The 112,500-nt window shown below is 43.0% G+C and overlaps 11 protein-coding genes across 14 annotated transcripts in view; 8 read left to right on the top strand and 3 right to left on the bottom strand.

Annotated features, from left to right (window-relative positions):
- asic1b (acid-sensing (proton-gated) ion channel 1b) overlaps window positions 1–11,850 on the top strand; it is a gene marked incomplete at both ends in the record, with an annotated part of 183,728 nt that extends 171,878 nt beyond the window's left edge. For both annotated transcript variants that reach the window (XM_080846479.1, XM_080846478.1), the window contains 4 exons: window positions 3,210–3,301; window positions 3,817–3,896; window positions 9,953–10,054; window positions 11,755–11,850. In XM_080846479.1, coding sequence (XP_080702605.1) covers window positions 3,210–3,301; window positions 3,817–3,896; window positions 9,953–10,054; window positions 11,755–11,850 — 370 coding nt within the window. The remainder of the gene's footprint in view (window positions 1–3,209; window positions 3,302–3,816; window positions 3,897–9,952; window positions 10,055–11,754) is intronic.
- Window positions 11,851–20,678: 8,828 nt separating this feature from the next.
- On the top strand, window positions 20,679–30,770 carry smarcd1 (SWI/SNF related BAF chromatin remodeling complex subunit D1; the record flags this gene model as incomplete). The annotated part of the gene is made up of 13 exons (XM_080846363.1): window positions 20,679–20,864; window positions 21,963–22,135; window positions 22,463–22,505; window positions 22,751–22,873; window positions 23,203–23,325; window positions 23,598–23,714; window positions 24,124–24,225; window positions 24,570–24,731; window positions 25,233–25,330; window positions 25,441–25,576; window positions 27,943–28,065; window positions 28,685–28,786; window positions 29,203–30,770. 13 exons carry the CDS (start codon window positions 20,679–20,681, stop codon window positions 29,254–29,256), a joined length of 1,542 nt encoding a protein of 513 aa, XP_080702489.1. The 3' UTR covers window positions 29,257–30,770.
- Window positions 30,771–31,090: 320 nt separating this feature from the next.
- Window positions 31,091–37,487, top strand: gpd1b (glycerol-3-phosphate dehydrogenase 1b). Its single transcript, XM_080846364.1, has 8 exons — window positions 31,091–31,216; window positions 34,000–34,177; window positions 34,430–34,570; window positions 35,005–35,143; window positions 35,321–35,433; window positions 35,596–35,832; window positions 36,339–36,445; window positions 36,717–37,487. Exons 1-8 carry the CDS (start codon window positions 31,176–31,178, stop codon window positions 36,811–36,813), a joined length of 1,053 nt encoding a protein of 350 aa, XP_080702490.1. The 5' UTR covers window positions 31,091–31,175; the 3' UTR covers window positions 36,814–37,487.
- Window positions 37,488–41,395: 3,908 nt separating this feature from the next.
- Window positions 41,396–58,732, top strand: cers5 (ceramide synthase 5). 3 transcript variants are annotated; one of them, XM_080845592.1, is made up of 10 exons: window positions 41,396–41,612; window positions 48,582–48,687; window positions 50,286–50,416; window positions 50,706–50,763; window positions 50,867–50,917; window positions 52,626–52,718; window positions 54,037–54,165; window positions 54,898–55,004; window positions 56,312–56,468; window positions 57,725–58,732. In XM_080845592.1, exons 1-10 carry the CDS (start codon window positions 41,440–41,442, stop codon window positions 57,908–57,910), a joined length of 1,191 nt encoding a protein of 396 aa, XP_080701718.1. In that variant the 5' UTR covers window positions 41,396–41,439; the 3' UTR covers window positions 57,911–58,732. The 3 variants fall into 3 exon arrangements, with proteins under 3 accessions (XP_080701718.1, XP_080701717.1, XP_080701716.1); XM_080845591.1 differs by having other exon boundaries at window positions 56,944–57,860; XM_080845590.1 differs by having other exon boundaries at window positions 56,941–57,860.
- A 2,458-nt stretch (window positions 58,733–61,190) lies between these two features.
- On the top strand, window positions 61,191–63,043 carry bcdin3d (BCDIN3 domain containing). The gene is made up of 2 exons (XM_080845867.1): window positions 61,191–61,507; window positions 62,376–63,043. The coding sequence occupies exons 1-2, from the start codon at window positions 61,301–61,303 to the stop codon at window positions 62,952–62,954; spliced, it is 786 nt and encodes a 261-aa protein (XP_080701993.1). The 5' UTR covers window positions 61,191–61,300; the 3' UTR covers window positions 62,955–63,043.
- A 1,833-nt stretch (window positions 63,044–64,876) lies between these two features.
- Window positions 64,877–69,702, bottom strand: LOC308371092 (keratin, type II cytoskeletal 8; the record flags this gene model as incomplete). The annotated part of the gene is made up of 7 exons (XM_080845880.1): window positions 64,877–65,101; window positions 65,432–65,557; window positions 65,734–65,898; window positions 66,260–66,355; window positions 67,043–67,103; window positions 67,709–67,917; window positions 69,433–69,702. The coding sequence occupies 7 exons, from the start codon at window positions 69,700–69,702 to the stop codon at window positions 64,877–64,879; spliced, it is 1,152 nt and encodes a 383-aa protein (XP_080702006.1).
- A 3,560-nt stretch (window positions 69,703–73,262) lies between these two features.
- Window positions 73,263–79,951, bottom strand: dnase1l4.2 (deoxyribonuclease 1 like 4, tandem duplicate 2; the record flags this gene model as incomplete). The annotated part of the gene is made up of 8 exons (XM_080846377.1): window positions 73,263–73,343; window positions 74,244–74,340; window positions 74,794–74,951; window positions 75,576–75,688; window positions 76,442–76,554; window positions 77,878–77,964; window positions 78,517–78,611; window positions 79,871–79,951. The coding sequence occupies 8 exons, from the start codon at window positions 79,949–79,951 to the stop codon at window positions 73,263–73,265; spliced, it is 825 nt and encodes a 274-aa protein (XP_080702503.1).
- A 3,207-nt stretch (window positions 79,952–83,158) lies between these two features.
- LOC308371204 (deoxyribonuclease-1-like) lies at window positions 83,159–86,720 on the top strand (the record flags this gene model as incomplete). Its single annotated transcript, XM_080846050.1, has 9 exons — window positions 83,159–83,239; window positions 83,344–83,432; window positions 83,974–84,060; window positions 84,217–84,329; window positions 84,579–84,691; window positions 84,916–85,073; window positions 85,431–85,527; window positions 86,257–86,323; window positions 86,536–86,720. 9 exons carry the CDS (start codon window positions 83,159–83,161, stop codon window positions 86,718–86,720), a joined length of 990 nt encoding a protein of 329 aa, XP_080702176.1.
- A 106-nt stretch (window positions 86,721–86,826) lies between these two features.
- On the bottom strand, window positions 86,827–88,768 carry tma7 (translation machinery associated 7 homolog). Its single transcript, XM_080846495.1, has 4 exons — window positions 88,673–88,768; window positions 87,903–87,958; window positions 87,398–87,485; window positions 86,827–87,031 (listed from the first exon to the last, which is right to left on the bottom strand). The coding sequence occupies exons 1-4, from the start codon at window positions 88,686–88,688 to the stop codon at window positions 86,994–86,996; spliced, it is 198 nt and encodes a 65-aa protein (XP_080702621.1). The 5' UTR covers window positions 88,689–88,768; the 3' UTR covers window positions 86,827–86,993.
- A 44-nt stretch (window positions 88,769–88,812) lies between these two features.
- Window positions 88,813–91,507, top strand: ccdc51 (coiled-coil domain containing 51). The gene is made up of 4 exons (XM_080846640.1): window positions 88,813–88,927; window positions 89,534–89,896; window positions 90,074–90,238; window positions 90,581–91,507. The coding sequence occupies exons 2-4, from the start codon at window positions 89,579–89,581 to the stop codon at window positions 91,412–91,414; spliced, it is 1,317 nt and encodes a 438-aa protein (XP_080702766.1). The 5' UTR covers window positions 88,813–88,927; window positions 89,534–89,578; the 3' UTR covers window positions 91,415–91,507.
- A 1,289-nt stretch (window positions 91,508–92,796) lies between these two features.
- Window positions 92,797–101,276, top strand: mcm2 (minichromosome maintenance complex component 2; the record flags this gene model as incomplete). Its single annotated transcript, XM_080846049.1, has 16 exons — window positions 92,797–92,802; window positions 93,540–93,709; window positions 93,991–94,160; window positions 94,558–94,824; window positions 95,088–95,307; window positions 95,825–96,032; window positions 96,274–96,408; window positions 96,736–96,927; window positions 97,399–97,492; window positions 97,946–98,196; window positions 98,519–98,645; window positions 98,912–99,024; window positions 99,500–99,742; window positions 100,000–100,182; window positions 100,559–100,714; window positions 101,166–101,276. The coding sequence occupies 16 exons, from the start codon at window positions 92,797–92,799 to the stop codon at window positions 101,274–101,276; spliced, it is 2,646 nt and encodes an 881-aa protein (XP_080702175.1).
- Window positions 101,277–112,500: the final 11,224 nt, after the last annotated feature.

Below are 112,500 nucleotides of genomic sequence, written 5' to 3'. Positions count from 1 at the left end.
ACCAGCCAGTGTCAGGTTTTACAAACAAAGTGTCTGCTTTCGAAGATAGGGCTGCTTTTGTGTTCTCATGACAAGTGATAAAGTACTGAAGCCATCAGGATCATGTTTACTCTCTGACAGCAAAGGATTTTAACAAGATTTTGAAAACCTGAGTTTGCCTGTCAGTTGAAAGCTTCATTTTTGTTCATGTTACCTACCTTAGGTCCAAGTGCCTTGGGTTGCATGAGAGCTGCCTGATTTGGCCCTTGTGTTGGCAGTATTGTTGGGCACCTTCACTAGACATCCTTCTCTCCCTTTCTCCCTGCAAGATGATTTGGAAAATAAATCCCTTTCATTCTTGCCTAATAACCTCACTGATGCACCACCATTAGTTCAGTCATCTTACACCTAACATGTCAATGTGTGTGTGTGTGTGTGTGTGTGTGTGTATGCATAGTTTTGTCACTGAAGCCACACCACCATTTGGTATCAATTCAAAGCCTCTAGAACTAGCCTTGAAGCACATGTTGCTCTTTGAACATGGCTAAGGTGAAGAAGGAGCTAACGAGTGAGCAACGGGTTGTAATAAAGGCCCTTTTTGATGTTGGCTGGAGTAACCACCGCATAGCCAAGGACTTGAGATGAAGTCCAAGCACTGTATAGTACACTTAAGACCGCCATGACACCACCAATTCACACCAGAACCGAAAGGGGAAAGGTAGAAAAAAAAGTGTGAAGCATCTCAAAATTCTCAGTTTTAAGGGCCGAAGGAAAACCTCACAAGAACTGCGTGACGCAATCAACACAACAATGACTAATGGTGCAACAGTGTCTTCAAGAACTGTGCGTCGGAAACTGGGAGAAGAAGGACTTGTTGGCAGAAATGCAGCAAAGAAACCATTACTGAAAGAGAAAAATAGCTTGAATCGCCTGAAATTGGCAAAAGAACACTCGAAATGGACAAAGGAAGATTGGTATTGTGGATTGGTATTGGTATAAAGTGTTGTGGACTGATGAGTCCAAGTTTGAACAGTTTGGCAACAAGCAAAGAGTTTATAGGGGGAGAGATATTAAAATGTTGCAGCAATTACAGCAGTACATCTCTCTGGCATAATGACATTTCAGAGAGATGTACTCCTGTCATTTCTGCAAAAGGTGGACATACCAAATATTAAAGTTAAAAATGGATAAAAACTGTAGGATGTCACTCCATGTGATATTTGTTGTGCTCAAAACAACCATCTGCATGTTTCATGAGCATTATGAAATGAAATCATGTTTTGGAGTCACAAAAAAGGTAAATATTTTCAGATCTGTCAGGTGTTCTAATAATTTTGGCCACCACCGTATGTGTGTAAGTGCTGATATTGATTCTTCTAGTGCCTTTGCACCAACATTATCTCATCTTTAGACCTCAGAGATTGGCTGACAGCCTCTCAACATAAATATGCCACACTTGTGCTCTGTTTTTGTGTGTGTGTGTGTGTGTGTGTGTGTGTGTGTGTGTGTGTGTGTGTGTGTGTGTGCGTGTGCGTGTGCGTGTGCGTGTGCGTGTGTGTGTGCGTGTGAGTGTGCACGTGTGTGTGTGTGTGTGTATGTGTCCGGTGTGTGTGCTTCAGAAGCATTTCAGAAGGGTTTTATGTTGAGTACACACATCGGGTATGTGTGCACTGCATTTTTATGACTTCAAAAAGAAAACTCATCAATCTCTCTCTCTCTCACTCCCTCCTTTGCTGTCTCTGTCTCTCTCTCTCTCCTATGACTAACCACTTTCTCCTGGTTTGATTTCCCTCCACAAATATTTCAGCTTCGCCTCTTAAATCTGCAGCTTGTTGAACCAATTACTTAAAGCAGTAAGCTGTAAATTCCTCTGTAAAATCCTCTGATGGAAACAGCCTGTGTGCACCAAGGTATTTTTAATTTTTTATTACGTTCACAGCTTATGAAGCAGATGAAGTTGCCTTTTAACTATTGGCAAGAGTTTGTGAAATATTATTTCACAGTGTGACCTGAATTTGGCAAAGCGAAACAGAGTCATTAGGAAATCTTTTAAAAACTATGATTAGTTTTGTCCTCCGTCAGAAGTGATTTATTTGTGATGGAGGGCTGAGAGGAGGTTTCATTTCACTTCATGTTGAAGATGCACCACCCTTGTGTAATTATCTACCGGATCTGCAACAGGCTACCGCACTGACCTGAGCTACCCTGTGCTTGGACTGAACAGAGGAAGAGGCAGCCAGACACATTATAGATTATTATAACATTTACAATTAAAATTACATTTTAACACAATTTCCATTACAATTATTACATTACACATTATATTATTCTAAACAGAAGAGGAGAGTAATGAGTTTAGCCCTCTTCACCCGGCTTACCCTGTGTAATTTTATTCTTCCACTTTGGCATTCATCTCAATGCACGGGTAATTATCCCACCGCACTGCCTGTCTTCCCTCTAAGATGGGAAGGGTTGCACAAATGGATCCTGATTGCTGATCAAATTTTAAACTCCTCTTAAACTTTTCTACCAGTTGTAATGGTCTCACTGTTCAGAAAGTTTTAGATGGGTTATTTAAATCCGTTTCTGCTATTTCATTGCATCGTATGTTCTTTCATTCCACTGCCCTGCAGAGGTTTAATTGATCGCTATTAAAAATGGATAAAGGAAGAAAGTAAGTGAAAAACAACTCTTAAATGTTCAGTTGAAAACCAGAAGGTCGTTATTGATGTCTATTCATGTGAGTATTGAACCCATCCATCATGCTTTACCATGTAAGCCTCTGTGAGCTCCGTGGAGCGCAGTTTAGATTTTCAATAGAGAATAATGAATTCAGCCGCAGGCGGTTTCCCCGCCTCCATTAGCTTCAGTGCACCACTGAAAAGAATGACCCGCGAAAAATAAACACAAAAAACAACACACACAAAACATCAACGCAACCCTCTTGCTCTATGTTCGCTGATGATTTTGACACAGTGAAAATCATGCGGACGTGGGGGGTATGGGGGGGGGGGGTCGAGAGGAGGAGGGGATGGGTTGAGGAAGAGGCGAAAGCTTCTTTCTCAACATCTGCTGTCTGTCTGAAGATGAAACGCTACAGGGGGTAAGGGGCGATGGAGAATCCGAGCAGATCAATGTCTGAAGGAACAGAGAACACAGCAATGTGATTGGATTTCACATGTTTCTGAGAAAAAAAATCAAGGGGAAATTTGTCTTCCGTTTCTCGACAGGGATAACATCCTGGTGCTGGATATCTTCTTCGAAGCACTGAATTATGAAACAATCGAGCAGAAGAAGGCCTATGAGATAGCCGGGCTCCTTGGTATGCTCCTTCACAATGTCTGTGATCATTACTTGAATATTAACAAAACCTGTCAATAACTCGCCCATGCTTATTTTGATTGGACCGTAAACTCTAATGTAAGGACTGAATTCCGGTGATGGAATTATCATATGGAACTATTTAAACTCTTCTTATGTATTAACATACCTAAACTGCCTTAAACTGTTCCACAACAGAAAAGGTGATCCCTGTCTTCTTATACAGCATATTAAAAGTATGCGTCCCCAAAGGTATACACAGTATAGTGTGCACAGAGCATACTGCAGCAGTGTCCACAGTCTGTATATTCCCACTGCATCTGTTTAAATCAAGGTGTGTTGAGAGCACATACAGTATGATAAGTGCAGCAACAGAGCAGTCGCACCCTGACTAGTTTTTATAAAATGTTATTGCATATTAGTAGTAAGCACCCCATACACTGCCTGTATGTCTTTACCTAGTTCTGTTTAAATGAAGGTGTGAAGAGAGCGCTGCCTGTTATCTTTCCGGTACAGGTGACATTGGAGGGCAGATGGGTCTCTTCATTGGCGCCAGCCTCCTGACCATCCTGGAGCTGTTTGACTATCTCTACGAGGTAAGACCTACCGCCGTGGCCAGCCCACGAGTTAGGATGTGGACTTGGAGATGGTGGTGGAAAATAATTTAAATGCAACAATATTTATTTGCTTTCCAGGTTAAATAAACTAGCTATTGCAATAATAATGACCAAACTAAATACTTTAAACAAAAACAAGTTTCAATATCAAAATGTAGCGTAACACTATTTACTTAAAGCAACAACTTTACCTTGCAGCAGGAAAGCTGTCCTTCTCCCTCAACCACCAAAAGGAACTGAGCTAGCCTGTTAAAAAGGCCTAGCTATTACCATTAATTGGCCTAATAGGGCTGACCCATAAATAAGGGAAGGCTAGGAAAATTGTGCATATACTATTAACAAAAACAATTAATTCATGAAGTATACATTCAAAAACATGTGTGCATATAGTCAAACGAACACCCATTTAACCTAACAGCAACTAACCCCACAGTAGGCCTACATAGTTATTACATAAGTGAAATGTGAACAAAACAAACACCCCTCTGACAAATAGCCCTGCTCCCTCCACAAGTGGCACGATGTAAAAGTGCTATCACAAAGCGAGCGCGCTTTTGCGTTGGGACCACTATGTTGAAGCGTGAGAACCAGGAATTGTAAGTACATGAATGTTAACCAGTTTATGGATGTTATCGAAATGCAAATGGCTAATGGATGACAAATTGGGTACCTAGTATAAAGCAGTATAATTTAGCAACAGCAGAGGTGTATGAAAATATTATGTATGAATGATGTATATCGCGGCAGACCAAACAATACACCAAACTCACAGTAAACGTAAGGGAGATACCCCTTCTAAAACTTGTAAGGGCGTAAACGGTAATTTGTGAAAGACCCATGGAAACACAAATATCTCACAAGGCGAAATCCCGGATAATTTTGGAATCCCTGCCAGACACATTTTATGTCTCGAAAAAGAGGACATGTCCGGGTAAAAGAGGACGTCTGGTCACCCTAATTGATCACATATAATGCAATCACCGGGAAGACGCTGTGTTTGTGTGGCTGCGTGCGTGTGTGTGTGAGAATGAATGCAGACTCTTACTCCCACATTCGCGGTAAAGCAAGCAAACAGTCAGGAATGTTCGTAACAGTGAGAAGGGAAATGTTCAGCTTCTCACACACACTAACACACACAAACACACACACACTCTTCTTCTTCTTCGGCGGTCACTCGAGACGAGTATGACTGTCCTCTCTATAGGGTTGTCTTTTTTCTTATTTGTGGGTCCTCAGGTGGCTGTAAAGGCCGATCCGTGACCCACAGATTCTGCTGCAGTGTGGGCATTGGAATGTTGAGGTGGTGTGTGGTGGTGGAGCCTTCCTCTGTTTGTCCTTGCGGAGTTGCCGCTTTGCCTCTGCGGCACGGCGGAGTTCAATTTCGTGGTGTGCTGCACCTTCTTTCACTGCTTTCCTCCAGTAGTCCCTGTTCAACGTAAGATCCTCCCAGTTGCTAGATGTGATGTTGAACTTTTTCAGGCTGGTCTTGATATTGTCCTTGAAACGTTTCTTTGGCCCACCAGGGGCTCGCTGTCCTTCTATTAACTGGGAGTACAGGATCTGCTTAGGGAGACGGTTGTTGGGCATGCGGATGACATGGCCTGTCCATCGGAGTTGGTGTTGCATAATGATGGTAGTTATGCTGGGCATATTTGTTTCCTCCAGAATGCTGGAGTTTGTACGCCTGTCTTCCCAGTTGATCCTCAAGACTTTTCTCAAGGCTCTTATGTGGAATAGCTCCAGGGCTCTAAGGTGTCTACTGTAGGTGGTCCATGACTCCGCTCCATACAGCAGGGTTGGGAGAATCACAGCTCTGTAGACTTGGAGCTTAGTTTCAGCCCTCAGGTCTCGGTCATCAAAGACTCTTGCCCTGAGTTTGGCATAGGCTCTGCTGGCGCAGCTCAGGCGATGGTTAACCTCAGAGTCTATATCGGCTTTGGAAGAGAGGAGGCTGCCAAGGTAGGGGAAGTGGTCGACGCTTTCCAGGGTGGTGTTATCCACTTTGATGATGGGCTGGAGTGATGGCTGGTTGGATGGTGGTTGGTACAGGACCTGAGTTTTATTGATGTTCAAGGCCAAGCCCAGGGCTCTGTATGCCTTGGCAAAGGCATTTAGGATGCCCTGGAGGTCTTCAGGGGAGTGTGCTGCAATGGCGTTATCATCAGCATATTGCAGCTCCATGATGGTGGTATTCCTGACCTTGCTCTTGGCTTTGAGCCTGTTAAGGTTGAAGAGCCTGCCATCAGTCCTGTAGAGGATTGGAATCCCCTGTGGCAGCTCCTGGCCAGTGAGGTGGAGTATTGTTGAAATGAAGATTGCAAATAGGGTGGGGGCAATGATACATCCCTGTTTTACTCCAGTTTCAACGGTAAATGGCTCAGATACAGAGCCACCGCTGCTGAGCACTGTGGCTAACATGCCGTCATGCAGTAGCCTCAGTACACGGATGTACTTGTCATGACATCCATACCTTGATAGTATACTCCACAGTGCCTGACGATCTACGGAATCAAAAGCCTTTGTCAAGTCTATGAAGGCCATGTAGAGAGGCAGTCCTTGTTCCCGACACTTTTCCTGAAGTTGGCGAGCAGAAAAGATCATATCAGCTGTTCCCCTGGATGGGCGGAAGCCGCACTGTGATTCAGGGAGTACCTCCTCAGATAGTGGTAGCAGGCGGTTGGCGAGGACACGAGCAAGCACTTTGCCCGTTGTTGATAAGAGCGAGATGCCCCTGTAGTTTCCACATTCAGCCTTGTCCCCTTTCTTGAATATGGTGACAATTTGGGCGTCCCGGAGCTCTGAGGGGAGCTCTTCCTTTTCCCAGATCTTGAGGAGTAGATTATGGATCTGGTGCCAGAGACTTGGTCCTCCTTCCTTTAGGATCTCTGCAGGGATCCCATCAGGACCAGCGGCCTTGTTGTTCCTGAGATTCCTGATGGCATTGTGAACCTCAGTTAGGGTAGGTGGTTCCCCCATGTGTTCTCTGATGGGACTCTGCGGGATATGGCTGGCGATGTCTGGTTCGGCTGAGCTGTCACGGTTCAGAAGTTCCTGGAAATGCTCCTTCCAACGTGCGTTGATGGAGTCATTGTCTTTCAGAAGTGTCTGTCCTTCATTTGAGCGCAGGGGATTTAAGCCGCGGTGGCTAGGGCCATAGACAGCCTTAGTGGCACTGAAAAAGCTTCTGGTGTCACCCGAGTCTGCCAGTCTCTGGAGTTCTAAAGCCTTTTCTTCCTTTACACACACACACAACCACACACACACACACACAAACTCTCTCTCACACACACACACACCCCTGCACCAGCTCAATCATCTCATGTTCGCTCTGAGCTCTTCAGACGTAATTACCTCCAATCCCATGTGCTTCACTGTTTTCGGCTCTCGGTTCTCAAGCTCTCAGACAATGGCGTTTATATTTCTCTCCGTCCTCTCTGCTGTACTTATCCCTCCAGAGGTGTAACGTAGTTACGACGGGCCCAGGTGCAGGGTATTATTACGGGCCCAAGGCAGTGGTTCCCAAAAATGTTACAGTCCCATACCCGTTCAGACATTCAATCTCCAGCTACGTACTCACCGATTTTTTTCATGTTTGTAACCGCCGCCGCCACGCCCCCTCCCCCGCGCACATATTCAGCCTAAGACACTTGAAACTGTCATGCTTGGTCACTAACCTACCTTCAGCTATTTTTGGCAGTGTAATTATTTCGCTGAATATGGGTTTACATCACTATTTTTCGCAATGTGACTACGGCTACGGGCACCAAGTCCGGACCTGCTGCACCCACGGTAGTTACGCCCCTTTATCCCGCATCTCTTCCAATTACTGAGATTCTTCCTGTCAGGAAAAGACAAGAAACTCAGTTGACAAGGGTGTCCAAAATGCTTATGACTAAAAAAAACCTCAAGCTTAAGTTTAATCATAGGACTTATCATAGTTACAGGGTCTCACATTTGACAGCTTACTGATTATGTCCCCGCTGTGATTAGACTTAATCATTCAATTCATCTGACAATCTAGATTAGGTTAGCCACATAGTATAGCAGCCTTATACAGAACTTTTGTGTAAGCCTTTGGTTTTCGGACATGTCCTGGTTTCCTAATGCTTTAACTCTGTAACACGTTCAGATGGCTATTTACATCTTAATTATCACAGTGCCTTCCCCGGGCCTGGTGTGCTATTGTCCCTGAGACGCAGTTTAAAATGATTGATGGCTTCTCATTTTCCGTCACACTCCCAGTGCCAGTCCATCAGGCTCGGCGGCTGGAGTCCTTTCGTGTCCCAGAGGCATAGTAAGGAGCTTATGAGCTCAAAGTGAAAACATATATTTACCGTCAGCAGGAACACGTTCCAAAGCACATAAATGCAGATATGGAAGGCCGGAAGGGGTTTACGACGCAGAGGGAACAGCCAGACGTTGATGAATAGCGTGGCGTGACATCCCTCGATACCCTCTAACACAACCATAAACTCCCACTGCCAAACAATATCTTAAATTCAGGAGTATACACACTGTCTTGTGAGCCAAACAGACAACTACGGCCTCAGATGGCCTCGCCCACTCAGAGCGACAATCTACAGAACTGCGCCTGATCTAAGACATCGCTGTCTGAGACTCTGCTCTTATCAGGGAGATATGCGGATAAAAGAGCTGAAGAGCTCCCTCAGTCCTGGCTTTCACAGGGTCATTAAGACGGGAAACATCGCAAGACATGAATGAGGCACGCCAACACCAGCAGACGTCCATTCTGCAGATCCATTCTACAGTTGGTCCCTGTCAGGGAGACATGTAGATAGAGGAACTGAAGAGCTCATTCACTCATTCACTCACAGCTCTCATTGAATCATATGGGCAGAAGGGAACGAGGATGAAAAGGCACCCCAGTAGCAGGTGGTATCTGACAGATCAGTGCTTGTATCCAGACCAGGGCCATATTGTAGACAGAAGAATGGAGGAGCTCACTCAGAGTCATAGCTCCTCCTGAATCACTGAGGCAGACTGTGTGTGTGGCAGAGAGTGAGGCGCGATGAGGTGAGTAATCTGGTGATTGATTGGTTTGGTCTGAGCAGTCAGACTGTCAGTCTGTCTGCCGGCTCTTTAGTCTACACGTGATGCCTGGAGAGAAACAACACGCATGGCTGTCTCTGTGCTCACAGCTGGCTACCACTCCGTGAGGAAATGGAGTGCGTTTAGAGAAAGCGTTTCTTTTTTTTTCTGCTCGCCGGGCCTCTCAGAGCCCTTCACACTTCATGAGTCACGTCACCTCCAACAGTTACAGGATGAGGCTGCTGGGAGGAGAGGTGTTACTGCAGGCTGTTAGAGAGAAGCAGCGCGTGCAGCGTTTCAGATGTTGGTCCATTCACATCTAACACCTCTCAGCATCACAGACAGCCTCTTATATCACAGATGAAATAAGGCAGTGGAGAGGTTCTCAGCCCCCTTACTAGGGCCCCTCTAGCCCTATCTATATATCTATTCCTACTCCAAGCACACCTGTGTTTATTTCAAACAGACAATTAGTCTAGGAACAAGTTGTTGATATTTTAACTCAACTGCCAGCCACATTACATCCCTCCCTTTCATGCACCTGAAGCAACATGGGGGCCGTGAGAAAACAATTCACTGAATTTGACAAAAAGTGTACTGGATTAGAAAGGCAGACTACACCTTTAATGTAAGTACAATTATAATGCTCTGGATTAGCTAAAGAGGGTTTGTCCAGCTAAGAGTGCCACAGACATTCAGTCAGCTATAGAGAGCAGGGAGAGAACACAAGGAATATGGGCAGGGGCAGGGCAGGGTGGGGCAGGAGTGATCATCATTGAGACTGTGGTTAATCACTACATAAAGCACCTGCACAGGTGCAGTGTCACTTTCTGCTGCAGAGAGATAGGACTAATACATCTCCTTGTCTGATGTTGGTCCATTCACCTGCTGTGTGGTCAGGAAGTAGAGAAAAGTATTTTTCAACCATGAGCGCACAGTTAGCTATGACAACATCCAGCGGCATACGTCTTGTGTCTGTTTTGCAGGTGATCAAGTTCAAGGTGTGTCGCTGCACCAAAGACAAACACAAGCGCAGCAACAACAACGACCGCGGAGCCGTGCTGAGCCTGGATGATGTGAAGCGTCACGTCAGTAACTATCACTGTCACTGAGTATATGTGCTGGGGCAGAGAGTAATGTGTCTCATCAATAACTATCACTATTACTGAGTAGGTGGGCTTTGACAGAAAGAGAAAGAATTGAAGTAATGTGTTTCATCAATAACTTATCACTAGCACTGATAGCTTTGACAGAAAGAGATTTTTCATGATGTGAACTATTTCATATGAAATGAAGATTAAGAGTCACAGAATATGTGCCTGAACAGAAAGAGAGATTTTGATATGATGGAAAGTAGATGTGTATGCTTAGAGACTGAAAGAAAGACAATTTGAGTGATGCAAAGTGTGTCATCATTCACTGATCAATGCATTATCAATCCCTCCAGGATCTTGCGAGGGTTTGTTGTGATTGTTGCGGCCAAAAGAGACTGAATTTGCCGCGGAAATTATCAAAAATTGCAGCTAAAATTGTGATTTTGAGTTCAATAAAATCAATCACAAATAATGCAATCTTTCTGTCGCAGAAAGAGAGATTTAAAGTCATACGAAGTGCCATATCAGTAATTGTTTGTAATCACAGAAGTAGAGAGGTTATACTTTACAGATAGACAGCAGTGAGAAAAGTAGTTCAGGTGTTCTTGGCCAGATGTAATGCAGTTAGGGTCTTAAAGTTGATTTAAATGCAAAACTATATTTCAGTCCTGCAGCTCATTGAAAAGGCCAGAAGAGAGGCAGAGAGTGGAGAAAGGGCCATGCAGACAGCTTAAGGAGAGGAGAGGAGAGGAGATGGGGACATGAAAAGCTCAAGAGAGAGCAATCACAGATGGTGGAAAGGACTGGTGTTCCAATCAGAGCCTGTGGGGGTGGGAGGCTGACAGCTCCCTTATTTAAAGTGTAAATGGGAGAAGCAGGGGCTAATTGGAAGGCAGGGGGAGACCAGAGGCAGATGGGCTGCTGTTAGACGGACGTGTCGATCTCACTCTCTCACACTTGTTCTTTTTCTGTTTCTGTTCCTCTCTTTTCCTTCAGCCCTTTTCCTACATTTAATCCTTACATAATGTATTCTTCTTGTCACCTCCACCACCCTTGTTCCAGCCGCTCTGTGACACCCTTCTCTCGCCCTCATGTCTCCCCCCCAAAATATCTTCCTTATTTATATTCGTTCCTCATTTTTCATCGATCCATCTCTCTTTGAAATTTACTCCTGTCTTCTACTTTTATTTCTTTCTGAATTCCCTCATTTCAATTTATTAAATCCTTTCTTCTCTTATTCATGTTACCTTTCCTCTGCTTTCCACACCTTACTTGATATTCTGCTGATAATACAGATGGGCATAGATGTGATTAAGGTCAGGGTTTAGGGCAGGGGTGAAGAGGTCAACTTAGTTGGCAATTATAGGAAATGTTGGTTAGACACTTGTTGCTTGTATCCAATAATAGACTATTAAAATAAACTCTTTCCCTCACTTTGCCTCCTTCTCTTTCTCTCCTCCTTTCTCTTCTTCTTATGTCCTCCATTTCCCTTCCCCCTTTCCTTCCTTTTCCTCCCCTTCCCTCTTCTCCTCTTCTCTCCTCTCTTCTCCTCTTCTCTCCTCTCCCCTCCTCTCTTCTCCTCTTTCTCTCCTCTCCCCTCCTATCCTCTCCTCTCCTCTCCTCTCCTCTCCTCCCCTCTCCTCTCCTCTCTCTCTTCTCCTCTCCTCTCCTCTCCTCTCCTCTCCTTACCTCAGGCACCCTGTGAGAACATGCGCACACCTTCCACCTATCCTGCCAATATGCTACCTCACCACCCTGCACAGGGCAACTTTGAGGACTTCACCTGCTGAGCCAATCACAGTGGAGTGGGAGATGCGAGGGGAGGGGAGGGGAGGGGGGACTTGCTCAGTGGCACTCAAACAGGTCATCCCACATGTCCAACAAACCACACTGACATTTCAACCGGTCAGATTCTGAAAGGAGAAACCACCTTGAGGAACAACAACCATCATCTCATCTCACCGTCTTAAAAAGTGTTATGATGTATGTAACAAATGGAACTTTTTTGATGTTTTTGGACATTCGGACTTTGGACCACTGCCTCAAAGAGGGTGTGATTTTGATTTCATGTCAATTGTTTTTACCACTCTCACCATCACAGACCTCCCTCAACCAGAGGCTGTCAAAGGAAACGAACCGCAGCTGTAGACTACTGTCCCATCAGCTGGCTCTCAACCTATACTATCTATTCCATTGCCTTCAGTGTAAATAGCAGACACACTAAACTCCCTTGGAGATAAGTGGCTTGTAGGTCCGGTAGAGTAATGTAGTGCTTCGCCAGACTGCTGATGATTCTAGAACCGGTCCAAACAGGCGGATCGGTACAAGAACCAGCTGCCCTCTGGGTCCCACCTCTGTAAATGTAGCAACTGTTTCTCATTTCTGCCGCGGGGCTGGAAATCTGATAGCTCTGTGGCGGTGATCTTCTTCTTTTCTCTCTTCTCTTCTTGTGACTCATATCAGAATGTATCCTCAGTGAGGTGAGGTGAGATGTGTGTGAATGGTGTGTGAATGGTGTGTGTGTGTGTGTGTGTGTGTGTGTGTCTGTGTGTCGGTGCGTTTAGCAGCTGGAGGGTGGCAGAGGTCCTCTCGCACACTCGCTCGCTCGCTCACTCTGTGCCGTGCCGTACTCTTCGGGGTTCATCTCGTGAATGCATGCTCGTACTTGTCCTCCTCTGCATGAGCTCATCAGTATTTTTTTGACATTTAAGGTTATTATTATTATTATTGTTATTATTAATACTATTATCATTATCATTGCCAAGTATGCCTCAATTATATACAGGTATTCAAGGAGGATTTTCGCCTATCGTTAACTCAGCTGTATTTTGTGTATGTATTCATGTGTATGCGTGTGTGGGTGTGTGCACCTGTTTTGGGAGGGAGGGTTGCTTTCATGATTGTGTGTGTGTGTTGCTTGTACAAGACTGTTTGCGTGTACTTTTATTTAGGCCACCTGAGTGCCTGTGTGTGTATATATACTGTAGCTGCCAGCAGCACTGCAGTATAGCTGTCAGCAGTGGGTTGGATATGTGTATGTGTGTGTGTGTTGGGGGGGGGGGGGGGGGGGGTGTCAGAGGAGAGAGAGAGAGAAAGAGCACATGTAATTTTCTTCTGCCGATTCCTTTGGTCTCTTAAGGATTACAGGGGCGAGTCTTTTTGCTTTGGATTGTCTGTTGGTTGTTTGTTTTGTTTGTTGTCCGTCTGTTTGTTTGTTTCACCAGTTTTCATGGAACTCTGTGATATACGGGAAAATATTTCTGTGTCTGGTCAAGTTAATATCAGTCATATCAAAGCACAAGAGTCCCACACACATGCAGAGGTGATGTAAGAGAAAGATGAGATATTCTTAGTGATATAAAGATCATGACATAACCATTGCATTGTTACTATACTAATCTGATATTTGATTTTCTTTTTCTACTACAAAGCATACAGTACATATTGCTGATAGTCCAGTCTCCATCTTAACGGGTTCTAGACTGTTCTATTTATCTTTGAAAGGTACAATAAAATATAAATAATCGTTTTAAAAGAAAACCATCCTCTTTTTTCTCCTTGGTCTCAGTGTGTGCAGCTGAGGCTGTTGCTGTGTTCAGCCATGTTTGACTGAATAAAGACATTTATAAGAGGCTCTTTTGTCTGCTGGAGCCTTCGTCAATACATCTTTGTTTGTTGAAGGCCAGGCAGCTCTGATGCACTCTGGGTTTTTTATGGGGGAAAAAACACTGTCGTCCATTTTTATGATTCAGTTATGACCTCGTCAGCAGGCCGCCCTGTGCTCTTTCGCCATCCACAGTATTTTTAGCAGCACAATGCAATCTTAAATTAAAAGCTTTAGAGAGGGAGAGAGAGCGGGAAGAAGAGAGAGAGGGAGAATGAAGGATGGTTAGGGACGAGGGAGAAAGAATGAAAAAAGCTTTTTCTAATAAAACGGATAAGGTGGAGACGTGGTGTGTGTGTGTGAGAGAGAGAGAGAGTGTTTGGGGAGGAATCTGTGGATGGTCTTGCATTGTAAGATGGCCTTGGGACCCAGTCTAAACAAATGAAATTACTCTAAGCCCATTTAATTAGTCAGATTAATTGTTTTTCCACAATACTTACCACGATAAACATGTAAACCCTCCAGTCTGGTGTTTTCCATAATTGGTACATTTTCGCTCTCTTTCCCCTGAGTCTGAAGAAATGCAGTTACAGTAAGACCATCTGCATTATGGCGACACTGATTGGAAAATATCATTCCAAGCCCTGAATGATCACCACCGAACACTGACACACCAACCATGACCAGCCTGCGAAGAGAGGCATTTGGATCACCACACCCAGACATTCCGACCTCTGATCAGCCATCTTTAGGGAGCGGATGTTGGGACGTTTTTACTGTGATGTCCTCTGTGTGAGTCTTGTCCCCTTGGGTGCTCTGGGAGTCTGACAGGTGACATATGTAGAACTGGAGAACAAGTCACAGTGTAGAGGAACGGCTGAGCTGTAAAATGTCAGTCACAGGACACAATCCAGACTCTCTCTGAATTACAATGAGGCTAGACACACACACACACAAGCACCAGTGCACACATACACAGATTCAGACACACACATAATACACACAACAGTTTTTTTGCAGCCCCTTGATTGTGAAATATTTGTAATTAGATTTGGACGCATATCAGTTTTGTGTTTCAAAGGAACTAAGGAGTATTTGGATTGAGCACGAAGAAGTTAACATCTTACCTAAAGGTAGGGCCCTGAGTCCTCCACACAAGCATGTGTTTCATAAAATCCCTAGATCAAGCTATATTCTTGAGGTGGAACAATTATCATATAAGCATAATTGATTGTTAATTGACCTAAAATCATATCTACAAATATGTATTATTCAGAAGGCTAGGACAACACCATTCATCCATGTCATCGTGTAGGAATTAGGATTACTTAATTTAAATGGTTAAACTTCAGCAAAGATGTGCGTATGTGTGCCGCTTCATGTTTGTGCAGGATTTAGCTGCAGGAGACTTATCTGTGGCAGTGGGAGACTGCCGAGATTCTGTGGCCCATTCAGAGCCCGTCGCCTGAGTGATATTTATTGGCCTGCTGTAGAAAATTATCCTGCCACATCTTCCCTGTGTAATTACCAGACGCAGGCGTTCATGACAGATAACACTGCAGTGGCACAGCTTAGAGCACACAAAAGCATCCCACTCACTAAGCTGATTAACAGGCATGTTGAAGATGTACTTTTTTTTTTACCAAATGAGTGACGGATGAAAAGAGAGAAAAGGAGAGAGAAAGAGAGAGAGCGACACACACACAAGGACAGAGTGAGAGAGAGAGTAAGCGAAAGAGACACATACACACATACATGGAGAGAAAGAGAGAGAGAGAAAACCAGAGAGACATTTTCAATATATTATTAGGATACTATGTTATACATTCTCCAAGTCTTTAGCTCTTATTCATTCTTTTGGTTTAAGTTGGCACGGCAACCTCTGTCTATGACGTTCGCAACACAGCACAGGGGTCATCAATAATGATTTTGCGCCGCCGCCATCCTCGCAGCCGCCACTGGGCATCTGCCCTGCATATTGACACAGTGCTCCTCAGCCATCAGGCAGCCAATGAGCCCTAAGAAGCACTCGAAGGAGTATCACTCTCCATCGCGCTCTCCGCCGCATCCTTTTGTCCTTCAGACCGCTCACGTGCAGCTCTCTGGAGACTCAGGCCTCCGCTTTTCCTTAAACTGCTGCATTTCGCATGGTTGCCCTTTCGTCTCTGGTTGCATCCTGAACGCTCCTTTATTCAGAGCCTGGGCCGATCGCTGTGAGGGAGACTCGCTGCTCCCGGGCTGTGCCTGCTCGTCCAGCCGTCATAATGGAGGTTACACCGTGAAGCAGAACAGCCACTTGAATCCATCACGGGGGCACTTTAACAACTCGGGCACTGTAAAAATATCAAGGCTCTGGGCTGTCTGCTCTCAGCTCTCCCTGAAAGTTATATGCTACCATGTAGGTCATGTAGGTCTGACATCCAGAAGTCCACTGGAATCATTATACAGTTGTCAGGAATGTTTTTCAAGGACAAATGAAGGACATTTATTTCAAGACTAAGTAGAAGAAAAAAAAATCAAAAGAGAAAAGTTAGAATGTCAATATACACAGGCGATGATTGTGATAATGATGTCAACAGATTCAAATGAAGAGTAACTATTGGTCTTTATGTGTGCACTCCGAACCCTGTCTTTCAGTGCTTAGGGCGTTCACACCTCGCAAATAACTTCAACTTTATGACTGGTTACAATAGCAGTGTTATCTAATAGTACAATGGCTATTTCTCGGAAACTTCTAAGCGAGAATACGCCAAAATATGTACATTGATTTACATACAAAACACGGCCTTCAGCGGAGTTTCGTTAGCCATCTTTGTTTAAAATGTCCAGTTGGCCGGAGGAAGCTGGCGCACAGATTTATGGGTAAAAGGCTTGCACATTTGCGTCCCTCAGTGTTCCATTTGAGACAACTCTAATCAGCATCAGAACGCACTTTAGATGTAATTGCAGTGCACTGTATTGCAGTGTACTTTGTAAAATGCGCGGCTTTAGACAGAGCTAGTGCAAGCGGTAATTTCACTAAGCTTAGCATCGACCTTTAAACTACATAAATACATTAAAAAAAAAAAAAACATCTGCCGTTTTAACCGGTGTTTGATACACTAGAGGGTTTGAAAAGACTTAAAATCTTCAGCCTTATCTCCTAAACAAAATCATTAAATTACCTTCCATCAGTAATGACAGCTTCAGAACCTGTATGTCATTGATGTGTGGTGTCAGAAATATGGTCAGCATTTCCTTAGGCACTGCATCTATAATGAAAAGGAGTAAAAAGTAACGCCCGTGATGATGAAGGGATGGGTTTAGGAATTAATGAGGCTGGTCAGGGCTATCACCAGCAGTGCCCATTAACGGCAGCACACCCCCAGAGAAACACTGTGTCAGTGAGTCCACTACGGCTTATTGTGAAGGTTTCAATTTCAGAGGATTTTCAGATTTCTGCTTTTTTTTTTTCTATGGTATAAGCTATACCAAACTTGAGAAATACCAGATAGAGAGAGATCCATTAAAAGAGAGACAGATAGGGAAAAAGTCAGAGAGAGAGAGAAGAAATTAGGGCAGCAAGAGATAGAAGAGAAGAGAAAGTGCAGCAAAGGACATCTTTCCAAACACAACTACAGCTAGCCAACAGCAGCTGGCTGAAGAGAAAAGTCTGCCAAGTAGAAGTACAAATCCATTTGAGAACCTGGCTGTTTCCCACGTCCAACCACACTACAAATTACCACTTGCATAGACATGGCTATTACCAGTGGATCTTTCCTCTCACCGGGGCGACAGACTTGCTTGAATTGATTTTTGAATCGCCAGCGAGCTAATGGGTAAAGAGCTTAATGATATCATGGCGGTGCTGAGAAGCGCAAGTGCGGCCTGATGAATGACCTGCCATTACGCCAGCCTGAGTTATGGCCCTTGGCTTTGGTGCTTTGGCGGCAGGAAGTGGCTCCGTCTGCTCTTAATCAGACGCGTGGGCAATCAGAGGGCCGCCTTCACCAGGAGGACAGGCATGAGGACACATTCACAATCACTCAGACACACACACACATGTACTTACACACAGCCACACACACACACACTCATACATACACACATGTACTTACACACAGCCATACACACACACTCACACACACGTACTCACACACATACACACACACACACATGTACTCACACACAGCCACACACACACACACACACACACACTCATACACACACACACACACACACACACACACATACAAGTACAAACACACACACACACACACACACACTAACACACATGTACTCACACACAGCCACCCACACACACACGCATACACACTTAATTCCACACACACACACACACATATACACACTCATGACCCCATGTGACAACCAAGCCAGACTGATCATTATGGGTGCGACTCACACAGTTATTAAAAGATAATGTCACTAAAATGGCTGTAATCTTCTTTCTCTCTTTTGCACAGAAAATATATGTTAGCAGGTTGGTTAAGAGTCAATAGGTCAGGACTGAAGAAGCACTGTTTGGGAAGTCAAAAAGCTGTGAAAGTTTTGCGTCGCCCGGGAAAAGCCATCCTCTTCAGTTTTGTGTTTGATTTTTTTTCCAGCCGGTCAGACTCATTCAATCACGGCAGCAGAGAGAGACAGAGAGAGAGCTGACCGAGACATTTATCAACAAACAGTCACCCCCACCCCCCCACCCCGCCTCCCCAATGCTCCACTCTGACTTCATCACTGTTAATTAAAGTGAAAACAACATGGCTGGCTCCACATCTGAACTAGATCAGGGCCAGATCGGTCTGATGGTCTGCCGCTGTGTGTGTCTCTACACGTTCCTTCAAAGGACTAAAGAATGCAAGGTGTCTGCTGGATTAGACTGTAAAGGTCACCTTGTGATTTTAACAGTCCTAATAAACAAGTAAGGACAGGTCACTGTTATTGCAGGATATTTGTGAGTGAAAGTGTTCATGAATGTGTGGCATTCTTTGACTGTTAAGACGACTGTGAATTACACTAACATGATTACAAGAGAGTGTAAAACGGCATCCATATTTCTACTGAGGTACCAGGTTCAAACTGTCTAAAGCAGATCATTAATCATCTTTTATCTTTTGCTGCAAATCACTCTAGCCTTTTGGGAAAGAGGAATACATGGACTAATGACCAGTCACTGCACTGAATAGACCCACTAAAAAGAAAGAAAACACCCACAACAACAAAATTCGAATTTTCCTAACATTGGTTAAATCACGATTAAAGACACATTGTGTCCTTTTGCCAACATTTAGATTGTTTCCAAGGTTATCTAAATAGTTGACAGAACCACTACTGGCACGGAACTGGACTGCCTAACAACAGTGGCGGAGAGAAGGACCCTGAGTAGGCTGCTGACCATCTTGGACAATGACCACCACCCACTGTACAGTACTTTCAACGGACAGAGGAGCATTTTCAGTGGCAGACTCCTGTCACTGTCATGCTCATCGGACAGGCTGAGGAAGTCCTTTGTCCCCAGGGCCATACAGCTTTATAACGCCAAGCAGAAGGGGAGGGGGAGGGAGATGGACTTGCATGAGTCTACCTCAGTCTGCCCTCCTTTTCTCATCTCACTATATTCAGCTAGCAAAAGTAAAATCTGGATTCAGCTAGTATAATCACTTTGAAGAATGTGTTCAACAAATGTGTTAACCAGTTACTGGAATATTACAGTTTATACACCTGTTCTAAGAAGGGTTAGAAATACTGCACGACATGGACGTTTTATGAAGGAGTCAAAGTGTTTAGTAGCGTGTGCAGGAATACACTACCCACAACCTCCAGTGACAACAGCCATGTACTGGAAAACATGGTAGACATGTAGTCTAATGCAGTTAGAGGTACAATTATAAACAAGGCGGCAAAAGGAGATGGTTTTACACCCAAATCAATTTAAAATGGCCATGCATAAAGTAGTGTTAGTCTGCTCACATGTCAACATCTTTTCAAGTGGCACATTGTTACCCTGTAATACTGCTGTCATTTTCATCTACAGATAGCCCTCAAGCCTTCATAAAATGCATGTATTATTAAACCAATATCTGCTGTGCTGTTGAGACACATAGAATGAAAATGGTTCTAGTAACGAATAGCGAAAGCATTTGTACAAAGTGACAAACAAAACAAAGTATTATGCACAATACAACATAATGCTTATAACAGCATTGTATCAGATCATAGTAAAAATGTACAATAATAATAACATCATACTGATAATAACATATAAATTGTAGGGCTTGTAACAAACATATTATAATGACCAATGAGTTCCAAAGAGGGGACTCTTTAAATGCTTCATGATACTCTTTGTAGTCTTTACCTGAGAACTGTGCTATGAAATAGGCCGTAATATATACATATCTGAATTGTTTTCTTTAGCTAGACACACACATACACAGAGAAACTCACATGTGTTCGCACACTCACATACAAGTACAACCATCCACCAGTTATCTCCCAAAACTGAGTGAACGTATCTGTGAGGTGTCCAGGTAGTATGCAGTAGGCCTAACATGTGTGATCTCTCAAAACGACTCAAACGTAAATTAATACAGCGGCATCTGCTGACATCTGGTGGATACACAACGTCATCAGATCAACATCGCTGACATGCAACGTTTTTGTCGATTTTTAAATCGAACACTGATCAGTGTAGCCTACCAAAAAAAAATCTTCGTGAGGCAGATGGGCCAATAGTCTAAATGAAATCCTAATCATTTCTGATCAGATAGCAGAGCCAACAGTGCACACAACCCCTTAAACGCACAAAACGCAGCGAATAAAAACAATTTGAATTGTTGTTTATGTAGGCCTACTGTATATAAATGTATCAACATCAAAAACATTATTAAAGACTGACCATAATTTACCTTACTGATCCACCTAGGGGGCAGCAGACTATTATAGCGAGGTTGTGATGTCACTTGCTTTCTGCACTTTAATTCTCGCGATAGTTGCCCTTATCCTCTTCTAGCGGAGAAGATGGCGAACCGTGGTGGTTTTCAGACAGCCGTAGCTGGAGGTGGTAGCGGCGGAATGGGGCCTGGTCCTCCTGTAGGCGGTGGAGGTCCAGGTATGGGGCCAGGAACACCTTCGGGTAGGATGGGACCTTCACCAGGTGCCCAAAATCATCTTTATCGTTCCCCGATGCCTGGACCTGGATACCCGGTAAGATACAGCTTGGCTAGCTGGCTAATGTAAGCTAGCTACCGAACGTTAGCTGAGAACAAAGAAGAATGAAAGGGAGGCGGTCTTGGAAAAACAGGTTAACTTAACGTTGGTTAGCTATAGATAGCTAACTTTAATTAGCAAACATATTTTCTATGGTGTTGGATCTTCTATGCCCATCTATTGCTTAATGGGTTCAGTGTGTTCAGTGTGAGTGTTGAGGCCCTGCAACCTTAATAACGTTATCAAGTTAGGTAGGTAGCATAGCTAGCTATATTATATAAGGTTAGCAGAGAAAACCATTTACATTGGCCAATGAATCTAACATAAGCTCTCCATTATGTCTGTTTGGTCAACGTTACAAGCAACTACTAACCAGGTGCTACCGTTGTTATGTAAACGTCGCCTTAACGGTTCTGCACTAGAGGTTGCAAGACTGCGATGTGCAACGTAACACCGGTTAACCAATCTGATGTGAAGAATCATAGACCTGTCTCCCGCCTTCCTTTTTTTGCCAAAGATTCTTGAAAAGCTGGTTTCAACCAAGTTTCTGAATTTCTGTCTCAGAATACTGACCTAGACCCTAAGCTTCGTGGCTTTAAGAATGGTCATTCTACAGAAACTGCTCCTTTATCTGTGACTGTGAACTGAGAATTTCGGAGACTGGACGTTCATTCAGTGTGTCTTGGCAGGGACACATGTCAAAATCTCGTCACTATTGTACCTCAGGAATCTGTACTTGGCGTGCTCATATTTTCTACTTAGTCCTCATCCTTAGGTGAGATCAGCCGTTCTTCTGTCACTGTTATGCTTACTTTTCCTTCACCCCAGATGACTCCACAATATCAGCATGAATTTCTGCATGCCTCAGTGATATTCTAGTTTGAATGAGGGATCTTCAGCTCAATCTCTCGAAAAGACTCAGTGAGCAGTGTTAAACCTTACCTTTCACCTTGGTACCAGGGAGGCCGTATGCAGCATCCTCTCTGTGTTTCTAAAGTAATGTGTTGATTGACAAGAGCAGTGTATGGCTCGGTCTGACTGCACTTGGAAGCACAGAGCATCAGTTTTGAATTTCCTTCTGCTTTTACCCCACAGAGACCTGGTATGCCTCCCTCTAATCGGATGACCCCCCAGGGCCCCTCAATGGGCCCTCCAGGGTACGGCAACAGCCCCCAGTCACGCCCTGGCATGCCCATCATGGACCCGTCCCGGAAGAGGCCTGCTCCACAGCAGATCCAACAGGTCCAGCAGCAGAACCGCAACCAGCAGTAAGCCATACTCTTGCACAAGCTCCCTCTGCTTTAGGGGGTTAAACTGCAGACATTTAAGACGTTGCCTAAAAAGAGCTGGAAAAAAATAAGAAACAGTTAGTGTGTGTCTTGACCTCCATTGTAGTGAAAGAAATGACGCACTTCTAAAGCTGGATATAATAATACATCACATTTATAGCGGTTTTCAATGTTCTCAAAGACGCTTTAAAATATTCTATGTATGTTATATTCTAAATATATACATATTTAGATATGCTTTGCCGTTCACAGTAACTTTGATGTGCGTTTCTAATACAATACAAATATTTTTGCTTGTGTCCTCAGTGCAAAAAAGAAGAAAATGGCTGACAAGATTCTACCTCAGAGGGTAAGTTATATGATGTGTTTCCCCATACTAAACATTTACCAGAACAAAGCGTATTGTCTCAACCGACTTACTTTGCTGAGTTAAATTGTGTTTCCTTGTTAGTTTCAGGAGGAACAGCTATTTTAAAGTGTTTACACATATCTAGAAGAGTCTCATCTGTTGGCGTTCTCTATCTGGGGGAATGGTTTGCAGTTGGTTCGCTCCTTACCTGACCAGTGTCCTCTTTCCTCCCTCTCTGTCTGTAGATTAGAGAACTAGTGCCCGAGTCCCAAGCCTACATGGACCTGCTGGCCTTTGAGAGGAAGCTCGATCAGACCATCATGCGCAAGCGACTGGACATCCAGGAGGCTCTGAAACGACCCATCAAGGTAGGCTTCAAGGCCAAAACTCAGTGCCTGATCATACTGACCTGCCTATTAGTAAGGACAGTAACTTACTGACCAAATGATAGAAATGAAAGAGAAATTTGTGAATTCATCATCACTGAGGTGATTTACAGGTTACATCCCCCAACCTTACCTGTTAAAAGATTAATTTCATGAAGGGTTTTTTTATGCATGTAACAGGACTAAAGAGTTTTTAAAGAGCTTGAGATTGACCTAGGTAGGTTTAGGTATATAATCTGTGTCCATGTTTTCTCCTCAACATGGAGAAAACAGATTAATTGATTGCATATGGGATTGTGATGGTTCAACAGCAAAAGAGGAAGCTGCGCATCTTTATCTCAAACACCTTCAACCCTGCCAAACCTGACGCAGAGGATGGGGAGGGCACAGTTGCATCATGGGAGCTCCGTGTTGAGGGTCGCTTGCTAGAGGATGTAAGTGGAGATCATGCCCTTTGAGGTCAAAGATGGAGAATGTGTATTTGAATTACTGATTGTTACAGAGCCAGTCATCTTATTTCATTTGTACAATTAGTTGCAGTGATTTGTTACTTTGCTGTGTGAGATTGTAAACTTTATTTCTCAAGTTTAACTCGTGTAGTTATAGTCTAGTTTCACCTGACTAGATTGAAAGGTTGATATGTGCTGTAGTGTTTGATGATGTGCCCGTGCTGTTCTCACATGGGGTGAAATCCTCTGTCCTACAGCAGGCCGTGTCTAAGTATGAGGCCACCAAGCAGAAGAGAAAGTTTTCCTCCTTCTTCAAGTCCCTGGTGATCGAGTTGGACAAGGACCTCTATGGGCCGGATAATCATTTGGTCGAGGTGCAGTACTTAAAAGAATCTATTTGTAAAAGAATAAATGTTCAAAGACATTGTACATTTTATGCAAGATTTGGTATTGTTTCACCGTTTATAGTACTCTTTGCTTATTGGGTAAGGCTTTAGTTAAACCAGCACCGTTCTTGTAGGTGTTCAATGTACCCCATGAACATGGGCCCCTAGTTGTCATCAGAGGTCACTTTTTAAATCTTCCTAGTTCATATCTTGGTGAAATGAAGATGTGCTGTTTAAACAGAAATGATAACAGAGAGTATTAGAGCCTGAACCCCCTAAAATGCAGGTTTTGGGTGACTTGCCGTGTGTGTGTGTGTGTGTGTGTGTGTGTGTGTGTGTGTGTGCAAACACCCTCCCACACGTAATGAGTTATCATCTCTGTTGTGTGTCCCTGCAGTGGCACAGGACCCCCACCACTCAGGAGACTGATGGGTTCCAGGTGAAGAGGCCTGGTGATGTGGGGGTACGCTGTACCGTCCTGCTCATGCTCGACTACCAGGTGAGCCAGCCTTCACGGTCATCATGCCCTTTTGCACCACTGGTGGTGGAGAGCTTCCAGATGACATCCAACCACTAGGTGTCACCGTAGGGTTGTATAACCCAGAGGGAGGCTTTGCATTACACAAAACGTATTTTCTTTCAATTTATTTTAATATGTCAAGTGGACTCATGAGAAGGCATGTGATATGTTTATATTGCCTAATCCTCCTGTAACTGTTAATCTGCCAGCATATTCCACTTAGTTTGCAGTATTGTATGTGTTAGATTGCATTGTTGAGATTACCTCCACTGTGGGGGCCCATTTCTGAGTAGTATATAATGAGGACTACCCCTCCTGTGTAGCCCCCCCAGTTTAAGCTGGACCCGCGGCTGGCCAGGCTGCTGGGCATCCACACCCAGACCCGTCCAGTCATCATCCAGGCCCTCTGGCAGTATGTCAAGACCCACAAGCTCCAGGACCCGCACGAGCGCGAGTTCATCAACTGTGACAAATACCTCCAGCAGGTACACATACACACACAAAAGGTTTCCTTGAAGATGCAGGCCACGATTCTAATCCCATACATTTTTTGTAGAATTGTTCCTCACAGTCCTCTAGCTGTCTGTTCAGTGTTTGCTCTTTAAACAAACTCTGGTGTTTGTACACAGTCCTGGACCTGTAAATAGAAAACAAACAAAGTGGTCAGACTGTGCTATAAACAATCCCAGCCAATCAATATGGTGCTGCATGAGCACGGAAAGGAGGGGTGTAATTTGAATGGCTGTTGAGCACAAATATCAACTTTTTTGCGCACAGTTTTGTGGACTGCACCTTGAAGAGATCACAAGATATATGTTTTAAAATATAAAAAAAAAAAAATATCTTATTAAATTGCAGAACATTTGGAATTAGATCATTGATTAGCTACAGTGTGATGGACTCTACTTTTATTTAAAACAGCATAGGAACAAAGCCATGCTTTACCCCATTTTAAACTATTTATGTGTGCCTGTGTTTGTTCTTAGATCTTTGAGACTGCGAGGATGAAGTTCTCTGAGATTCCTCAGCGTCTGCATGCTCTGCTGATGCCTCCAGAGCCCATCATCATCAACCATGTCATAAGGTAACCATTGGCAACACCCAATATCCTGTCTTTGGCGCCTACCCTCAAAGGCCAAGAATCAGTGCATCAGACACTGTCAATCCTAATTGTGTGTGTGTTTGTGTGTGTAGTGTGGACCCTAATGATCAGAAGAAGACTGCCTGCTACGACATTGACGTAGAGGTGGACGACACCCTGAAGACCCAGATGAACTCTTTCCTGCTGTCCACTGCGAGCCAGCAGGAGATTGCAGGCCTTGACAACAAGGTGAGGACCACAGAAATGGGGAAACGGTAGAAGAAGCAACACAAACTCCCATTGTGCCTCGTTCTGAGTAAAATAATTCAGAAATCCAGGGCAGTCAAACCTTGGGCGCCTGGATTACTGGTTTTGTCATTGGGTACTTGACAAAGTAGGAAGGTTTGAAAGTGGTGTTGCAATGCTCGTTTGTTGTGCCTACAAAGAGGTTCACCTGCATCTGTGCGTGTGTGTGTGCATACATGGTGAGTCATTGTGCCTGTAAAAAGGTACCCAGAGAGTACACAGCCGTGGTGTAAATTGCAGGCGCTAACATAATACTTTGGTCTGATACTACATCGACTCTCGGGAAAGAAACACATATTTTAGCAGTATTATGAAAACCTACTACAATATGATTGAATGCAGTGGATATGTGATGTATCTATGTATAACACTTCATGGTAGTTTTTTCCTAAACTGAACAAAGACACACTATTGATTTGACACCTCATTCAGGTGGGTAAAGATGACATTTTAATCTCAGCTTTGGCATAACAAACAACCCCTAAACACCTCTATAGTTACCAACAATATAATTACTTAAATCACACCTTGGTTGTTGCTTACCATCCAGATCGATAGCATAGATCAGTGTGTCTTGCTGCCCTTTGAATTGCGGTATTGACCCAAATAGACGCATCATTACACCCCTAGTGAGCGGTGAACACCACATTGATTGCAGACTCCTGTGTGGGTTCCTATCTATCTATAAGCGTGTGGCCTAATGTGTGAGTTCCTGTGCTAACAATGCCATGGTCCTTGGTTTTATTGAATGTCTGGTGTTAAGGAGTTTGGGTGGCATTTGAGTTGATTGGGCCTCTGTTAAATCAAGAAGTTCTCAGAGTATTCTCATGATACGCTCGATCAGACCATCGCAAGGGGGTGTGGGAATCTGATTTAGTGAGTGCTAAGATTAGCAGTGGTTTAAGTGCTTATGGACCTAATGGTGAAAAAGGCTAAAGAACCAACCTTGAGTCCCAGTTTTATATTATTATCTCAGTGAGGGCACAGACTGTGTGTGTGTGTGTGTGTGTGTGTGTGTGTGTGTATGTGTATACACACCGCTGTGTAAACATTAGCAGTTGGTGAACCTAGTTTAAAGCCTATGATTAAATGGGGTGCATGTGAGTGGAGCGTGTAAGGGTCACTGGCGTGTGTGTGTGTGTGTTTGTGAGGACTTGAGTCTGGCCGTGTGAAATTGCTGTGCACAAAGAGAGTGTGCGATATCATCAGGATGACTCAGCATTTTCTCATATATAACAGTCTTGTCCATGAAGGAAATGTTAAACATTCACATGAACCTACCATCTAACCTGAGCTGCAGCAAAAAGAAAAACGGGGTGAAAAACAGACTTGAATCAGGCCATGAGGAAGACGGCATTTCGTTTCCAGAATGCACGTCATGTTTTGCTGTATATTAGTTGGCAGGGCCTTTATAAGGCACTCGTAGAGATGTAGAGATTCTGTCTTCTCCTACATGTAGCTGTTTGTCAGAATTGTAGGTGTGTGTAAGAACACACTCCATTGCTGGGCTCTAGTCTTATCATCGTGACTGAAGCTCGGGGCCACTGACCTAGAGTTCAGCTCGTCAAATCTGTCCTTTTTGGCTTGGTCAACATGCGCACACACAGAGCAAGAGACACTCTCTCACACACAAAGAAATATACTTCATCTCACATTCACACATGCCGTTTCTCACACACAGACACCCTCACACACATTCACTCACATTCTCTTTGTCTACTCTGTTTGTGTGGGTGTGTGCGCGTGCTTCCCCACCCAGCTCCACATAGTCTGTGCCGGAGCCTATGCTCTTTTGTGTTTTGTAGGTTTGTACGTCTCTGGCCCTTAGATGTTGAGTGGGACATCCTGTTCCTGTTTATGTAGCCTTGTTGTTCAAAGCCTCGTTGGGGTCGTGCCTCATGCTGTGTCTCGTCTGGGCTGGGCTGCTCCTGAGTGCACAAAGTGGTCACTGCTACGAGAGGAGAGGAGCAGCAGCGCCGCCGTCATGGAAAAAGCCCCTCCTGCCACTGCCAGCTCTGTTTCTCTCTCCTCTCTCTCTCCCTCCATTTTTTGATACGCCTCAGTGTCCATCACCACGCTGCAGCATTGGTGGTGTAGTAACCATGACAACAACTGTATCATGAAGACAGTGTGTCTTTGTTCAGCACTGTTTTTTGTAACTTGTGTGTGTGTGTGTATCTGTTTGTGTGCGCACACACAGGTTATTTTTAAATACATTTCCATCCCGTGTGTGTGTGTGTGTGTGTGTGTGTGTGTGTGTGTGTGTGTGTCTGCGAGTTCTGACTGTTTTAAGTTGCTTTCTCTTAAAGATCCATGAGACCATTGAGACCATCAATCAGCTGAAGACCCAGAGAGAGTTCATGCTGAGCTTTGCCAGAGACCCACAGGGCTTCATCAACGACTGGCTGCAGTCTCAGTGCAGAGACCTCAAGGTATCCTCATTCCTTCCTTCCACACTCTCTCTGTCTCACATGTAAATATTTGTGTTGTCTTTAAAGTGATTGCCAACTTGAAAGACCTAAATGTATTATAAATCACATTGTTTTTTTATGTGCCATGCCATTGTTGTGTGATCTTGTCCTATAGTTTGCTGTCCATGCATTTCTCTCTGTGATTTAGGATTCTGCCTATTGGCAGGGAGCAACTCTTACACTGTCTAGACTTCCAATGAGACAGAAAGAGACTCCTCAGCTTGATTCACAGAACTGGCCCTTCCTAAAGCTTCTTTAAGGGCCATCGTTTTAGGTTGAAAGGATAGGGCTACTCCTTTGCCTCTATGACTGTTAGAGTCTTTCTGTAAGCTCCCAGCTGGATCAGGCCAACAAGCCAATAACCGTGTCGGTGTGTGGCTGTCTGACAATCGATAACTGATGTGGCCAATAAAAATTACCGGCACATAAAAGTGTGTTGCCTTGAGCAGAAGCCTGTGTGAAAAATATATAAAGTATAAAAGTGATGTTGGATGTAGTCAAATGAAAGTGTATATAATTGATGGAGTTGTGATACCTGTGCGAACTGTTGGACCTAACCTGTGCTGTGTGTGTCTAACAGACGATGACTGACGTGGTGGGAAACCCAGAAGAGGAGCGTCGTGCCGATTTCTACTTCCAGCCCTGGGCTCAGGAGGCTGTGTGCCGGTACTTCTATTCTAAGGTACAGAAATCACTCTCCCTCTCTCACACACACACACACACTCGCACTCGGTGCACAGTGTGCCTGTAATTATTCCATACGGTACAGAACGCACACACTCCCGAGGCTGTGTGCCAGTATTTCTATTGTAAGGCACAGAACTTGATACACTCACACAGTCAGGAGCCTCTGTGCCGGTACGTCAAAGAGAAAGCGACGCCAAGAACTTTCCCCATCACCCCCCTGAAAATGGGGGTAATTTCATTAAACATGGTAAAATAGAAATGAAGCTCCTTTTGGCTTTACATTAAAGAGTCTGCCCCTTGTGTTCACACCCTTTACCCCAGTCATGCTTATGCTGCTCTTGCGGTCCCTTCTAAAGGGGCCTCCTGCTCACCCATCTCATGAACTCATGTCTTCTGTCTACCTCCCATCAGGTCCAGCAGAGGAGACAGGAGCTGGAACAGGCTCTGGGCATCAGGAACACATAAACAGCCTCCCGACCCGCTCACCTGCTTGCGCCTCTGGCAGACATGTTTGATGCAGGGCAGTGATGTCTGGGGTTTCAGGCGCTTGCCCATAATCCACCCTGGGCTCCTCCTTCTCTGAAGCGTGCGGGGTGGATATCACGGTTCCTCAGACTGTCCCCATGATTTGCTCATTTGTGTGGATGTGTGTTCAGTGCTGTAAAGGCTTTTTCCCCTCCCGTGCTGAGACTTAGCCTTTGGGGGTGGGAGGGCGGTTATGAAGTCAGTCTGTTTTTAATCACAGTCGTGCGTGCGTGTGTTGTGAGTGTGTTGAAGTAGCTCTAAAGAGGCTCATGAGATGGACATTCTTTACATTTTATAGTGGAAAAAATGTACGTCACATACACACTAATTCCACAGTACTATGAAAAAAGCTTTCCGTTTGATATCCCTGACATATGAGTTCACTCATATCTAAACACTATGAATTGTATTCCTAAAGGTGTTTGCCTTATCCCAGCTTTCTGCTAACCAGATCTAAAAACCTTTACTTTTTTTTAAACCCCCCCATCCTTAAAACAAGATTGTTAGAATATGTTAATGGGCCTTTTTATAATATTTTTTTTGTGAAGAGGTTAGCTTTTCATGTAGGTCTTGTGTTCTCATTAAATGAACTATATAAAAGTACAGTAGTCTTGTACATTAGGCATAGAGAATTTTAGAGGAAGTAGCTATGGTTGTAAATATGAATAGAAGCAGACTATAGGAGGAGCTAGCAACGCAGAAAAGAAAGTGCATTGATCAACACAGCAGCCAGTGGCACAGCTAGATTATCAGTCAACACTCAGATGGTCTATTTACAGGCGGTCTGTCTTTTTTTTATTTCCCAATTAGAATATACAACTAATACAGTTCAGCAGTCATGGTCTCTGGTGCATACTACAGCCAGTGTACTTGCTCTAGTATCAGTCAGATGCATATATCAGCGCCTCTACCTGCTGTAGGCTACTCTCGGATGCATACAGGTAACCTCTCTATCGGAAGTAGTGTGCTCTGAGATACATATTTCAGATGCTGTAGCATTCCTACCCAGATGGCTGAGTTTAGGACAGATGCGTTCCTTATCTGGCACTGATCCATGTCAGGTCTGTTCTACACTGGGCTGCATCCAGGCTAGTTTCTGTAGTATACTTGGCGTGGGCTCCTGCTCTCTTTGATGTACCGCAGTAGCCACGCATTGGCAACGTGTGAAGGATGAAACGGGTTTGGTTGCTACTGACTGAGTGGGTCATGCAATGCTCTAGTGATGTAGAACCATAGCGTCTACGTTACTTAAAATATGTATAGCAGTGGCAAATTCCTTTTCTATTTTTGATTCTTTTTGTTGTTAAATATATAAACATTTGTAATGATTATTTGTTGTCTTTGTTACATTGCTTTGACATGGCATTGTTATGACACTTTTTTTGCCCTTTTTGGCTAATACGAGATTGCATGTCTTGGAAATCCAGGTTTGAGATCTCTGTTAACCTTTTTCTTTCATGGACCAAACACGTCATTATTTCTGTATCCCTTTGTCTAAATAAAGATGAACTTGTATTGATGCCAAACGCTCTTGTTTATACCATTGCAGTGATTTTGTGGTGTTATTCTTCATGCAATTTCAATACTTTGAAATCAGGTTAAGACACAGGAATCGAAGGACCATCACTAATGTATTGATTTAAGCCATCGTTACAGGCATCTGTTGTGTTGTGAGCGTATTAATGTCCAGCATGTAAGATTTTCGCCGATATGGTCCAATAGAGTTGAGGAGGCGTGCTTGGCTCCTGGGGGTATCATGCTACTCGGGTATAAAGGCGCGCCGACTCAGCTGCAGCTGGTCCGTGCAAGCGCTCCGACAGAAACAGGTTACTTTAGCTTAGCCTGGTAGGTTCTTGACTATGGCAGCCAAAAAAGTCTGCATTATTGGCTCTGGCAACTGGTAAGTAACATTTCACGCAGTGTAGTTTGCTTGTTAGCCTTTGATGTTGGAATGTCGTGTTTGCAGCTAAATCAAATTCCCTTTCGCCAAATATTGTATGCTGGAGGATGACTTGGCCTGTGTGCTGTCCCCGGTCGTGTAGTTGTGCCCGAAGTCCTTTGAGAGATGGGTGTTTTAAAGGGACGTCGCCTTTTTCTGAAAAACGCCGAGTGTGTCTGAGTTTGAACATGATTTCATGACTGGATTTTTATCGGTCGATCTGAATTCGCGCAACCCACACCATAGTCATGGCTACAAATCCACGGACCTGTCCGAAAGCTCAACTCGTCCCGTAGATGAACAGCTGAGAGGGGGGGGGGGGGGGGGGGGATATACGACTTCTATATTCACTTCTATAACATTCATGACTGTCCCCAGTGAATATCCAAAACTGTATTTTCTATTGACACTTTGAAATATTTAAAGATTTAATACCTCAAGCGCTTTATTTCATTGTGCGCAGTTGAGTTTGTTTCTATGGCTACCAGCAGAGGGGGTGGCATTTAGTCATTCTCTTTGCCGCATTTTTATACCTCTGGGCTACAGTTTGGCTTTAATCTAACCTGAAATGTGATTTGAAGTTTCTTATCTTGGTTCTTGAAAAAAGGGGCCTCCACAAGAAATATAGCAGTGGAAATGACAATACAATTGCGACCGATCCAACGTGCACTTCAGAATGTGTTTGCAATTCTGCATCCCTTTAGAATAGGTCCTGTGAAGTACAGTTTAGGGGAACTAGTGGATCACAGATTGTAAACTCATCACCCATTCCTGGGCAGGCTGGTCCTTGTATACTGCATACGCTTTTTACTAATGGAATCTGTCCAGTTGTTTTGTAGGCCTCTATCTCAAATCCTGCTTTAGTCAGCTAATATATTGGCCTCATTTATAAAATCCGCAGATGGAAGCACGGTTGTCTAGTTCTCAAGAGTATTTAAACTATGTTTATTGACACTTGAAATGGTGTTAGTTCTACTACTAGCAAGACTTGTTTTATGCTACTGTTGTATTCGTATACCAATGTATTGAGAAAATGTGTTATGCGTTGGTTTTGCAACTTTTGACGTGCTCCTTGCTGTGTTCTCTTTATGTAATTTGTGGAATAGATTTGTGAAGTCAGTTTGATCTAGCTAGCATAAGATTATGCAGATCCATCCAAGCCATGCTGTGGCCCTGGTAGGCTACTGGCCATGCAAAGAAACTTTAGAGTAAAAAAAAAAAATATATGGAATGTGATTGTGTCTGTGGTGATACTCACTCAGTCTGCTGTGTAAGAGTATTCTCTGCTGTCATTTTATGGAAACGTTCTCCACCATAATTCATCCTGAGTGTGTTGTCCACTGTGATGGACAGATCTCACCAGCCCCTTGATTACTGTGCAGGAGGTGTGAGTGACTGAGCGATGTCCTTTCTACATCCAGTGGTGGGGCGACTCCTTTGTCTTATTGCTGTCAAGGAGCGTCTTAAAAGAGGCTGACTGCATTTGAGATTGTCACATTAGTACACTTGATGAAACGGCTGTCAGGATGTGAACTGGTAGAGTAAAGGTAATGGTTAGGTATTATCCAAAGCGACTGACAGACAACCCGCAGCAGTATTTTGTGAAATTAACATAAGCAACAATATGAGCTTCATTGTATTACTGAACTTGACATTTATTGACAAAGTGTTGCAAAAAATATGCATGTATGAAATGTATATTAATTATTTGTTGAAGGCAAGAATATGTTTCAATACGATACTAGCTGTAGACTTAATGCTGCAAATAGGTTTATCTAACTATCATACTATCATAATAATACGTTTATATAGACAAAAGCAGTGATCATCAAGCACACTGTGCAGACTGCCCCAAGTAACAAAAGGTTGAATGATTTGACCGGTTCAGCAGGTGAAAGGAAAACTGAAATTGGGTCAAAAAGTTCTATATGCCATTATGAATGACCATACAATTTCACTAAGATTACCCAATCACACAAGCATGTATTGACTGCTGAAATTTGATTAGCCATTGGTGGCCATTTTGTAGAGCGAGCCAAATGGAACTGTGAGCAAATGTAGCCAAGTATAATTTTATCAAATTTCAAATGTGTCAGTTGCAGTGCCACCTATGGGCAATATTTTACAGAGTTGGTGCGCATCAAATAATTTGGTAGTGATGTAGGGGTGTTAAATTTCATGAAGTTTGAACCTTTACATCACAAGATATTGCCAACTGAAGTGCTAGATTTTTCCTTTGAACATTATTCACCAGGTGGCATGCCTCCACAAATGAATGGTAATGAGCTAGGGTTATGCACCTAGAGGCTAACTTGCAAACAAAATGTCAGAATTTTTGGCAAAACAGTTTTTGAGCTACTGCTCAAAAAGTGCTTTGAGCCTATAACACGAAGGGAAACACACCTAGGGACACAAACCTTATACTCCGTATCAGCCATGTGAGGCTACACACATACAAAGTTTCATGTGTATTGGTGAAGAGTACATATATGATATTGTCAACCAACAATTGGTGAAATTGGTGAAGTATGATAGCCCTGCTTGATGCAACAATGGTCATAATAAGATGAAATGTAATAGTGACACAGCATGTCTTGGTCCTTTCCAGTCAGCTGTGGTCAAGGGGAAAACTTAGTATGTGCTCTGAGTTGTTGCTTCAATGTGTTTGAAGTGATAACCATGGGCAAAGCAACAAGGGAAAAGCAAGTCTCCTCCTCTAAACTGAGGTGTGTTTGTCCCCATAGGGGCTCTGCCATTGCCAAGATCGTGGGTGCCAACGCGGAGAAGCTCTCCAAGTTTGACACCACCGTGAACATGTGGGTGTTTGAGGAGATGGTGAACGGACGCAAGCTCACAGAGATCATTAACAACGACCACGAGAACGTCAAGTACCTCCCCGGACACAAGCTGCCCCCCAATGTGGTACGCTGGGACGTAGTAACGGGCATATAGAGACTTGGGAAGACAGGGGTCCTGTAAGAATCCAGACAGTATAGAGTTCCCAGAGATAGATATACAGCTTGTTATGTGTTATTGGGGAATACAATGTTGAGAATATTCTGTACACTGGTAGTCATCAAATGCTATTTTAATGTTTTGTAGAGAGAAGGGGAAGGTTTAGAGGCAGGATGGAGAACTCTTGGTCTAATGGTAACCCTCACCCCACCCCCACAGGTAGCTGTCCCTGACCTTGTGCAGTCTGTGACCGGAGCTGACATCCTCATCTTCGTCATCCCTCACCAGTTTGTCAAAAGATTGTGTGACACCATCAAAGGCCACATCAAGCCAGATGCCGTGGGGATGTCCCTCATCAAGGTGTGTGTCCTTGTCTGCTCCCTGATGGATACAGCCCTTGTTTATTCCTCTTCTTTAAATGTGCTCTAGTTAATCAGGTTCGTCATGGAAAACTACATGGGCCTTTGGTGTTTTTTAGAGACTTTGACCCTTTGACCCTCCTGTAGTAGAAACTTTGAAGATGTGTGTCCTCTGGGGCATATTAAAGCTTTATCATCTGTGGTCTGTTTGATGGACATATGATTGGTACCATTGTTTTATATAGGTGTAAGGAGAATAGTAGTGTAGCACCTCTAATGCAGTGAGTGCTGCACAAGGTGCTGCGTGGTAGTAAATAAGAAATGTTTTTGCATTTGTACAATGGGAGGGTGCGAATATACTGTTAGTTTGAACATAACATAAACATATACAGTACGTACATGTGTGTGTGTGTGTGTGTGTGTGTGTGTGTGTAGGGTGTCGATGAGGGTCCAGAGGGCCTGAAGCTGATCTCTGAAGTGATTCGAGAGAAGTTGGGCATCACCATGACGGTGCTAATGGGAGCCAATCTGGCCAATGAGGTTGCAGAAGGGAAGTTTTGTGAGACAACAATCGGTGAGAAATCATCAAGGGCTATGGCTTATCCATGTTATTACCTTTAAGTGGAATTCAATATCTAAGGGAAACAATCATTAAAAAAAAATAAAATGAAGACGATGTTTTTATGTCACTGAAATATTATTGCATCAGTGAAATCTCAGCTATGAAATATTTCTTTAAACATCTTTGTAGGCAGTAAATCTAAAGAGATTGGAGCCACACTGAAAGACCTGATGCAGACCACAAACTTCCGGGTGACTGTGGTGGAAGAAGCTGATGTTGTAGAGATTTGTGGAGCCCTGAAGGTATATAACTACCAAAGTATGTTGATTATGACACATTGCTTAACTTTAAATGTATTTGTTTTCTTCTCATATCAGTAAACAAGATTACGTTGTCATCAAAGTTGCCGAACATTTATGAACACAAGACGCATTTTGAGCTTGTCTCACCTTGATGGCTTCTAGAACATTGTTGCCGTGGGAGCCGGCTTCTGTGATGGTCTGGGCTACGGTGACAACACCAAGGCCGCAGTGATCCGGCTTGGTCTGATGGAGATGATCGCGTTCGCCCGGGTCTTCTGCACCTCAGGTACCGTGTCCCCCACAACATTCCTGGAGAGCTGTGGTGTGGCCGATCTCATCACTACATGCTACGGCGGCCGCAACCGCAAGATCGGCGAAGCCTTCGCCAAAACAGGGAAGGTGAGTCAGCCTCTGCACTGGGCCATAGAATAGCCTACCACTGGTGTGAGCCACATTTGTTTGCACTGTGTCTCAATGGACAGTCCTGCAAACTCAGGTATAACAGAGGGCATGCTAACCAAGTATGTCTAAAAGCCATAGCTGCTCCATAGCTGCTATCTCCATGGCTGATAGCCTCTAAGATGATGCTTTTGTCAGAGATGCTTTCCACAATTCTAATAGTACACTTCTTTTCAAATTCAGCAAATTGCTCCTCACAGTTCATTACCTTGTGATGTGAGTGTGCTCAAAACAAGCTCTGTAAATGGGAAACAAACAAAGTGGTTTGGACCAAGTCATAGGCTATAGTAATCCTACTCATACAGCAGCCAAGCATCATGCTGCTTCAGGGGCATGGAAGGGAGGGGTGTAATATGATTGTCCGTTGAGCTCAAATATCAACAACTTTACGCCAGAATCAAGGACTATACTTTTAATGCGAGCTGTTCTCTTGTCTCTCCCCCCAGACGATTGAGGAGCTGGAGAAGGAGATGCTGAATGGTCAAAAGCTGCAAGGTCCACCCACTGCTTCAGAGGTCCACAACATCCTCAAGGTCAAAAACATGGTGGATAAGTAAGTGAGCGCATTCTCCCTGTGATGGGGTACCCCAAACAAGCCAAAAGACACTTATGCTGGTAAATGGTTGGTAAATATGAATATGGATATATTCACCTGGATATGGCAAGAGTTTTTCAGTGTATTTATTAGTTTAAACTGGTGAGATGAGTTTGTATTTATTATTGTATTTATATTATATTTATTAGACTTATATGAATGGCACACCTATGCTATGCTTCCTGTCATCCCAGCATCTAACTAGTATTTCACCCATTCCATCCCTCAGGTTCCCACTCTTCAATGCTGTCCATCAGATCTGCTTTGAGGGACACCCCGTTAAGGAGTTCGTTAGCTGCCTGCAGAACCACCCTGAGCACATGTAACTACTAGACTAACTCAAACAATTGGGAACATGTTCAACAGGTGTTTGGAACATGTTCAGATGTTAAGAGGAAAGGGGTTGGGATTCAGATCACCGTGCCTGTGTTTTTGTACTATATGCATCCCAAAAAAAGAGGGGGAAGAAGAGTTACTCTCCTCAGCACACAAAGTGCTTATGTCCATTCAGTTCCATCAAGTTCTCAACAGTCCGTCCCTAGCATAATGCTGCTTACATTGAATGGTGAGGTTTATTATTTTTGGATACCTTGGCGATGGGTTTGAATTACAGTTGTATAGTGATCTATATTTTCTTAAGAAAAAATAAACAGATATATCGAAATGTAAATCATTGTCTTAAGTAACCCTTTACTTGAAGGAGAGGATCATTGGTTCACCTCTATAACTGTTGCATAATCGTTACTGAAGTCTAACCATCTGCCATCATTGCCGTGAAAAGAAAAAAAGTGCCTTACGACTCTAAAGCATCTACCATTGTGTGCACAGGACTTTGTCCTCTGTGAAACTTCAACAGGACTCATAACCACCTTTATGACCTTCTCCGCACGTCAGGTCATCTGAGAGCTGTGCCTGGATTTGTTTTATATATGTATGAGTATCACACATGTTAAAGGGAGAAACTGCCCTGAAATTAAATTAAAATGGCAATTGAATGCTCGTATTTTGGTAAGAGTGTGTCTGTAACAGTGTGGTGTTTCTATCAATGGTTCAATTTGTTTTGCTTTTATGCATTTGGTTTTCTGTAAAATTACTTTAAAAATCACCAGGACATAGAAGGCATTCTCCAGGTCTGTTAGCTGAAGTACACGAGAGAGGCACCTCCTCATTAATTTATCCAGTGGGGTTTTTCAGGCTCTCACAGGCAGCGATGTGACCTTTATTACAACCTCGTCTCTTCTGCCACCCAAAACCTCTCACCTTTACCACGTCCTCGGATGATGACCTTTAACCTTCACATGAGGTACACTGCATCAAATCCTGCTCCTTCTCTGCAGAGCAATATGACAACAGTAGAGCTGCTGATAAATCTTTGCTGTTCCAGTGATCACTGATATTTAGTTAGAGCGCTACTTTATTTAGTCATGTTTAAACACGATGATGATCTGTTAATTTCATCATGTTCTTGCTTAAAGAAATGATTTAACTTCTCTTGAAAGAAAAAATCGAAATGCTTTTTGGTCTAGTTGTTGGGTAGAGAATTGCAGACATTATAATGCAGTCATTTCACGTTTAACAACTGAGCTATCATGTAATTTAGAAACAGCTGGACGCATTCTTCTTGACATTGCCTCTCTGTATAAAATCCTCTGGATAGTTTTTAAGCTAGTCACCCTTTGCGTATTCTAATAATACCACAACTCATAGGCCAAAGGTGGAGATAAATTTAGAAGAGTGCCCCATCAGAGGTAGATGGCGCCGTCGGACACAAATTCAAGGCAAGGTAGTTTGTTAGTTTACAGGCTTTAGTTAATATGTTGTTTTATTGTAAAATGTATACTTTTTTGATATCCTTTTTTCTTTATTGCAAGGGTACAATTTCGTGAGATGTATTTTCACTGGTATACGAGATTTGTGTGGATAAATATCTACAAAGCACGTTTCTCATGCAATAAACTTTCTTACGCATAAACACTGCCAGGGTACTTTTATAGGGTGGCGACTGCAAATACTTATTCTTATTACACTTGTTCATGACGATGCCCCCCGTGAACACGCTCACTAGCAGTGCCACTAAAAGTAGCACACAGTTGGGCAAGCACCCCTTCCCCAGGTAACAGATGACTTCAATGGCCCTGGCCCTCATCCGCAGAGTTATTTGCTATCTTGCAATAAATTAAATGAGGTTACCTGAAGGAAAAGGCAGTCTTAAGATATGTGTAGATATGTGGTTCATGGTGGGTGATTATTCAAAGCATGGACATCTAAACACCCCTATCAATAAAAGCCCTCTCTGACTGACAGTTCACCCTCCCCAAATATTTTCGGATATTTGGCAAGGGGGTATTCCAGCATTCCAAATGTATACCAGTCCCAGAGATGGGAAGTAAAAAACCCACATCCCTAGTGGTTGCATTCCTATTGGAGAGCAGTTCACAAGTAAAATCTAGTGCTGTGAATTTTTGTATTGGTTTTGTATTAACAAATGAAAAGCAAAACGTGTTGTGAGTAATCAGAGAATCAGAAGCATGGATGGAAAAGATGGAAACGGGAAAAGCATGCTTGCATTCATGTGGCAAATTAACACCATACAAACATAAAGATGTATAGACCTATTGAATCCTGGAGAGACTGTATAGGGGGTCGTCACCACGTGTGTAACCACCAGGGGGGACTCGATTACTTTCCAGCCCCAATACCATAGCTTTCCATTGACTCCCATTAATTTTGGCTTCAAAATAACTTTACACCTGAAGCGTTCTGTCCCTTGTTATTTTCTGGAAGAACACAACACTGTGTAACCGGGTCCATTACCTCGTTCTTCACGTGCGTAATACACGTTTTTTCCGACTTCGGTCGCAAACTCGCGACAGACGGGAGAGAAGTAACAGTAATGTTTGGCTAAGAAGCTTTCAGAAAATCACCGGGGGAAAACAACTGTACAAAGAGTGGTGCCCCTTCAAGAGCTAGTGAATCATAACACCAATATCGGATGCACTAAAAACACTAGATGTCAAAGTGACATTTAAAGTCAGACGAAATGAGCCAAAATGATTTATGTTGCGCAGCTACCAGAAGAGTACCGTGTTTCTTCCTTTGCTTTGCGTCACCAACCAGAGCCCAGTCGACCCCAAGCCCAACGTGAAATACATTTCCGTAGATTATTGGGTGTATGCTACAAAAACGATCCGTTTACAGACGTAGAATTAATTAATGATGGCTATTGTGTCAACTGTTAGGCTACATCAGTCACCGAGCAATTGTATTATGCAATTCTATATCCAATCCGTCTTCACTGCTCTTTTTTCAAGCCAAATATTTGAATAGCCTATGTCAAATCTTTGTTCAAGCCCCCTAGTCTAGAGCCTCTCATTTCACTCTTTTTACTGTCGATGGTATTTGGCGGGAGGTGGGGCTGTCCACTTCCTCATCCCTGCTCCATCCCGGGTGTGTAAACTGTGGTTGCCAGGTTTGTGCTATTCCCAATTTATCAAATCTGTCTTTGGGTAGCAATTCATAATTTGCCCCTCTTTTTTTGTGTTGGGCTGGCCTGGATCATGAAAATACTGGTAGTGATTTATTTATTTGCAGTTACTGGAGCAGTAACTATTTTACTGGTAATTTAGGCTCCAGTGGCTTTCAAGTGATAGCTTTCATTTTATGGATATACTATGTCTGTGCCTTCCAATATCTGAATATGCAGACAATGGAAAGCAGTGTTGTAATCTATCTTCAGCCATTTGACTCCAATGTAACAGTGTAAACTGAGACAGTAAGTAGTTTAAGGGTGAACCGCTAACATTAGCTTATAGTGTCACAAGACATTGCAATATATTGAAATGTAATCCCTGTATCATGATATGTTTTGTATCGCTATTCTTGCCAATACTGCAGCCTTACCTCTTATACTACAGTGCACTGGCAAGATGATTTTGTTCATCTCTGTTGTGACTTAAGTGACATATAGAAAATGGCCATCATTAAAGGCACCCAGTGCAACTTTATGTAAACATTCAATGAAAAATAAACATTCAATTTCTAGTCTTTTTTACACGTAGTAAGTTTCAATAACTCCATACCATTACATATCGACATTCAAGGAGCAAAGATGAGACGTCGTTGTGTGGTGAGAACTGATAGAAAATCGTAAACAACAACAATCGCCGGTGGGGAGAAGCCATTTTTCCATTGACTGGAAGCCTGCTTTATTTATTGTAGGTTACAAAAAATAAAGAAAATGGCTGCGATTCTTGTTGTTATCGATTTTCTATCAGTTCTCACCACACAACGACGTCTCATCTTTGCTGCTTGAATGTCGGTATGTAGCCTAATGGTATGGAGTTATTGAAACTTACTACGTGTAAAAAAGACTAGAAATTGAATGTTTATTTTTAAGCCTCGAAAGTTGCACTGGGTGCCTTTAAGACCAAACAGCACATCCCTTCATTAGGAAGTCTCCAGTATACATATTTAGGCCTCACTAAATGTTTATCCTACAGCTTCTTTAGGCTACTGGTGTAGATTTGTCAGTTATTCCCTGCATTTTAATCCAATTCTAGTTTATGATCAACAAGAAGGCTAAATTGATACACTGGAGGTAACACTGCTGTATTATAACAGTGAAATGTCTTGTAATAATTCTGTGTGTAATCCAAATCAAATGGGTGATTGTGGAGCGCCAAGACTCTGGAATGTCTTTTGATAACAATAATAATTTTGTGAGAGGGAGACATTAGAAATAGTTTTGCTTCAGTTTCGAATGTCTTTATAACCGTATATGATCTCTGTAAATGGGTGTTTAAAGTTGTTGTTGACTCCTCTGATCTGGCAACCTTGATGGAAACACCTCTACTCATCCCATCACTTTGCGACCAAGAAAAGGGGCGGTGATTCCTTTTTCCCCTCGTTTTTCTTTAACTCCCCTGGCTTCTCAGCGTTCAGTTTTTCTTAACATGGCTGCTATTTACGCCTGGTTTTGGAATGAAAGGTTTTGGCTTCCGAATAATGTGACTTGGGCGGATATGGCGGACCCAGCGCCAGGAGTGGAGTATCCCAAAGCCCGACATTTACTCTCTGCTTTGCCTGTGGCCTTGGGAATCTTCGCTGTCAGAATACTTTTCGAGAGGTAACTTTATCTATATAGTGGCTGTGAGTGTCATCCCAGGCTTGGTTAGCTAACGTTAGCTAGTTGAGGAACGTTTGCCATCATCACCAGGAAATAGGTTTCACTACACATGGGCATGCTACAGAGGATATCATATCAATTGCTAGCAATTTAAATACTGTCTAAGTAAGGCTGAACTCTGAATGAGTTTAAAAGTCACATCAGTTTGTATTTTCTATTATAACATTAGTTAAAGTTAGTGATGCTAGTTTGTACTATAGCATTTGAGAACGCCTAACTAACTGTGAATGTTCCAGCATCACAGAAGAGTTGTCAAGAAAGTTAACGTTAGCTAGGTGTCAAACAGTTTATGAAAAGTTTTTATGTCCAGTAAAGAGCATCTTTGTTTGGCCGAAGCCCAGGGATCCTCCCTATTCCCTCATTGTTGGAAACTGTCTTGGGAAAGTGGTAACGTTAGTCTAATTGCATGTTATGCAGTCATTCCTAGAACGTCTCCTTGGCTGTGTCACCTGACTGTCACTGACAACTAAGTTAAACTTGTAGCTAGTGAACTATTCAGTAATTCTCAACCAGTACAGTGTTTCTCCGTATTTCAAGCCTGCTACTGCTAAAGAAGTGCCTGTTCACGCTGATGCAGTCTCCAAATCGTTTGAATGAAAGACTCTTACACCAATGTGTGGGGGGAAAGACCTCTGGTGTCTTGTGATCTAGCACTCCACCGTTGTGAATTATGTGCTAGGTGTCTCTCTTGGTCGATATACCTTCTTACTAATTCTTACTTCTTAGGTGTCTATCCAAACTCCGAGCCTTCTATGTATTGGGCTCTACGTGGATGTAGTTCACTCAGACGTACTGATGAAGGGACATGTAAAGAAGGCACAAACTTCGTCCTGAAAGCTGTCTCCGTTATTTGATTAAAGACGTGTGTTAGCGTTGCTATCAAGATCGTATCTACCAAGCCACAGTTATGCAAAAGGGTATAGTCAGTTAAGATCAACTTTTTGTTTTGGTTTAGGGGTACGAATGATATTTACAGTAATCCAGTCAAAGATAGCACGGTTTCACTCCCACATAGCTCCCACAACATTTCACCTTATGCCCAAATAAACGCAGTGTAAGAGGTCACGTTGGGCATTGTAATGTGAATGTAATGCATCTTTTTACAGGGTACAATGGTTCATTTCTCCTGTGCATAGTTGCACAGTGTTGTCACTCTAGATAGGTTATTTATTCTTCCAAGGCTGGTGAAGGTTCCTCGACTGACTTGAGAAACCTGTTGATCAGATCAGGCGTCATCTTGACTTTAAAATGTGCCATGTTTGGGTGCGGAGTGCATGCAGTCTCACCTGTTCCTGTGAAGAAAAACGCCTGTCAGTGTGTGGTTTATTTGCATTCAGATTGGCCAAATTTGTAACTGGTGCAACCGGTCCTTGCCCCAGTTGTTTAATGAGCTTTTTTGTGTCACATGTAGAGCTGTAGGGGATGGGAGGGGGGGAGAAAGACCGGCTTCTCCACCTCACGTACAAACGAACACACATGCTCACAAATAGAGTATCTGCTGTGCCCTAGTGAAACTAGCAGACAGCAGGACAGGTATGGTGAGGAATGATGTAATTGAACCCATCCCAGATGGCCCTCTGTTCCAGCATCATGAACCCAAACAACATAGCAGCTGCATATGGACACCTGTGGTGATTGGGTTTGTTCATAGCATCACCATAAAGACACAAAATGAGATGGAAGAATCTGATGATAAAAGCCCGGTTTATGGTCTCAGTATTGACCACTGCAGAGCCAAGTTTGCCATCTCTCAGGCTTTCACTGGCTGTGTGAACGATGGATATTCTTGTGTGTTTAGAAGCCCCATAATGCCACAGGGATTAGGCCCCCTCTGGAGTTCAGCCTGGTTTCAGATGGAGACGATTTAATCAGGAGAGGTTCAGGCATGTTCGTTTCTGTCGTTGTTAGTCTATACAGTGTGTCTGTGTGTGTCTGTGTGTGTCTGTGTCTGTGTGTGTGTCTCTGTGTCTGTGTGTCTGTGTGTCTGTTGTCTGTGTGTGTCTGCTGATGGTGTACTGTTTTGTGTGCACAACTGTTATAGAGCCCTGTCACCTCTTTAGGCCCTGGGTCAGGGTGAAGCCAGGTCCATAGACATGAGCACACGCAGACACACAACACCAACATACAACACCAACACACACACACACACACACACACACACACACACACACACACACACACACACACACACACACACACACACACACACACACACACACACACACACACACACACACACACACACACACACACACACACACACAGTCTTGCTGTCAGTCTCATTCATATATTCATCAGCCCCAACCACCTGCTAATGTTGCCATCTCACACCATGTCTCAGGAGTGTACACACGCAAAGACACACACACTCTTATCGTCACCCATTCAGAGAACACATTTGATAGGGCCCATTCATTTTTTAGAAAGGACACCTGGCTCTCTGTGACTAAATGCGTGTGTGTGTCTGTGTCTGTGTCTGTGTGTGTGTGTGTGTGTGTGTGTGTGTGTGTGTGCGTGTACGTGTACGTGTACGCATGTACTACTGTCTAGAAACGATCCAGGGCTGGCAGCTACAACAATGTGAGGGTAGCGAGTGGGGGACAACATGCCTCCACCTGCAGAAACCGAAAAGCAGTACTTAGCACGCATTACCGTGTCATCATTGGCATCATCATCAGGAGAGCAGGGCCACGCCCACCGGGCCGTGTGTCAACAGGGCCCCGGGATCTGAATAGTTAATAATTCAGAACGCGCCTCACAGCAGTGGTTACCTTGGTTGGGGGGCCTGTTCGCCTGGCTGTCAATATGCCTATGACTCAAACACTGCTAAGTGGACACTTATCTGCAGGGAGAAGTTTTGGAGGGGGGAGTCAGGGGCTCTGTAAAGTGCTTTGAGACAATGGCGTTATATAAATGAAAAATTGAAGAAGAAAAAATGGAAGTCTGTAAGAATAGTGTTACACTGGTGTTGTATGGCTGTTATTTAGGCATGGCTACTCTGAGACAAGAATCTGCAGGGATACATTATTGGATGTGGAGAGAATCTGGTGGAAAGAAGTGCTGGTTGGCTTAATTTTTGCAGAAAAAACCCATACCAGCTGTTGTTTTCCAGCTTAATAATGTATCTATGTCTGTGTGAAGCAAAACATCTTGACACTTTTCATGGAAGAGATTGTTTGTGGGTGTGCAGATGTGGGTACGTGTGTGTACAGTATGTTCATACCACTCAGCCCAGTCAACCATCCAGTCTGACTGGCCTTAATTAAGCCAGTATCTACACACACACACACACACACACACACATCCTCCCCACCTTTGCAGTTCAGGCCTTTGACTTGTGTGTGTGTTGATCAGTTGGCTGACATGATGAAATCACTGAAACGAATAGGAGAAGTCACCTATTAGTCATGGCTGTCTGTCTCTCTGGGTCCCAGGCGGACTCTCTGGATCTCTGTGCACAGCTCCAGCTCCGAGGATGAAGCAGAGGTCAGACATGCCCTTTAATCACTGAATGCAACAATTTGCCACTTTTGGTATCGTCTTCAAATTCATTTCGATGGTAAATGGTCATGCAAAAAAACAGACAGGCTAAACACACTGTTCCCATTAGTCTCCCAGGCAACTATACCCTGTAGGTCTGTGGTCCAGGACGGTGTAAGAGAAGCCTTCACAGCAAGGTGCTTTACAGACCACAGGGGTTCAGGCCCTGGGGGGCCTTGAGACAGTTGTATTGTTTTGGCGCTATATAAATAAAATTGAATTGCCATTGCTAACAATATCAGGTTAAGATGCCAGTTAGCATGTTAGTAACCTTTTATTAGTGCTCACTGGGCTTTTGTTAAGGTTGACAAGATGTTTGCATGATGTCCAGGAAGTTAGCTTAGGAAGTGGCTTTAGACCAAAACGCCACAATGTGGCTTTAAAACAGGCACCCATGGACACACATAATTGGCTGTACCTGTTTTTTGTGATTGATAAAAGACCGGCTAACAGCTAGAAGCTATCAGGTTCTCAGCTGTGTGGCATTAGGCTTCAGAACTTCTAACCAATATCTCCACCCTTGCACATGGAGGTGATGTTTTGATGTTCTGCATGTTCTAGTGAGAGGGAGGACCAGCTAGAAATGGACACCTTTGGTGGTGAAAGTTGCAACAATTTCCTGTTTTACGGCATTACTCATATGCTATAAAAAAGTGCCCCATCCTCTCCATGTTTCCCTCTGACAGGCAGTCATGTGTGAGTCTTCTTGACCTCACAGATCTGCTCATTGTGCAGGCATACGTGCGTGCATGCTCGCTCAATCTCCTAGTGATGGTCATGGATCCCAGGAAAGGGCCCTGCAGTGTGTGCAGTCCAGGTGTTTTCGTGTCCTGTGGGCTGATTGTTGCCCCGCTTTAAGCAGGAAGACTGAAGTAGGGCCTGAAGAAGAAGGGAAGGGTAAAGCTGTAAAGTTGAACTCTCCAGTCAGTACACGACTTGCATCACTTAGTGCAGCCTTTCTGAGTGAGAAGGATTGAGTGTGGGCTGGGGTTCAGCAGGTGAGCATTAGGTATTAGAGGAAGGGCCCAGCTGTTCCAGATTCACTGAAAATGTAAAGGTAGTCTCCTCGCTGTCCAACACAAACATACATACACGCACGCACGCACGCACGCACGCACGCACGCACGCACGCACGCACGCACGCACGCACAGACACATACAGTCTTTGTGGTCCATTGTCTAGCTGTTGAGCTTCTCTTCCACTATTTGCACGTTAGCTCACAGTTAATTATCACACACACATGGGCAGCAGCCCTGCCTCGTCTCCTGTTGCCCTCCGCTTTGCCCGCGACAGTTCCAGGTGAAACACAAGCGCACCTGTGGGGTAAACACGCATTCGCTCAACACACCTGCAGGAGTAACACACACTCCCCTGGCAGACCTCATTAACCTGGATTGCTTCGAAACGTTCCATAGATAATTTCCTCAGCCCTCCGGCTGTACATAGACACACATATACACGTCATGCAGCAGGTAGACACAGCCTTTCCATAGCCAGAAGGTTGAATGAATCCCTAACCAATAGAGCTAGCTTAAGCAGCCCCTGTAGGTAATCGCATCAGCTGTGAGCAGTGATCTACCATCATCTACAAGTTCAGGACATGCAGGCCGGTTAGCTGTCGAGCCAGAGCTAGCTGTTTGAGTTAGCTTGCTTCCGTACACATAGTGGAAAGTGGACCCAAAGCTGTTTACTCACATTTGAAAGACTAGGACAGTGTTTAAAAAACGGGCCATGCCAGTCTCAAAGGACTCCAAAAAGATTAGGCTACAGACATAAAAGGGGAACATTTGGCTCATGTTAACATAAAGATTAGGACCAGAAATGTTGTTGTCGCTTTGGTTTCTGTCTGAAAGCGTAATTCCCCGCCATATCAATGCGTTATGAGTGAAATGCATTGGACAGACGGCCATCTCACTTGCTTATTGTGCTCCCTGCCAGGCACCCTGGTGTTTTCAACCAATTGACTCTAATGAGAGAGATACTGGGCTCCCTGATTGTTTATTCAGTGATTACATCATTAGACTATTGTTGTTATTCTTGTTTATGTTGGCATCATTGTGAGTGAAACATTGGTCAGAGGCTCAGTAGGCATACATGGCTCATTAGGCAGACGGCCAGTGCACTGGTGTTTTGAATTCCCTGGCTCTCCTGGCCGAGAGAGAGACTGGCCCCTCTGCCTTAATAGTCATCCAGTACAATCATCCAATAGATTGTTATGCTTATGTTTTAGGTTTGTAGGTGTCATTGTGGGTGAAACTTGTAGAGACAGCGGGCTTGTCCAGTGGCTGAGTAGACATGTGGTCAGGCACGTTGGCGTTTTTTAACCTCCTGTCTCTAATGAGGGAGACTGGGCCCTGTGATTGTTTAACACTACTTCCAGCTTGTGCCAAATTCCACAGCTCTCTACCCCCTGCCTCACGTGCCCAGGGCTGGGTGACTGTTTAACTTTGGCAAGTTCCAGGGTTACACACACACACACACACACACACACACACACACACACACACACACACACACACACACACACACACACACACACACACACACACACACACACACACACACACAGTCCCATGCACAAACATTTGTTTGTTATCATGAATAGTGAGGAACACATTTGTGAATTGTTTTTATTCTTCCAATCTGTCCGGCGGAAGATTGTGTGTCAAGTGAGGAGAATTTCTTTGTGTGTGTGTGAGAGTGAGAGCAAGAGAGTCAGAGACAGAGCTTGCTGCAGTGATAATACACATACACATTCACACACACAGACTGGGGACACCCGGACCGCTTTAAGTCCCTGAATTAGCAAAATTCACGACTGCATTGTGAACAGCAGTCTTACTGCACTTTAACTTCTCACTTATTGCTTGCTCAGAATATCAAAGAAATTTGCCCTATGGGCTTCCATGAGTTGACTTTTGTAAAACCCATGAAAATCACAGCGATATGCAGCCTAATGATGCATGATGGCCAATTGAAAAGTGACTACAACCGGACACCGCAAATTTATGCAATGAGTTTCATTTCTGTTGCAATCACTGCATTCAGAAGAAAAAAGTACATTGTGTCTTTGTCCATGACTTTACTGGCATGATTGATGTCAAAGAGTTTGGGTGAAGGAGGGGTTTAGTAGTTGACTTTACACCCAGCCCTAACTGCTAAAGAGCTGTAACTAAGCCAGAACTAAAGAAATGTGCCGAAACAGTAATTGAAGAAGTGTTTGCTTACTTTATTCCTAGCTTAGCTTATCTTAGTAAGGTGTGTGCATATGTGTCCGGTTAAACCCAATTCGTCTCTTGTTCACCCGCACCTTGTGTGTCTGTGTCTATGTGTTAATGTGCATGTGTGTTTCTTTGTGTGTACGTCAGGTTCATAGCAGGACCGTGTGCGGCCTTAGTACATATCCAGGCAGAGACGGTTCGGAGAGCCCAGCCCAATGCAGTCCTTGAGAAGGTGTTTACATCCATTACAAAGGTAAACCACCCTTGCCCTTGCCCTGCCATTCTCCTCTTTGCACTAGTTACCCTTTTCTCATGATTATCTTCTTGGGCTAACTCGTCTATACTACTAGCCGACCCGCTTCTATCCACAGTGTTTTAATTAGGGCTGCCAAGCGATTACAATTTGTTTTATCTAACTAAATACACGCTTTGAAATTAGTTAATCTAAATTAATCTCATATATCAATACTAAGTAAACAAGCCTTGGAAGTGTGATGTTCACCACACATTAATGGGAAACGATAACCTATACTAACCTAATCAGACAACACCAACAACTAAAGCAGCTAAAGCTAAATCAAATCTTGCTGGCTTGTGAACTTATTTCACCAAAAACCCACTGTTTATAATTTTGCTTCACCTAAGTGAAATGCAATGTATTTTTAGTAAAGTATAGTTGACCAATAGTATTCTTACGGTTATGGTAAGAAATATTTTACAAATTACCTTTGGAGATTTGTTGAAGTGAAGTTTTTGTGCAAGTGTTTCTGAAGTTCTGGAATTCTCCATCTTAAACTTGAAAACAAGGTGATTTCATACAAATAATACCAAGATGAGGACGTAAACCTAACATCAAACTACTAGACAGCCAATGACACTAGTTCCACATCAAAAGCATGCATAGGGAGATATACAACTTATTACTGCAACGCAGACTGGCTACTATATCCATCCAATATGGCCGCCGCTGAAAGATGCACATATGGGCTCAAGGGGCATAGAGTGATTAATCTGTGTTCATATTTTTTTTTTTCGTTATTTTGCTACAATTAGTTAATGAAAATGAACACATTATTTTGACAACCCTAGTTTTAAGTAATGTATGATTCAGTGCAAGATCTGTGAATGTCACATTGTGGGTACACCACCCTTGTTCTGCTTTTTGTTCTCATTTTGTTCCTCTTGGGCCACCATCTATTGTGCAGCCAATATGCAATATGCGACAGTGTTTTAAGGAATGGATCGATCATTTCTGGCAAGATCTATGAATGTCCCACACGATATGGATACAGCAGTCTCTCTCTCGCTCTCTGCCTGCCTTCTCTTGGCCTTTCTTCCTCTTTTTGGACAGAGTTCCGCTTGTAGCATGGCTGTCCAACCTGTTTGTGTCCCTCACAGTGTTTTAAGGAAATATTTACACCGAGATCTGCATTAAGCAAATGTCACACACAAACGTGGAAGGTTGTTAAGTAAAACCCTTGGGCTTGTTTCCAGAATGTGACAATAAGTGAATTCCTCTGTAATTTGAATGTATGCAACTGGAGGTGTGTGTAGTAAAGTATTCCTGTTCCCATGACGATACCTTCAGGCAAAACGTTTCAAGCATAGTTTGTAACTGGTTATAGGCTGGGCATGCTATGCCTCTCCTTTGACCATTCTGCTGTTGTTTCATACATTTACTTGCTTCTTTATGGAGGTAGATTAGATTAAAATCTGAATGAAGAGACTTGTACCTTAAACACACCCTTACAGTCTGTCAAAACTGAGTATTTGCTTATTTGTGCAGTGACACAAAATAGGTTGACAGTGCCATCCTTCAACAGTATTGTTCTGTCCTGTCTCCACCTGTAGAGTCCAGACTCACGACACCTAGATGGACTGTCGAAGCAGCTGGACTGGGAAGTCCGGAAGATCCAGCGCTGGTTCCGGCAGCGCAGGAACCAGGACAAGCCCAGCATACACACCAAGTTCTGTGAGAGCATGTAAGTGACACACACACACACACACGGTAGGACTCGTTCATTGTGCACATATGACCTTCTCGGACCGTTGCGAAAGGAGATCTGTGTGTTTACATCTGTGTATTTGCATGGATGGATGTGTTTGTGTTTGTGTGTGTGTGTGTGTGTGTGTGTGTGTGTGTGTGTGTGTGTGTGTGTGTGTGTCTGTGTGTCTCTCAGAATTGATCATGAAATGATTGTGAAGTCTTGTCACAGCAGTGTGATTAGTGTGGCCTTTAACCTCTCCTCTTGTTTTTGATTTGGTTTGTAGGTGGAGGTTCATCTTCTATCTGTTCATATTTTCTTGGGGGATTCAGTATCTATGGCAGGTGAGCTGATGTCTTCCTGGTTAAAGGGGAGGGTGTGAAGCCAGGTGGAGATAACATTTTACCTTGTTTAATGTATATGTGTGTGTGTGTGTGTTTATTATAGACTCCTTGGATGTGGGACACTCGGATATGCTGGTACAACTACCCTTTTACGGTGAGCTGGATTAAAGATGCCCGACAGTGTTACAATTTTTTTTCGGGAAGAGATTACTTAGTGTTGCCATGCAACAAGATTCATTGTACTGATTATGGTCTGGAAACCCTGCCCTGGCACTGGTGTTAGGGGCTGAGGGCATTGACACGGACCAAAGTCAAATTACGTGACAAACTATTGGATCAGGTGATAGTGTAATGTGTCATAGCAAGGGGCTGAGCTTGCCTGATGTAACCCTGCAGCAGCAGGCTAAGCTCTGCTGGTAAATTAACCATCAGGGAGAAGAAGCGCAGAGTCTCCTCCCCTGGAGAAAAGCCTTTAGTGCCACTTCATGCTCAGGTTTCAGTGGGGTTACTCTCGATGCAAATTCTGGCAAAATGGATCCCATCGTGACAATGGATGGTGCAAATTCTGCACGAGCATCCAGTGTTGATGCAGTGCTGATCCAGTGTTGAAACCCCATAATGTCAGATCATAGCTTCCCATGGCTTGCTGGTTGGTCCAGTCCAAAAAGCAGCAGGCATAGTTGATTCTCAGTGAAGCGTCTGTGTGCTTATGTCGCATGGTGAAATCTGAGCTGGCATGACTCACACTGGCAATGCCAGCCTCCCAGGTGCCATCCCAGACAGGAAGTAGACGTAACCTACAGTTTAACACTTCTGGGCTTGTTTAGTGTCAGTGCGGTTTAGAGGTGCAATGTAGTCATGATGCTCCGTAAATAAAAAAAAATCTTTTGAAGAAGAGAATTTGCCATATCAAGAAAGTAATTCTTTTAAAATAGCACTGTTTAATTACCCAGAGTAACATATGCATTCACGTTAAGTCTGCTTCGACTAAATTAACGGCTGACGTGTTGACAGTCTATCAAAAATATTGTTATATCTTTTAGGCAAAACTCTCAAAGTGCAACATAGTTGAAGTTAAGCATCAGTGTTCAACACACACACATACATTTTGTATACATTTTATTCTGACTAATGGTGATAGACTGTAGCCTCTGTGGCCCCAGAACAAGCCTAATACCTGCAGTGTATATATTTGTGTGGTGTATAAAGTTGATCCCTGCATTATCCATGCTTCACCTTGTTAAACTTGTTAGTCAGAAACTGTGGATTTAAATAGGACACTGCACTACAGTGAGTGACTGAGTTTCCCTGCTGAGCTTGCTGGCTAAATATGTTAAGAATGGAGCTCTAGCAGGTCTAGAAGTAATCCTGCTTAAAGCGACTCCAGAGTGGTTTGTATGGAAGAATATGGTAGCACTGAGACACTAGCTGTTCAGACCTGACAGTTAATAAGTAGTTACACAGCCAGCAGTGACACTGAATGATGCACTGATTATGTCTATATGTACCTATTTCTAAATATAATAAACAAGGTTCTTCTGTCAGTATAGAGTATAAATTAATTTTAAATGGTTTCATTTTGGGTATAACATGCATTCATAAGTAGCATGTTTAAAAAGGTATAAAATGTTGGTAGACATTTACTGGAGAGGATGGATTCAGGAAAGCTAAAGCAAGGAGCATAGTTTAACTCCAGAGGCAGTAACAAATAAACAAATAATCCAATGGAAGTGAAAGGATATGGATTTAGAATAATTTGGTTGGAAAATGTACAGCCTCATAACTGTGTGTATGTGTGTAGATGTTTGACTTATTTATCATTATTAGTGTTGACTTATTTATCATTATTTGCTTTGCTGCAGATCCTCACTCCTTGGATGTTTCAGTACTACACGATAGAGCTGGCTTTCTACTGGTCCCTAATGTTTTCCCAGTTCATTGACATCAAGAGGAAGGTAAGTGTGAGACTGTGTGTGTGGGGGGGGGGGGCTTGAGTAGTATTTTACATGCTTCTGTGAACGGCTCAGACCCCTGAATTAACAGGAGCTCATTTGACAGCAGCCACAAGCCGTGTGTGTGTGTGTGTGTGTGTGTGTGTGTGTGTGTGTGTGTGTGTGTGTGCATTGATTGTCATGTGATGCAGGGGCATTTGCACTAATAGAATAATTGAAATTCTTTGGGAGGGAAAGGGGAGGGTGCTGTTCACTGTAATGGTGTGTGCGTGTCTGTGTGTTGGAGAGCGAGAGGAAGCGGATTGAAAGGCTTATATGAAAAAAAGATAGATTTTTCAGATAGATTTTTATTTCTATCTTGGTGTAGAGGTTTCTTCAGAGGTCTCCCCCCTCTGGTCCAAAGGCAGGCACTCTAACTCTATTTCTCCCCTAAAATAAATACTCCTGACCAGGATTGGCATTTGTATAGAGTTGGGATTAACGCTGCCCAAAATGTTTGACTCCTTCTTCTACTGATATCATGGTTAAGGTCTGTTCCATCTGAAATGTCTGTGTGTTTGTGTGTGTGTTTGTGTGTTTGTGTGTGTGTGTTTGTGTGTCTGTCTGTGTTTGTGTGAGCGAGAGAGAGATTTCTTCTGAGAGTGTGTACAGTGTGCGTGTGCCTGTTTTTTGTGTAAGAGATGGTGGTGGGGGGATGAGTCTGTGTTTTGTGAGAGAAAGGGAGATGGGGAGAAGCAGGGCAGGACAGGAGAGAAAGAGAAGAGGAAAAGAGTAAGAGTAAGGGCAGCAGCTGCTTTTGGCATGTGCCTGTTTTCCCTCAGTCGTGGAGATTAGAAGACACTCCAGACTGGTGTTTCTACATGGTTCTCCTGAGTCATCGCCAGTCATGGGGTCAGGCTTTAGTGGGTTACCTTTAGCTAGGTGGCAGTAGCTAATTAGAATCACCTAATTTAATTTGAAAGTCATGCTTTACGTCGGTAAGCGTTAGCCAGTTAGCACAAGCTAATTTAATCTGAAAGTCATGCTTTAGGAGAAGGTGCTTAGGTGGGTTAGCTTTAGCCAGTTAGTATCTGGTGCCAAGAAGTTTGTGTCTGTCATGCACAAATGTGTGTTTGCAGCTCTGCCGACTCACTTTTGGTGTTTTTTGGTGCTAGAGCTGATTATCTCAAATGAGTTGGTACTGGAAGGTAAGCAGCCGTGCAGGCCTTCTTGCCAGTCGTGCTTTGGCAGTGAGTTTTCTTAAAATGGATGCGCATCAGAGACTAGTCTAAGGTCTAAGTGAATTTACCTGAGCCTGTGTCTGTGTTTGGCTCATCTGCAGGACTTCCTCATTATGTTTGTCCACCACCTGGCCACCATCATCCTCATCAGCTTCTCCTACATCACCAACATGGTGAATGCGGGGAGCCTGATCATGCTTGCACACGACTCCTCAGACTTCCTGCTGGAGGTGAGAACACACATACACACATACACACATACACACATACACACATACACACATACACACACACACACACACACTCACAACACACCAATATACGTTTCAGATATACTACACTACACTACATAATCACAAAATTATATATTGTGGGGCTTACTCAAAATAGCAACTACTCATGTTTGGCCGTAAATAGGCATACAATAGACATAGTTAAGTACTTTCGTCCAATTGGTTATATCTTAAACAGACATGCTCAGCAAGTGTGAGTTTCATCGTATTTGTATTCTATGGACAAAAGTGTGTAGTTGGGAAAGTTGGTGAAATGGTTACGACCTTTTTTTAATTTGGATTGCCAAACCTGCAGCTGAAAGGTATTGTGGATTAGCTGGTGGAAAATGGAGAAATATATAACAGAGTTAATTAAGTCATATATTGATATTAGGCCTGTAGTTTTTCAAAAGAGTACAGTAAGCAGCACCTTTCTTTGTTGCTCTCATTATGAATCTGCATTTTAACAGCTACACCTTTTTGAATGTTTAGTATTTTTGAGGAAAGATGGGTGTGAACCACACATGACTAGCTGTATTTTTTTTACAGAGTAGTAAGGATGGTCATATTTTCCACGTTCAGGCCCTGGGCTCTGTAAAGCGCTTTAAGATAATTTTATTGTTTTAGCACTATATAAATAAAACTGATTTCAATTGTGTGTGTGTGTGTGTGTGTGTCTCTTTCTGTCAGCTTGCCAAACTGGCCAACTATGCCAAATATCAGCGGGTCTGCGACTTCCTGTTTGTGGTGTTTGGGATGTGCTTCTTTGTCACGCGACTCATCATCTTCCCATTCTGGTTAGTATCTCTGCTGGTGATGTGTGTATGTTTCTGTATTTGTCCGTGTGTCTTTCTGTGTGTTTTTGTGTGTGTGTGTGTGTGTGTGTGTGTGTGTGTGTGTGTGTGTGTGTGGTGTGTTTTCAGAGGCCTGGTGATGAATGAGTGAGTCAGATGGACTGTCAGCTAATGCTGTAACCTGAGTGCCTATATTCAATGTCGGGGAACTGCTGAAGAGATGATTCTGTTACTGGCACCTGAAATCCATACCGTGTGTGTGTTAGTGTGTGTGTGTGTGCGTGCGCGTGTATGTCTTTGTGTGTGTGTGTGTGTGTGTGTGTGTGTGTGTGTGTGTGTGTGCGCGCGCGTGTATGTCTTTGTGTGTGGGTGTATTCAGACTCATTGGCTCTTTGGAAAGGTCATTTTCAAAGGGTAATCTATACTTGATTGAAGTATGACATGAATGCATGTCACTTTCATAGTTTATCTATTTCCTAGAGATCAACTGAACCTGTTTTGTCCCTGATCAGGCACAGTTCTGTGCCGAATCCCTGCCAGACTGGTGCTATCTAGGTTGAACCAGAGAGACTACAGTGATCTCATAGGTTCACCACCACATGTGCACCACCACACATAGAAAAGATGCATGGCTTGTCTAGTTGGTTTTACCAAACAAAGGATCATCTAAACAGCCTGAGCAGTGTGGACCAGATGCCCATAATGTCCTCATTGTATTGTGCAGAATCATCAGAGACACTCTCATGGACCACTTTCATTTAGGGTCATTATAGTTCATGTTTCATTGTCATGTGACTGAGATGTTGTATGTCTGAGGCTAGCCTGGGAGAATGAAGGCAAGTTTATGTATGTAGCACTAATCATACACATTGGTAGTGCTTTACAAAGGAGCAGATCAAATTACAAAAATGAAATAAAAGATGTTGGAGTGCAAAGATGTTAGATGTAAAGTGCATTAGATCAGTTTTAGCACAAGACAACATGAAAGATAAAAAGGTACATAAAGTCAGTAAAAAAATGTAATGTATTAGAGAATCTATTTATAATACATACGTATGTGCATCACAGGGTTGGGAAGGTTACTCGTGGAACATGATCATGTGATTGAGATATTGTGACACTTGAGTTGAGTTAAATTGTGTGTGTGTGTGTGTGTGTGTGTGTGTGTGTGTGTGTGTGTGTGTGTGTGTGTGTGTGTGTGTGTGTGTGTGTGTGTGTGTGTGTGTGTGTGTGTGTGTGTGTGTGTGTGTGTGTGTGTGTGTGTGTGTGTGTGTGTGTGTGTGTGTGTGTGTGTGTGTGTTCCTCTCTAGGCTCATATACACGGTCATGTTTGAGAGCGTGGAGATCGTTGGGCCATACCCAACCTGGTGGGCCTTTATTGGGCTGCTGCTGGTCCTGCAGGTCCTGCACATCTTCTGGTCGTACCTCATCGCCCGCATTGCCATCAAAGCCCTCACGCGCGGGAAGGTGGGTGTGTCTGTCTGTCCGCTCGCCAGAGTACACCACTAGGCGCCAGTTGTTTTGTGGAGAAGGGTGAATTTGGTTTTGAAGATGCCACCAGTTTCAATTCCTGTGTGCTGCCTTCAGGAATTGGGGATTTGGCCAAGAGTCTTTGGTTCCTGTAAAATGGGCTAAATTAATTTCATTGAATAACTTAACAGGTTCTCGAAATGGGAAACTAAAAGTGTGTTCAGTCCATGTTCAATAGCATGAAAGCATGAATTTGTACAAACCTGGTTACAGCTATCAATATATGAACTGTCTCTAGGCTGTGCCCACTTGAATCCTACCTGTCCTACTGTTCTCTACCTTAATTTCTCCTCTTTTCTGTGTGTGTGTGTGTGTTTCTCTCTCTCTCTCTCTCTCTCTCTCTCTCACTCTCACTCTCACACTCTCTCTCTCTCTCTCTCTCTCTCTCTCTCTCTCTTTCTTATTTCAGCAGAGTGGCCTAATGCCAGCCCTTTCCTACTTGGTGGACAGAAGATCCTGTCTCTGTCTGTCCCCCTCTCTCTCATCAGAGTCCTCTGCTCCTGTCTGTTCTCAGCCTGCTTGCTGGACCTGTGCAACTGTCTCTCTTCCTTCCTCGCTCTCCCTTTTCTCTGCAAACCTCTTGCTCATCTCAACCGCAAGCAGTTGAATTCTGACAGCACTTTGGATAAGAAAAAGAGGCCTGTTGGTCTAAAATACAAAGACACAGGATTGGGCCGTTTAAACTATTTCAAAACCAGTTATGTATCATAAATGAATCTTAAAATGAATCTCTCCTCTGTAAACTAAGACTTGTGTAGGCCATTTTAGAAGTTTGCTTCCATTTCATAGATAATAATAATGCATATTTATAATCGCTAAAGCCAATCTCTAGTTAAGTCATGGGACCCACTGACCATTGTTACATAATTGAATGAAAGATTGGACTAACTCTTACTCCCCCTTGTGGCAATTTGGGTGTGGTGTGGTTTGTTATTCAGCCCTTTCTGCCAGGAAGTGTGATTAACAGCGTTACTCAGTTATTACGTTCCCTCTTGGAATTCTGGTTGCTATGCATGTTTATTAAGCGAGAGTGTGAAATTGTCCTGGAAGAATGGTCAAATAGGTCATTTTAAATGACATGTCAATAGGGCTTAAACAACAAACATCCCTCAGGTTCTTAACTCATTTTAAAAGGGCAATGGCTCGCAGGTGTTTTCCTTCAATGTATTAACTTGGCAAATTTCTCGCATCAGGTTGCGAAGGATGTGCGCAGCGACATCGAGAGCAGCTCTGATGAGGAGACGGATGCGAGCAAAGAACGCAACCGGGAGCGGGAACGGACAAGCTCCCTCAAGAACACAAACTTGCATAAGGGCGAGAACGGCACCAATGGCCACTTCACTGCGACCAAAGCCTTGGGCCAGAACCACAACAGCTGATGACTACGATGACGACAACCACAGGCGGCTGGGGCCTCTCCTCTCCTCATGACTTCAGCCTGCTCAATGGCTTCTCCTCCTTGACTCCCTTGCTTCCTTGCTGCCTGACTAAATGTCCTGCTGTGGCCTCCCACACCTGTGCCTGACAACTCTCCTCTCCTCTTCCTCAGAGACTGGTGCTGAAGGACAGCAGGCATGGATATATGGACACTTAAGTGATGTTTGTGTGCATACATTGTGAATACCAAAACATAAGGAGGGATGAAGGTCTGAATGAAAGGAGATGGAAAAGAGATTAAACCAGAGATTTTGCATACTGATTTATCGGGTGTAAACTGTGTACTGTTCCGGTGTCTTCACGTTTTACTGAAGGCCAGGAGAAATAAGATGTCTACTTCCAGTTTTACTGTTTGGCTGTACTTGACTTATTTACTTTTTGTTTGTTTTTTAATATGAATATTACATGGTTCCGTTTCTGTTTGAGTGGTTTTTGGTCTATTCTGCTTTTGAATTTTTATGTAGAGATAAAATACGTTTATTAAAGTGTCCTTGATCACTTGCATGTTGTGAAACAAAAGTATTCATGTTTGACAGTTAGTACACTTGATGTCATCCTTTCTGCTTGTGGAGAACCACACCCTAAATATACAGTGGCGATGCAAAGTTTGTGAACCCCTGCATTATGACCAACTGCATGGATATGACCAAACTTGTGATCAGCTTGTCATCAGTCATCAACTTGGATCAAGAGAAGCCAATTGAATATTTACCCACAAATAAATGTGTACTTATGTATTCCTTTATTTATGAAGTGATTCAACATTAAATGACCAAAGTGTGAATAAGTATGTGAGCCATCTCTCCAATAACTGGTGTGAACCCCTTTAACAGCAGTGATTACAGTAAGACATTTTTCACAAGTTGTTGATCAGTCCCACAGTGGGGAAGAGTTTTGCATTTCTTTTTTCACAAAAATAAACACTTAAACTCCATGACATTAGTGGGGTGTTAGAGGACTCTCTCCTTCATGTTCATGCATCTATATTGAATTTTAGTCCATTTGACTCTTCTGACGTAACCATTCATTGGTAGACTGATTTTTATGGTTAGAATCATATTTCAGAAAGATCCGACTTTTCTTTGCTGTTGCTTTCCCTGACATTCTTCCTCCGAATTTCGTGGCACAATGCAGAATTCATATTTCTGTCCATAACGGCATATCTTCATCCCGTAGCAAAACAGTTCCAAGTTCCACTTTTGTTGGAAGGTAGCTTGTGGTTTCAACGCACAATACTTCTCATTTAAACTAAATGGTTCTGTTTTTGACCCATCCAGCCCTAAACTAGTGGCTCTCTGGCTTATCTAGTTGGTCTAAAACGTTGAAGACAAAGCGAAGAGAAGTGACTGTCTTGATATCCTCCCATACATAAAATTCTATGTCCAGGTTTTCCTTGATACTGATTGATGGACTGATGAATTGATATAGAATCAGTTTTGCTGCCTCAGGATGGCATACCATCATTAATAGACTATACATTTAGCATTGTGCCAGGTAATTTTGCTGCATAATGTCATGGTATTCATCTGTGAAGTGCAGATCAACAGAGGGACGGTCTGTCAGAAAACCAACACTAAACACAACGTGCAAAATTCCAAAATTCCTCACAATTAACAAATCATGGAACCGTTTTATTTGATTTGTTCACACCAGTTATTGGATTGTAGGAGTCATATACTTTTTCGCACTATGGTAATTTCATGTTGGGTTATTTGGTCAATAAAGTAAATAATAATGACACCTACAGATAAGTATCATTACTTATCAACCTCTATAACTTGTGACCACTTTTGATCTGATCACATTTTACATCATATTTTTGCAGATTTTCAGGAATCTCCACAGGGTTCACAATATTTATAGCTAGTACCACTGAAAGTATGTTATGAGCAGATCATATACACTGGAAGCCGTCTGGCCCAAGAGATCTGTACTGTTGTCCCTATCCCCTTTTTCTTGTACGTTAGTTTTGTGACTTGGATTTAGACAAAGGCCATGAGTAACCAACCACTTACAGGTGAAATGGAACATGTTTAATATGATCAACTCTTCCACTCAAAATCATGAATATCATCTCCGCATTAGTACCCCATTTAGCCTGAAACAAGATCGATTCTTGGAGTGCAATCAAGCAGGGTGAGTCCTGGGGTAAGTTATATCATTCCTTGGCCACATATTATCTATTCTAAACCATAGCAACATAATACAGGCGCAAACACACATATTAAGAGGTCATTCCTCTGGAATGATGTCCATTTCTTTAAGACGGGCAAGGAATGTCCGTCAGTCTTTTATCATTTCCGGTTCTCTCTGCTCCTGTGCTTCAACTTCCAATACTTTCTCTTTCGTCCAGAAGCGGTATGCTCGCGCTGTGCACATGTAGCCTCCGTATAATGTCAACACCATCATGGACCCGGAGAACATTCTGTATCCCATATCTGCTATGCGTTTTGCAGACATCATGATGAATAACTGAGGAGATGAAAAAAAAAATGATGCAGTCAAGTTCATTATCAGCTCCACGGTCAAGTTCAGTTTGTCAGAACATTAATGTGCATATCCTACTAAATTTCCAAATTCCTGATTACTTACTCACTAGATGGTTGAATAGATCTCGTAAATCTTTTATACTTGAAATTAGTTTGAGGTGGCCAGGTAGCCTTCTTAGCGTGTTACTACTATCAATGACCAGGCGACAGTACTGCGAGTCTTCGAGATGTGTATAGTTTGCCTAGCGATTAAATCCGATGATAACATCTTAATCTTATGACGAGGATGAATCATTCACATCAAACAGTAAACTTAATGGTTTACATCAACATTTGCTGTCACATCAAGCATGCTAGCCGAATATTACTTGCTAAGGATATCATGTTAGCAAAACACAAGAGTATTTTCCGCAGATTGGCTGTCTTCGGGTAGTACTATAACCTCAGTAATCGTTGAGCTATGAAATGTTAATATACACGTTTTACCTTTAACAAGGCAGAGTAGATGTTAACGTGTGCAACCCTCTCAATGTCAGCGTTTGTGATGTTTTGTAAAGGCCGACTGCCGCGTCTGCGCACTAGAATATATTCTACGTGTACCGCGAAGGGACAAAAATAAACAATCTGAAACCAGAGTGTACTCTGTGGTGTGCAAATGCCCATAGATAATGACATCTATATTAACGGTATATATAATGCTACATGACTCAAATGTTTACCAGACCGTTAGAGATATGACCAGAGACGCTATCAGGACGTTGGTATTAATTATTCGAACCAGAACCGATGCTTGTTGAAACCCTGCACGCATACGGACATATTTGAGGACAGGACAGGACTGGAATGGAGTCCCATGTATCTTGTCAAGCGAAATATGTCTCGTCTGAAAATGAAGATCCTGGAGCTGCACCTTACGGAAACTTTATAAACTATTACACGTTCAACCCACCAGAGAACCGTTTAAGCCTTATACCCCCTAGCCTACTCCAGGATCTCGGATACGATGCCAATGACACAGTTGCGATACTGGACGTCGGATGCAACTCAGGGGTGAGTCCCTTAAGATTCTCTCTAAAGATTTGAACGTGGAGAGGAGAAGACACAAAAGGAACAGGACTCGAAGTAGATATTTGTGAAAGCTGTGTAACAAACCCAGCGTGTAGTGTGAAGAAAGTTGGCGAGATGTATACTTAAACTTATACATGGTGTCGTGTATAATGGAGATGCTATAATGAATACTATATTGACAAGTGCTCTAACGTGTTTGAGTGGGTAAGGTAAGGGAGTGGGATTTGTGGTGAAAGATAGAAACCTACAATAACTTGTATGAGTAGAATATTGAATATATGACTATACACAGGCTGTTTTGGTTGTATATGGTATTGTAAAGTCGGGGAACTCTTTTTAGGGGGCAGTGGTGAGCATACAATTGTTTGACAGTAAATATTAGCCTATAGAACATTTTGATAGGTAGGTTGAAAAACAAGAGATAGATCTATATTTAATTATTAGGCGACCTATCCTTTCTAACATATACGCGATAGGCCTTACAGTAGACCAAAAACTCATCATCAAATAGGTTAGCTACAGGCTGCATTTCTGCAAGAGCACAACCATACTTAATTTGACTAGAAATTGGTTGGTCAGCACTTCATTCTGTTTTTTTCAAGCCACGCACCCCTTGCTGTAACTCTGCGCCCCCGTGGTTGCCCGCCCCTCGCTTTGGGTCAACTGCTCTGGAGTAATGAAACCAGGCCAGGGAGGTGAAAAAAGGGGTCAAAGTGGATGAGTCACTTTGTGTAAAACAGAAAAATGCTTTGGTAAACAACATAAAAGTGAATCTTATCTCCAACTCATTTTTGTCTGTGCATCTGTTCTCCAACGTAGCTTATTTTTGTCTGTGTCTGTATGTCGGCAGGAGTTAAGTGTGGCGTTATACAAGCATCTTCAGCAGGAGAGCACACCTGCAGGGCCTGGAGCTGAAGGAAGGCTTCACCTGCTGGGCTTTGACATCGATGAGACGCTGATACAGCGGGCTCAGAGCTCCAACCCTTTCCCCGGAAACGTCTCCTTCATTCCCCTGGACATCACTCAGGATGAGGCTAGTCACGCTCAGCTGGACGCCTACCTGCGGACATTTGGCCGCTGCATGTTCCACCTGAGCGTGTGCCTGGCTGTCACCATGTGGGTGCACCTGAACCACGGGGACGCAGGCCTGCTTGGGTTTCTCTCGCGTCTGGCCGCGGTCAGCGAACACCTGCTGCTGGAGGCGCAGCCGTGGAAGTGCTACCGCTCTGCTGCTCGGAGACTGCGCAAGCTGGGCCGCACCGACTTTGATCACTTCAAGACGCTGGAGATCTGCGGGGACATGGCAACGAACGTACGGGAACATCTGGAGAGAAATTGTGGCATGGAGCTGATGCAGAGCTTTGGAAGCACTAGCTGGGATCGGAAGCTGCTTCTCTTCAGAAAACGCACAGAGATAAACAAGAGCTGATGAAGGGACCATAACTGATATGAACTTAGCCAGTAGTCTTTGTTTTTTTACTCTGTTTCTGCTTTAAGGAAATCTGAATAAATGAATACATCAAAGTGAAATATGCAGCAGTCAATCAACATGTTTTCTTTGCTGTTTTTTGTGCATTCTGTATTCATCTGATGTTTTATCAGTATTTTTTTCTATGTAGCAAACACTTCTCTGTTACACCTTCATTTTCTTTCCCTCACACACACACACACACACACACACACACACACAGGAGAGTGATCTGGGGCAAGGGAAATTAGATTCTGTCTCGTTCCCACCACACCCTGCACGGCTACACACCACTACCCTCTCTCTGATCCCTTATATTACTCCCAGAGGATATGGGATATCACAGACAAAAGCCACCACAGCGGTGACACAGCCATGCATGTCTCGGGTTTCTTCAACTATAGGGTTGCAAAACAGGATGTGATAATGCCAAGTCCCTCAAGGAGATTGGTAAAGCAGTAACCCATGTCTGGGTAAAGATGAAGCCAAGCTACAAGAGGACATGGAGAGCAATTATGGGGTCTGAGGTACTGGACCTTAAAGAGGACATTTTGAAACAATTGGATTAATGATTTAAAAGATGTTGGTATATGACTAGCTATTCAAGTGTCTGAGAAAAAGTGTGAGTGGTAAAGACCTCAGTGGCTGAATGAAATAACTGAATTTTATTTACAACTGGATCTAAACTTGCACTCATATTTTGGTAATTTTCAGTAGTATCAACAGAGTAAGACAATTATTTTCAAATATACTCACATATCCAATAAGTCATATATATATATGTTCATCCTTTTGTCATAAAGTAATGGTAAGATGGGATCCAGTTGTACTATTACAGGCTATTCTGTTAGTCAGGTTACAGGACACAAATAGTTATCAATAGTACAAGCAGTAATACAAGCATTTGAAACAAGTTAAAGGCCCCTCCCATATAATATAATGATCCCTATACCATTGGTCAGTATGGTGTCATCTACATCTATTTTGCCATGCAATATGCCATCTCTGATCAATACGATTAAATAAAGGTATCTATGGCACTGTATATATGTATTTTTTTTCTACTCCAAACCATAGCAACAGATTTTCAGATCTGCAATAGAAAGTATCTGATGTGAATGAGCAGTCTAGCACATGTGGTATGCAGAGCATAGGGGATTGAGGAGGCCCAGTGGAGGGGTTTCCAAAGACGGACTGCAGGGGTAGGACCACGTTGGGTGTCTGAGCAGTGTTTCAGTAGGAGCTGTATCTGATGCTGTCGCGGAGCTCTGTGGTCTTAATGAGGAGCTTTGGGCTGGGAGAGCTGCTTCCATTCACAGATTTGGTGTCTGAGGGAAACGGGACAATATCACTGCCTGTAACAGCAATCATATACTGTATTTCGAAATATTTGACTCTTGATAGAATTACTTTAGTTTGCATATGTCCCTTACACCACCATGAACACAGACAGACATACTCACTGTAATGTGTGTTGGGGACACGCAGACAGACATACTCACTGTAATGTGTGTTAGGGACAGAGTGGATGCTCAGGGTGGTATTCTGGCCGATTCTGAGAATAACGAGAGGCAGAATTTTAATTATGTCTGTAAGTGTTAGTGACAAAACATGTTCTCCCTTCATTATTTTACCACCAGAGGGAAATCTGGAAGTCTTTCTCAACTGCTGATAAAGATGCTGGTACAAAACTAATAGTATAACACCAAATCATTTCAAGACATTTTAACTGGGTATAATGAAGATTGTGCATATCAGATGAGTCCCTCAGTAATTCTATACCTCTTGCTTCCTAACTGTTTGCGTATACTCTTATGCATCACACAAATCCTAATATTGGTATAGATTTACAGTTGCAGTTTTTGGCATGGTAAAAAAACTCCTCACCTGTTCTCCTCTCCTTCCAGCAGCTTCCTGTAGGTGGCGATCTCGATGTCTAGCGCCAGCTTGACGTTCATGAGGTCCTGGTACTCGCACACCTGCCGTGCCATATCCTGCTTGGCACGCTGGAGGGCATCCTCCAGGTCTCTGATGCGAGCCTTGGCATCCTTCACCGCCATCTCGCCACGTTCCTCTGCCTCTGCGATCTGGTTTTCCAGGTTGGCACGCTGATAGAGAGGACAGGGTCAGGGTTATCACCAGGATATCGTAATGAGTGGTATTTGTTGACCCAGTCCCCTCCATAATATACTGCATTGTTGTGTTTGTTGTTATCATGTGTTGCATGACTGTTAGAGGTGTTCTGTCTTTCTAGCTCAGATCCCCATATTCTTATTTGTCTGATAACTTTGGTATCATCAATTTGCTATCCTCACTAATCATTTTGGTGCATTGACTTCTCATAGTCAAAAATGCAAAATACCTAAAAATGATTAAATTGGTTTAATGAATTAAGAATTAATTACTTTTAAGTTTGTATTTAAATGCTCAGGCCTTACCTGTCCCTTGATAGACTCGATCTCATTCTGTATCCGGCTGATCACACGGTTCAGCTCAGCAATCTCTCCTTTAGTGTTACGCAGATTGTCTCCATACTGGTTGGCTTGTTTGGCCATCAGGTCAAACTACAAACAGGTATCAACAATGGCAATTCTTCACAGAAGGATCAAAATACATTTGCAGTACTGTACATTTACATGTTGTAACATACAATACCAACACATTTAAGTCAGGTTAACATGGTTTAATGGAAAGCTAAGACATAAACCACCTTTTGATATAGACATAAAAAGCCTCTTACCTTACTCTTGTACCAGGACTCAGCCTCGTCTCTGCTCCTGGATGCAATATCCTCATATTGGGCCTTGACTTCAGCCACTATCTGGTCCATGTCGAGGTGGCGTGAGTTGTCCATCTGCACGATGACTGAGGTGTCCCTGATGCTACTCTGGACCTCACGCAGCTCCTGAGGCATGGGCAACAACAGTGGGTTCAGTTGATTTTAGTTAACTATGTGTGTGTGTGTGAGTGTGAGTGTATGTGCGTGCTCACGAGTGTCTGCATGCACGTCTATAAGTATGGATCTATGTTTGTATGTACAATGTGTGTGTATGCATGTATGTATGCATGTATGTATGTAGGAAGGTACAATTTTTTGAATGAATATGTGCATGTGTGTGTGTCTGCGTCTGTGTTTTGTGTGTGCCCATGCGTCTGTGTCAACGTGTGTTTGTTATGTATGTGAGTGGTTCTAATTCCTGCACTCTCATGTAACTGATATACAGTATGTGTTTGATATCTGGTATTTCTCTTCATGGCTGATTCACCTCCTCATAAATGCTGCGTAGAAAGTTGATCTCATCTGTGAGAGCTCCGACTTTATCCTCCAGGTCTGCCTTCACCAGGTAGGCAGAGTCCACGTCCTGACGAAAGACACAAAGTAGCAAAACTTTTTAAACTAGAGCGGATTCATTACAAAATTATCTAGTGGACATGTCTTCTCATAACGATAAAAGTGTTGGTATTACATTCTATTACAAAAAGGGCTCCTGTGTTCAAGAAAGTAACGAAGAAAATTAGTAAATATGACCCCTCTTATTGAGGGAATAACTAAATAACTAAATGTCTGCCCAGCCAGGGCTTGTGCCCTTTGATTGGCTGCTGAGTAAGGCTTTTACGGTTTTTATTGGATATTAAGATAGACACATTAAAGGCATACAGAGGGCTCTTCTGAAAAGGTCTTATATTCCCAGTTGGTTGGCTTACCAGGGAACCCAGTGACCTATTCCACAGAGGTCTATGAGATAAGGTGACAGTCTCAAGGTGGATATAATGTATCGTGTTTTTATCCTGTAGGGTCCCCACCCATCTTTTTGAGAAGAAATATGATGCCTGCAGACACATCTATTGCTAGTGAACTTGGAGAGGTGTGGCCCTCTCTCACTCTGTAGGCCTAAGTTTTCATCCAGGGTGGGTCCTGTTTTTTCTCTCTCTCTCTCTCTCTCTCTCTCTCTCTCTCTCTTTCTTTTGCTTTCTATAAATGCCCGTCCGTGTGAGGTAATGCTGTTATTGTCTCCTAGGCTCACATGGGATACTGCTCTGACTCTCACCTTTTTCAGGATTACAAATTCATTCTCAAGGTTGTTCCTCTTGTTGATCTCATCCTCGTACCTGGGTGAAAGGGAACAAAAGAAGCCATTGATTGAAGCTTGCATGACCACACAGTTCCCTCATGACCTTTTGCATTCAGTAAAATAGCTCTCTTCTCCCCAGGCTTGTGTAGGGGTTGATCGAAGGTTGTGTGGCCACACAGTTCCCTCGTGACCTTTTACATTCAGTAAAACATATTCTATTCTCCTCAGGTTATGGATCTTTGAGCAATGCACAGGGTACCTCCACTGAGTTTCATGACCTGGAGCTCTAGTCTACAAAAGGAGGGTGTGACCTCAGAACTGTATTTTGACAGCTTCCTGAGATGTATCTTTGTAGCGTCAGTGTCAATGGGAAAGTCTAGGCAAAAAGTCCAGAGGGGATTTCACATAATTCAGGTACATTCATGGATAGTTCACTAAAAAGGAAAAAAAATCCTAGTCAAAAGGAAGTTAAGCTGGCTGGTACTTAATGCCAATGTAACTAGGGGGGGGGGACCCCATTCTAATGTAAATCATTTAATTCCTGTCCTGCTAACTGTTTTAATGCTAATTGGGTAGATAAGTCTATGAGCTAAGTGAATGGCTGCAGTGATACGGTGTCAGGTTGTCTGATTGGCCTCCTACTTGTGTTTGAAGTCCTCCACCAGACTCTGCATGTTCCTCAACTCCCCGTCCAGCTTGTACTTATCGTTGTTGATCACGTCAAGCTGCCTCCGCAGGTTGGCCATGTAGGCCTCGAACATGGGCTCAATGTTGGAGCGCTCCGGCCTCTGGTCCTGCAGCAGCTCCCACTTGGTGTCCAGCATCTTGTTCTGCTGTTCCAGGTAACGCACCTGAGGGTCGGGCAGGTGGAGGTGAGGTGAAACAGGTGGAACACGTGACACAGATGGACATAAGAGGGATGACTCCGATCACAAAAGAATGTATTACAGACGGACTCACTTTCAAACCAGTTTAATAGCTACACTGCTTGGTTCAACTTGATGTAAAATTGCATTGAGCAGAGGTGATTATGAGGCACAGACAATACCAACTAATGACACATCCAATTTACACAGTATTTCTCTTAAGAATAGTTAGGAGTGTTGCGTGATGTCTGATGCCTATGGAGCCCTTTAACAAGTAGTTTTACCTCATGTGTCTGAATTCCATTTCATGTGATGATGAGTGTTATCTGCACTTGTAATTGCCCCAGGCAAAGACCCTGAATAACTCCACGCCCAGCATTCCATTCAAACCTTTGTCAGATTAATTGGAATTTTTACACAACTTCAAATAGAAGCGCAACAACAACAGCCAGAGGGCATTACTCAGTATCAGCTGCATTCTGCAATGTTGAATGTGAATGAGAGAGATTGAGGGATATAGGGAGAGAGAGAGAATTAAAGAGGGAAAGAGATAGAGAGAGAAGGAAAGAAGGTAGAGGGAGAGAAAGAGAACGAGGGGAAAAGATAAAGAGAGCAAAAGAGAGAGAGAAGGAGTGGGGGAAGTGAGGGCATCAACAGGAGCCTGGTTGTGATGAGAGCTCCTGAGACTGTGACTGCGTTTGGGGCTGGAGGCCAGCGGATTGGGTTGCCATTGTCCCAGGCCTACCCCGACACAAAAGCCCCGTTCAGGGCGCTCTGGGACCGACCTGGCCCTCTCATCAGGTTACAGTGCAAGGGGCCGAGAACTGGGGCACGGGCTGATAACTGATCCCCCTCTCACAACAGCCTCTCCCTGGGCCTGCGCCGTACCACCGCCCGTACCTGCACTCTTTGTAGGCTGGGTAAGTCACCCACTTTCACAAACACTTTACCTTTGTGAAAAGCTTGAAGTTTTCACACTATCATACAACAAAATATCCTTACTTCGAAAGACAGTTGATTATGAACTTTTTGTTTTGTTCATGAATATCCTGCAATTATTATTCCAACATCCTAAATGCCTGCGCACCTGCTGAGGAAACTGGCTCAGTGTACGTGCAGAGAGTGCTGCACAATACTGCCTTTGTGAGCCCTGAGCTTACAGGCTCAGCTTGTTTACAAGATGTGTAGTGGTATGCAGCATCAGTGGCAGCCATCTTTAAATAGACACTGATACCCTTCAATTTAGGACATTTAAATAATGATTTCAGGATGTCAATAAAATTACTAAAATTACAACCTGACTTGTACAGTCAGTTTGAAAAGCTTTTTCTCTCAGTCAGGTTGACTGACATCTTTAAACTGACAATAATACATTTTATTTAGTGATATTTTTATGACAATTATTCTCACTGTAATATCTTTCCCATGTAGACAAGGTGTTTTAATACTTTAGGTTTGGTACAGTGTCTGCGAGTGTTAAGATGTGTTTTTCAGCTTTACCTTGTCGATGAAGGAGGCAAAACGATTGTTGAGGGACTTGATCTGGTCCTTCTCCAGATTGCGCACAGCTTGGATGTTGGGGTCAATCATCAGGTTGAGGGGGGCCAGCAGGCTCTTGTTGACGGACACGGAGGTGACCGGGGAGGCCAGGTAGGCAGACGGTGTGGCACCCAGAGACGCCCCACTGAAGCCGGTGCCCGCGTAGCCTCCCAGCCTCCCACTGCTGCTCCGCACAGAGCTGGTGCTGAAGCGCTTCTTCTGCAGACTCATGGCTCTGTGGACGAACGACACTGGGATAAAAGAGAGATAGAAAGAGAGATGGATTGGGAGAGGGTGAACAGCACAGAGCTCTCAGAGAGGAAGAGACGGACGAGGAGAAGCTGACGGCCAGATGACAGGAGCTGAAGGAGGAGTGGAAGGTTCTGGAGCAAGTGTGTGTGTGTGTGTGTGTGTGAGAGAGAGAGAGAGAGAGAGTGGGAGATAGAGAGCGAGAGAGGGAGGACCTTGGCTGATAGGCCAATGTTATTAACACCAGGGGAGGTGGGTAAACAGGTTGGACATACTCACAGTTTAACACAATCACACACGCACTCACTAATTCACTTTATCATTCACACAAACGGAAACACACTAAAACGTATTTTATTTTGGTACTTAACTAAGTGCAAGGTCCCACATTTTTATGTAATGGTTACTTTCACTCTTCAGTTTGGCTCTGGCAGGAGGCACTAACAATAACTGAGCAACCATCCAATAAATGCAAAAGCATCATACATGCGCGCACACACACACACACACACACACACACACACACACACACACACACACACACACACACACACACACACACACACACACACACACACACACATACACACACACATACACACGCACACATTCTTCAGAGCCCTTTTTTCTCTTTGAATCATCTCTTTGTCTCTGCATGACATATTTCTGTCACTAACTTCCTCCTTCTGAAGAATTATAGTCTTTCCAATGTGCGTGGAATGTAATACACAGACAGCCATCACAGTATCACCTCATCTTTTACTCTCATCTCTCATAGTTTCCAACACACTTTTTTTTTTGCTATATTGTTAATATATGTCCTATAAGTTTCATGTCCTATGCACCAACCACACCAAGTTAATTTAATTTATTTAATTAAATAAATAATTCTGATTAAGATACAGGACATGACAAGATGGATATTTTATCAGACAGGTTATTATGCGTAAGCACAATGTGTTTTCAGAAACATGTATCTATGAAAATCAATGGAAAACACACAGGAGGGCCATACTATGTACAACGCAAGAATGTTAGAAATGTCTGGTATGTTTTCAAAGGTGTAGTAGTGATATGGTAACTCTTCGAGAATTGTGAGGAGTGGTTGATTCAATGTGTGATCAGCAGATGAAAGAGATTTGGCAAGCAATAGTAGCTATGCAGGTGACTCTGGTTACATTATTTTAATGTGAAAGAGGGGGATTGTGACAGAGCCTTCTAAACTACAAACAGGTTGATCCACCAGGTTGTCATCACTGAAGTTGAGAGAGACATCATATCCCTGGTTAACCCTCAGGGTTCTCTAAGAGTATGGAACATTCAATGATGCTATGGCAACAGAATTATTGGTGTTCAGATGCAGGCTACTGTGCATTGAGATTACTAGGCTAAAGAAGGTCTGGTTCTATGGGCAATGCTTTGTCTTCTTAGTCTAAGATATTACCACAGAAAATGAATTGATTTATAGTCGCAGAATATCAAACTGTCATGCCATGCATACATCTCCAGTACTTGGCAGCAAGCTAACTCCTCAGTGGCTTTTCCTGTTTTGTCATGGAAACAGAACCCATAAGCAGTTTTAGTGAAGTCAGTACCACAGTCATAAAAACAAAGTTATATAATGTCGTTTCCATAAAGATGATCAGATAACAGTTCACTCTACCAGGTGGATTTACAGTTTACTCTACCTCTGAGTGTATACTCATGTTCTATGGAAATCAATTTTTATATTGTGAAGTAAGTAAGGCTGTCTCACAAGGGAAAAAGTCTGCCATTGGCCCACAACCTGATTTTATTTTTTTTTGTTAGATAGTCTTGAGCAAACAGGCTTGGCCCATTGCAGCCCTCAAACGCATAGTAGTAGTTTTTAATATTTTGAATTATTATTAATGTTGCTATTATTATTAATGGATTGTTTTCATTTTTTTATTTAAATGGATACTTTTATTGTGTGTAATGTTTTCTACTGTAAGTCTACTTGGACAAAAGTGTCTACTAAATACCTTAACCATAACCATAGTAGCGTGCTGTGGAATTCTATGCATTCTGCTATAATGTGTAACCACTTCCCTAGGTAAATTCTAGAATGCACACAACCTTGATCTAGAATGGATGTGGTCCATGACAAGGACCAAATGCATTTAATTCTTTTGTCTGGGCAAGGGACTTCTGATGTAAGGGAATCAGGAGCTATATAGGAACTGTTCAACCACTTGTGTTCATCTAGCATATCACATTGTTTTGATATGGACACATGTCTTACACAGTATGAGTACATAGCAAGGGAAAGACTGCCCCTTGCTGGGTAAAGCAGGGATTGTAAGACTGTGGAGACAGACTTCACAAGGACTTGAAAAAAAGGAATTAAGTTAAACTGCTTTGGACCAAAAGACCTACCACTTAGACACAGAAAAGAAATGTAGAAACGTTTCAGCCATCAGCAATATTCATATGCAGCTTCCTTTCTGAAGTGTAGGTTTTGGATCTCTTTAACATATTTCCTTAAAAATATTTCCATATAACGGTTATTTTGTGTGTGTGTGTGTGTGTGTGTGTGTGTGTGTGTGTGTGTGTGTGTCTGTCTGTCTGTCTGTCTGTCTGTCTGTCTGTGTCTGTGTGTGTGTGTGTGTGTGTGTGTGTGTCTGTGTGTGTGGTGCATGGTGCATGTGTATAAGTTGCTTTGAAATAAAAGATGTAATGGATCTTAGCGTCTTCACATACTTGCTTAATTTTGTTTGAAGATCGAATATAGGGTAACACAGAGGTTTTTGTAGCAAGTTGTAAGCAAGTCATTGTTTGAATTCAATGGTTGAATTCTGACAGCCTTAATGGGGTCAAAAAATATATTTTGAAGACTTTCCCTTCTCCAGCCTCTGAATGAAGTCTCTGTTAGTGAAGGTGAAATGGTGAAACTATAGACTTCCAAAGCATCGGACATGTAAATGTTTTTCAACCTGAGGATGTCAAAAAGCCTGAGAATTTTTTTTTGGAGAGGTTCCCCAATATTTATTTATTTATTTAATATCAATATATATACATACACACACACACAACGCACTTATTTATGTGTGTGCCAAGAAATTAGACAAAATAGAGCCAGATTTAAATGCTGGTGCTTTCTTTTTATGAAGTTCTTTGACATTCTTAAAACTTGTTGCATGCTTTGGATGTGTGAGGTTAATGACATCGTAAAGTATCCCTCTAACTGCACAAATTAAATACATAAGCAAGGATAACAGGGAAGCATGAAATTATCCCATCTTTAGTATTCATCCATAGACTTAGCTTTATTGCCTTAGCATTTATTCAACTCTCTTTCAGAATGCAAATCAATTCATAAAATAAAATTAAACTATATATTTCATTCCTAATGATCATCCACTTTTAGTGGTTGTCTAAACACTATTCATCAAGACAAGTATAAATGAAATTTGTACTGCAATTGTGACATGACATTTTAATTATGTGCTCATGGTATACATTGTAATTGTTGTTTGTTGTATATCTTTTCAGTGTTGATGACTTATACATTTCATATGTAACTATTGTCTTCTCCTCTTCTGGGCCCTCTTAGCAGGACGTAGAGTCACCTCCACAGGATAGTGATCACTAATGGATAGAGCCTGTGAACACAGAGAGAGCCACAACATGAAGCTGGTCACAGATACACAGAAACACAGGGTACACACACATTACACACAGGGTATCAAGGGGCACTTTAGAAAGGAGCATCAAAACAATGATGGATATGGCTCTCTTATGCAGAACAATATCCATCAAATTCAGCTCAACCAATGTCATGTCAAAATATCATCATTAATTAAAATGAGGTAAGAGCTTGGCTAATTGAGCCACTGCATATATATTTAATAACAAAAGTAGTTAACTTTCACAGCTCTCCCATTGTAAAGTTTTTGGGTAATCAGTCAAGACTCATTTCTGGTGATAATATCTGGAATAAGGAGTTTATTCAATGTAGGCCTATTCCACAGTCAATAGTTATAAAATGTTAATTATAAAGCTTTCATGTGTATTCTGTAAGTGCCCAGATGGTCACACTTCCTGTATGACTTGATCACTGTGGGAATGATGACACCCTTGTCAGGGTCCCCCCATGAATATATATATTATCCTAGACATGCTGTCTCCTAGATAAGAATCAGCATTCAGGTAACCACCCCCCCTTACTCTCCTAGGTTTGAATACAGATGATACCTATGCAGACAGTTAGTGAAATCAGCCTAGTTGGAACTTTAGTGGTGAAACCAAGTCCTGTTCTCTCTCCTCTGATGCGCATCACCGTAAAGATTAAAGCCTGAATTTTGGTACTCCATCACTTGACTGAATCTCTGGTTATTAGGATCAATTAGTATCCTTTAACTGGAGGATGCAGCTTGCAATACATTATTTTGCAACACATCACAAACATTTGATTCAAGCCAAGTTTTTCCAGTTAGAGAACACATGGTTTCATTTGCATATTCGAATGTATCATTCAAGGCTTGAGAGGCACCACAGCTTACCATCTCTTCAGAGAGGTTGTAGGCCTCGTGAAAGTTGAAGGCTTTGGCCGAGTGCGGAACTACGGCCTGTAGCATGTCTTTCTGGTAGACAACAATCCTATGGAGGCAAAAAGAAAACAGGTCTTTGTTTTTAGGATCCGTTTACAAGACGTGTGCTTTCTAACATGGGGACATGAAAAGAAGGTAACAAGGTCTTGCATGTCTAACACTAGGTCTTGCAGCAGGAGGTATAGGTTTTGCACACTTACAGCTTGGAGAATTACAATGTATAATGACATTAAAGAAACAACATTTTGTCTGATCTTCGTCAGGCATACTTGAGCAAAGATGGACTCATTGGCATATTTAAAGGCTAATAATAAGTAATGAAAACATTAAAAAAAAAACGTTTACATGAGGTTAGGATTATAATTTCTGAGTAACAGCAACGGGACAGATAAAATACCCAGTTAGCCAAGCAGAGCATGATAAACATGCTCATTGTAATACAAATAATTAAGATATTGATATGTTAATATATGTTAATATAGTTTTATTTCAATCTGTCTACCTGTCATAGGTGTTGTCGTTTGATGTGCTTGCTGTTGTGTCTATGTCATCCCCAATAAGCCAGTGGAAATCTGTGTCACTACGGATTCTGATCCGTTTCATCTTCCTCTTGGACACATACGCACCATCTGCATTGAAGTCCCCTAGAATCATTATGTCCTAAAAAAGAGAGAGAGCAAGAGAGAGAGAGAAAAAAAAGAGATAGAGAAAGAGTGTGATAGAGAGCGATATAGTGAGAGAGAGAGAAAGAGAGAGAGAGAGAGCAAAAAAGAGATAGAGAAAGAGTGTGATAGAGAGAGATATAGTGAGAGAGAGAGAAAGAGAGAGAGAAAGAGTAAAAAAGACATAGAGAAAGAGTGTGATAGAGAGAGATATAGTGAGAGAGAGAGAGAAAGAGAGAGAGAGAGATAGTGAAAGAAATGAATTATGTTCATAGCGCTAGATTAAGAAATGAATGAGAAAAATGCAAGAAATTAAAGGCCAGGTGTGCCTTCAGCAGAGATGCAGTCAGCAATTTTAATCCAATAAACACAAATTGTTCCTCACAATCCTCTAGCTGTCTAGAGTGTGTTCAAAAAAACTCAGGTGTTCATACACAGTCTTTCGTTGGACACAACATAGTGCCTTGGACCAAGCCATACATAATTCCAGCCACACATTGCGTAAGCAGTATGGAAGGGAGGGGCCGTTGCATTATCAACACCTTTTGCACCAAAATCGCAGACGTTGCCTTTAAACATGTCTGTCTAATCAAGTCTTCACAACCCCTAACCCCTAACTCACGTCTGTCTTCCACCTCCTCTTCACCTCCTGGAAGACATCATAGAGCTCATCCAGCTCCTTCTCGGAGTCGTCTGGCTTGGTGTGGACGGGGATCAGCACAAAGTCTTTCAGCTCTGAGGACAACATTTAAAAAATTTAAAAATTTTCACTTGATCAAAACAGATGGGACTGAAATGACCTCAGGGTAAAGGTACTTGCATGATGTTGCGATATGTCTAGACCAGACATGTCTCCATTTCAATACATAAACTAGATACAATGTGTTTAGACTTATGTAGAATATGTCTGTTTATTAAACCAACTTGAACAACAACGTATTTATTAACTAAATTTGTCTCCATATGAAGCAAAGTAGTAAAACTAGATATGGTCAACTGAGAATTAGCAGGTCCAAGTGTACTTTTGAGAAAGAAGCGATTGAAAATCCCAAATCAAATTCAAAACAATTATTTTCATTTTTTCTTTTAAATAATTGAATATTATTAATAATCGTATTACATAATTTCATATTATTTGATGCAAAACAAAAATCACATTTCTAAAATATTTCTAAAATATTTGGATGTAACCCCTTTGTAATCTCCAACATTTTGATTGGGACCTGTAATTTAATTACATACTTTACTCTGTAACTGTAATGGATTACAATTGCAATTTTAACATCCGTTTCATGTAACTAGTTACTCTCCAATCCTTAATTTGGTTTAGTTCTGAGTGTTGTGGGCCACAGACTTAAGGTTTAGTCTGGTTTAGTTCTGATTGACGTGGGCCACACTTGTGCCAAATCGACCAGATGCAGCTGCTGTGGGTGGTTTGAGAAAGTGTTTCCTGCCACTGGTCCCCAGAGCAAGTGGAGTATGCCTTACCTGTGAGAGGAGATGAGAAACGCAGGATGAAGGGCTCTCGAGAGAAGGCATCCTCGTCGCCAACCTGGTTGTCCTCATACTGGTAGGTGTCCGTCAGCTGCACCTGGTCCTCTCTTCAGCATACACGAGAGACATCATTCCATTAGTGTGTGCAACGGGCCTGATATCTATTGCCTGGAATTGCTGCCTGCTTGCCTCTGTTTCAGGTACCTTTATCTGTGATTATCAGCAGGTGTCTGATGCCGTTAGGACCTGGACACACCCCTTTATTGGTGTTGTTGGGTGGGCATGAGTCAATGGGCATTAAGCCATCATTCTAACTTTTTGTTGTTGTGTATGTTCCCTCTCAGCCAGGGTGGTTGCAACATGTCGTACTGATGGCTCATTTTTCCAAAGAACACTTTTGCACAGTCACAGGTTTCTTAATAAATAGGATTTCCACACAGATACCTAATCATCGGCAAACTATCTGAGAAAATAATACACGCCTCATGTCATTCCCTATAGTGTAGCATTCATACAATCTTCTCCCGTTCCCCTCCGGCTGTTTGAGCCCATTCCTTTTCTACCTTTGGAAAGCTACCAAGCTAAAAAAGATGTCTCTCTCAGCCTGTGAGCTCTGTCTGCCTGAGAGCAAGTCTTAGCAGATGCAGGTACAAAGATATTAGTAGGCCTAGGCTGGAAAACTGGTAGTGGTATTTGGAACATGACGTTTTAACGAGGCAAATTATAAACTGTCTGATATGGGGTTATAAAGGACAAGGAAACAACATGTAATTGTGTCTGGTCTTAAAGCAACTAAGCATTCAAATAATTGTATTGACATTGAGTGGTTCGGCGCTGAATCTCTGTATGCAAATATTTTGGTTATGATACCACACAAATGATGCATTTAACATTGAAATGTATTGAAATAATAACACATGACCACTGGCTCTGCACACCATTCACTATGAGGTCTAGAGCATCTAGGCCACAAGGGCCTCTGGCATTATGAGCGATTTTTTTATTCACACTGAAATAATTCATCCAGTCCTGAGCTGGACTAACATCAGTTTACATACTGGGTCTGTGGTGGGCGCTGTTTTGCATAACACCCAGAATCTAGAGGCCCTGAATACTCTATTCTGGGAACGTTATTTGAATATTATATTGCATAGAGCACAGTTTTGTACTAGAATTGAGATGGTTTGACAAAGACAAAATAGGCTATAAAGATAAGAAAATCTATTTTTTAAACTGAAGGTCTTTGCATTGCTGCTGTTTTCTCTTGCTGGCGGTTTGAGTTGCTCTGAAACTGACGTTAATCTCTCTTCACCTTTCTGTGGGTTTAGGGGTGTTTTAAGATGGCCTCTGGCTGTGCACAATTACATATGGTGAAGCATACTTCTCATAGTTTCCAAAGACCTGAAACATGAATTCTGAGAGAGACCCACCTGTAGAGACAGACAAACTGTTCCTTATAGTGAGAGCGCCCTAAGCTGGAGCTCATCTTCATGGCATAGGGATGCTTCTTGTTTGCCCTGTCACAACACAGACACAAACATGACACAATTATTACAGCATAATGTTACATGTTCAAATTGTATCTGTGACTTAAGATGCCTGTTTGTTTGCCACTTTCTTTGACATTTTCCATGAGGGAGAGTGGTGTGAGGTGCCGCATCATTAACACTAACACTGTTTTGAAATCATAGTGTTTCAATTTAATTTATATTTAAATGAGCAGGTTTTGGCACAGAAGGTTGTGGAATGCTAAGTACAGATGGGAAACCATCACAACACCGCACCTGGATTCACTTTTAAATGTTTAAACTGCCAGGCATGTTTTGGACTTGTTAGTGAAATAATTGGGTTGGTGGGGGTCAAACAATTTTCCATTTTTAACTAATGATCTGTTCTGCTCATCAATCATCCAGGTAACACCAGAGGGTAAACCTCAATCTCAAGTCAAGAGAATGATGAAATAAATAACCGAACATTTAGCTTCTTGTCATTCACATACACATTCACGGGTCCCCCAGACACACTTACGTTGACTGTGGGAAAGACAAGAGCGAGTGATGATGGCTGACCTTGTATTGTTCAGCTCTCTCAAGAACTTTGCCATGGCTTTGCCTGATTTGTCCACCACCTCGAGTATCACGATTATGCTGTAGCGTGACACAATCTACATAGAAAAGACAAACAGAGCAGATCTTGGGTGTTATTTGTGGAACACAAGGCCTGGATGTAAATCACATTTGTACTCACTGTTCACTGCTCATGCTCAACACTGTTTGATATCATGATGAGTTCAAAATTATTATCAACTCCTTATCTGCTGTCAACAGCACTATACAGAAGACTTTGAACGTCATGATTCAATCATTCGAGGAACAGTACTAGTTACACGAGTCATAGGAGACTCTAGCAGGTTTTACTTCAGAGGCTTCATCAGTCAATGTGGATCACTTACTTACATGCAGGCTGTGTCCAATAATATCTGAGTGTTATAGGCCTGCTGTTCAGGTGTTACAGTTGTTATGCAAAAGTTTGGACACTTCCTGGGCATAATGTCATTATGTTCATTTTTTTACATGATAATGAGCAAGTACAACCCATACAGTTAACAGACATTACAAATTAGTCTTCAAGTGTTAATGGAGTGTTACTATTTGTTTCATGAAGTCAGAATATAAACTGTATATATACTGTATATATTAAAAAAACAGTAATTGAGACCATTTATAAACTCTGGCATAAAACGGTTTCTTTATCAGCTTTTTACAGCTGACCGAGTGTCTCAAGAGGAGACAGCAGCTACAATCAATCAATCAATCACCAATGTATCAATTGCTTAATCAATCAATGTCATTCAAGCTTTGGAATCCCCCCCATATTATAGATATTAAAGCTTGGTTCAGCTGAAAGTGAAATGTTGCCCTTACATCTGGAGCCTTTTGATATGCATGTTAATCATCACCTCTTTGTGTGGTAGATGAAATGGGCCATTCATCATTAGAAATGTATGCTATTTGCATTTGGTGGCCTCTGTTTTAATGCTAAATTGGAACATGAGGAAGTTACTTTAACATGACCTTAAAAAATGTAAACCCTGCTTTGAGCAGAGGGGTTTATGGTTTTTGTGTAAGAAGCAATAATGTATTAGGATAGTCACCTCTGCCTTCATATAAGACAAAAAGTTAGAGCATATTTATTCACATAAATAGACACAGACCCTGATGATCATATATTTATATTTATTTCAAGTAATTTTCTTGATACTAAGAGTCCCAGTTACATCACAATGTCATGTTAACATTATTGTGATTGTATTGTTAGATTGTGATGGTAGAATGTTAGAATGGGGCACATAAAGTGTGCATTAAGTGAGTAATCCAAAGATACACACACGTTGAGTCATTGAACAGGTTAGAAATGACTTACCTTGATCAGGTATCTGAGGACATTCTCATCAGAGACTTTGGTCAAACCCAGCCGTCTGACATTAAAGGATGCCACCTTCATCTGGCCTATTTGAATAAACACAAGAAGACCTAAGTTCACCAAACCAGACCTGGTCAGCAAGTAATGGGTTGCTACGCAACACCTGAAACATTAAAGTTCCGTTAATACACCACACAAAGAGGTGATGATTTGCGTGAAGAACTATTTTTTCTTAGCAGAAATCACAAAACGGCAACAAAATCATTAAAAATAGGTATTTTGGAGGAATGTCCAATGAATTACTACTGATGTTTACAACGTCATGGATGTGAACATGACATTATTTCAGCACAGCAAAACGGAGTTTGCAAATTATCAAGAAACCAGAAGTTGTCAGGACTGAAAGAGACACGAGTGCACAACCACAGACCATGAGATGAGCTCGTGCAGAGAGAGGAAACCATCAGAGCTGTCTGCTAGGTCTAGTTTTACACTACAACACAGCACACACACACACAATAAAGCTGATGAAGCATCTAAGATGTGAGTTTTACACTGCAGACATACACACATGCCCATACACAAACACACACATCTATAGAAGTTTAAGCATCTGAACCAAGTTTTATCCTACACACAAACACACACACACAAATAAAACAGGTACATCCAGGAGCATAATGTAAAGGTAAAGGTCTGGTATTCAGCAGATAACCATCCATCCAATCATACAAGTAACCACATGCAGTACATCATTAACTCAGCAGAAAAGTCAAACATCAATCCGTGATAAATGCACAGCTTACCTCAGTCAGTTTTTCGTCTGTCTTAAGTCGAAAAAGCTTAGCCTGGAGGCACAACTGTCTTATATATTTCCCCTTCAGCCAGGATTTGTATAAGGTCAAGATGAAAGACCAGCTCCTAACCCTTGGTTGTGATATTCACTCAGATCTTGCATGAACTGAACTGCAAACAGGACTTGACTGCATGCAAACTGCCTCTGAGAAGGGGAAATAGTGGGTGTATCATAGATACCACAGATGTAATATTAAACAGTAAACACAGAAGTCAACTCCTTCCTTATTACCAGCCGTTGTGTCTTTTGCATAATTTTGCATAACTGCATCAGGCTGTTTTACCATTCTAGGGAATAATGACAACTATTCTCTTATCTCTGGTACTCTGGTATTTTGAATGAATGTTTTTGACAGAATTGACAGATTAAGAGGTTAACATTCCCTAGGTTGGTAAATATTTTGAAATGCCTCCGCTGTTGTAATTAAGATGTACTCCTCAAACACATATGGCCCTGTGACAAACACAAGGTTGTAGAATTATTTACTGGTGCACTCACATTCCGTTGCAATCGACCACTCCTTTATACGAGAAAATATAAGGATCATCTGCAGAGTCTGATTTCAGTTTACAAAAAAAAAAATGTCTCCTAATCTGACAGAAATTAGTGACCTAATGCTGTAAATACATTACCTTACTTATAAAGACATTCGGATATATCTATGACTTTTTTATCATAACTTCGTCGCATGGCAGTTTGTTTACACAACTCAGGTGCTATTGACAGCAATAGTCAAAAACCTGTTGACTTTGCAGATTATCTGATGGCACTTTGGATACTGAAGAGAAGAATGGGGAGTAATGTGATGACAAACCTCGGCTTGGTCTGTGTCAGATCAGGGACAGGAAAGAGGGATGAAAAAGAGAGCTTTTAATTTACCACAATTTGTGCATCTTGAGTTGGAGAAAGAAAGTAAAACATTCATTTTTATTTATCAGTACTAGGTCATTACCTTTGTGCATAGTCTATCCATAAAAGCACTGACAAGATATAGAAAGGGTAAAAATAATAAACCTCTCTTCTTGAGAGTTTGACCCTATTGTAAGTGGAGTGACTGACTGATGAGGCCGTACTGGGGTGTGATTGCTTGAGGGGACAACACTTCTACTTCTAAATTTGCATAGAGTCTCTCTGGCAAAAGTTAAAAGACATAAATAAGAGATAATTATTGGTGTTTTCCTGTGTTTTTGTTAATCTTGGGTTTGGTTTGGCTTTTCCAAGGAATGGGCAATAGGCCCTCTGGCATGCATGACAGAGGCTGAGGTGTCTGAACATGTAAACTTTTTTTATGCCACATCCTCTGGAGGATAATTTGGGGGGACTAGCATACTTTCACCCACATTTCCCAATTAGTGTGTTCTTGTCGTTTTTTTATAAATAGAGCTTAATAGTGAGGCGACACCGTTAATGAGATGATTGAAGCACCAGATCACTGTAGCTAGGCGTGGCTGCCTCCTTAGTCCATAGCTATTTCCGCAAGTGAATGGAATGTAAACAAAAGTGGTATTTTGAAAAAAAACTGTCTCAGCCAATCCCCAAGGGCACAGATGATACCCACCCCCACATAAATTCAAACACACAAAACAGACAAGCAAGTGCATGTTCTAACTTTTGGGGTTATCTGGGGCCTTTAAGGGACTCTTGGTGTGGGCCACTAACTCTCCCTTTAATGTTGCTCCTGTTATTTTATGCCACATTTTCTGGAGGATAATTTAGGGGGACTAGCATATTTTTACCCACATTTTCCGATTAGTGTGTGAAACACAGCTGAGAGGAAGCTTGTGTGTGCCTGTGGTCCCTTTGAGCCTGAGTGGAGCCATGCTGGGGCTGAGCCAAGTTGGGACAGGGCTGGACAGAAGATTGAGCGACAGCCAATCAGGTTGCAGATGCTCTAATCTTAACAAATAAAGTTCCACTGCAAAGGTGCCACTGTTGTCAGTTGGTTGTTTGAGACATCAAGCTGATTTCTTTATCTCCCGTCCATCATTTCCTCATTTTTGAGGTAAGTCTCACTTGTCTTGCAGAAACAAATTTTTGAATCTTTAAACTATTAAGTGGAGCTATATTTATTTTTGTATTTAATAAATATTTAAGTAATTTATTGTGACTGGTGTACTGATATGCTAAGCTCTGGGCAGTGGTAACTGTAAATGTAACTGCAAGAGAAACCCGGAACAGAAGTATTCAGTCATGCATGGTGTTGTTTTAGAAATGGTTGGGACACAACATGTAGCCCCCATGACAGGATTTAACAAGGGGGAGCTTTCACTGCTGGACATGTTTGGACAAAGGTATTGGGTTGATGGGGGAAGACATTTGCACTTTAAGATATGTAGTAGTATGTGTGTATCCCCCACCAGTCATTCAGGTTATAGTAATAGGGAAGAGTTTTCACTGTGACGAGCCACCAGTATTACTTTTTAACAGACATCATGAAGGTCGCATCATTCAACATTCAAAAATTTGGGAGAGCCAAGATCTCTAATCCAGATACTCTCAACATTCTCGTCAAGGTAAATTCAATAATAATTTGTTTAATGTTTCCTCAGTTAATTAGACACATTTAGAAAATTCAGTAGACGTACCTCTACCTCTCTTTTCTTTTTTTATAATCCAGATCGTTTCACGTTATGACATCATTGTGATTCTGGAAGTGGTTGATGCCTCTGGGGATTCAGTGGAAACCTTCATGGAGGCACTTAATAAGTAAATATCCATCAGAGTACAGAGTACATCAGCCTGACTACAGAGGGGCATTAAGAGAAGTTCTTTCACAACCAAGATGAAGCAGAAGCATTTTGAGAGTCTAGATGGAAATATATTGCACCAAGGGGATTTTGCGGATTAACATTATTTTGGCTTTGTAGCTCTCCCGTACAGTGATAGGACACAGGACAGCAGGGGCATAGCAAAAAGAGGTTGGGGGCTGCTGACAATTTCAGGGGTTCTAGAAAAAAGGGTTCTGAAACATTATAGATACTACATTTCAGATGTCTAAGGGGCTCTATATTCCTGAATGCTGCAGCACTGAAAGCAGCTATTTTATGCAGTGTATATACACCTGGTCTTTTAGAGGTATAACAAATATATTTTTGTACAACTGTTTATTAAGATGGAAAATTATTCTTTTCGTATCATTATTAATAAGCAATCTGTCTGGCTCAAGTTAAACCTCTCTGTCCAGTTAATCTGTCTCAAGTTAAACCTTGATGTAAGACATATTGCTTGTGTGTGACTCCTTCTGCAGGGCCAATAACAAACATCACTACACCTTAAAAATCAGCAGTCGCCTGGGTAGAACCCGCTATAAGGAGCAGTTCATGTTTTTATACAGGTGAAAAGCTACTGACTGTGCTAATACTGTTACCCTGACAATGTCAATATCATTACACAATAAATATGCAATTCATTATAGTTATGCATTTCTTTACAAAGCCTACTTTGGACCAAGAGTTGCAGATTGCGGTATTCATTTTGTAGTCATATTTAGGGACGATCTAGTGGATTTAGTGGGATCATACCAGTATGCAGACAAGCAAGCTGGAGAAGTGGATGTGTTTGAACGGGAACCCTACATTCTACGCTTCCGCTGTCTCAACACTGGTAGGAGATTTACTCAGAACTCTTCTTTCACAAACACACACACACACACACACACACACACACACACACACACACACACACACACACACACACACACACACACACACACACACAGACAAATACACTCTCCCAGGCATACACAGACACAGAGCTGTGTTGTTCTGTCCTGTGTACAGCCTGATGAAAACGTTTGCACTTACTCTATCTGTCTAGTTAACATAGCCTTTTCTTTGATTTGGATGTCTGTAGAACTTAAAGACCTGGTTATGATCCCTGTCCACACCAAGCCTGAAGACTCAGAGAAAGAGCTTGATGAGATTTATGATGTCTTTCTGGAAATCAAGAAGAAATGGAAGACAGATGTGAGTGCTTGTTTCTATGAGCTCATGTCTAACCACACACTTTACCTTTTTATTCTTTTATGTTTTGAGCGCTTGTAAAGCACTTTGAAATACCAATGTGTAGGAATTGTACATGAATAAACTTGCCTTTGCCTTTGTGCTGCGAAGGCCTATTGCTACATGTAAGATAAGTTAAAATTTCATGTAGTATAGTATGCAAGTGACTGATTTTCTTAATATGTCAGAATGTCATGATCCTTGGCGACTTCAACGCAGACGGATCATATGTCTCAAAAAAAGACATGAAGGAAATCCGCATTCGCAGTGACAAGAATTTCCACTGGCTCATAAGAGATGATGTGGACACCACAGTCAACAAAGGAAACGATCACACCTATGACAGGTGTGTCATTAGCCGTCGCTCTTCTACTTCTGTAGTCATTAATGATCACAATTCTTGTACAAATTGTAGTTCTCTGCATCTTTCATCCCTCCCTGACTTTTAAATACTTCTTCACCCCTGTCCTGGGCATTCTCTCTCTCACACATAGAGAAGGCCCTCGTTTGTCTGTGCATCTACATATAGTATCTATATGACATATAAGATTGCAGTTACCATCTCTAATTATTTTGTCTTTCAGTTTTGTGCTTGTCTTATTGTGTCACATGGAGGTAATATGTATCTCTAGAATAGTGTTCATTTGAGTGTAACTGACAGTATGAAAGTGAGGTATATCAGCTTACCATTTTTAATTGACAGGATTGTGGTGTATGGACAGGACATGCTGGAAGCTGTAGTCCCCAACTCTGCCAAGCCATTCAACTTCCAGGCTGCTTATGGACTTCCTACTGAACAGGTGAATTTGAACAGTTTCGCATTGAATTGAGGCGTTCCTTATCACCTATGAACTCGACAGAAAGGTGTCTGAGAGGTGGTTGAAGTGTAACTTCACCCCCAGCTCTGATGAGTCTTGTTCAGATAATGGGATGATTCAGGATTATTTTTAACCATGAAAAATGTGTTGGGCCATTTTCAACCCATGAAATGCCTTTTTTAAAATCAGTGGCTACTCAGGGTGTGACAAATGCCATCTAGTTGGTGAGTGGCAAAACAAAATTACTAATTCAGAGACCACAGCTAAGATCTGATGAGGAGTTTGTGATGGCAGATGAGGATCGTCATTTAAACCCTTGTCAAGATGGTCCAGTTTGCAATAGACTAAACGCAGCTCTGTGCCTGTGGTTCTCAAAGATATTCTTCCACAAGAGCGTTATGATCATTTGTTGTAATTGTCAGCTGGCAATGTGTTTCATAACAGTAGTCATATAATTTAGTTTACTGCTCAAAAGGCACATTTAATTTCGCAGCACCTCTTTAAATGCACAACAGAGAAACCTTTTGATAGGTACAAATGTTGTGAAGACAAATGTGTCTGCCAAATAGCATAAGAATAAACTTGTACAGGCTATACAATTATGACTGTATTCTACATGTATAACTTATTCTTAAATCAGGTTGATTATCAAGCACGAGAGGATAAACTTACTGAATGTTTTAAGCTAACTGAATGAAATGTCTACACCAGGCACTGAAAGTGAGTGACCACTACCCAGTGGAAGTGGAACTGAGAAGAAGCACATCCACACGCCAGAGTAAGCAGCGCAACTGTAGTTTATTCTCAAACATTCCCCTTCAAACATACCCATAGCACCAGTCATTCAACAAACAAATATACACACACCCTCACATCACCATCAAATCGACATCTATACATGAATTTCAGTACACAGGCATATAGAGTCACTCAAGCGTTATTGTGAGCATTGTGAGCCTCACTTTAGAGATTTGGATAAATTCCAAAACTAATTTTGTTGGGGTTTTTTAGGTTCGGGGAAACAGAAAATGATTGATGAGACCCAACTGTTGGACACCACAGTGTGGCGTGAGGACGTACAGGAAATAAAGAAGGGGAACCTTCTGCTTGAACGTGAGAAGCTGAACTTAGAAATAAAGATGCTGAAGCTTAAAATGGCTAAGCTGGAGCATTAGACATTTACCCCTGGTCCTCTGCTGTTACATGTAGCGTGCAGACAGTGCTAGGTCCATGTTATTATAAGCTGTGTTCAATCAAAGTCACATGACTTTTAAAGCCAAATTTCACTAGAAGCCAACAACTTTATTTCTGATGTTTCTATTTACAAGAGCCATGAAATAATCCTGTCAACTGTATTAAAAATATTCCAAATCTGGACCCTAATAAAAAAAAAGAGGGGGCGATGTCTGAGGTGTTCCCCAGTTTCGTAACGTGGTCTTCACAGATCTTCATTTCTTCCCAGACTTCTTGATTCCTCCACCAGCACCTGGTAACAGAAGAAAGATCTCATATAAGTCTTTCAATGACACAAAGAAGAATTACATTTCATGCAGTGTGTATGATCATCCATATTACCAAACTGACCTCTAAATACACACATTTAAACACTGCCACCTAGAGTTCACAAATCCATACAGCAGCTCTGCACTACAGCATGACAGTTATTGTGACGCTCATCGTTAAGAGGCTTGCATCGCTCATTAGCTTTAATATCCTATATCATAAATAGAATATAAATACTGAGCTAAAGTCACACCTACAGTCTATTCCCAGTATACACCATGTCCTCGTCACCTAAAAGATGGCAGACCTATGGTTACCATCAGATCTAATCAAGTATTCTTGAACTCACTTAATGGTCCTTTTCCTGAAGCCTTGGCCTTCAGGGCCTCCATAGCCTTCTGGTCTTCCTTCTGTTTCTGTTTGAAGGCCATGTCATCCTGCAAATTATGTGCAGATTTAGCACTGATGCTACAGCTCAAAAATCATTGAAACATATTACTGCTTAGAGTCTTGTTTGGATGCTTTGTTCAAAAATGGATTTCTGTAATTTAATTTCTTTAACATTGCAACTAACGACTCATTAAGGTTAACATGGCCATCTGAAGTCGATTGAATAGCAGTGACCCTACAGTGTATTGAAACTGTTCATACAAACAGCTACAACGAAGAAGAAAAAGAACAGGAACAGAAGCAAATAAAATAAAACGTAAAAGAACCAAGATTCAATTTGCTTTACATAATTGATTTCAAATAAAGCTTATAATACTAAAAAGCCTTCATTTAAAAGTGGTGCCGTTATTACACACCTTTGTTCACACAAAACATAACTACACAAAGGACCAGCATGGACTTACATCATCCATCTCTTTTGCATTTTTCTTGGGTGCCTTCAGTGGCTTCTTTTTTCCTCCTGTAAGTGAGTTAATCAGTTTTCATATGTGACAGTGCTAGGCAGATAATTCACCACCACTAGTCATAAGACATACAGCTCATGACATCAGAGTGCTTCAAAACTGTCACATAACCATCTTCAACGACATTTCTTGTCAATACTTACTATAAACTTGACTCTACAATTGCTGAACAACCCGTTATTTCATAATTTCTTAGAATCTAAACGTGACTAAGCTGAATTCACAAACATTATTAGCATTATCCCGTATGATTAAGACGTTCTGACTATGTGTTAAGTGGCAAATAACGAAAGACGAAACCAAAAATAAACTTTACAATTGGAAGTTATTTAAAGCAATCCACTAATGTTACACATTACTAACAATAGTGTCTATCTAGCATGTCTGAAGCTAGCAAGCTAAACCCAAAAATAGACCAATTGAGATTGGCTTTATAACGTTAGGTTAATTTAGGTTATTATTTAATTTACTAATTTTGTCAACCCTGGTTAAGTAATATTTCAGAGTATAGTCTAATTTCAAAACTAAATTGCATTCTCATTTGTCATATGCTTCAGTGAGCCAGAGAGCTAAGTTATCTGGCCAGGCGTGCAACGTTAGCGTGCAGCCAGCTCCAGTTAAAATAAAACGTGGATGGTTAAAAGATTTATGATTCCTGATCTACATACAAGTGGATTTTTATTGTAAGTAATAATTAGATCTGTTCTCACCATCTCTTCCAGACATATTGAAAATATAAGGTTGCTGTCCTGCTAACTCTGCGATTTCCAACTGCGATGTTCCACTCCGCGCTATCAGGACCTTAACTCCCTTCAACCGGATGTAGGTATCCTATCAGAGTGCCTGAATCAAATTTTGGAGGTTAGTCTACTCTGTTGTGTCTGTACTCTGTAACCATATAAAATCCTGATAATTAAGGGTTTTTTGAATGAATTAATTGTGAAACAGCACGCGTCTTACAGTTGGTACGTATGCGTTGATTTGTAAACAAATGAAAGTAATATGTTTACAGCCAATGAAGATGACTTTTGACAAGGGTTCCCTTCAGGAAACAGTACGCTAGTGGGCTAGCTAGCAAGTAAGAACTTGCTGGGCAACTGTGCCGGTGTTCAGTAGTATCACATTTTGATTGTAGAAATACGTCAGTCTAAGTCTGATGTGCTGAAAAATGAATGAAACACCTGTCACCACCTAATGTCCTAACAATCGCAACAGTATTTCCCGAGTCAAAGGATCTTACTTGTTTTCTAGTGATCGTAAAAGTATATGACTTGACAGCATAATTGTTAACCATTTGAGGTTCGACTTGAACATCAGTCTCCCTGTTGTCAAGTGGCGAATGGAATAGAAGGTGTTGAACTTCTTTTTTCAGCTCTTAAAATAAAATGTTAAAAAACATTAGTGTTCCCTACAAGTACAAATTGGTAACAGTTATTCAGTTGATACGTCATATATTAGGGGTAAACTATCACTTTGACAGCATTATGATGTTCAATTTATCCTTTTCCAACATAAAGTCAAACATCAACAATGTCAGTTTAATGTGTAGTCTTCTGTCTTCTCTGATTTAGGCTGGTGGATGTGCCTGTGTGCCTCGGCTTATAGCTAGCTGCTCAATGAGGTACAGGCTGACCTGCGTTCCACGGACCATTGGCACATATGTAAATCTGCACCATGGCAGCTGCCGTCTCAGGCAAGATGTGTTCATCTGCAGGGCATACTGTTTGCATCAGAAGCCACAAAATGGCCCTTCCAAGATGGAGTCTGTTCGACAGCACACACTTGCCACCTTGAAGAGCCTGACAGAACTTGGGCATCGATGGGGCCAAAATTCAATGCAAAAAGCTACAGCAACTGCAAACTACTGGTGGGAGAGATATGAAGAATTTGTTGGCCTAAACGAGGTCCGGGATGCACAGTTAAAGGTTACAGAAGTAAGTTCTGATAAAGCTTTACACCTTGAACTTAAATTTACGTCACCATAATAGTGTAGAATGTATAACTTACTGAACAGACTGGACTGAAAGTCTAGTGTATTAATGTTGCATTCAGGTTTTCTTCGTTGACTTTTTTATTTTCACTGATCCTAATTAACTAAATGTCTTGTTTAGGCAGAACAGTCCTTTATGGTTGCCAGAGGCATGGTTCGCGAGGCTCATATAAGCTTGGAGGCGATTCAGGTACGACTGAAAGAGGTCAGAGACCGGCTGGACCGGGTGTCTCGAGAGGAAGTGCACTATTTGGAACTGGCAACCCTAGAACACAAGCTACTTCAGGTAGGACCATTCTGACTGCAATGTAATGACAGTGACTGATTAACGGTCATGGTTAGTATGTCATTCTTCTGATTGTATGATAACATTTACTACATGAAGGTCATGTGTAAATGTGAGTATTTGTATACAGCAAAATACATAATTTTGAATACATTTCTTTGCTTTAGATGCTCTAAGAGGTTTAGCATAATGCCATGTCTATATCTTTCACATGTGTAGGACATGCAACCCTATATGCAGACATTGCAATTGATATTCTTACATATAGTCTAGCTAATAATATACTCAGCTGAAAGCTTGAAGTTGAAATCTGAGTCACTGTCTTCCCCCTATCATATACAGGAGGAGCGACGATTACGGACAGCCTATGAGGGCGCAGAGGGGGCAGAGCGAGAGAGGTTCGCCCTCTTCTCGGCCGGCGTGCGTGCGAGTCACGACAAAGAGCGAACCCGGGCTGAGCGCACCAAGAACTGGTCCATTATCGGCTCGATACTGGGCGCGGTGATTGGTGTCATGGGGTCCACCTACATCAACAGGGTACGCCTGCAGGAGCTGAAGAGCCTCCTGGAAGAGGCTCAAAAGGGTCCAGCCAGCTTACAGGAAGTCATCAGGGACCAGGCCAGCCTACACAAGTCCTTAGAGGAGGAGCTGCAGAGCCTTATCGCCAGTCTCAAAACCATGCTGACAGACCTGGTCGAGAGGGCCAGAAAACCCCAGCCTTCCCCAGTGCCAGCACCCGCTCTACCTCCACCTCCACCTCAGCCTCAGCCCCAACCACCTGCTCCTCTCGTGGCCCGTCCAGTTGAACCCAGTGCCTCAGAGGCTGCCCTCAAAGAGGTTCTGCTCTACTCCCAGAACAGCCAGGTCCTGCTGGAGGGTGTCAAAGCTCAGCTGGAGCAGCTGGGTCAGAGTGTGGGGAGCGTTGCAGCCGAGCTGCAGGAGGTGCGGAAGGCCATCGAGACGCTGCCTCCTCCCCCTGTGGTGGAGAGGCCGGTGATTCAGGCCAAGGAGCACATGCTGGTCTGCGACACAGAGAGCGTCATGCAAGGCCTAGACCAGGCCCAGAGGAGACTGGAGATCCAGATCAACAGAGCGACCCTGTACAACTCTGTGTTGACATACACCGCGTTTGCACTGACTGTTCCTGCTCTCTACTTTATCTTCAGAAGCACTTAAATGTTCATTTGTGCGGGCCAAATATGTGTATATAATTAAAGACAAAAGGCAAGACAAAAACACTGAACATTCTGTAGTTATAATAATGTTGAACGTTGCTTAGGATGGTCAGGGAATCATGCACTGATATATATTGTAATTAGAGATATTAAAATATCAACCTAATCAATTGATGTGAATATTTGTTATTTGTTTTGTCTGTTTTGTTTTACATAGGGTACTGCCTTTGACAGTTTAGTTTTATCACTGTCACAGCATGACCTTCACTTCGCTGTATCAATCAACAGGACCAAGACCAACCAATCAGTCCCAGTGATTGGGTATTTCACAGCACTTTGAATATTCAAGCACCCAACCATCAGGCTATATGTCATCAGAAGCTTATCTATTATCAGCAATTAACAATGTGGAAACTAAATGAGATTTAATACTTATAGTGCACTGTAATGAATCTCCACAAAACATAAACGATAAACACACAAAGCCCTATAGCAGTTACAGTGCAACAAAGCCTGCACTCCCCTGTAAAAATGTCTCTTTAACAGCTTCTGCCATGCGGATGCTTGTCTGGAACACTGTAGGGACCAACACTCAGGGGCAAAGTATAATTTTGTGTCAGTTATGGATTCCTCAGGCATGAGCACCTGGGCTGGAGAATACCTTGTGGTCCCTTACATATTGAGTTGGGGTCTCCCATCCCATCGCCCCCAAAGCCCCAAGTATGTAGGCTGCCCCAGTCTGAATATTTCATATCTGTAATATAATTTGTTTTGCAGGCTAGGGTCAAACCCAAGATACCTTACCCAATTCTAGGGTCTCTGGGTCTGGTTCCTGAAAGCCATGATTCGCATGGGCATGGTCCAAATAATAACATGTAAAAAAACAACATGACAAGGAAGAGATTGTGAATCGCGTTGAGGCTTTTAGTGTTTCTTTTTTTTCAAGGAGGAACATATTCCTTAATTAATTTAGATTACATCGACATGCAAACCATCTGCTATAAATGTTGATTTTAACCTAGTATGGAAAATAAGAAGGTATCACTAGGATTAATGCTATATTTATTTTTATTTCTGTTGTAAATTAAATGTTATATATTTATAAAGTAAATAGATTCAATATTCCTAAAGTGTGGAAATAGGTGGGATGATCAACTTTTTAACGTGCCCAACAGTGGCGCGAATCTACCATCTACGCTCTGTTGGTGGAGTTAGGGTCCAGCCCCCTGGATTAATGGACCAATCACTGTAGTAGAAAACTGGTTTTGATTACATATTCATGATTTTTCGCGCGCTTTGGCATCACGTGGACAATTCGCGCGAAAAGTTAGTTCTTGCAGCAGAAGGACATCGGAACAGAAGTGCCCATAATTACGGGAAAGAATGGCGGTACGTATTTCTCAATTTAATGTTAATGGAATATATCAATACTTGATACTCAGAAGCAGTTGTTGACACATAAAATGTCTCACAGTATCGGTCTTTTTTTACTGAATTTTCACACAGCAACGTTACGGTTAAAGCATGCCGATTGTTAATCTTCCGAGCAGTTTAATACAAAGGTTAAAATGAATGATATGTACGTTGATTGTAGTATTATCAATACCTCATATTCCTTTGTCATGTAAAGCCTGTGTCATGTAAGTTGTATTAAGTCGGGGATTCAACTGATGCCGAGTTAAAGACGTAGAGTTTCGGTCGTCGATTGGGGCCGAGCAAAGCCTAAACTACAAAAGTTAACTGACGAGACTTACGGAATTTATGATCAGAATTAGGCTACGCCGTACATATATTCTTTGCTTCTCGACTTTTATGGCTTGAACTGACATTCGATACAAAATGTTCAGTGTATCCTTAGCCATCATGAACGATTTGGCTAGTGATGGCTAGCACGTTTCCTTTGTTTGGGTACTTAACGTCAGCCTAGTTGGCTAACATGCTTTGTCAGTGTGAGGTTCTCTAGCTGACAGTAACGTCAACATAACACGTTACTCTAACTTGACATCAAGTCGTAATGCATTAAGAAACGTATCAATAGGTATTTCACCTTGCATCATGGAGGATTGCATATCGTTTGATGAACACATTGCTCACTCGGCATTCCAATTGTGTTGTTGTATTGCCAGGATTCATCAGAGTCGTACCACATGGCTACCAGCCCCACTCGCGGACTCACGTCTAGCCCGGGCAGGGACCTGCCTCCGTTTGAGGACGAGTCCGAGGGGATCCTCGGAGAGACACTGCCTGACGAGGAGGACGGAGATGGGGAGGAGCTGATTGGAGATGGGATGGAAAGGTAGGTTGTGAACTCTGACTTATTTAAAGTAACTTTATAGCGTGTCAGTTTGGATATGTTGACCAACTGATTTTCATTGAAAATGTTTTATGATTATGTCTGTCCTATCTCAACCTTCTACACTACACTTTGGGTATATGTCAGTGTTAGACAGATGTGTAAAATTGAACACCTCTACCTTCAAGATTGGCACCATTTGATCATGACATGGATATTTGGAGTCAGTGCTTTGTAGTAATGTTTGGGGGTTGGCTGCTTACTGACTGGACTTTTTCGCCCAGGGACTACCGGGTGATCCCAGAGCTGGACCGCTACGAGGCGGAGGGGCTGGATGAGGATGAGGACCTGTCGGAGCTGTCCCCTGGGGCCCGAGCCTCTGCAGAGGAGGCCATGAGGCGCAGGGACCGGGAGCAGGGAGCAGGTGGCCGCATGAGGATGGACCTGCTCTACGGTAAGTGGCTCTACCTAAAGGCCCCTCTGCTCCTGGTACCACAACACAACGTGTAGAATAGTGTGTATAGAATGAAGTCTAGAGCTACAACGGTGTATTACTGGGGCTTGATGATGCATGTAGATATTGGAGAATTTAAAATAGTGTATATGGTATGGAAATCATGAATGAATAAATTACCTGAAGTAAAAATCAGTCTGGTACAGCAGTGCATTGATGTAAATAAATGCCGAAGTTGGAGATCTTCTTGAGTTACATTTAGAATTGTATAGAAAAAGAAACGCCTGTAGAATACTCACCACTCCCCTCTGACCTGGGTATGTATTAATTGAGCACTGCAGATTTAATTTCTGGGCCTGTTACAGTCACTAAACATGGTCCTCATATCTCCTCACAGACAGTGAAGATGAGGATGAGGAGCGCCCGGCGAGGAAGAGGCGCCTGGCCGAGCGGGCAGCGGAGGGTGCCGGGGAGGGCGAGGATGAGGAGATGATCGAGAGCATCGAGAACCTGGAGGACATGAAGGGTCACACGGTGCGCGAGTGGGTTTCCATGGCAGCACCACGCCTGGAGATCTACCACCGCTTCAAGAACTTCCTGCGCACTCACGTCGACGAGCACGGACACAACGTCTTTAAGGAGAGGATCAGCGACATGTGCAAAGGTACATTCATGTCTGAAAAGTTTTGAAACTGGAAGATAGTGTAGTCACCGAATGATTTGTTTGCAGCCACTTTTTTTCAAATGGCATTCGGCATATATTTATGGTATTGGCATTCGGCATATATTTATGGTATTTACCAGATGTATTTGTCCAAAGTGATTTGTATATTTTTCATTGTGAAATGTTATATTTTCACCTATGTATCTTATTAACATTTATAGTGTTTGTAGTGATGACTCATTCATTCCTCTGAACCGTTGCAGAAAACAAGGAGAGTTTGCTGGTGAACTACGAAGACTTGGCGTCCCGAGAGCATGTGCTGGCTTACTTCCTGCCTGAGGCGCCTACAGAGATGCTGAAGATTTTTGACGAGGCGGCCAAGGAGGTGGTGTTGGCCATGTACCCCAAGTACGAGCGCATCGCCCACGAGATCCACGTGCGCATTGGCAACCTGCCTCTGGTTGAGGAGCTCCGCTCTCTCAGGTACATGCACACCTGTGAGGCCCTAAAACGTCTCATACGCAGGCACATGAACACTTTTGACAGAACTTGGTGTAATGCGCCATCAAGGTGCAATGTGCACAGTGTACCTGCCTATGTCCCTATGGAGGTTATAACGCATATGTCCACAAGGGGGCGATGCTGATCACATCTGCATCAGGCATCATGCTGTTTGCTGCTACAGCGCCTCTTGCTGCAGAGCTTGGACAGCATCACTTGCCTTTGTTGCACATGTTTTCTGGTGACGCAAGGCAGTGAGGCGTGAAATTGAGAGCACAAGTCAATGCATCTGTGTGGATGCACTCTGCCCGAACATGTGTATCTTTAAAATGACGAGTTTTGTATTGACATCATCACCTTCACAGACATGAATGGTAGCAACTTGCATGAGTGTTTCTATATGAGTCTCCAGAGTGAATTTTACAGAACTGCCCTCTCATATGTACACATTTCTCTTCCATCCTCCATCGTCTCTACCGTCTTCCTCCTCCCTCTGCAGGCAGCTGCACCTGAACCAGCTGATCCGCACCAGCGGCGTGGTGACCTGCTGCACCGGTGTGCTCCCCCAGCTGGGCATGGTCAAGTACAACTGTAACAAATGTAACTTCGTCCTGGGGCCCTTCTTCCAGTCCCAGAACCAGGAGGTCAAGCCAGGCTCCTGCCCAGAGTGTCAGTCCCTCGGGCCCTTTGACATCAACATGGAGCAGGTCTGTTTGGGGTTATCAGTGGGTAGAGGATGTGAAATGATTCACATTGCTTTTAATGAGATTGTGGAAAATTTTCGTATATGTTTTAGTGTATGGACGTTGTTGGTAATATGCACAAGTCTGTATAAAAGCATATACTGCAATATCAATATTAGTTGTATTTTCTGTGGTATCTTTAATCCCTTTTTATTGAAAGTAAAGTGTTTTTCAGACGTTAACTGTATGTGTTTCGTCTCTGTAGACGGTGTATCAGAACTACCAGCGTATTACCATCCAGGAAAGTCCAGGGAAGGTGGCCGCAGGTCGTCTGCCTCGCTCCAAAGACGCCATCCTACTGTCTGACCTGGTGGACAGCTGCAGGCCGGGAGACGAGATCGTAAGTCTCACTGTTCACACACCCAGTGTAAATATGATGTCAGAGAAGAGGTTATGGTATGATGCATGTGATATAGAACAGACGTCTGAATAAAAAGAAACGTCTGCCTTTTTATAAGGCATGGTATTTACACTTCAAATACTGACCTTCTCACAGAGATCAACACTGCAGTTGAATCAGTATCAGTTGATGCTTTGACGTCGTTGACATTTTGAGTTGGTGTTTTCATCTTTTTGTGGACGATTCCCTCCGAGGCTCAGTGTTTGCTCAGCACGTTTTTGAGGATGGTACGTTCAAGGTGCCTTTCTGTGTCTTCTCTTGTCACAGGAGCTGACAGGGATCTACCACAACAACTACGACGGATCCCTGAACATGGCAAACGGCTTCCCCGTGTTCGCCACCGTCATCATGGCCAACCACATCGCCTGCAAGGACGCACGCGTGGCCGCAGCTGAGCTCACGGACGAGGACGTCAAGGCCATTGTGGCTTTGTCCAAGGATGAGCGCATCGGAGAGAGGGTGAGACTGCATTCAAATACACAATGCAGATCAGAAACAAAAGTATCCCCTCATAATGTAGCTGAAGACTAACAGCATTTCTCAAGGGGCAGCGAGCAGCCCTGGAGATGGATTAAAAAGGGATGTGTGTACAGTTATTTTGTCATGGCCATTGTAGGGGAGGGAGGGAGGATTTAAAATAATAGCCTCTATTCATTTTATGATTTTCATTGCACAACAATGCCTTTGGGCAGCGCACTCCAGTAATGGCACCCCCGATCTGAGTCTGGCCTGATGTCGATGTCTTTTAAGGATGACTCTTGCCCTTTAAAATGTCCTTAAGCACAGGGCTTGGGAGGCCTTATGGTAGGTAGTATGGTGTGCTTAGGTAGATGTAGATGGAGGCTTGGTGTAGGACTGTTTCAAAGTGCTGTAAAAATGCAGAAATTGTACTGCCTCATCTCATTGTTTTTTTCCCCTCCTCTCCTGTAGATCTTTGCCAGCATCGGCCCCTCTATATACGGACACGAGGACATTAAGAGAGGCCTCGCTCTGGCCCTGTTTGGAGGAGAGCCAAAAAATCCAGGTGGGCAAATTTAAAATGCCATAGCCCCCCCCCCTTTTTTGTGTCTCGCTCTCTCTCTGTCTCCCCCTCTCTGTGTCCCTCTACCATGCCTTAGAACACTGTCTCTGTTCTCATCCCTGTAAGACCAGCAGGAGTTATTAATAGGCTCTCTTCACCTTCTGGGAACTGCCTCAGAGGCTGAAGGGCTTTGTGTGTAACTCAGAGAAGGCAAGCTGCCTCGCTCAAGTGTGGTAAAAATCAGTTTTTAAAGATCTTGTGACAGATCGAGGGGGGCATCTGCTTTTGGGGTTATTCTGGTCAGGCTGTTGGTCCAAAAAAGGTCAGGGCCAGGAACATTCCAGACTCGCCTGCTATCAGGGGGGAAAAATCCGTCTGCATTTGTCTGACGACTGGCAGACAGACCCATCTTGCCAACCTTTAAGCATTTCCCTGTATTGGTATATGTGCACTCAGGTGGCAAACACAAGGTGCGTGGCGACATCAACGTCCTGCTGTGTGGAGACCCCGGCACAGCCAAGTCCCAGTTCCTCAAGTACGTGGAGAAGGTGTCCAGCCGAGCAGTCTTCACCACCGGCCAGGGAGCCTCCGCCGTGGGTCTGACGGCCTACGTACAGCGCCACCCGGTCACCCGGGAGTGGACCCTGGAGGCCGGGGCTCTGGTGCTGGCCGACCGAGGGGTGTGCCTGATCGACGAGTTTGACAAGGTGAGACCCTAACCTGAGATCACTCTCTGACTAAGAAGGTTATGGCATCACAGAAATTGAGGATATGGAGTAATCACACTGGCATTGAGGAGGTGGTTCACAGCACACACATGCAATAAAATCCCTCAGAGATGCTGAATTAGACATTCAGAAGCGGTATTAGTAGTACAGCATGCATTTAAATGGACTTATTTGAGTTAAAGCTGTGCTGAATGTAGCTATACTAGCATGGCTCTATGATGGTCTGTGTTGATTTTCAGGCTGTTACAGTGTACATCTCTAAAGCTTGCTTTTTGTGTGTGTGCCTGTTCAATTCGTTCAGATGAATGATCAGGACAGGACCAGTATCCATGAGGCCATGGAGCAGCAGAGTATCTCCATCTCCAAAGCCGGCATCGTCACATCTCTGCAGGCTCGCTGCACCATCATCGCTGCCTCCAACCCTATCGGTTAGTCACAGCAGGCCCACATTAATACTTACAATCCTGTCGGTGCCTGTGAGATTAGTGATGTTAATGCCCTCACCTCATTGAAAATGAATTAAGCCCAGTAATGAATTGGCCTAGAACTGGTTCTTAAGGATATATTTTGTTGGGCTGGATTTGAAACCATTCTAGATGTCGTTTCAGGGATTTTTGGGTAAATTACAAAACACAGTTGTGTACTTTTGACATCCTTGTTTCTGATTTAAACTTTTTTACCTTCTCCTCTGCAGGTGGGCGGTATGACCCCTCTCTGACCTTCTCAGAGAACGTGGACCTCACAGAACCCATCGTCTCCCGTTTTGACATCCTGTGTGTTGTTAGAGACACGGTGGATCCAGTTCAGGTGAGACCGACATGTCAGCCAAGTCGAGTTTACCCAGGGCTTGTCTTTGTTTCTCATGGTCATGTTGAGAGAGAGAGAGAGAGAGAGAGAGAGAGGATTACGCCCTCCTCCTGCAACGCTGCAAGTCAAGTTCCACTGTGTTACACAGTCTGTTTTTTTTTTGCTATAAACACCGCAAATTTCGAGGCAAAAACACTTGGGGCTAGGCTTAAAATATTTGGGCCTATGACCCCATGCGATCGGACCCAACAAGGCAACTGTTACTAGGGTGTAGTTTACTGGTGGGAACACGCTGGTTTACAGTCTTATGACTACTTAAGCTTATTCAATTCTCTGTAAGGGGCTATGAGCAGTGCTTTCTGAAAAGTGCTGCAGAAAAAAGTCTTAATATTACTTAAATGATCTATACGGTAGTGATATTAGAGGATATAAGACTCTGACTCTAGCCCATCCCCTCTGCTTCATTTTGCCTCAGGATGAGATGCTGGCGCGGTTTGTGGTGGGCTCTCACATAAAGCACCACCCCAGTAATAAAGATGGAGGAATGGCCAGCCTGGAGGAGATGGTGCTGCCCAACACCTCGGACGTGCCACCCATCCCACAGGAGCTGCTCAGGAAGTACCTCCTCTACTCCAAGGAGCGCGTGCACCCCAAACTCAACCAGATGGACCAGGACAAGGTGGCCCGCATCTACAGCGAACTCCGCAAGGAGTCAATGGTATGGAGACTCAACCCGCCTTTCCTTTTCACTTTGATCTGTTCAGGAGTTCATAGTACCCATGGTTTCTTTCCCCTCTACAATATTTAAGACTCTTTACAAAAGCTCAACACAGTAAAAGACTTTAATAAATTGTTATATATAAAGTTTAATATCAACACAGGTCTTACATTTCTTCATACGCCAATGGATGTGAGTGTATGTTCCTTTCCTCCTTTTATCCTGAACACCCTCCTCCTCCTTCTCCTCTTCCTCAGGCCACTGGTAGCATTCCTATCACAGTGCGTCACATCGAGTCAATGATCCGCATGGCGGAGGCCCACGCCCGCATGCACCTGCGCGACTACGTGCTGGAGGACGACGTGAACATGGCCATCCGCGTCATGCTGGAGAGCTTCATCGACACGCAGAAGTTCAGCATCATGAGGAGCATGAGAAAGGTGGGCCGCTAAGACGCGCGTCACTCTTGCGAGGAACCACCAAGGGCACAGAAACCTTAATTTGTGGACTGTTCTGCGTCATGAAGTCACTTCATGGAACCTTTAGCATATACATAAATCTGCAGTCATCGAGCAGGTTTCTTTCAATGTGTTTTCAAGGGGTCTGGAAAATAGTGTGTTACAGTGTTCTGCCTGTATAGTGTAATAAGTTACTTTTACTCTTGATTTCATGAACTTCCGTATTTTAATGTACCCTGTTTCCCCACAGTTCTATAAGCCATTAGGGTTTAGTTGGACAGGCATGGAGAACTGATTACTACTTAATGATGAGACTTCTACATTGTGTTGACCCTGTCTCATCTCCCTCTGTTGACAGACATTTTCGCGCTACCTGGCCTTCAAGCGGGACAACAACGAGCTGCTGCTCTTCGTCCTCAAGCAGCTGGTGGCTGAGCAGGTGTCGTATCAGCGCAACCGCTACGGAGCCCAGCAGGACACGATCGAGATCCCAGAGAAAGACCTGCTGGACAAAGTAAGTCTACGCCGAAAACCATGGGCGTCGTTAAACCTGGACATCTGGGGCTAAAGCCCTGGTTGTTCTTTGAATAAGCCAGGCTCTCAAATTCCCATAACATGCAAACGTACTCAGATAGCCAGTTATTTATGGTTAGTTTTGATCTTTTGGGCAAGGTAACCCCCGCACTTAAGCCCACCACATACAAAAGTATTCAGATGGCCAATTAATTAAGGTCGGCCCTTACCCTACCCTGCTGGACAAAGTAACCCTACACAAACCTATCCAGAAAGCCCTTCTAAAGTGTTCACCGTCAAGTCAGTACCACACACATTGGCTGACGTGAATGTTGTCTTCATTGTTGTCTCCAGTGGTAAAGTGTAATGCCTGAGACGAGGCCTTTAGCCTTGACTAATCTTTGTGGATGATGGATCGTCTAACTTCTGTTGTATTCTCTGACCCGGTTTAGGCCAGACAGATCAACATCCACAACATGGCTGCCTTCTACGACAGCGAACTCTTCAGAGGCAACAAGTTCTCCCACGACACCAAGAAGAAGCTGATCGTTCAACAGTTCTAAACGGCCACCCCAGAGAGATTTGGGATGTGTATATTTTTGTATATCGCCACCTGCTGGTGTGAGAATGCTCTAGCACTGATATGGACAGAACGCCTCATAAAGAAAGGCGAAATTCTCGCATACCCGAAATGATCATTCATCATGACTGGAGAGAAGAGAAGAGACGAGGAGCTGTTTTTGAAGCCTTATGTACTTGTTTATGCAAATGTTGTGTTAATGAATTGATGTAAAACAAAAAAAATTGTAAAGAAATTTAAAAAAAAGCATTATATAAAAAATACCTCTAGTGGAAATTGCATATAGATGCCTTACTTAAATATAGAAGTGTTTTGGCCAATTCCTGGTCAAATAAAGAAATGACACCAAGCAGGCCTTTACTGTTTTAGGAGCTGTGTGGCAGAATTGTTCTGGAAAAGTGTGTATGGAACACAAGTAGCTTTTTTTTTTCTAACTGTTGTGTCAGAATGGTGTACTTTCTCTGTCCCACAGTTTTGGGAGGTCTCCAAACATCCCAATAGCACTTATTGACATCCCATAGACTTTTAACAACACATAGCCGTTCAAAATATTTCTTTCACTGTGGCAGGGCTTATGGTCAGGTCTAAAATAGACCTAACAGTTAATTCCCTGTAGAAAAAACAGCTAATTAAATGTCATTAGCATGTGGCTGTAGCTGATCAGAGAAAACCTTCGATATACTATCCGAGTCCTCCTAAACTGGTCACAACTACTCATCACTGTTACCTTTTCAATCATTTGAGCACCGTGAGCTGTTCTTTTATATGAATGTAAAACATTCTGGAGCTTCTACTTTGGTGTTCTGACCAACGAGACACCAGTCATAGTGATCTGCCTCTGTTGCAGTCGCGCAGCCCGTATCTAGGACCCTGAATCGTTTTCTAGTGCGTTGCAGTGTGCCGTCTGCAGACACTGCGCAAGGATTGAATTATACTCCAGACCTATTCTGTCACATCCTTGGCGTTTTAGAGAAGCCTTCGCCCGAACTTGAGGGACATTGATGATGACTCGGTGTTTTCTTCCTAACCCAATTACTTATTATCACAACATCGCACGTGTTTCAATTTTTTTTTTTTGAGCGAATACATTGCAGGTTTATTCGCCTTCCTGTGAATCTCTGTGGTTGTTCGATTCATCCATTAGGCAAGACAATTTCTTCAGTTTAGATTCAAGCGCTTGGCACCGACACGCTGGTCACTGACTCAGGACGCAAGTGAGATGCAGAATACTAGCACTCTGCCAGTAGCTAATACCGCCATTCACAACACGCTGCGGTTTGTCCACTGAGCTGGTGGAAACCAAACAGTCGTAAACGTGCCCGATATGAGTCTCTCTAGGGCATCACGCACTGTATCAGTAGCCGATAGTAACGGACGCCTCAAATTACCCCGATTTTGTCAGTAATTTGTGTATTGACGTTCAACTGATTTTCATAATATAATCCACTGAAAACATGTCGGGTGGTTACTCCAACTACAAGCTCTTGTTCGGTAAGTAGCTGTTCTGTCTTATTAATTACAGTTATTATTTTCTATGTTTATTTCATGATGACAATTAAGTTATAGCGCTGATTTCTGAACTCATTCGTCTTTATTTAGACTATAAGCGGTCTGTGCATGAATAGGAGACTACCTGCATGGATTATTCAGTGTTTACTCTAGCCAATAGTAGGCTATATGTGTGTGTCTGATACTGCAAATGTAGGCTAGTCTGCAAGTCATGTAAATTAGGTGAATCCGTTGTGATTCACAACGGCTCATTCAGTAAAGACCTAAACCATGGTCTTTTGTTATGCAGTTCGGTGAGATGCCCTGCATGCATGTCCATAAATGGATCATTACCCTATTGACCGGTGTGATGTGTGGCAGCCAATACTGAATATGTTTGACAGTGCTTTTCAATAAATCGTGCACATCATGCGAACTTGGCCGGCGGTCAGAGTATGTTTTCGTGTAGCAGTGACGTGTTTATGTTTGTTTCTGTCAGATGCATTTTTCTCAAGAAGTCGGGTCATTTGTCTGTCTGCTCACATTTACTATTGTCAGCCGCACAATACGGTTTACTGCATCACTGTAGGTAGGCTATATTGCTATTTTATATTAGGCTATTACATTCTGATTTCTGGTGTTACGTTTATAACTTATGTATAAGTTATAAACTTAAAGGTTGTAGCAGGAAAAGGAAGCAACCAAAATACACGAGTTGTCTCATACATCTTCCTTATGTTTGTTACTCCTAATCTTCATTTTATTGCATTTCTTAAAACGTAATTTTTATACAGCACTTTAGACTAGAAGTGTTCATTAAATGCACTGTTTCCTTCAACCCCTACAATTCAAAGGGTGTTTTACCTCATACATAAATCTCTTTCTGCCCTCGAGAAGTGAAAATGTTACAAATAACCACCAGACTCAGAAACGGATTTGGACCGGATCACGACCGACTTGGTTCTGGAGTCAGCTGCTGCCGAGGCATTGTCTTATTTTTTGCTGACCTACATCTGCAGTTGCGCAGAGCCCAGTCCATGCGAAGATGCTACACAAAACGCCGCTTCTGCAGCGTTCTTCTAGCACCCCACCGGAGCGCAGGCTCGGCTTCCATGCGATGCAGATGACCATAAAGTCCTTCTAAGTAGGGATACGTTTTCGGACAATAATGTACCTTGTCCATTCATTTGTCATTATTCGAAACGTGATGCTCAACAGCGACGACAGACTAACCCATGTTTATGTGACACCTTTGAGAAACAGCTTATTGTTTAGTTTTAGAGTAGCCTACACATTGTGCAAATGACGTGTGTACTCTACTGAGTTATGCTGTGGGATTAGCCTGTGAGATTTGATATGGAAATGAGGATTCGATGCCGGCCCTTTTGGTTTGTGCTTCTCCTCATCCTTCTTGGAATGGAGCCAGAGGGTGCCCCCCTCCCCCTTTTGCTTTCCCCCCATTTTGCTTAATTTGCACATAAAGGGAGGAAATCATGTTGAGGTGTATTATTGAACTCTTTTCTCGTTTGGGGTAATATAACCGAGACTCCCTTTAGCTACGCCCATGCAGGGATTTGCACGCTAACTTCCAGCAGAGTCAATCCCCCTCGGCCTCTAGTCAACCTAGCCACGTTTTACCACTCCACAGGACTCCGATTCTCCTGTGTGCTGCTACTGCAGGCCTGTGCTGCCTGCCAGCCACTGTAAATCTCCCCTCTGTACTCTTCTCTCACATCTCACTGAGACTGTGCTGCAGAGCCAGCCAGGCACCTCAGGGCCCAGCCTCATCCCCAGCCCTGCCCAGGGCCCAGCACCCAGCGGCCTGCAGCTGATCTTAAGCACTCTTCCTTTTTACCTTTTCATTATTTCTTTAAATATGTCTCTGTGTTCCTTTATCATCATTTGTAAAGCACTTTGAAATACCCATATGTATGAACTGTGCTATAAAGATAAACGTAGCGCATATGCCTATAGCTTAGCCTTGCCTTGCCTTGCCCTGTGACCAGCACCACACAGATCTGTTCAGCTCAGACCAAATCTCCATCCATCAGCCGGCCACCTGTCTGTTTGGGTGTGCTCCCAACACAACACAGATCAATTTTAACAGGAGGTGACAGAGAGGTAGAGAATGATGGAGAGAAAAAAACCCAGAAGGAAACATGTTTCAGATCAATATGAGAGTCGTGTGTGTGATTACTCTAGTTGTCTTGTATTCAGAGAGTCTGCAGTATAATGGTGTTGCAGTGGTACAAAGCACCACCCATTTGTTGATTTGTTGTTGTTGTTGTTGTTGTTGGTGCATTGTTCCTGGTTTAAAAGGATCCCCGGATGGATAAAGGAGCCCGTTCTGGGTTAATGGTGTGTTTGGCTGTTTGAATCAGATAGCAAGTCTTGAATACCTTGTTTACCCCCTACTTACCATTGCGGTCAATGCTCTGTTACATCGATATAATTGTCTCGTCTGTTAATTAATCCTCTGATTGGATGAGGTTCTGGGATATTTTTAACAGGATCTTCCCCCCCGTGCAAAGGTAATGAATTGGTCAGTCTACACAGACTAAAGCCAATGCAGGGGGACATCTTGTCTGGTAGCTCAGAGTTCTATTATGCAAGCAGGTGGAGTAGCAGTCCAGCTCTATGTCTTTAATGATAAGGAACTTTAGGCTATACAGAGCCATGGATTATTTGGCTTGTTGGATTTAGCGGATTGCTGTTCTCTTTTAGTTCCCATTCTAATACAGTCACGGTCTGTTTTGCTATCACATTTCGGAGAGAAAGTACATTCAGTTCTACCCACGAAATGGGTCTCTTTTTATATTTATTTTGTTAAAATGTTTGTCATGATGTAGAAGGAGTATCCATTCCAAGCGCATTTCATGTTGTTTACACTAGATCTTGTGCTTCAGGAGATTTTTGCATTGGCTTATTCTCAGCTTGTTGAATTCATATATTCTACACTATGAATGATGAAATATTGTGCAAAACCAAGTCCATAACTCCCAGAAGCTTCAAAGCCCAAATCAGGTCCCTAGAAAGAGCCAAATGAATGAACACCTCTCTTTTCTCTGTTCTACTCACAGAACAGGCCACTCTAATCACACGACTCTACTCTAGTCACCGACTCTAATCACCCAATACTAATCACATAACTCTAGTTGCCCAATTCTAATCACAACCCTAATCACACAACTCTTGTCACCCAACTTTAGTCACTGAGTCTAATTATTCGACTCTAATCACTCGATCTGGCCCTGATCTGGTGTGGATTTGGTTCTGATCTGCTGTGGAGAGCCAGAGGGAGATAAAGAAAACCGAGCAGAGCAGTGAGGCCCAAGGAGCAGGACTAAAAGACCAACTGCTCTAACAGATATACTGTAGTTGCCCTGTGGTATCTGGTGTTTAATCTGCACTGTGTCACTGCCCTATTTGTGGAGCCCCCCAATGTTGCGTATAGTCTATCTAGCTATCCCTGCATGATGCATACCTGGTTACAGTCGGTGTGGCTAAAAAGGCTCTTGACGAGCTTAGTCAGGTGTGTTCAGCTAACAAAGAGTGCCACTGAGGAGTTCAGTCAGGTGTGCATACCAGGGGCAGGTGTGGTGTCTGATCTGCACTAGTCAGCTCCTTGTCCAGACCAGGCTCCGATGTTCTCTGGGACGTTGATGCAGAGCTGTGGAGTAATAAACAGCATTGAGAACCTCGGCTCTAATGAATCTGGCGTCTGATCTGCACCAAACCCACCCCTGTCTCCTTGGTCTGGGGGGGGTGATGCAGAGCAGTGGAGCAACGAGGAGGAGAACTGGTTAGTGTGTCAGTAGTATCATCAACCTACATGCAGTGTACAGACTGCATTGTTGTCCAGGACAGGAGATGGCAGGGGTCGACAGTGCATCCCTGCAGGAGGCCTGGTTAGTGTGTCAGTAGTGTGTCTCGTCTTGCAGGCTGTCTGTCTTGTGTTTGCCCTTGATGTCTGTACAGCCCTGAGCCGGTCAGCATGGGTGGGTTGCCGTGGCGAAGCAGGTCAGCCTGGCGGGAAGGGCTCACTCATGCAGGCATGTCAACAGTGGTGAAAGTTATTTTTAGAACCACACTCAGGGATGCACTGTCGACCCCTGACCCCTGAAGAATGCAGTCTGTACAGTGTATGTAGAGGGACGATAAGGCATAGGTAGAACTGTTTAGGGCTATCCAGAATGTACCTCCCAGATCTACCTTCTACAACCACAGGATCCTCTCACACAGATGAATAAGGCGAATGTTTAAATAATGCCTTCTTCTCCTTTCAGCTGCCTGGGACTTTGATGCAGTGAAACTGAATCAGTCTCTTTAGCTATTTTCTTTCTTCAGCTGTTGGATGGAGGAGGTACCCATTAGGTTTACCAGCCTGCATTTATCACTCTGTTTTGGCCATGAGGTTTAGGGTTAATGCATGACAGAGATACATCATTATTGGGGAGATCGCCCTGTGGATCTTCTAATTCCCCAGTCTGATGACACACTGGGCAGCTTTTTAGGCATCCTTTATGGACAACACGGTCACCATGGAGGTCATAAACGTTCCAGAAGGGAGCTATTGTTGGTGATTATTTGCAATATCTACCAACCATTAATTACAAAGAAATTGTTTAGTTCAGTTCAGTTCAGTTAGTTGCCCAGTGTATCATCATCTTTAGCCCCTTACTACCATGGCCATGCCCCCAGGGCATCCCATCCCCAGTCACCCCTTCAGTTAGTAAGTGTCATAACATAGCAGTTCAGACATTTATCAGTAATGTAAGTTAGTTGCGTAACATCAGCCGTAGTCTGTAGTCTTTCTATCCCCCCCCCCCCCCCAAACCCCATAAGGGGGGCACAAACTGTGTTCCCCCAGCCCCTGCGATGGGGATTTCCCCAGCAGGGAGAGTGATTGGGTTTTAGCGGAAATCAGTTTAACTGCCAGCACAGGTCTGGCAGTAGCATCTTCATTGGCCTCATTGAGAGAGCCCAGTGACTCAACAGAAATCTGCTGCCAGAGAGGAGTTGGCTGTCTGACTGTATATCTGTTTGTCTGTGTCTGTTTATCTATGAGACAGAGAAGGCAGGAGAATTATGCATATGATATTTAAGTATGTTATGTTAACGTGAATCTTGATTTTTAGAAAGAATTTAACTAATTTGTGTGTGTGTGGCGGCTGGAGATTATTCCAGGCGGACCCCCTAATGTTGGGGGAAATTAAGCTGGTCTGATTCAGCCATCTGTGACTGAGACGGGGAGAGGGCGTTGACTAGGGGGGTCAGACGTCTTTGAGCAGGTTAGACTCATTGCCTGGTAGGAAGGGCTTATCCTGCACCCATCTGTCTAAGCCATACTTCCTGCTGAAGCTCACCATGAGCAGCTCTCTGACTAAGACTGAAGACTTCCACTGGGAATGGATGACCTTCCCATTTTCTCCATCTTTATTCTGATGTATTATTTTTCTGTTTCAGAACGTGTGATGTAAATACAATTAATTTGTATTTTGTAATCTATTGCATAGCACGCTATAATGCTATAGTTTGGAAAAGCTTGATAGAGGAGTACAATATTTTTCAAAAGTTATCGAGGACCTCAGGTGCTCATTCCTGCTCCCACAATGCTTTACTGCAGGCAGTGACTCCGCTGTTATCCTCCTCTCTTCTCTATCTCTTCTTCTTTCTCACCTGTCTCCTCACTTCCTCCCTCTCTCTTGTATCTCTCTCCTCTCTTTTCTCTCTGTCTCTCTTAGGCTCTCTGCTCCTGCTGCTGCTTGTGCGATCAGGCAGCCTAAGGGAGACCTCCAGTCTCCAACTCCTCCCTGACCTCCCCCACCCCTACCACACCCTCTCCTCCTCTTCTAATGCTGCGGCCTCCGTCACCCCTGATGACCAGGCTGACCTCCTACCACTGTCCGACCGTGACCCTGACCCCCAGCACGTGCCCAGCTTCCTGGAGAGCTCACAAGAGTCGGGCTTCTACAGCGAGGACAGTGAGGAGATCAAGCCCTCCTCCGCATCTGTGCATCTGTGGGACACCAGAGAGGAAGACAACAACACCGGCCTGGACTCAGAGTTACTCATAGGTGGGGATTTCAGCGTTCAGTCTGTTTACTCGGTTCACTACGTTAACTGTGTTTATTGTTTACTGTTTACACCTTTGGGTCCCCAAGCAACGGGGGTCCAGGTTCCTTAGAGGTAACACAGTTTTCTGCCCTCATCAATCAAAAACATTTTCTACACACACACATCAACATGTTCTTGGCACTCACCTACTTCCAAAAACTCCCTCTGATCAAAGGATGAGTCACCCTGGTTGATGATTCATGAGAGTTCATCAAGCACCATGCCATTTTTGGCAAGACAAAGTTCTCCCCAAGAGCCCTGCCCGAATGTCTAAGCACCAATTACAGACAGAAAAGGAGTGATTGAAGGTGCTCTCTGCCTATTAAACACTGTCTGCATTCACCTCAGGCCCACCCCCCTAAGACAGATGTCCTTTTTCTCTGTCTGGTTTGGTGGCATTTTACAGATCAAATGCAATCCCAGAGGTCTCTTGAGGGTCCTTGGCTCTGCTGTGGTATGGACGGGCACGGACACATTATTTAAATGCGGGTTGATAAGCAGTGCTGATCGTGGATAAGAAACTCCACGGGTTATGGAAATGGTTGTCCCCTAAAACAATTAAGCCGCTTATCTACAGAGCACCACAAGGAGAAAAGACATTAATGAAAAAGTTATAACATATAAGGCCAGGCGAAGGACAAATAGCCTTTGGTTCCAAGTTCTAGATCAGCGTGAGTTAGGCTGTCATGGTCATTCAGAATTATGACGGTGAAATGTTTTGCAATCATGATTTGTTAGTCATCTTTTTGGCACAGCATCTTCAAATGAATTCCTTCTTTACAGCAATAATTGACAACTTTTCCGACACTACATGTTAACACACACATTTATGACATCGAGGTATGTTATTTATGAATGTGTGTGTGTGTCTGTGTGTGTGAGAGAGAGAAAGATAGAGAGATATTCCTGAGAGGAGTGATAATTGCGATGTGCATGAGTTTGTGTTGTCTGTGTGTTTGGTGTGTAATGTGTGTGGTGTGTAGTGTGTGTGTGTGTATACGGCGCTGTAATCACGGGAAGAGGGGACTCCATTTTGTCAGAGGGTTCTTGTGTCTGAAATAGCATTAGCCATGGTGCTTCTGGTGAGACTGTCACCTGTTTGGCTCTCCACTGCCTGCCACTTTGCCTGTCTCTAACACGTTTGTTCAGACTGGACTTGCCAGCATTGTCTCTGCTAACAACAAGAAGGATATTTCAATCCCTTTCATCATCCAAATCAAAACTGTGGATGTTTCCAGACTACCCATTTGCAGACGCCCGTGTCCATCAATAGTTGCACAGCTGAGAAAAGCTCTTCTAAACCCCGAAATAAAGAATAATATATTAATAATCATATCTTTGGTAAATCAATTGATTATTACATTTACAGTGTGCCAGACATATTTATGTTCATCTGGATAATTCTGATATTGGAGTACCAGGCATGTTTTTAGTGTTATCAGTACGCCTGAACAAGACCAAGATCAGCACAAACGGTGGAAAGGAAACCTAGGTTATAATTAATACTGCAGTGCATGCTAATTAGAGCTTATTGGAGACTGGTTGCTCTGTGAAAACATTGGCACACTTTATTTTAGGAGTTTTACACTTGTTTTGTTCTAACCAGATCAGGCAAAAAAGAAAAAATAGAATGGACATGTCTGCCCGTTGTTTTAGTGGATAGAAATTAGACACCAGAAACAGAATTAGATTAGATTATTATTATCCTTAGTAGTTTTTTTTATGTATTTGAACATACAATAATTAATTCTCTGAAGGGTTTTGTGTTGTGTTTATCCTGATGCTGCGTGGTGTGTGTTTGTGTGTTGCCCTTTCCGTGTGTTTCACACAGCCATCTCCCAGGAGACGCCAATTAGCCTCACCCTGTTAATAAGGTGCAGGCTGACAGCACTGGTTAGTTCATCAATTCCAGTCCTGACGTTCAGCCCTTGTGTAATCTAATCACAACACTGTGTGTGAGTGTGTCTGTGTGTGTGTTTGTGTGTGCGTCTGCGTCTACGTCTGTGTGTCTGTGAGTCTGTGTGTAAGTGTTAGTGTGAGTGTGAGTGAGTGTTTGTTTGTGTGTGTGTGGCAGGGCAGGGCAGGGCAGGGCAGGGCAGGGCAGGGCAGGGCAGGGCAGGGCAGGGCAGGGCAGGGCAGGGCAGGGCAGGCCAGGGCAGCATATATCCAAGTCTATGTCTGTGTGTGTGTGTGTGTGTGTGTGGCAGGGGAGGGCAGGGCAGGGCAGCACTTATCCCTGCAGTAATCACCAGAGTCCACTGGAGACCTCACCTAGACTGGAGTAGATGTTTGGACTGAGAAAGAGCAGTTTGTCTTGTTCTTTTGGCTGTATGTGATAGCATATGGATTTGGAAAAAGTGATTAACATGTGAGAATGCCAACCCTTCATCTTTAGTATTGTATATTGTTCATCTTTGTTTGTTTGTGGACAGTCATCTTTCCTTCCTTGAAGGGGCCACATAGTGTATGTTTATGTGTATGTGAACATGGCCATGAACATGCGATAGTTTTTTTTTTTTAAATACTTTTTCGTATGAGCCACCCATGGCTTATGTCCCCAAGTTAATTATTTAAAGTAGTTAAACTATACTTGACCTATATTGTGTCTTAAAACCATGAACGGTGTATGGATAGTTCTCTTCTTTTTTTTTATTGCAACCACACATGAATTATGTCCCCAAGTTTATTACATGCACAGTATCTCAGCCCCGCTGGACATCCATATTTGGCCTCAGACACTGAACACAATTAACAGTTTGTGGATATTTGTCTTTCCTGTCTTTTTTGATCAACACAAGGTGTTTGCCCCCAAAAAAACACAGGCCTGTGCTGTAATCCACATATAGTTCCCCATAAACCTTAAAGACGACATTTACACTGTGTGTGCTGCTGATTCTTGGCCCACTCTGCTCCACTTTGCTCTCTGCTCTGTCATTTAGCGGTGGTGGACGGCAGTGCCAGACAGGCCCGTCTGGGGACACAGATGGCAGGGGCCGGTGGCCATGGTGCCGGAGACCGGGTCAAGCGCTGGGCACATAGCAAGGCATTACCAGATCAGCACAGAATGGTGCCCCTGGACCTGGAGCCGTGCCTGACTCAGGCACCATGGCGCCAACAGAACCAGACTCATTGAGCAAGTTGAGGAGAGCCCACAGCAGGGGATCTTTTGTTAATAGCTGAACAGTGTGCTGCCATTGTTTAAACCAAGGGACTGGCACAAAAATAATGTTAGTTTGAGTTGGAGTGGGCTTCTCTTTACTACTTGCTGACAGTTTGCAGGATGTTTGCTGTTTGTTCACTGAGAAAGTAAGACCAAATATTGATAGACTTTGAAATCTAGGGATGGTTTTTTCATCACCCTTACTTTTATCTTCGGCTTTGATCTTTGGCGTCTGCAGTGTCAACAACTCAACTCAAACAAATTATTTCTAAATATCCTTTCTTTTTTTCTACCTATACATTCTTTTTTCTTTCTTTCTTTCTCACTCTGTCTCTCTCCCACTGCAGTACTCTAGCTGTTATGTTTTGACTGCAGTTGCAAAGGAAATGTTCTATTAGGACCGGTAGTGTGTGTGTGTGTGTGTGTGTGTGTGTGTGTGTGT

The sequence above is a fragment of the Sprattus sprattus genome (assembly GCF_963457725.1).
Source record: "Sprattus sprattus genome assembly, chromosome: 10".
NCBI lineage: Eukaryota > Metazoa > Chordata > Actinopteri > Clupeiformes > Clupeidae > Sprattus > Sprattus sprattus.
The sequence above is the reverse complement of the archived record's forward strand: the minus strand, read 5'-3'. Positions and strand labels throughout refer to the sequence as shown.

What these genes read in the sequence shown, in the direction of transcription:
- gpd1b (XM_080846364.1), top strand. Translation starts at nt 31,176, where the DNA reads ATGGCAGCCAAAAAAGTCTGCATTATTGGCTCTGGCAACTG. An exon ending in TGGGGATGTCCCTCATCAAG is followed by an intron (nt 34,571 to 35,004) that starts GTGTGTGTCCTT and finishes GTGTGTGTGTAG; the next exon opens with GGTGTCGATGAGGGTCCAGA. An exon ending in CCTTCGCCAAAACAGGGAAG is followed by an intron (nt 35,833 to 36,338) that starts GTGAGTCAGCCT and finishes CTCTCCCCCCAG; the next exon opens with ACGATTGAGGAGCTGGAGAA.
- cers5 (XM_080845590.1), top strand. Translation starts at nt 41,440, where the DNA reads ATGGCTGCTATTTACGCCTGGTTTTGGAATGAAAGGTTTTGGCTTCCG. An exon ending in GGTACAACTACCCTTTTACG is followed by an intron (nt 50,918 to 52,625) that starts GTGAGCTGGATT and finishes GCTTTGCTGCAG; the next exon opens with ATCCTCACTCCTTGGATGTT. An exon ending in AAGCCCTCACGCGCGGGAAG is followed by an intron (nt 56,469 to 56,940) that starts GTGGGTGTGTCT and finishes TTCTTATTTCAG; the next exon opens with CAGAGTGGCCTAATGCCAGC.
- bcdin3d (XM_080845867.1), top strand. Translation starts at nt 61,301, where the DNA reads ATGGAGTCCCATGTATCTTGTCAAGCGAAATATGTCTCGTCTGAAAAT. An exon ending in ACGTCGGATGCAACTCAGGG is followed by an intron (nt 61,508 to 62,375) that starts GTGAGTCCCTTA and finishes GTATGTCGGCAG; the next exon opens with GAGTTAAGTGTGGCGTTATA.
- tma7 (XM_080846495.1), bottom strand. An exon ending in ATGCAAAAGAGATGGATGAT is followed by an intron (nt 87,486 to 87,902) that starts GTAAGTCCATGC and finishes CATAATTTGCAG; the next exon opens with GATGACATGGCCTTCAAACA. An exon ending in TTCAGGAAAAGGACCATTAA is followed by an intron (nt 87,032 to 87,397) that starts GTGAGTTCAAGA and finishes TTCTGTTACCAG; the next exon opens with GTGCTGGTGGAGGAATCAAG.
- ccdc51 (XM_080846640.1), top strand. Translation starts at nt 89,579, where the DNA reads ATGAGGTACAGGCTGACCTGCGTTCCACGGACCATTGGCACATATGTA. An exon ending in CACAGTTAAAGGTTACAGAA is followed by an intron (nt 89,897 to 90,073) that starts GTAAGTTCTGAT and finishes TGTCTTGTTTAG; the next exon opens with GCAGAACAGTCCTTTATGGT. An exon ending in TAGAACACAAGCTACTTCAG is followed by an intron (nt 90,239 to 90,580) that starts GTAGGACCATTC and finishes TATCATATACAG; the next exon opens with GAGGAGCGACGATTACGGAC.